Source organism: Homo sapiens, chromosome 10, assembly GCF_000001405.40.
Source record: "Homo sapiens chromosome 10, GRCh38.p14 Primary Assembly".
Lineage (NCBI taxonomy): Eukaryota > Metazoa > Chordata > Mammalia > Primates > Hominidae > Homo > Homo sapiens.
In genome coordinates, this window is record NC_000010.11 from 83,900,677 (window position 1) to 84,044,855 (window position 144,179).

The 144,179-nt window shown below is 42.8% G+C and overlaps 3 long non-coding RNA genes and 1 pseudogene across 5 annotated transcripts, besides 6 other annotated features; 1 reads left to right on the plus strand and 3 right to left on the minus strand.

Annotated features, from left to right (window-relative positions):
• Positions 7,871 to 8,840: an enhancer, noted in NCBI's record as "NANOG hESC enhancer chr10:85668303-85669272 (GRCh37/hg19 assembly coordinates)". NCBI's record gives its function as "activates a minimal SCP1, AML or CMV promoter by ChIP-STARR-seq in naive H9 embryonic stem cells {active_cell/tissue: H9 hESC(naive)}" and the evidence as "EXISTENCE:reporter gene assay evidence [ECO:0000049][PMID:30033119]".
• Positions 8,911 to 14,659, minus strand: LOC107984181 (uncharacterized). Of its 2 annotated transcripts, none has more exons than XR_001747301.1 (3): positions 14,495 to 14,659; positions 13,693 to 13,980; positions 8,911 to 9,278 (listed from the first exon to the last, which is right to left on the minus strand). It is a non-coding gene; the product is annotated as an uncharacterized LOC107984181 (long non-coding RNA). The 2 variants fall into 2 exon arrangements; XR_001747300.1 differs by lacking the exon at positions 8,911 to 9,278 and adding an exon at positions 11,633 to 12,245.
• Positions 31,444 to 31,994: an enhancer, noted in NCBI's record as "OCT4-NANOG hESC enhancer chr10:85691876-85692426 (GRCh37/hg19 assembly coordinates)". NCBI's record gives its function as "activates a minimal SCP1, AML or CMV promoter by ChIP-STARR-seq in naive H9 embryonic stem cells {active_cell/tissue: H9 hESC(naive)}" and the evidence as "EXISTENCE:reporter gene assay evidence [ECO:0000049][PMID:30033119]".
• On the minus strand, positions 52,629 to 70,155 carry LOC105378398 (uncharacterized). Its single transcript, XR_946147.1, has 3 exons — positions 70,077 to 70,155; positions 54,207 to 54,306; positions 52,629 to 52,679 (listed from the first exon to the last, which is right to left on the minus strand). It is a non-coding gene; the product is annotated as an uncharacterized LOC105378398 (long non-coding RNA).
• Positions 56,400 to 57,358: an enhancer, noted in NCBI's record as "NANOG-H3K4me1 hESC enhancer chr10:85716832-85717790 (GRCh37/hg19 assembly coordinates)". NCBI's record gives its function as "activates a minimal SCP1, AML or CMV promoter by ChIP-STARR-seq in naive H9 embryonic stem cells {active_cell/tissue: H9 hESC(naive)}" and the evidence as "EXISTENCE:reporter gene assay evidence [ECO:0000049][PMID:30033119]".
• Positions 70,156 to 70,913: 758 nt separating the features above from the next.
• On the minus strand, positions 70,914 to 102,805 carry LOC105378399 (uncharacterized). 2 transcript variants are annotated; one of them, XR_946148.2, is made up of 4 exons: positions 102,664 to 102,805; positions 92,069 to 92,221; positions 77,190 to 77,410; positions 70,914 to 71,010 (listed from the first exon to the last, which is right to left on the minus strand). It is a non-coding gene; the product is annotated as an uncharacterized LOC105378399 (long non-coding RNA). The 2 variants fall into 2 exon arrangements; XR_946149.1 differs by lacking the exons at positions 92,069 to 92,221; positions 102,664 to 102,805 and adding an exon at positions 78,023 to 78,109.
• Positions 82,707 to 83,906: an enhancer, noted in NCBI's record as "MED14-independent group 3 enhancer chr10:85743139-85744338 (GRCh37/hg19 assembly coordinates)". NCBI's record gives its function as "activates an origin of replication core promoter dependent on BRD2, BRD4, P300/CBP and CDK7 cofactors, and independent of MED14, by STARR-seq in HCT116 cells {active_cell/tissue: HCT116}" and the evidence as "EXISTENCE:reporter gene assay evidence [ECO:0000049][PMID:35650434]".
• Positions 89,414 to 89,563: an enhancer, noted in NCBI's record as "active region_3673". NCBI's record gives its function as "activates an Ori minimal core promoter by ATAC-STARR-seq in GM12878 lymphoblastoid cells {active_cell/tissue: GM12878}" and the evidence as "EXISTENCE:reporter gene assay evidence [ECO:0000049][PMID:35858748]".
• Positions 95,268 to 95,437: an enhancer, noted in NCBI's record as "experimental_17591 CRE fragment used in MPRA reporter constructs". NCBI's record gives its function as "activates a minimal promoter by MPRAs in K562 erythroleukemia cells, with activity observed for both the introgressed and non-introgressed 10:85755785 variant alleles {active_cell/tissue: K562}" and the evidence as "EXISTENCE:reporter gene assay evidence [ECO:0000049][PMID:34662402]".
• RNU1-65P (RNA, U1 small nuclear 65, pseudogene) lies at positions 102,656 to 102,803 on the plus strand (annotated as a pseudogene).

The window sequence follows — 144,179 nt, forward strand, 5'->3', positions numbered from 1 at the left end:
CCTAACTCATTTTATGAGGCCAGCATCATCCTGATACCAAAGCCGGGCAGAGACACAACCAAAAAAGAGAATTTTAGACCAATATCCTTGATGAACATTGATGCAAAAATCCTCAATAAAATACTGGCAAACCGAATCCAGCAGCACATCAAAAACCTTATCCACCATGATCAAGTAGGCTTCATCCCTGGGATGCAAGGCTGGTTCAATATATGCAAATCAATAAATATAATCCAGCATGTAAACAGAACCTAAGACAAAAACCACATGATTATCTCAATAGATGCAGGAAAGGTCTTTGACAAAATTCAAACAACTCTTCATGCTAAAAACTCTCAATAAATTAGGTATTGATGGGACGTATCTCAAAATAATAAGAGCTACCTATGACAAACCCACAGCCAATATCATACTGAATGGGCAAAAACTGGAAGCATTCCCTTTGAAAACTGGCACAAGACAGGGATGCCCTCTCTCACCACTCCTATTCAACATAGTGTTGGAAGTTCTGGCCAGGGCAATTAGGCAGGAAAAGGAAATAAAGGGTATTCAATTAGGAAAAGAGGAAGTCAAATTGTCCCTGTTTGCAGATGACATGATTGTATATCTAGAAAACACCATTGTCTCAGCCGAAAATCTCCTTAAGCTGATAAGCAACTTCAGCAAAGTCTCAGGATACAAAATCAATGTACAAAAATCACAAGCATTCTTATACACCAATAACAGACAAACAGAGAGCCAAATCATGAGTGAACTCCCATTCACAATTGCTTCAAAGAGAATAAAATACCTAGGAATCCAACTTACAAGGGACATGAAGCACCTCTTCAAGGAGAACTACAAACCACTGCTCAATGAAATAAAAGAGGACACAAACAAATGGAAGAACATTCCATGCTCATGGGTTGGAAGAATCAATATCGTGAAAATGGCCATACTGCCCAAGGTAATTTATAGATTCAATGCCATCCCCATCAAGCTACCAATGACTTTCTTCACAGAATTGGAAACTACTTTAAAGTTCATATGGCACCAAAAAAGAGCCCGCATCACCAAGTCAATCCTAAGCCAAAAGAACAAAGCTGGAGGCATCACGCTACCTGACTTCAAACTATACTACAAGGCGACAGTAAACAAAACAGCATGGTGCTGGTACCAAAACAGAGATATAGATCAATGGAACACAACAGAGCCCTCAGAAATAATGCCGCATATCTACAGCTATCTGATCTTTGACAAACCTGAGAAAAACAAGCAATGGGGAAAGGATTCCCTATTTAATAAATGGTGCTGGGAAAACTGGCTAGCCATAGGTAGAAAGCTGAAACTGGATCCCTTCCTTACACCTTATACAAAAATTAATTCAAGATGGATTAGAGACTTAAATGTTAGACCTAAAACCATAAAAACCCTAGAAGAAAACCTAGGCAGTACCATTCAGGACATAGGCATGGGCAAGGACTTCATGTCTAAAACACCAAAAGCAATGGCAACAAAAGCCAAAATTGACAAATGGGATCTAATTAAACTAAAGAGCTTCTGCACAGCAAAAGAAACTACCATCAGAGTGAACAGGCAACCTACAAAATGAGAGAAAATTTTTGCAACCTACTCATCTGACAAAGGGCTAATATCCAGAATCTACAATGAACTCAAACAAATTTACAAGAAAAAAACAAACAACCCCATCAAAAAGTGGGCGAAGGACATGAACAGACACTTCTCAAAAGAAGACATTTATGCAGCCAAAAAACACGTGAAAAAATGCTCACCATGACTGGCTAACAGAGAAATGCAAATCAAAACCACAATGAGATACCATCTCACACCAGTTTAGAATGGCGATCATTAAAAAGTCAGGAAACAACAGGTGCTGGAGAGGATGTGGAGAAATAGGAACATTTTACACTGTTGGTGGGACTGTAAACTAGTTCAACCATTGTGAAAGTCAGTGTGGTGATTCCTCAGGGATCTAGAACTGGAAATACCATTTGACCCAGCCATCCCATTACTGGGTATATACCCAAAGGACTATAAATCATGCTGCTATAAAGACACATGCACACATATGTTTATTGTGGCACTATTCACAATAGCAAAGACTTGGAACCAACCCAAATGTCCAACAACGATAGACTGGATTAAGAAAATGTGGCACATATACACCATGGAATACTATGCAGCCATAAAAAATGATGAGTTCATGTCCTTTGTAGGGACATGGATGAAACTGGAAATCATCATTCTCAGCAAACTATCGCAAGGACAAAAAAACCAAACACCGCATATTCTCACTCATAGGTGGGAATTGAACAACGAGAACACATGGACACAGGAAGGGGAACATCACACTCCGAGGACTGTTGGGGGGTGGCGGGAGTGGCAGGGATAGCATTAGGAGATATACCTAATGCTAAATGACTAGTTAATGGGTGCAGTACACCAACATGGCACATGTATACATATGTAACAAACCTGCACATTGTGCACATGTACCCTAAAACTTAAAGTATAATAATTATAAAATAAAATAAAATAAAAAAGAAATAATAGAGATCCCCTCTTTACTCAGTTTACCCAAGTGGTAACATCTTACAAAATATAGTACAATATCACAACCAGAATATTCATTTTAATATAATCTACTGATCTTACTTAGATTTTCCGAGCTTTACTTGTGTGTGTGTGTGTGTGTGTGTGCGCACATGTATTTCTACAAAATGTTATCACATGTGTAAGTTCATATATCTACCAGCATAGTCAACAAATCGAATAGTTCTGTCGCCGCAAGTATTCCTTGTGTTGCCTTTTTCTCCTCTCTCACACCTGCCCCCTGCAACCTTTAATGATTGGCACTTTTTCACTTAGGAAAATTCCCTAGAGTTTCATCCAAGTTGGTGTATGCATCAATAATATCCTCCTTTTTGTTGTTAAGAAGTATTCTATGGTATAAACATACCACAGTTTGTTTAACCATTCACCTATAGAACTATACCTTGATTGTTTTGCATTTGGGGATATTAAAAATAAGGTCATTACAAATCTTTGTGTACAGACTTTTGTACAAGAAAAATTTTCATTTTTCTGAGATAAATGCCCCAAAGTGCAATTGTTGGGTCATGTGGTAATTGCATGTTGAGTTCTATAAAAAACTGTGGAACTGTTTTCAGAGTGGATGTAACATTTAACATTCCCACCAGCAGTGTATGAGTCATCAAGCATCTCTTCTTCCTCATCAGCATTTGGCATTGTCACTATTTCTTATTTTAGGCATCTATAGGTGTGCATTTCGGTTTCCATTTAAATTTCCGTGATGTTTAATGATGCTGAACTTATTTCACATACTTATTTGCCCTCTGATTTTTCTCTCTTTTTCAGTTCTTGCCTTTCTGTGAGTTGCTTGAACACTTTTTAGAAGTCATTCTTGACTCATTTATTGTGTTTCATGTATATTGGTGTGTGTAGTTTTGTTGTGGTTGCTCTGTGTGTTACAATATACACTTATGACTTATCACAGTCTACTGGTGTCAGTGTTTTGCCACTTGAATTGAAGTATGGAAACCTTACTTCCATTTAGGTCACTTCATCTACCCCACTTTTAAATATCATTGTCTTGAGCATTAGGATTGTAATTTTTATTTCAATCTTGCATATGACTTATGAAACTTGTGAGGACAGTCTATTTGATTTATCCATATACAGTATCTGTCCTTTCTATTGTTCTTTCTTCTTTCTTAATGCTCTGAAATTCTTTCTTTTATAATTTCCTTTCGTTTTGAAGAAATTCCTCTAGCCATTCTTAAGGATATTTTGTGAATGACCCTAACTAGCTCACCTTCTGTTGTTAGGTTAGGGGTTGAGAGACACCTGGCCCGTGTCTCATTCTGTCATTGGGTGGGGAGTGTCAAGATGCCCACCACTATGTTGTTCCTCCTGTCCTGGGGCCCCCAACTAGCCCACCTTCCTCTATTCAGAGTTCTCTTTTGGTTACTTCTTGCACTGTTTCCAGGGTTGTAGTTGTACTTAGCAGAGAGGAGCAGGAGAAATGATTTTATGCCATCTTTATGCCCTCAGCATCACTTTTGAACCAAATCTTTAATTGGCAGTGTGTAGGACAAAGAAGAGTTACAGAGCATTTTGTTTGTTTTCTTTACATGTGTGTATGTATTCATTTGTGAATCAATAACAAATCCTTAAAATCAGAAGCATCCTCATAAAAGTCTACATTTCTGGATTCTCTGAGAAAATCTAATCTGGTCACCTGGGCCTGAACTTGGCAACAGCCAGCAGCAGGTGAGTAGGAGCATCCCTCCTCTGACCCGGCACCTGCACCACTCTCCTCTTTAGGTCCAGCTTCTTGAGCCATTTAAATCACCAGTCTGGCTCCTTGAGTTAACAAACCCTGACTTAGTCCACTAATGAAATCATAAGACTTTATAACTGCATTATACAAACACTTTCACATACATTCTTTTACTTAATTCTCACCATAAAAAACTGGCACTATTTAATCCCAATTCTAAATAATAGGTTCTGTTACTATCGTTCTATAGCTAAGGAGACTGGATTTCAGAATAAGGATATAACTTACCAAGGTCGTGGGGCTAATTAGTGGCAGAGTTGAGATTCCACCCTCATCTTCTGACACCAAGTCCAGTGCTCTTTACTTTCCTCCTACAGCAGACAAAAACCATGGAGGTGTCCCATAAATAATGCCACAAATCATCAATCTGCATTGCTTTCACACGTGACTGTCCTTTTTGAAAAGAGACTCATGGCCTCCTTCTCGGTCACCCATTTCCACCTATACTGTGTACTTACTTTGTCAGACCAATCAAACATACAAACACAACAAAAACTTCAGTTTTTGGTTTTTTTGTTTTGTTTGTTTGTTTGAGTCTCGCTCTGTCACCCAGGCTGGAGTGCAGTGGCACGATCTTGGCTCACTGCAAGCTCTGCCTCCCAGGTTCATGCCATTCTCCTGCCTCAGCCTCCCCAGTACCTGGGACTACAGGTGCCCGCCACCAAGCCCAGCTAATTTTTTTGTATTTTTAGTAGAGACGGGGTTTCACCATGTTAGCCAGGATGGTCTCAGTCTCCTGACCTTGTGATCTGCCTGCCTCAGCCTCCCAAAGTGCTGGGATTACAGGCGTGAGCCACTGCACCCAGCCCAGTTTTTGTTAATAATAGATATGAATTAATTAGAAAGGTCATATTCAAGATAATAGATATTAATTAATTTAGAAAGATCATATTCAGGCTTACCTACCATACCCTGGGGGTACTCTACTCTACCGAGTGCAGGCAGAATAGCTAGCCTGTAATCCTAGCTACTCTGGGGGTGCTGAGGCAGGTGGAGTGCTTGAGCCCATGAGTTCAAGACTACAGTTAGCTAGGATGGTACAACCGTACACCAGCCTGGGTGACAGAGCGAGACTTCATCTCTAGTATATATATAAAGGTTGAGGCAGACTGCTTTACTGACACTGAGGTTGGTGGGATGGGTATAAACAAACTGCAACACATGTTCCCCTATCCGTAGTAATTCTAAATCTAGTCTAGGAGCTTAAACTAGCACACTTTCAAACAATCAGAAAAAAAATGTTACAATAATGGGAAAAAATCTCATTTGTATGGGTTTGCATGGAGAAGAGCTATTGGAGTGCAGGGAAAGTTGAGACACTTAAGACTTAATGATTTATTCTGTAGTATCTATTTCCTATAAAAGAATGACCTTTGATAAAAACCACTGGGAGAAGAGAAGGAACCAGAAGCATCTTAGAAACACCATGAATAATGGTTCCTTGGGCATGATTTTTCTGGTGTCATTGCTACAAGCCCAGCCCAATGACAGGTTTTCCTGAGGGGTAGATAAAGAATAACACAATCCTTGCAACCATGCAGCCAGCACAAACTAAAAATAAGCATCAAGGCTCAGACAGACAAGATCCAATGTTCTTCCCAAGTAGGGAAGCAGTCTGCTTGAGCAGGATGAGAGGAAAGAAAGCAGGTGAAGCATTAGAAGGAACAACAATCAAGCAAACTCCAGGGGCACTGTTGTTTTGAATTATGGCTACAAATTCTGGGATACTCCTTCCTATGTTCAATTCCCTTGAAATTGCAGGCTTGTGACCACTTCAACCAATAGATTATGACAGCAGGGGTGCAGGGTGACTTCCAAGGCTAGGCCATAGTGGCTGTGCTCAAGCACTTATTCCTGGTGTCCTGAGATGCCACACTGGATGGGCCTCACATGGGCACAGTCAAGCCCCAGCTGAGCCCAGCCTCCAGCCATTTCTGCCCAAGTGTCAGACATGGAGAGGTTTCCAGAGAATTCCAGCCCCCAGCCATTCTAATCACCCCCCCGCTAACTATTCAAGTCTTTCCAGCTGAGACCTTAGATATCATAGAGCAAAGAAAATCCATGCAGGCTGCATCCTCTCTAAATTCCCATTTGTTGCATTTGTTTGGAGGCCTCAGGCGGTCCCAGTTAACCAGCTTTCTCAGGGTGACTTTTCCCCTTGGGTCTCATTCACAACAAAGATGAGTCTTAGGCAGTGTCTGATGTTCACACAGTTTATGCTGGCAGTGCTCTCACAGCATGAACAACAGGAACAGGCCAGTGGCACAGGCCAGATACAGTCAGGGGTCCGAGGACCTCCAGACTGAGAGATTCTCCATACAGAAACTAATTTCAGAGTTTGGGAGATTCTTCCCCATTTCTTATTCCTGTGTTCAATCCAAGTCAGTTACCAGGTATTTCTTTCATAAAGGGAATCTAAGCTGTTCTTGTAAGGGGAAGCTTTATTTTAAGGTTCATGATAGTTGGATCTGTGCTGAGGTGGTCTTGCCTCCTGGAAATCTCCAGTCTAGGCTGCATGACACTGCTAAGTGACACATAGGGTAGGCCCTACAAGATATTTGCAAGGGCCTTATGGCTGTCATTATTCTTATAGTCACAATATGTCTATTATAGTATACTACACATATGTAAATTGTTGCCGTTTTAAGTCATTGAGTTTTGAGGTAGTCTGTTATGCTTCAGTAATAACCAGAACACAGAGTGAAGATAAATGACAAAATAGAGGAGAAAGAGGCACATTTAATACCAAGACACTGCAGGCAGTAGAGTTAGGCGTGACCCCAGGACACAGCCAAAATGTAAAAAGGAAAGTGAATGATAAGAAACAATATTAGCCTCTAAGGATTAATTATCTATACTGCAAACCAATTTCTGGATGCTAGTAACACATGTAAATGGCTACCATCACATCAATCATGAAGGTATGAGATTATTCTCCAAGGAAGTACCAACTGGACATTGTATATTTTTTCTATACAACGAAGACAGCTTTCTCTTTTGCCAGACTCAACCTTCCCAGACCCTCTTTGGCCTGCAGCATCAGCCTCACAAAGCCTCCTGGTGAATGCTCTTCAACACACCCAGTTATCAGGAAGCTGGACTCCACCAGCCTTGGGGGCTCTGGGTTCTGTGAGCCCCCCCATCCCAGAGCTGCTCCACACCTTGAAGATTCAGTCCATCTGACTGTGTGTCCAGCAACCCAGCTTGGGACAACTGCCCTCGTGTCTTGGACTTCTACATCCCACTGAAAAGTTAGCACCCCTTCACCTGTGTGAGCTGGACCCTGCCCCACTTCAACTCCTGGCTGGCATCTTGCATGTACCAGACACACCGTCTGACCTGGATGCTTTCGCAGGGTGGGGCCAGAGTCCTCCCGCCCCTTTGCATGTCTCTAGAGTGGACAACTGGCTACCCCACTTCAGATAACTGCTCTGAAGTTCAGTTAGTCCTCCAAGCCCCCATACCAGCTTCCTCTAGCTGCACAGTGACCTGCCTTGCAGCAAAGCCACCAAAGTTGTGACAACTCTTGCAGAAAGTGAAACATCCCAACAACCACATTTGCCCACCTGGATCCATTGTGAAACCTCTTTTCTTTTAAGCACTTCCTTTGGTGACTCCCCCAACACCACTGAGGGAAGTCCAACGTATGCCAGCTCAGTGCTTCCTTGATTTACTTGTGGCAGCCTGCAAAGCAAGCCTGCCTCTATGGAGCTGTTTATCTAAGTGGGTCATTTAAGTTCAGATTGCCAGTTAATACCTGTGGAGCTGAGTCCCAGCTTACTCAGCTCTGGGACTAGCGGAAAGACTTAATAGACCTCAACCTCTCACAGGTTGGCAGTTTAAGCAGAAATTTCCAAATCTGCCAAAGGAACAGCTTTGCTGCTTCAGTTGCTAGAAGGGGGAACCAAGTGGAGAACGTGATGGCCTATTAACCCTTCTGCCAAGAAAACTGGGTTGCAAGGTTAAGGAGCAGTGCCTCAAGGGTCACAGGCATCTGCGGATACCTCCTGTGGTCCAGTGATAAGCATCAGAGAAACGCCCAACAATGCACTCGTTCTTTCTCCTAGAGAGAGGGGAGGGGGAGGCGGTCTGAGTGGGTGGGAGGAGAACTTCTGAGGCTTGATTGAGCCCCATTGTGAAGCTGTCGGGGAAGATTGCACAGCTGGGCTAAGTGTTGTATTCAGCAAAGCACATGATGGACACTGCTTTTGTACCAGGGACACTTCAATCAGCACGGAGCCTTAGACAGCTGAGAAAATTAAAGCCTTTTCAAGCCCTTTCACAACACACCTGATTTCTGCGTTAAAGTTGGGGGTGGATGGGCAGTGTGTTGGGTAATTGCCAGCCCTGAATGTCACCATAGGCGACAGGCTCACTCTGATCTTCTCAGACAATGGGGGAAAGCCAGCCCTCCCGATATTTAGGCAGCCCCGTGCGCTAGTGATAGCCATTGGCCTCAGAAGAGGCATGCTGGGCCATGATCCCACTAACTTTCAGCCCCAACTTCACCTTGCATTGAAGGGTAGGATCCAGAGATTTCTGACCCCAAGTCACAGGACTGAGCTGTCAGGGAAGCCAGCTGATTTGGCAGCAGAATTCTCCCCAGACAGCAAGCAGCAAGTACCAAGCAGTGAGGAGGGAGAGGTGAGTCTGGTGTTCTGTAGGAAACAGCTAGGGTGGCCCATCATCAGATCCACAGGATGTAGGTAATCCACATTCTGATCAGGCTGATGGTTCTTTTGAGGGAAACTGAAGGTGTTCTCAGCAGTTAGCAGGGAGGGCCAGGTGTCGTGGCAGTGGCCTGTCCTAGCAGTGCAAGCAGAGTGTTGAGAAGACCTGGACATCTAGTCTGCTCTGTGTGAGGTTCAGAACTAGGTGGCTTACACACTCAGTTTCTTGGAATCCTCATAGCAACCTAATTGACAGAAAAAAAAAAAACTGAGGTTCTGAGAAGTTTAGTGACATGCTCAAAGTCACACAGTTAATTACAGAGATGAAATTCAAACCTGCCTCTCTAAGACCCCTCAACGGTGTTTGGTTCATACAAAACCAAAGGAAGATGGTGATGCTCAGATCTTGCTGGGCTCAGGACTGCAATGCTGTTCTTCTAGGGAGATGGACCTTAAGTGAGGAAGCAGGGAGCCAGGCAGGAAAAAATCTGTCCTGCTAGAGATTAGCTGTAGGGGAGGCGGGGCAAAGCTCCTGCAGGTCCCCTGTGGCCCATGTCATTCTGGTGAAGCAGATATCAAAGTGGGGAGAGCAAGTATCTTCAGCTCCCCCATAACCTTCTATAATGTCTTCTGAAATATAATGCAATGCAAGATGGCACTCTCCTTGGCTCAGAGACCCCCTCACAGGGAGCCCTCTGAACACAGTATATGAAGCTGGCTGAAGCCAGGAGACACAGACTGGCAATCTGCCCACTTCATGCTTTGAAAAACTCAGGTATTCATGGAAATTCCTTAGAGGCATGGTCTCAACTCTCACCTTTGGCTCTGCATGCTCCAGATATTGATACTGATCAATACAAAAGACAAGAAGTGATAGCCCAACTCATTAATTATCTCCTCAGAGATGAGACTAGTTAGTTCTTCCATTACTTTGAAGTTATCCTTATCTCATCATCTCTTTGAGCAGATATCTTTCAGAGCCCTAGAAAGAACACAGGGTCTGCCTGAGGCCATGTATTTGAGCCCAATGCCTGTGACTGCTGTGGGGTTCCCATCCTTGCACTTGGACTCTTAACCTCCACAGAGCCTAGGTTGGGGGAAGTTGTCGTTACTCAGCATCCATTTGGAAGGTTGGCAGCAGCTGGAGCTAGCAGATCAAGTCTTCAATCCCAGGTCCTGCAGGAGCACAGCCAAGGCAGGATCCCTGCTGACACCGTGGCTGAGGTCAGCCCCAAGCTTCTCCAGCTCATTCCCGCCTTCAAGGATTTGCAGTTGCTGTTACCTCCCTCAGACCATTTTCTCCAGACTCTGGCTCAGCTGGCACCTTATTTTTATTCAGATGATAACTCAAATGTCACCTCTTTAGGGAGAGCTTATCCAACAACCTGAATTCTTTTTCTTCTTAGCACTTAACACTATCCAGGTTATCCTGTTCACAGGTTTGTGTGCATGTGCCTGTGTGTCTCTTTCACTAGGACATAGATTCTATGAAATCGGGGACCTCATTCCTCTCATTCATGGCTGCCTCACTGGGACCAACGACAATGCCTGCACAAATAGCCAGTGCTCAATAATACATGAAAATGCATTCAGAGGAATCTCAAATGCCACTGACAGTGTGGAATTTATGCTTCTGCCATTGGTCACAGGAGTGGAGATGAGGGCTAGCTCAGTAGAAGTTTCAGTGGCTCACTTTCAGTGTGAGTACAAAGGTGTATGCAGCAGAAAGCATGGTTCATGGCACAGTGACAGGCACAGTGGAGAGGCTCTTGGTATCAGCAGATAAGCCTGGGACCAAGGGTTGGAAGTAAATAAGGTCAGAATAGTGAAGCTCTTACCATAAGGCCCACATGTGAAAAAACACTCAATTTCTGGTGCAGAAGACTAAGGTGTCTGTCTTAGTCAACCTGGACTGTCATAACAAAATACCATGGAGTAGATGGCTTAAACCACAAACATTTATTTCTCACAGTTCTGGAGGCTGAAAGGTCAAGATCAGAGTGTCAGCATGGTCAGGTTCTGATGAGAGCTCTCTTCCTGGCTTACAGATGGCCACCTTCTCACTGTGCTCACATGGCCTTTCTTCCATACATGTGCATGGAGAGAGAGAGAGAGAGAGAGAGAGAGAAAGAGAGACAGAGAGAGAGAGAAGTCTGGTATCTCTTCTTCTAATAAGGCCACTAATCTTATTGGATTAGGCCGCTATCCTATAACCTCATTTAACTTTCATTACTTCCATAAAAGCCCTATCTCCAAATACAGTCACATTGGGGGTTAGGGTTTTTTCTTTGTTTTGCTTTTTTTATTTTTGTTTTTTGTTTTTTTGCTTTTTTGTGTGTGTTTTTTTGAGACGGAGTTTTGTTCTTGTTGCCCAGACTGGAGTGCAATGGCATGATCTCAGTTCACTGCAACCTCTGCCTCCTAGGTTCAAGAGATTCTCTTGCCTCAGCTTCCCAAGTAGCTGGGATTACAGGTGCGTGCCACCACGCCCAGCTAATTTTTTGTATTTTTAGTACAGACAGGGTTTCCCCATGTAGGCCAGGTTGGTCTCGAACTCCTGATCTCAGATGATCCACCACCTCCATCTCCCAAAGTGCTGGGATTACAGATGTGAGCCACCGCGCCCAGCCAGGGGGTTAGGGTTTTAACTTACAGATGTTGAGGGGACTCAACCCAGTTCTTAGCAGTGGTTAGGGCTACCTGGGGCCCCTGGCATATACTGCTCCAGCAATAGCCTCCCAGCTGGACTGACCATAGCACTAAGGAAGAGTGATGGCTAATCCCCCAGGAGGCATGTGCTGATCATGCTGAGACAGAGACAATACCACAATCCCAGATGGACACCCCCGGCCTCCTGGGATGAGTTGACAGGCCAAAGCCTACTGGAGCTGACCATCATGTGTCCAGCGTCAGGGTCCACATGCAAAGTGGCCTTCACTGAGGGCAAGGACGAACAAGACTCCAGTTGACAGCACCATTAGAAGTGCTGGATGGGCCCTAGCAAGGCTTCACTCAGAATGTCAAGTTGCTGGCACTGCTTACAAGAGGAGCAGGGTGAGAGGGCCATGAACCATGGGCAGTGGCAGAAGTCGAGGAAAGCCTTGGCATCTCCAGTCACGTTCACAGATGACAGGTAGGTAAAGGTGGTGACAGAAAAGACTTCCAGCCCCTTCAAAACAGCCCCGCAGGAGTGGCACCTCCTCAGGCATTTCCTAATAGGAGAAGTGGGCGATGAGGGCAGGAGAAGCAGTGCCTCCTACAGGGCAGCTCCAGCCTGCGTGCTCCTGCCCACGCCGGGTCCTTGGTGCCACTGCTAGAACGTGCAGGGCTACCAGTGCCAGACACTTTGGGTTGAGCCAAAAGAGCCCCCTCCCTTGCATCTGAAGACCCTTCAGCTGCCCACGGTAGGAGCCACGGAGGCCAGAGAGAAAGGAAAGGACATAGCACAGTTAGATTTTCTTGTGAGCAAAGGGCTCCACAGAAAAGCTGAGGAAGCCAAAGGATGGCATCATCAACATTGTCATCCTTCTTCTCCTCATCATCTTCTTGACCTAACAGTCAAGAGCAGGGACTCTTGATTGTGTGAGCTGGAGTGTCTGCTCGGACACTCTAGCTGTATATAGCTGTATGACCTGTAGAATGGACACTACTCTGCTTCTGTTTCCCCATCTATAAGATGGAGCTAATAATAGAACTTAATTCATACGCTAGTTGTAAGGGTTAGATGAGTTAACACGGTTAGTGGTTAATACAGGTAAAGCATGGCAGGAGCACTCAGTGAATGCTTGTTATTATTGTAGTTCTTACCATGGACAAAGCTACCATGTATTTAGGACATATTGTGCATTAGGCACAATACTGAGGACCGTGCAACAAGCATCTTAATTTTTCTGTCTCTATATAGAAGTCTACATAGATATTTCTATCTGTATATAGAGTGAGATCTATAAAGATGTGTGTGCGTGCGTGCGTGTGTGTGTGTGTGTGTGTGTGTGAATGGTACTTAGAGATATTAAGATTGCCCAAAGTCACTGAAATACCACAGTAGGGCTTCAAGCCCACATCTCTCTGACTCTCAAGCAGAAATTCTTCAACACAATGCAGAAGAACATGTTACTCTCCTTTGTGGCTTAGACAGTAGTCAGTGTTCCAGAACATGGGTAGGTTTGTCCCCTACTCATGGTCTCTAGTGCTCAGATGTGCAAGGACATGTGGCTTCTGCAGGAATGTGAGGGCCCAGCCACTGCAGAGCTTTTTTCTTCTTTAGAGGCCAGCCCATGTAGAAATAATAGGTATCATGCAGCCATGCTGATGCACACTGCAGCTGTGCTCTGGGGAGAAAATTCCTGCAGGCCTTGGCACATCATAGTCACAGAGGAGCAAAGTGGCTAGCAAATATTCAAGACCCCTCCTTTGTCCTTGAACTTCCAGTATCTGCAACTCTCCTGTACAAGGGACTCTGCTCTTAGGCTTGTATTCTAAGTACCTGGAATATAATAGGAAATTCAGGAAGCTAGGACAGGAGTGATAACCTGGGGATGACACAGGCTAGAAGGTTGTTGAGTTTGAGCAGGCTTAGTGCTTTCACAAATAACCCCCCACCCACCCCAGCCGCCAGCCTCAGTGGCTTAATACAGCAAAGGTCTTTTTCTTGCTCACATCACAGACCACACGGAATCAGCAGAAAGGGGGGATGAGGAAGAGTTGTTCTGCTCCATGCAGTCCTCCAGGGGCCCAGGCACCCTGCATTTAGTTGCTCCTCTATCTCCTAGATGCCTTGGAATCCTGGAGGCTTTGGAACTCTATGCTGGATCTTCTGCATCTGGCTGGCCAACAAGGCAAGAATGAGCCACCGTGGAATGCACAGAGGAGGTATTTAGGTTGCCAGGCCTGGAAATGACACACATCACTGCCATCCACCTTCCACTTGCCAAAACTCTCACAGACCTGCAAGGACAGAAATGTAATTAAGCTGTGTGTCCTAGGGGTGTGGGGGAATGGAAATTGATAAAATGCTAAGATTCTCTGCTACCCATTTCTTTGAGTATTTGCTGGGCATGTGTAACTTAAAACATGGCAGGGATTAATTTCTCCAACCTGGATTCCCCTTGGCACAGTCCAAATTTCCCACCACCTTGGAGTTCTGACACAAACGAAACAAAAGGAGGCAAATCTTTCAATGTTCTGTTCGGTCCCTCTTCATCTTGTCGAGTTCAGAAATACAAACTCCCTGGGGGAGCCTCTATTATTTTGAGAATGGCCCAGCTGTGCGTTTCAATTATACACCAAAGGAATTTGGATGCGTGGGTGCAGCCACACTAAGAAACTCTGCAAAGCAGGGCTCACCTAGAGGACACTCCTGCCACTTACATACCCTCCCCTCTCCATACATGCGTCTGGAGGTCCTGGGACAAAGCTTACCCAGGTAAGCATGAACTCTCTATGGAGCCAGCTCCCTCACCTGAGGTTTCTGGAGCCCACAGGAGATGGGCAACCTCCAAAGTACTGCCATTCTCCTGTGGCAAGTGCAGGAGCCAGGAGGACTGCAGTGCATCTGCTATTAATCCTGTGATTCTGCAAGTATTTGTTGAACAACAGTTGTGTGCCAGGTACATGAATAGGCAGCAGGATCTAAACAAGTAAATAAACAACAACAAAAAAACAATTAAAAGAAAGCTTTTGCCTAAGTAGAATTTATGGTCGAGGGGGAACGGTGTAACCAGAAAATAAGAAAATACAATTTAATGTGGTATCTGCTGAGATAGGGGAGGTAGAAAATGCTTCCAGAGCTCAGAAGGGGCATCTGAGCCAGGTTTCGGGAACCAGGGAAGGCTCTGCACCTTGAGCCATGCCTCAGCAGAGACCTGTAGGATGAGACGATGCTACTCACCCAGATGAAGAGGGCTAAAGATGTCTGATCAGAAAGTGAGAAGAGCATGAGAGCAACAGCCTAAAGAGAGAAACACCAAGTCATTCGGGAGGCTGGAGAATGGAGTTTGAAAGAAAAAAGGAGCAAAAGAAGCCTAGCAGAGAAGTATTGAATCCTATAGTGTCTCCTTAAGACATTTGGACATTATCCAAAGGGAAAGTGGACAGGTCCTGAAGAATTTAAAGGACAGGTTGGTGTAGAAAATTCACTCTCTGGCTGGCATTTGACAGGTCAAGGTCAGGGTGTGAGGCTGCAGTTGAGCAGAATGATGAGAAGACAGGCCCAGAGGAAGATGCAATAGGTATTGGTGGTGGGGGAGGGGTCCTTCCATGCCCAAAGTCCACATTCCAGCAGGCTTACCCATGAGGGCCCCCCAGGCTGCTACAGCAACAGCAACAGCAGTGACAGGTTAGATTGGGGCTGAGGTTCTGGCCTCATGTGCCCAGAGACCATGCACTTCTACAGCTGGCACATCTGGTGCAACTAGGAGCTCTGCCTGTGTGAGTGTGTCTCAGGAAGCCAGGGTGCTCTCCTCTCTATGCGACCCTGCAGGCAGCAGCACTTCCCTCGGGAGACATGGCCACATTCTGAGCATCAAACAGCCTCAGTATTTCATCTTGCAAGACTGCCCAAGCCTCCCTGTAGGGGCTCTTGCCAGCCCTGCATACCGTAGCCACTGCCAGATTAGCACAGTCTTGTGGGTGCAGGGTGAGAAAAGGGATAACATGGTGTAGGGCGGAAACATGGCCCCTGCCCAGTGAGCTTTGGGATGAGGTGCTGGTTAGAGCAGGTAGAGCTGCAGACAGCAGCCTGCCAGGAGAGGACTGGCAGAGACCTGGGGCCTCTGTAGCAGCATTTCACACACTCCCCTGGGCTTCCTACCCTTAGATTCAGGAATGGGTCAGAGGCGCTCCAAAGGGACCTCAGGTAGACTTTGGCAATGTCCTTAAGCAGGTGGCATAGGCAGCAGCCAAGGGCCAATTCAGCTGCTCCACCAGGTGGGTCTGCTTCTTGGAAGGTCACTTACCATTCAGGTGAGTTAGCCCAGCATAGGGATTTCGAGATGGAGTCTTTGAATCTCAAGGCCCGCTGGCATTTCTTTGGCTGTATCTTGCTGCTGCCTTTGATTCCAGTTTGTCTCTTTCCTCTCAAGGGAGACATTACTAATGTTCTTTTTCTTCCTCCTCAGCTAACTCCTATCAAATGAGTTCATCTACCCTCCCTGAAGCCTCCCTGTTGCGGGGCAGTTCAGGTGATGAAAGTTTCTCTTGGTGGGTGTCCCTTTTCTCAAGGGAGGGTGCAGACTCCTGTCCTGATCCTGTCCTTTCCTCTGGCACAAGAGTCACCCTAGATAATAACTTCTCATTCACAAATGAAATGACGATGATTAAATTATGAAATGTTTTCATTGTATCAAATTTCTCATTTTCTAAACATATTATAACTGAATTTTTATTTCATCTTCCTTCCATAGTCATTTCTGAAAATTATTTCTTATTCCATTTGTTACAGGTTTTTATAATTTTTTCATTCTATCATATCCCAGTCAGAAAATGTGGCTTGTGCCATTTGTACTCTTTGGAACATAATCAGATTTTCTTTGCAGCATACGATACCATCATCGGCTTTTGAATCCTTGATTTATCTATGAGTCAGGTGAAATACATCTTAGAACAGTTTCCAGGAAGCATAAGAAAGCGGCATACTTTCTACACCATTGCGTTTCCCTAAGTGTTTTTGTTTGTTTGTTTGTTTGTTTTTATGGCTTCACACATCAATAACAATTTAGCTGAACACAGAATTCTAGGGTCATGACCTTGCTCATTTAAGCTTCTGGAGATGGTGGTTCTGTGTTGGAGCAAAATCTAAGGCAAAGGGATGTTGCTTGCTTTGTAGGTACCCTGTTCTTCTGTTGAGATGCACGCAGGATAGTTTTTTTTAACTCCTCTAAATCACGCCATAATTTCTTCAGCCTAGGGCTCCCTGCGCTCTGAGAGCGCCGGAGCACCTCAGAGGAAGTGAGACAACACGTGGAGGGATGAGGGCGGTGGCGCTGCAAGCTCTGGCTTCTGGGAAGTTCCCCAAAGCGCATAGGGGGCAGCAAGCTTTCCGCAGTAATTTCCCAAGCTGCACTAAATATTATCAACAAGCACAATAACTCAGCCGTGTGCTCTGCGCTCTCATTTCCCTTCCATGAGCAGAGGCTTATTATAAATCAGTAGGATTTCTACAGCAAGGGCAAAAGTTGCATGTGTGGAATTGAGGAAATAAGAAGTTGAAACTTGAAAAGAATTTTTTAGCCATGTGATATTTTCTCCTCCAGGCTCTGTGTCTCAATGACAGCGTGTTCTCATCGATGCTCAACTTTCTTTGAGTTTTGCCTCTGTCCTTGCCTGAATCCAGAAAGTTTGGAGCCCTGTAACAAAATTGCTTAATTCCTTAAGCCACTCCCCCAACCACAAATAAGTCAGTACTAAAAGGCCACATGACTATACTTCAGAACCTAGACAGTGTACTCCAGGAAGAGGATCAGAAGAGGAGAAGATGGCACAGAGGTTGGTGGAGGGCTCAGAGAATCCCTGAACATGTTCAGGGGAGAAAGAGCAAGCAGGACTTGCTCAGTTTCCAGAAACAGCTCCACAGGACAGCCTCACAGGGAAATGGGCTATGCATTGCCCAGCTCCAGTGGTGCCCTTCCCACCCATGTTTCCGTGAATCCTCTGCAGTGCACACCTTGAGAACATGGATGGTGGCCCCTCCTAGAGGAAGCCCCCATGCCCAGGCTGGTGAGTTAAGAGCAGATCCAGGCTGGGCGCCATGGCTCACAGCTGTAATCCCAGCACTTTGGGAGGCCAAGGCAGGCGGATCACCTGAGGTCAGGAGTTCAAGACCAGCCTGGCCAACATAGTGAAACTCTGTCTCTACTAAAATACAAAAAAATTAGCCAGGCATGGTGGCAGGCACCTGTAATCCCAGCTTCTCAGGAGGCTGAGGCAGGAGAATCACTTGAACCCAGGAGGCGGAGGTTGCAGTGAGCTAAGATCACGCCACTGCACTCCAGCCTGGGCAACAGTACAAGACTTCATCTCAAAAAAAAAAAAAATGCAGACTCAAAATTGCTACATGAAGTGCCTAGGCTGATAAACAAAGCTGAAACTCTCAGTTAATATTTATTGTGGACTTAATATTTATGTCCCCCCAAAGTCTATATGTTGAAATCTAATCCCCAATGCGATAGTATACGGAAGTGGGACCCTTGAGAGATAATTAGGTCATTATGCTGGAGCCCACATAATGGGACTGGTTTCCTTATAAAGGGATGAATGGCCCAGAGATCTGTTTCTACCCTGTGACGACATGGCCACCATGAGAAGACGGCCATCTAGGAACCATGAAGCAAGCCCTCACCAGACACAGAATCTTCCAGCACTTTGATCTTGGACTTCCCAGTCTCCACTGTGAGACATAAATAGTCTTTATTTAAGTCTATGGTATTTTTATTACAGCAGGCCAAACTGACTAAGGCAATGTCTCAACATATTATACCGCAACACAATTGTTACCAGAAAGCACTGCTCTAACCTAGTAGTACAGGAAACAGAATGATCCTAAAATTTATCTATTCCTAAGTGTTTCCAGAAATAGTGGGTCTAAAAGACACTCACCAGATAAATGATTTAGCTATCAAATGAGTTTCTCTTGAGAAGCCTATCCTAGAATCTCAGTGCATGTTATTGTTTTAAAAGCTCTGAGAAGGCCTGCAATAAGAACACCACTGAACTTTATTTAGCCCAGTGGTTCCCAGATTATTTGGCCCTAGAGAACTCTTTTCAATTAATATTCATTAACGTTGGACAGAATATGGAACACACTTGGGAAAATACCGCTCTAAGAAAAACTTCCAGGCCAGGTGTGGTAGCTCATGTCTGTAATCCCAGCACTTAGGGAGGGCGAAGCAGGCATATCACTTGAGCCCAGGAGTTCAAGACCAGCCTGGGCAACAAAGGGGGTCCTTTTCTCTGCAAAAAAATACAAAAATTAGCTGGGTGTGATGGCACATGCTTGTAGTCCCAGCTACTTGGGAGGCTGAAGTGAGAGGATCACCTGAGCCCAGAGAGGTCGAGGCTATAGTGAGCCATGATCTTACCACTGAACTCCAGCCTGGGCAACAGAGTTGAGACTTTGTCTCAAAAAAAAAATAAAAATAAAAAACTTTACAGATCAAAAGATTTACACACTGCCTTCTGCTCTCAGTAAGGTCTCAGCAGGAAATTAATAAAAAAAGAAAGCTAAGTGTAACCTATTTATTGAATGAGCTGGACTTAGCACAGTGCAAGAAGAAACAAATTTTTCCCTTTTCATCTGATCTCTTCTATACTTGCTCAGCCAAACAATACATCTCTGTCCCTGAATAAAATCCCAGGGAGATGCCAGCACTTTCTCAACCAGTCTCAGGAATTAGCAAGCATCCTTATGTTCAGGGGCAAAAAAGGCCAATCAATTTGAATACCAAAACTTAAATCTCTCATCCAATTTAAAACTTTTCGCCCCAGACCACTGTATTAGAGACCAGAGAGAAAGTCCATGGTGGGAAAGTCTTTGGAAGGTTTGAGGTTTTTGTTTGTTTGTTTTGCCTTCTACTAAACTGTTCTCACAGGCTTTTTGATTCTTCCTCCCATGGACCACGTTGCTACTGGTTCTTCTGAGGGTGGGAAAGAGAGAAGAGCAATGAGAGAAGTGAAGAAAGTCAAAGTGTCTTTTATGCCTGGTGCTATCTCTGGTCTTTTCTGGGTTTTTTAATTCCCTTAGTCATGGCAAACACCCAATTATTGGCTCCTTTGTCCTGTGGGGGCATTTTGGGAGATTCTTCAAAGACCCTCAATGCCAGAGGTGAGATCTCCCATCTGCAGATTGCTGGCATGGATATTGCCTCTTTGAGCTCACCAGTAGAATGAAGCCTTAAGCTCCTGGTATAGGCAATCCACAAGGGAGGGGTCACCTCACCCCTCAAGGCCAGAATTTTGGGTGAAGAACCTTTCAGCATATCCACAGTCTGTCTCATTTCCCAGTGAGCCACATCTGCAGCTCATTCCCACTCCTATCTCCTTGCACAGCCATCTGGGACAACCCCAGAAAGCCTCCCACCTGTAAGTTTTTTCCAATTGTAAGTTAGGTTTCAGCCTCTACAGTCTCCAACATCCAGTGTCCTCTTTATGATTGTTTGAAGCTCCTCTTCTCTTGACTTGGTAATAGAGAAAAACTCCCTTTTGGGAGTGGGCAATGCCCAGCTCATTGGCACCTCTGTGGGGTTTGAGTTCCTAGGAAATAGACCCTGAATTAAAGATTTTTAATATGGATATTTATTGGTGAATGACTCACATAAGGAAGTAAAGGAGAAACACAAAGGGAAATCTTCATAACTTTGATCTAGGCAAAGATTTTTTTGGATATGAACCCAAAAGCACAGGTAACAAAAGCAAAAATATCAAATGGGATTGCATAAAATGAAAAGGCTTCTGCACAGCAAAAGAAACAACCAACAGAGTGAACAGACTATCTATAGAACAGAGGCAATATTTGTAAATCACACATCTGATAAGGGGTTAATATCCAAAATACATAAGGAACTCAACTAAGGGGTTAATATCCAAAATACGTAAAGAACTCAAACAACTCAATAGCAAGAAAACAAAAAACCCAATTTAAAAATTGGCAAAGAACCTGAAAAGATATTTCTATACAAATGGCCAAGTATATTTTTTAAATATTCAACATCACTAAACATCAAGGAAATGCAAAATAAAACCACAATGAGATGTCGCTTCACACCTGTTAGAATGGTTATTATCAAAAAGACAAGAGATAACAAATGTTGAAGAGGATGTGGGAAAAAGAGAATATTGGCACATGGTTGGTGGGAATGTAAATTAAGGCAGACATTATGAAAACACAGTACAGAGGTCCCTCAAAATATTAAAAATAGAACTACCATATGACCCAGGAATTCCACGTTTGGGTATATAATCAAAGGAAATGAAATCGGTTTGTAGAAAAGATACTGCACTCCCATGTTCACTGCAGCATTATTCACAATAGCCAAGATATAGAATCAACCTAAGTGTCCATCAATGGATAAATGGGTAAAGAAAATTTATACACAACATTATACACAACAGATTACAATTTGGCCTTAAAAAAGAAGGAAATCCTGTCATCTGCAACAACATGGGTAAACCTGGAGGTCAAGTCAGTATTCCAAGTGAAATAAGCCAGCCACAGAAAGACAAATACTGCATAATCTCATTTATATTTGGATTCTTAAAAAGGAAGGTAAGAATGGGGAGATGTGGGTCAAAGGATACAAAATTTCAGTTAGATGGGAAGTATAAGTTCAGAAGATCTTTGGTACAACATGGTGATTATAGTTAATAACAGTGTACTGCATATTTTGTAGAGATGGATCTCACTGTGTTGCCCAAGCTGTTCTCAAACTTCTAGGCTCAAGTGATCCTTCTGCCTCAGCCTCTCAGAGTGCTGGGATTATAGGTGTATGCCATACTGCCTGGCCACAACATATTGTATATTTGCAAATTGTGGAGTAGAATTTAAATGTTTCCACTACAAAGAAAGATAAGTGTGTGCACATGTTGATTTGCTTGATTTAGTCATTCCAAAATGTATACATACATCATATCAACATGCTGTACATTATAAATATGTACAATTTTAAAAAGTGAATTAAATTTTAGAAAAAGAAGTGAAAGAGCAGGATTGGGCAAAGGGAGAATCATATTTCTGTGCAGTTGCATCATCTTTCAGCTGATCTCCCAAGGAGCTCTCAAACTGGATTTTTCCCACACAAAGGCCACGGAAACAGGTCTCTGTACACCTTCATCCACCAGTCCTGGCTGCAGGCTGTCCGCAGAGAGGAGACATAAACTTGAACAAGGAAGCTCCCTCCATCCAAAGGAGTCCCCAGAGAAGGATGCTGCTGTGAAGGAAGCTGGGGGACTGAGTGCCTTGGTCCTGAAGGGGGCCTGAGTGGTGCACCCCAGCACAGCACCAACAATATTTCCCACTGCATGTCAAAAATGGGGAAGGCCCATTTAACAGCCTCCTCCAAAAAACACGCACTTTTTTGTATTGTGCTGATTTGTGTTGTAGTTTGCCTCTTGTGAAGAGGAACATCAGGTACTTGTTAAGCTGATCAGTTAACAACAGCGCAATCCCCAGGAAGATTGCTAATGTGTACTTGTTCTTTCCTGGTTCTTCTCTTCATTGTCTGTGTCCTATTTTGAGCAGCTCACATCACCCCTCTAGTCTCAGTTTCCTTAACTATAAAACAGGATGAGAAAAACTATGCTTCCTGCCTCTCTTTATCTGTGGTGGGATATTCATGAGATGACTGATACCCTCAAAGCAAGGGCTTTGGAATCCGCTACAGAGAGATCAAGCCTTCTTCAAAGTACTAACATGAAATTGGTAGGCGTGCTGAGCTTTTTCTGGATAAGCCCCATTAAGGTTTGGTGATCAGGCATCCTAAAAAATAGCACTGATAAAAGAACTTTTTCAGAGACAGTCTTCATTCCTGCTTGGGTCAGGGAGGAATGGGGGTTGCGTGTGTACCACCTTGAGGGCTAAGGGCTGAATATTGAAGGCTGCATCTCAGGAAAGGGGGCATCAGATGGGGCAGTGATGCTACCCAGCCCATCAAAAAGACTCTGTCACAGAAGAGCCAGCATGATGGCTTAGCTTCAACTCTGCTATTCATGAGGATGTGAGACTTTGTAAGTCACTCCTGTACTGGAATCCATTCCGTATCTGTGAAATGAAAGCATGATCCCGGGCCAGGATTTTCAAACTCTTTTAATAACAGTACTCTGTTTCAATTGGAAATTTTTTTCAAACCCTAGTACAGTAGTCCCCCTTTATCTTTGGGGGGTAGATTCCAAGACTTCCAGTAGATGCCTGAAGCTGCAGATAATACCAAACCCTATGTTTTTTCCTATACATACTTATGATTACATTTATTTTACTAATTAGGCACAGATAGAGAGTAGCAACAATAACTAATAATAAAGTAGAACCATTATAACTATACACTGTAATAAAAGTTATGTGAATGTGCACTCTCTCTCTCTCTCAATATCTTATTGTACTGTACCCTGAGTAACCGAAACTGTGGAAACCAAAACCATGGGTAAGGGGAAACTAGTGTATATGAAGGCATTACAGAGGTTCCTCATGATGTTTAATTGTAGGCTAATAATGCAAAATTTTCTCCAAATTTTGTAAAAGTCATTTGAAGCACATTAATGCAATCATTCACTCAAAAAATAGTTCCCACATGTCTTCCATGTGCCAGGCACAGTAATAGACAGGGTATTCAATAATGTGCTACAGGCTGGACACCCAGCACAGTTTCTGACCTCCTAGAATGTATAGCCAGTTGGGTGAGCCAGACAAGACATAGGCAATTACAATGCAGTATGATAAGTGCTCCAACAGGAGGATTTTACAGCCTGTCAGAGAGGATTTGAACCCAGCATTGGCAATGTGGAGGAGTCGTGGCTGATGTTTCAGAAACACTGGATCTAAAGGATGTGTTAGAGTTAACTAGCCACTGAAGAGAGGAGAACCTTCCGGGTAGAAAGCATTCCATGTACAGAAGGCCAGAATTGAAAGACAGTGACGCATTTGAAGAGCTGAATAAAGATCAGTGGGAAATGAAAGGAAATCAGTGAGAGCAGGAGATGGGGCCTGGGAATTAAGCACTTTATACACCAGAAAAGGTCAGTTGTGAAATACCAAGAAAGCTGGACTTCATCCTAAGTGCCATGAGAAGCCACTGATGGATTTAAGCAATGTTTAAGAGTCTAGGTGACCTCCCAGGGTGCTCTCATCACTAATGCTTGCAATAACAGACTTCATTAAGCCCAACCAAGAAATTCTTCCACATTAATTGGGCCATTCAGCAAATATTTGCTAAATGTAATTTAAACGTGATTATTTAAATCACAAAGATTTAGCGACACACCTTTTAGGGAAAAAGAGATAAAGGTAAACATTTCTGGCAGAAAACCCAATTTATATTTCTCAAAGAGCAGCATCACGTCTCCAGTAGGAGAGAAAAGGAAAGCAGAAGATTAAGATGGGTACACCTAAGAAAAAGGGCACTGGTGCCTAAAACTAAGCAGGTAAAGACTGGGATACTGTGAGTCTAAGAAACAAAAGACAGCAGAAGAGCAAGAGAACTGCAAAGCACTCAACAGGAAGATCGATTGGGAAGCTGAAGGCAGGGCAGCTAAGAAGATGAGCACCCAGCCCCCAAAGACTGGACCAGAGAATGAGGGCTCTAAGACAAGCTGGGCAGTGTCTCCAGTAGGAATTAAGCCTCCTAGGAGACAGTAAAAATCTTTCATTCAAAAGATGAGCCACTAGCACCCCAACTTTGGTCGACTATTACATTGTTAGTCTCAAAAAAAAAAACAAAAAACAAAACCTACTTCTCATCTTTTATACCCTTGCAGAATAACCTCCCAATTTGGGCTTGGCCATGTCACTCGCTTTGGCTAATGGAACATTAGCAGGGTTAATGCAGAGGCTTCAACTCTTGGAATGCCCTCTCTCAAAACCCAGTTCCCCTGCTGTGAGGAAATTCAGGCAACCCTGTTGGAGAAAAGGACCACGTGGAGAGGCTCTGAAGGATGACATTGTGTGGAGAAAGAAGCGACAGGAAAGGGAAACTTGGTGCCCCAGCTGAGCTCCCAGCTGAACGCAGGTGCCTGAAGCAGCCCAGCCAAGGTGACATAGAGCAGAAACAGCCAAGGCAGCCTCAGAATCATGAGTCATAATAAATTGTTGTCATTTTAAGTCGCTAAATTTTGCAGTAGTTTGTCATGTGGAAAAACTACAAGAAAAAAATGGAAAATAAGGGGCATGTGGGGTTGAAACCAGAAGATTATACCTATGAGTTTCAGAAATAGCATTTAGAGAGAATTGGCGGGGGAAGTGGGGACTGTGAAGTAATCAAAGAAATAAAAAGAAAAATTCTCGTAATTGAAAAAAGATTATATTCATATTAAAGTTGCTCACCGAAGACTAAGCAGTTTAGAAAGAAAAAACACACCTAGAACACAATGGTCATATTTCAGATATTTAGATATAGATACAAATATATGTATTTATTTACATATATAAATAAATATAAATTCCTCAAAAAATTCCACAGATTTTTTCAAACTCACCCAGAGTGGAATGAAAATCAGACTGGCATTAGATTTCTCATTGGAAGAATTTTATACCAAAAACAAAATAGTAATAAACAGGAATAAACAGGCAAATCTTCAAAATTCTGAGGAAAGTTATTTTGAACCTAAAATTCTATATCCAGCCAAACTAATATTGAAGAAGGAAGTAAAACATAGATATATCTGGACAGGCAAGGATCCATAAATGTTATCTCCTCACAGAATATCTCTGAAAGAACTGAGTATATACTAGAAATATGAAGACAAATTTTAAAAATTATGTGAAATATAAGAAATAAATGAAAACGAATCACTAAAACTTGTAGTTAAGTATAAATAACCATTGATCCAAAATGTGGGGAAAAAAGAGTTAACAAATAACTGTATGAAACTGAAATCCTGGGTAATCTCAAATGAAATATGAGGCTAGGAAGAGAAGGAAGAAAAATATCATGTTAGGGAGGGATTGTCGGGGAGTTAAAGATTCTGAAGGACACAGCTCCAAAATGGGGAAAATTAGGCAAAGAACACTTGATCAAGTCAGGGGAGTTAAAAGGGAGCAGGAGAAAAAATGACAGACAGAAAAAACAAGGTGGCAGAATGAGTTTAAACTTTGGAAATCATAATACAGTTTTTTGACTGGCTTTATTTCCATTAACTCATTGGTTGGGTTTAAAAAAAACATCCAGCTATATATGTTGCTAATGTGACACACTGAAAAGAAAAAGAGACAGGATGTTAAAAACAAAGACACAAAAGATGTACATATCAAGCAAATGCTAATGGGTTTGTCCATCTGGGGATTGTGTTCAATGATGTAGCAGGAAGTGGCACTGGAATGTCAATTTGGGCCAGCATTTTGATTTCGTCATAGCTGTTGTCAAAACACTTGGGTATATTGACCAAAAAACTCAATGTACATAGCTTCAAAATTGAGGAAACACACATGCTATTTTGCTCAATTTGAAATATTCTGAGGAAGCTCAACTATGCCAAGAAACCAGAACCTTCATGTGGCTGGCCATGTCTTCCAGCTTCTCCTGTCAAAGAAGGAAAAAGGGTAGTGGGGTGGTGCTGGGAGACCACTACACATCCACTGCTTCTGTGAGCTGCACCGTTTGGAGCTCCGGCAGGAGTCACAGACTTGTCTGTGAATAACATCTGAGGTCAGTGAAGTCTCTACACAGTTCTCCCTGGGTCCCCAGACCAGCATCTGTAGTCCACTACTGGGGATCAGGAGGTACAAACAATGATCTGCTGGCCAAATCTTGCCTGAGAGTATTTTGTGTAACTCTCACAGTGGTTTTATTTTTTCAGTTTTGAATTAACTGCCAACACTTACTAATTGAAAATTTTCATTTAAAAAATATGGATGTCTGGACTTTCTTGAAAAATCAGATCTGGCCATGTTGGGCTAACATTCCCACAAGGCAGCAGTCAGTCAGATCAAAGAAGCAGCTGCTTCCCTTAGAAGGGGTATGCCCATCTGTCCCCCACCTGCCATTGCCCCTTGCTCTGTGTGGTCTCATGACAGCTGCCGTTGGACTCAGATGGTCTCTAGTCTTCAAGCCAGTGTCCAAACCCAATTCTCACGAGATCCCAGCTCTCAGTCTCTCACAGGGACAACATCCATTCTCCAAGTAGGAAGGGATCCTTCAGACTGAACCCTATTATTTACCACTGAGGAGACAGAGGCCCAGAGAGAGAAGTGACTATGCAGTGTCACATTGTGCATAGCACCAAGCAGGGCCAGTACCATGGTCTTCCCACTCCAGTCCACGTTCCTTCTTCCTTTGACTCAAAAACTTCCTAGGCTCATTGGCAAGGTTCTTCAGGGAAACAGTTCACTCACTCCAGGCTCTTATACAACAGGACTTGTCAGGATACATGTAATGCATCTGCTTACTTCCTTTTCTTTCCACTAAATCAAGGGGCAAATATATCTCAGTTGCTATTAGTAACCTTCGAAATTCCCATTTCAGTTTGTTGAGGATGTGGAGAAATTGGAATCCTTGGGCACTGCTGGTGGGAATGTAAAAATGATGCAGCCATTGTGGAAAATATTATGGTAGTTCCTCAAAGAATTAAAAGAATTACCATATGATACAGCAATTCCACTTCTGGGTATACACCCCGAAGTTTTGAAAGCAGAAACTCAAACAGACATTAGTGCATCCATGTTTACAGCACAGTTACTCACAACAGTGAAAAGGTGGCAGCAACCCACATATCCATCAACTGACGAATAAAGATAATGTGCTAGATACATACAATGGAAAACATTATTGTCCTTTAAAAAGGAAGGAAATTCTGGCACATGCTACAACATTAAATAAGCCAGTCACAAAAATACAAATACTGTATGACTCCACTTACACGAGATACCTGAAACAGACAAATTCATATGGACAAAGTGTGTGTGTGTGTGTGTGTGTGTGTGTGTGTGTGTGTGTGTGTGTGAGCTCTTATTGTTGATACCATTATTGTATGTTTGATTGTTAGATATTCTGATACTGCTTCTCACCTGTTTTTCACTACATGAAGCAGAGCTAGATCTAAAGAGGAGAACAAAACTGTCTTATTCTCTCATGCCTTTAAAATCTTGTCTCCATATCTTAAAACGTATTTGCCACGTATGCATAAACATGTCTATTAATGGAAATCGTAGAGTGTTCTGACACTACTGGGATTGTTTTGATGATGATTTGATGACATTCTCTGCAAAACTCTGCTCAGCATACTGAGAAGAGGGGACAAGAAGGGTCCAGGTAAATGCTTCCAGAGGATGTAGAAAGGCTGATCACAACTTCATTGCTGCTGCTCTTCCTATTTCTACCTTCCAGGCCTATTGTCCAGAAGTTCTTCTCCCATTATGTCCTGGCATGACTATCCATGTGTCCATCTTCCTCTTCTAGGTGCACTCTAGAAGAAGGCTGTGAGTATCCTCCCCAGACAATCCTGAGTCCCTTTAGCCCTTCTTAAAGACAAGCTAAGCATGGATGCCAAGCTAGCTTCTCAGGCCTTTCCCATTGCTGCCCACATGTCCCCAAGTGCTGCTTCCATGCCATCCCTTTCCATCCCCATTCCCATTATCCTAGCAGCCAGCTCTGTGCCTGCTTGGTTGAAGAAGTACTCAGACGATGCAGTTGTGCTAACCCTTGATCATGTCAGACTTCTGACATGGCTACCACTTACAGCTTTCCGGTGGAACAAGGACAGAGGACACTGATGATACCACTCCTTCTGGCTCACAGGGTTGGAGAACCTATTCAGCAAGCCTGCTTTTTCATCTCTAAAGTGAATGTCTTTCCTCCCATCACTTACAAATGTAAAGTGGCTGTCACCCTCATGCACCTTGAAAGGAAGGCAAATATGCAGCGCATGATCCCCTCTGCCCTGTTCCTCTCATGATGTGGTCCTACAAACTCAAAGGAAACCTGTCTCACCTCTGTGAGTAATCCTGAGTGAGTCCTGTCTCTCCACTCTCAGCCCAGTCTGTACTCAAATTAAAAATCCTCAAAGAGCAAGAAGCTGTCCGCTGCAGGAAAACCCAGAGCTTCCAAGCAGCAGCCAGAAAAAATTTACCCCTGCTGGATCCAGAGTGTCTAGGGAGTACAAATGTAATAACGTCTCTAACCCAGCTCACAGATTGACTTGCAAATGTGCCTTGTCATGGCACTGCATGTTCCCTCTGGAATTCAGGGCTATTTCTTTGTGCTCTTGCTGAGTGTTCGTTTGGATATTGGTTCTATTCCCTTGGATTCCCAGTCTGACCCAGGCAGCTGTGCTGCAGTGTTTCTGCCTCCACATCAAGCAAAGCAGTCTTGCAGGCACTTGTGTTAATCATGCATATAATCTGATAGCCTTTATAGCCCCTGCATGAGTAAGGTGCCCCAGCCAGCCTGATGTTCAACCTCTGGCTCCCTCTGCCAGAGCCTGCAAGGATACTTCACCCTCACTGATCAACTTCTACTTCTAATAAGGTTTGAGTAGTTTGGAAAAATTGTGGGACCATCTCCACATGGTGTGATTCTCAGACCCACGTTCAGGAGAAGCACTCTGTCAGGAACCTCCCTCCAATATGCTTATTATTTCCAGACAGCTGGAATTGCACCATCAAAGTTGGGAAGCCTGCAATTGACTAAACAGGGAGAATGGCACGTACATTAACATCCTGATCACCCCTTCCCTGATAATGTAGAAAATATCCACCAAAAACCACAAGTAAACAGAAATAAAAAGACTTATTCTAATCAGAAAGTTTAACAACTCTGATTTAAAAAGGCAGGAAAGGGTCTCAGATGACCCTAACACTTGAAATGTACCTTGTATCAAATATCAGGATTAAAAAGAGAGTTGTTGTGCACGATCATGCATTATTAGATCACCAAAAGGGGCTTTGCAACCATAAAACGAAAAGAACAAAAAACTATTTCCCCAGGAGAACAAATAAGAATTAGAAGTGATAGGCCAGGTGTGGTGGCTCATGCCTGTAATCCTAGCACTTTGGGAGGCTGAGGCGGGTGGATCACTTGATGTCAGGAGTTTGAGATCAGCCTGGCCAAAATGGTGAAACCCTGTCTATACTAAAAATACAAAAATTAGCCAGGCGTGATGACACATGCCTGTAATCCCAGCTATTCGGGAGGCTGAGGCTGGAGAATCACTTGAACCCGGGAGGCGGAGGTTGCAGTGAGCTGGAGGTTGCAGTAAGCCGAGATGGTGCCACTGCACTCCAGCCTGGGCAACAGAGTGAGACTCCATCTGAAAAAAAAAAAAAAAAAGAAGAAGAATTAGAAGTGATAAGAGAGCTGCAGAAGTTCAGGTTATTAGAATAGAATATCAACTCAAACAAACAGAATAATAAAGAAATTAAGCCAGGCATGGGAGTGCGCCACCATAGTCCCAGGTACTCAGGACGCTAAGACGGGAGGATTGCTGGTGCCCAGGAGTTCAAGAGCAGCCTCAGCAACACAGTGAGAGACCCTGTCTCTAAAAAAAGAAAAAAGAATTATGAGAGAAAAAAGAAAATGAAGAAAGATAAATATTAAGAGGAATTGCTAAATTCTTGAATATTTCAATTATCATATGTCAGTTGGAATAGAATCATTATCAAAACGTATCAGTGGAGAAAAATTCCAGAAATTAAAAAAGAATAGATATTGAAAGTTAAAATGCAACATTACATTGTACACCTTAAATGGATACAATTTTTATTTGTCAATGATACCCCAGTAGATATGGAAGGAAAAAATTAAGTGATTCACTGGGTTCTAGGAAAACTATAATACAGAAATCAGCATGAAAATATAGAATACATAAAAACAAAGGCCAGGAAGGAGAAAAAATATATATATAGAATACTATTATTAGATATTTATTAAGATAAATGAATGAATAAAGACTATTGTATCAATCCAAACTTTCATTTATATGTGACAATGATGAAGATAATCTTGACAAGAAACCTCACATATGAAACAGGCTATTCTCAGTAATAACTGTAGTAACTTATACTCACTAAGCAGCTCCATCTACCCCATTCTGTGCTAGTCATTGCTCTATGATCCATCATCTATTAACCCCTTCTATCCACTCCCAGTTTACAAATGAGGAGACTGGGTCAAAAGTAAAATAACCTCTCCAATGAGATAGAGCAAGTAAGTGATGGAGTCAGTTTTCAAACTCAGGTCATCAAACTCAAAGTTCAAGTGCTTAACCAGAATGCTCTGCTAGTTCTAAAGGTGGTCAGTGTTAATTCTACCACCACAGTGGTTATTATAAGTTCAGGTTGGCTATCAGACCTAGGAGACACAATAGGCTTTAATCTAATGCTAGACTGACAGGGTAATTCAAGGACACCAGACAAGAGATGTGGCAAGTACTCAACTCATCAGGAGGCTGAGCAACTACCTTTACCTCCTCACTGGCATGGCACAGGTGCCACTGTCCTGGACAAGGACCAAGCTGTGTGGGAGTGACCTTGATGCAAAAGGGCTGCATGCTGTTTCTCACGAAACTTTCTAGTCGCACAGATGTGAGCTGGCCAGCTCATAGCTCCCCAAGCCAAGCACAGTTCCCCACTGCAGACAAAGCAGATATAACATTCGAAATTTACCCTGAATCTATAGTTTCTAAGAGAATCAGGCTGAGGAGACAAGTTGGAGGTCATTCTCCCAGGCGTGGATAGATCAACCCAGGCCTGGTATGAACTCTACTTAACAACTATGTGCCTCGCAGAAGCTGTGTACCTTGGAGCTTCCCATTAGCACATGTTTTTGTTCAATGTTCCCATATCACATTGAATCCATCAGAGGAATCCATGTCTTGCCTCAAATATAAAAGCAAATCCCAAAGATAGGCAATGCGAATAAGCATCAGGTGTTCTTTCCAATTATACAGACCAAATCATTTCTCCAGGTAGTAGCCTTACTAATGTCACCATGGAGTTTTTAAAATTCTGCAGCCACTTGGAGAAAGATCAGCATCAGAAAGGGCTGAGGTCTCTCCTGCTGGAGAGAACAAAGCAGGCTGAGACGGAAACCAGCAGGCCCAGCTCAGGGACTCACCAGGAGCCCAGTCCTGATTTGGGGAAGTGAAACACATACAAAAAATAATATTCCAGACACTACAAAGGCCTCCCTGAAAACTCAAAAGTGACAAGACATGTTCTTAGAAAGTAAGCAAGAGCTAATCAAAGGCTGGCAGGCTTCTGAAAAGATCATTGTGTGTTTATTTCAAAAGTGGTCTTTGAGGGTGTTTCAGAAGTCAAGGACACTTCCAGGGAAAGTCAACACAAAGTTACCTGGAGTAAAAATGAACAAAAACAAAAAGGCTTCTTTCGTCTTCCCAGAAGCAACCAGGTAGGAACATGTGATGGTTAATATTGAGTGTCAACTTGATTAGATTGAAGGATGCAACATATTGGTCCTTGGTGTGTCTGTGAAGGTGTTGCCAAAGAAGATTAACATTTGAGTCAGTGAAGTGGAAGAGGAAGACCCACCCTCAGTCTGGGTGGGCACCATCTAATCAACTGCCAGCAAGGCTAGAATAAAGCAGACAGAAGATAATGGAAGGACTAGACTGGCTAAGTCTTCCAGCCCTCATCTTTCTCCTGCGCTGGATGCATCCTGTCCTCAAACATCAGACTCCCAAGTTCTTAAGCTTCTGGACTCTTGGACTTACACCAGTGGTTTGCCAGGGGCTCTCAGGTTGCAGCCACAGACCCACAGATTGAAGGCCAGACTGTCAGCTTCCCTACTTTTGAGGTTTTGGGACTCAGACTGGCTTTCTTGCTCCTCAGCTTGCAGATGGCCAATTGTGAGACTTCACCTTGTTATCATGTAAGTCCACACTCCTTAATAAACTCCCCTTCATATATACATCTATCCAATTAGTCCTGTCCCTAATACAGAGCAGCATTGGGAATACTTAGAAAAGAGCCTATTGCTGTTGGTCTGCTAACCTCTAGGGCCAGGACCACCCTTCCCTAAGGGACTATTCTAAATCAAAGACCAGTATATGGACTTTGAGCCATGGCATATAAATGTGAGAAAATTGAAGCATGGCTGAAGTAGAATTGTAGGCATATATCTATTCAGAATCCTCTTTTTCAATCAAAGATACTTGCTATTATTTGATCCTGTATAGCAGGGGTCAGCAAATATGCCTCTGGGTTGAATCCATTTCTTCACTTATTTGAGAAAATAAGATTTTATTGGGACACCGCCAGGACTGGCCTCATGGGCGTGCAAACTGTGTCATCACAGAGGGCCTCACACTTAGAAGGTCCCACATTTGGACAGGCACGGTGGCTCATGCCTGTAATCCCAGCACTTTGGGAGGCCAAGGCGGGCAGATCACGAGGTCAGGAGATCGAGACCATCCTGGCTAACATGGTGAAACCCCGTCTCTACTAAAAAAAAATACAAAAAAATTAGCCGGGCGTGATGGCGGGCGCCTGTAGTCCCAGCTACTTGGGAGGCTGAGGCAGGAGAATGGCGTGAGCCCGGGAGGCGGAGCTTGCAGTGAGCCGAGAGTGAGCTTGCAGTGAGCGCCACTGCACTCCCGCCTGGGCCACAGAGCAAGACTCCGTCTCAAAAAAAAAAAAGAAAAGAATGACAAGAAAAAAATCTGTACAAGTTCAGAATAGCATAATTTTTATTTTTTGAATATTTCTGACCCACGGTTGGTTTTATCTGTGGATGTAGAGCCCCCCAAAAAGAAGGCCAACTGTATTTAAGTTAACTTTGCTTTGACTTTGTCCCTGGCACTAATCAGAGTTTTGTTGTTTTTGACCTAGAGAATCTGAATCTGGAGGCTTATCATAATATAATTACTGGCATTTAGCCACTCAATGCCTCTGTACAACCTGGAATTTCCCAAGCCATGATTGAAAGGTTGCTTTCTACTCTTAATTGCCTCACACTGTGGCAATGGCATATTAAAGGCTTTTGAGATTCAGGAGTCAGCAAAGTGAAATATTGAAAATAATTCCTGCCATCCACGGTCTCCTCCAGGTTGTCGTCTTAACACTTTCCCCCTCTGCTCTTCATAAAGAAAGAGGAGGGATCACCTAATCTTTTCCAGTGCTCACATCAAAATGTCTAAACCAAAAAGCTAGAAATATCTGTAACAGAATTTCAATTTTTTAATTGACTTTAATAAAACCATAACAAGGTAACATCCCCTGGAATTTTGACAATTAGAATTTCAAAGACCTACTGTATATTTTATCTTCTAAATTTAAAAAGAAAAAGAAAAAAAGAGAGTTTTGTAGTTCCCTTTAGTGCCATTTTGATGCTCTTTCTCTACTTAAAATATTAAATGTTTCTTGCAGCCTTAGTGGAAAGCGAGGACTTCTTATCGACACAAACTGTCTGCAATTAGAGCCGTGTACACAATCCACAGGAGGTCTGAGCTCTGGGCTTATGATCTGAGTGACCTCAAAGTGATTCAGAAGGACACACAGCAGTGCTGTTTTCCATGATTCCCTGATGTCTTAGTTCGTTTGGGCTGCTATAGCAAAGCACCATAAACTGGGTGGCTTATAAACAACAGAAATTAATTTCCCACAATCTAGAGACTGGGTAGTCCAAGATCAAGGTGCCAACAGATTCAGTGTCTGGTGAGGGTCTGTTGCTCATAAACTGTGGCTTCTTGCTGCATCCTCACATGGTGAGAGAGGCAAAGAAGTTCCTTCAGGCATTCTTTATAAATGCAGTGATCTCATTCATGCACTTATGCACATAACCTCATCACCTCCCAAAAGGCCCCGCCTCCTAACATTGTTACCTTGGGGATATGCATTTGGGGAGACACAAACCTTCAGACCATAGGACCTGGTGATGCTCCAAGGCTCACCTCCCACCCCCTAACCACCACCATGTCCCTACCTCTGCTGGGTACACAGTGCCCAGAAGCCAGAAAGTAGAAGTTAGACTTGTGCCAAATGTAAGCAAGGTAACCAAAGAATACCTAAACTTCAGAAAGCAGTAATTGGGTATACCTGGAGAGACCAGAGGGGGAAAATGGCTGTATGCTGCATTGTTACCAAAAAATGAAGTTCTGCGGTGGCTGTAAGGTGTGACTGAAGAAGCTCAATGTGTTTGAAGGATGGATTGCTAGATATTTCATCAGAACAGCAGGCCATTTTACCGAGGCCTTAAGCCCGTGGGGCTTCTCAACTATTGTTCAGGAACAAAGTGTGCAGTACAGCAGGGTAGGTTTCATCAAAATTGTTGATCTTAACTGGAATCCCTCATGATCCCTCCCCCCACAATATTTAAAACTCAGGAATAAAAATGGTTATGGGGCAGGTGTCAGAAAATTTCTTCTGTTAAGGACCAGATAGTAAATATTGTAGGTGTTGCAGCTATATGGTCTCTGTTGGAATGAACACAGCTATAGACAATGTGTAAATGAACGAGGAAGGCTGTGATCCGATTAAGCTTTATTACAAAAACAGGCAGCTGGCAGAGCCATAGTTTGCTGATCTCTGATATAAGGTGGGAAGCCTCACAATTTTAGAGCTGTCTTCCTAGACAGTCTGGCTATCGTACTCTGTGAATACGGCAAAGTCGCTCATCCAAAACAAGTGTTCTCTTACGGTCCCAACCCCTCTTGGTCCTGGGCCTCCTCCTCTTTTTTCCCATCCTATACAAATTATTCCTGATATCAATCTGAACTCATTACGCAAAAGAGTGCTGTCCTCAGGCTAATTGAGGTCCCATTTCTGATGGCAGCCAAACCCATTGTGGTCCAGCAGCCTCCTCTCCCATTTCCAGCAATGACTGATAACAGGAGAGGGCCTCTGTTTGTGCAGAGAGCTGGCTCAGCAAGCTCAGGAGAAAATGATTTTCTCTTTCAGTAGAATAAAAAAAGGTTAAAAACTCTAATGTTGTGTTTGCACTATATTTATTCTACATAATCCTGACCTTGAAAACTGAAAATCAACTACCATATAATCATAGGATAATTATCTGGTAATGTCTGCCCTTGAAACAAGAATGCTGGAAGCAGTTCTCAGAGCCTGTACCAGAGTAACACAGCAAAGGATAAGGAGGCTGGTAGAGACAAACAAAAACACTGGGTGCAAAAGAAAGGAGACTTCAGCTTGTAGATCAGTGCTTCTCAATATTCCTGTGTATATAAATCACCTGAGGTCTTCTTAATGTGTAGATTCTGATTCAGTAAGTCTGGGATGCAGGCTGAGATACTGCATTTTGCACAAGCACCGGGAAGTGACACAGATGATGCTGGTCCCAGGACACACCATGAGCACCTGAGTAGCAAGGTTTAAGCCTTCAGTAGTTACATTTGGTAAGAGATAGTCAGGCGATGAAAACCATCCCTTAGAGGTCACTCCATCAAACCTCATTACACAGATGAGGGAAGGGAAGCCCGGAGCTTAAGTGATTTGCCCAAGGTTGTACGTTAATGATAAAGCCTCTTGACTTCCATTCCAATGCATTTTACTCTCTAAAAACTTCTGGAAAGGATTCCCAAACAAAGATAAGAAACAGCTGGCAGGAGTTTTGTTGGGTTTTTTTTAAGTTTTTTTTTAAATTTTCTTTTTCATATGTGGAGATTGTGAGGCAATATTTCCAAATCAGGGTTTTCTTTTATTAATGATAATTTTGTACTAATTCTATAACAGTGTGTTTATTCCTCAGATGAATCCAGGGCTGTGTGAGGAATCAAAGAGGACAACTTCATGAAATGGATCATCAGATTTTCTATATTTTGAATAATTTTTTAATACAGAGATTCCTTGATTTTGAATAATCTGAAAAGCCATGATCTGAAAAATTGTGCCCTCTAATAACATGACAGATTCTTAGTCTAGAATAAAGGAAGCAAAATTCATGAACTTCAAGGGATTTCCTGAAAGAAGCTGATAAAACTATTTACTTTATCTCATGTATCTAGGAAAATTTCCAAGTCAGCAGTTGTGATTGTGGTCTCCGCTAGTCTAAGACAGCCAATTTCCTAGTCTCCTTCCAACTTTTACTCAAAGTCGAATATCACTACAAATAGCATGATATCCCTATATCATGCAATATGACATGAACTTAAAGGTTTCTAGGAAAAAAGAACATTACGTTTTTGAGCCTGCTTTGTTTTAGCTTCCCCTGACATTTAGGATGAATATAACTGGCCTATTCAGAGACTACCCAGGCAATCAAAAAACCAAGAATCCAAGCTGGGCTAAGCTAATGCTCAGGTTCAGTTTACAAATTGTTGTAAACACTTTCTGGCCAAATTAAACTCCATCTGGGGAACTGGGGAATGATGAAGTCTTCCCTAAATTCCAGCATTCTACCTGTCCACCTGGATCATCTTTGGAGCCCTCCACCATGGAGCCTCACAAGTTCTTCATAAAGATATGTCATAAACATCTCCTGACAACCTCTCTCCTCTCTGGGGTTTTGCACTTAGCTGTCTGCTTGGCAGCCAGTCCTGGAACATTTGATGGGGGCTCTGCTGCTGGCCCCCCTCCAAATGGGCAGACCTGGGAATTTGTAGCCATACATTTAAATAGCTTATTTAGCTGTGCATGTTCCACATTAATTGCTCCTTCCTTCAATTGGATTTGTGCTTGGTAATTTTCTCCTTACACAGAGAATACAGATAAAATTTGATGGGTTGTGCTGGCCCTGGGCCGGTCAACTGCAAAGCTTCCTTTCTCATTAGTAACTATGAGTGCAGAGGACAGGCAGGGATGTCATGGATCATGGGGAGCTGGTGGGGCTCCATGTTTCAGAGAGTGGGGATTGAACTTGCCTGACCCATGATTCATGCCTCTTCTTTTCAGCTTCCTCCCCAGATTTTGCCAATGGGAGACTGCAGGACCTGCCAAGCACAGGATGGCCCTCCAGAAACTTGCTTAATGATTTCAGATAGGGGGCACAAAATAACTATTTTCTATCACATTCTCTGACCCCCAAGAAGTGGTTGAACACAACACAGGGCATTTTATCAGTCCTAGGACTGCTTTCTGCACATACTTTAAGCATTCTTGAAAGAGTTGGCCAATATAAGCTCCTTGCATAAAACAGAGCTTATAATTAGCAGAAAATGTGTTTCTTCCTCATGCTGTGTTCTGGTTCAACAAAGTTTTAGAGTTTCCGTGCTATATCTTCTGTGTTTGGCCAGGCAGCCCATATCTGCCTATCTCGCTCCCCACATCTATTTACCCAGACAGGCGCAGAGTGACTCCCCAAGAGAACATTTTGGCCAGGACATTGTCAGTCCTCTAATCAGTGGTGGCAATGCCAGGCACTGAGAAATGCAAATCATCATCAAGAGAGAGTTCACCTAATGGCTCTGAGCACTCGGCTTGGGTTTAGAAGCTGCTTGTAGGTAGCTTTTTTTGCATACTGTGTGATTGTGACTTAGGGGCAATGCTGAAATTTATTAACAGCAAGCTTTGGCCTGACACCAGTGTCACACTGCATTAGAGAAAGTTCTGGCTTGCCTTGGTCATTCAGCCTGAGCCACAAACACCGCCTTGCTGCCTCTGATGGATCTGTAATGTTGTTGATTAACTTTGCCTGCATTGGTTAAGGTGAAGAACTCAAGATGCCATATCTCTCTATGTAGCAGTGTGCTGGTGAGCCTTGAGGGTCAGTGGAAATGGAGGGAAAACTCCACGAGCTTCTCCCTTGGGTATATTTGTTCTTCATTGAATGTTACCAGTGCTAAAAAAAGGGGAGTGCCTCAGACTTAAGATGTCCTTCTCCTTCTCACCATCCCTTGGACAAACCCACTCCTCTTCTTATCTCCCTCCCCTTATTAAAGGGTGCTACCATCTGCCTCAGTTGTCCAAGCTAGAAATTGGGGACTATTATTCATGCTTTATTCCTCCCATGTCTCCAGACCTCAATTAGTAATCAAGTCCTGTCCCTCAGTCTCCACAATGTCACCTAAATATACTGCTTCCCCTTACTGTCATCATCAGTTACCTAATGCAGTTGCTTAGCTAGACCTGCGAAATAGCTTCAGCTCTGTTCTCCTGCCCTCATATCCCTTTTCATCCCCATCCAGCTCAATCCACCATTGACACCTCATTGTTTTAGTCTAAAATACAAATCTGCGTATGGCAAACCTCTTGTTTAAAACTGTCAGTGGCTCATATCACCTAGAGGATAGCATTCAGACTCCTCTCCATGCCATTTAAGATCTATGGCCTCCAATAGCCCCTCAATTTTTTCCACCTCACTTTCTGCTGTTCTTCTCCATATTCTTAGGCAATAGTGAGCCCCAAGTATATTCTTTCCCAGCCAAGCCAAACCCTTTCACATGACCCCTTCTACCTGAAGTGCCCTTTCTCCTGCCCTCTCAGCATGGAAAATTTATATCCACTTCTCTAGCTTTTACTCAAAGAGAACATCTTTTGTAGGACTCTCTCTGATGCCTTTGACCTGTAATAATTTTTTATTTTGTTATAATCAGTACTTTATATGCCTATTACCTACCTAATGTCACATTGGGTCTTCTTAGTCTCTGAATTGCTAGCTCTGGCATAAATATTTTGCTCACTAGTATTGAGGAAAGGAGGGAAAGAAGGGAGAAAGGAATGAAGCTCATTAGTTTGTAACTTCAGAAGATAGTTTGTGCAGACAGCAAAAGTAATATGTTTTATATCCTTTATGTGGGTAGATATCCCATAATGTTAGGGTGAACAGAATTCTAAGCTGTTAGGGAAAATGGATGTTGTGGAAATATAACCTTTCTGAACAGCAAGTGGAATTTCCAACACATTAGGCAACTGCCTCACGTGTATTGAAGCCAGGTGTTTTATTAGAAAATTATAATTGTCCCACAAATCTAAGACCTCTAACCAATTCCAGGCCTAACAGAGTTAAAAGGCCACTGGCAAGATAATACCATCATCAACATGCCAAGATTCATCCCCCATTGTGCACCTGGGTCAGAGGGAGGCTGCCTGGGAGATAATCACAGCAATAGAAGTGTGGTTTCAAACCCTCTGACCTAGAGATCTGGATGGACAAGAGGGTAGAGTAGCCAAGAGAATTTGCTGGGGACAAAAAACAAGCTTTTAAGAAAGTCAAGGCACACATATTTTTTCCTTCAATATTCTCATTTATCCACAAAGAAAAACCTAAGAGGTTGTTAAGACAGAGGTTGGGGTTCATACTCCTGCTGGAGAATGACAATTTTAATGCCCATGGATGAAATGTTTATCTGCCAAATACTAAATATTTTCATTTTTGTGCAGCCACGACACACACACAGAGACACACATCATTTAACACAAGCAAAGCCTGAAAGTTAAACACACATAGGAACTGGAGTGGAGAGAAATATTGGGGAAGACCAGCAGGGCAGGATGGATTGAACAGCAGTCCTTCAACATGCCAAGTGTTCTCCCCATGGGTGTTCAAGCTCACACCTCCCTCCAGATGGCCAGAGGACCTCTCCAAAAACCTTGCTTCAACATCCATTTCCACCATGGAACTTGATCTTCAATCCCCACATATCAGAATCCAGAGTATAATATAAGAGAACTGGAGAAAACACATGCTTTATTTCTAGACCTGCTTGGCCATAATTTGTGACACTGGACCAACATTCCTAGTGTCTCTGTGTCTGTTTCCTTACACAGCCATGTGTCACTTAACAACACAAATATATTCTGAGAAATGCGTAATTAGGTGATTTTGTTGCTGTGAGAACATCGCAGAGTGTACTTACACAAACCTAGATGGTACAGCCTACTACACACTTGGGCTCTATGGTATATAGCCTATTTATATAGCCTATGGTATATAGCCTATTGCTCCTAGGCTACAAACCTGTATAGTAATGTTACCTTATTGAATACTAGAGACAACTGTAACACAATGGTAAGTGTTTGTGTATCTAAACATATCAAAACATTAAAAAGGTACAGTAAAAATACAGTGTTATAATCTTATGGAAACACTGATATATGCAGTATGAAGTTGACAAAACATCATTAGCTGGTGAGTGACTATATAAGAAATGAGAAGTAAATTACATGGGGCTGTCATTTTATCCAATGAGATGACAAATGAAAGCAGCGAGCTGACAGCTAACACACAGTAGATGTGTAATAAATTCCATTGACCCCCATTCCCTTCCAATAGTAGGCTCATTTGTTTAATATTTTGCTAGCATCTTTATTAGGCATCCACGCTCTCTGCTGAAATAAACAGAAAGCTTTGGTATTTGGCTGAGCTGATGACATTCAAAAGCCCCCACACATCCTCCTCTTCACATACATAACTGTCATGGGCTATGCAGGCCACACTGCATGTCAGAAAGCAAAAAGAATTTGAATTTTTTCTTCCTTAAGTGAAATAAAATGTGAAGAATGAACAAGATAAATAAGGTCATTTTCCTCATAGGTCTTGCTTATTTAGATCTCATTTTGAATGCACGGAAACTAATCTCTGCTATGTTGAGGTTTTTTTTTCCTCACACACTTAATGTGAAATACAGCAATAGATGGATGATGTTGGTGTTTGGAAGAGTGTGTGGTCAATAGAGGTTATAAAGAAAAAAATGAAAAGAAAGACAAAGTAATTTCTTTTCAGGAGGAAGTAAACTATTGATACTACATAAGTTGCTACTAGGTCAACCCTGAATTGATTTTCATGTAGTCAATAGTTCTGTATCCTTGCATTAATAGTTGGGTAGCAATAAGCACTGGCAACTTACCAAAATTAAGTAATATACTCAGCTATCTGCTATGTCTAATGACACAAATGTCTCTCAAAGCAAAAAGGACTTGGAAGACAAGGATATATGCCCTGATTTGTTAAAAAGAGTTATCCCATTTAAAAGGAGAGACAGAAATAAAAATCTTCTCTTATAGTGGCAGTTTGATCAGATATAACTATAGTTCTTCTTCCTTGTTGCCCCCAGTCCTCATTAAGTGGCCAAAGTATATATAATATTAGAGGAGAACCTATTATCACTGGTGGAAACAAAGAAATAGGGACATTCTCATGTTAGAAACTTTTAGGAACTTCTATAAGATATCTTATAGAACAGTCTGAATTGAAGAAAGACTGATATGCCCCATTCCTTTCCACCAATTAGCCACAGAGAGAATAAAAGACGCCCTCAAATACTCTTAACTGGGAGATGCGTGGGAAGGAAGTGAGGCTGGTTCTTAGGACAGTTGATTGACAAAAATAGGTTGCACCAGCATTGCTGAGCAGGGACAGAGACCTGGGAAACCCCAAGCAATCAGCCAGTGTGGGGACTGCACTCCCCTTCGAAGGACAGTCACAACTAAACCCTTTCCCAGAACCAAATTATCATTCATGGGGCCCAGAGAAAAATGACAATACAGAGCTCCTTATTCAAAAAACATTAAGAATTGTAAAAAGGTAACAGCAGAGCATTAAACCAAGCATGGAGCCCTTCTAATCACGGAGACTTGTGTGATTTGCACAGGTCATGCATCCATGAAACCCGCCCTGCCTCCTTTTTGCCCCTGTTTACCTCTGTGACTACTCAAAATCTCACTTTCTTGATCATCTAACACCTCCCAGGTCATCACCCTTATATTGGTCTTAACATCTGCAACTCTGGCCCACCCCACCCTTGAACTATACTCTCTGGAGCACATGAACTATAGCCAGAAAGATCCCCTCCCCCATAAACTTCCTCTTCCTCTTGTTTAACCCAGCTGTGCCCTGGGGCCACTGCCTCACCTGAAGCCTTGTCAAGCTGAGGCTGTTGGCTTTTCCTCTCACCTCTCCCAGTGAGACAGGAGTAGGTGTCCTCCTCGCCGCACCCTCCACTGTGCTTCCAAATAGTCTCCTCTCCACCCTGCTTAGAGGCCATGCCCTGCAGCTGTCCACCTCTCCCAAGCATATTGTTTCCTGATCTCCCAGTCACACCCTGCACTCCTTCTAGACTGCCAGAATCATAATGTATCTCTCCACCTCTACTCTCAACATCCTCGTGATGAATCTAACATCCGAATGGATAACATATCCCAGATCCCATCTAGCCTATTGGTTCCTCGACCTCCACACCATCCCCTACTCCATCCCATCTCCACCCCCACCATCCCAGAAGCATAAAACAGGACCATGACACAATCTCAATTTCAGGTATTCCACTCTCTCAGCAGTCCTTCATGTCTTCCAGTTCTTCACTTTAGCATTCCCAGTGAAGAAATTGTTTATCCTCATCAAGGCCTCTAACCAGTGACTCCCTCCACTGTGGCATTATCCATTACCCCCACCCTCTGTCTCACTATCTGCTTGGCCCAACTTGGTTCCCATAGTTCATGATTATAACTACTCCCTGACAGGGTCTTCATCTCTTTTACCTCTCTCCCTCCTTTATACTCATGTGGGAAAATGCCAACTATCTGCCTGTTTAATGTTAACTTGAGTCAGAAAATCAAAAGGTATCCCTGAATGAAAGGCTAAAATAATAAAACAATGACCACACCTGACTATCCTAGTGACCTTTTTTGTTTTTTAATTTCAAAACTAAAGAAAAAATTGTGAGCATCTAAAGATAAAACATACTACTTTAAAGGAACAAAAACCAGACTGGATGATGACTTCTTCCCTAAAATCCTAAAACAATGAATTAATGCTACGTGATTTTTAAGACTAAAGATTCTGATGAGCTTCCATTCATATATGAGGACAACAGAAAGTCTCAGCCGTCCCAAATCTCTTTGTTGTATGTCTCATACTTTCTGAAAATAGGCACACTCCACATGGCCAAAAGTTGAACTGAAACCAGGAAATCAGAACTGGGAATGTCGCGGCATACAAGAAGAATAAAATCAGTAGAACAATAATTCCAAAGAATTATTGTTAATAGGATTACAAAGCTGAAAGTCAAAAGTAAATCTTGTTTTGAGTATTAAACATAAAATGCTTAGACCAGTGTCTGGATATGGTTGGCTATTATTATTACAAAGAAATAAATGTGTTAATGATAATCTCAATCTAAAGACCCAAACTATTTGAACAAATTCAAGAAATGTGATGGGGAAGGGAGAGACGGAGTAGAAAATACAGAAAGAAAGGAAATAAAATCATATTATACTTTTTATCCTATGCCAGGTTAAGTCAGAAAATACCACTTTGTTCTTGAAGTGGATAACAGAAACAAGATGTGTGTGCAAAATAGACACATACTATATAATTCCATTCATATGAGGAACCTGAAGTAGTCAAAACCATAGGCACAGAAAGCAGAATGGTGGTTGTCAGGGGGTCTAGGGGAGGGCAATAAAGGGTTGCTGTTTAATGGGTACAGAGTTTCATCTTCGCAAGATAAAGATTTCTGGAGCTTTGTTGCAAGCTACTGAACTGTACACTTAAAATGATTAAGATGTTAAATTTTATGTATGTCTTATTACAATGAAAAATAGAAAAAAACAAGTTTATTTTCAAGTCAAAAAAGATAGAAAGAGACTCTATCCTATTACTATCGTTCAGAATTTTTTGTCATGATTTTGTAGAAATATTTTGGGCACTAACATGTATTGTGTTGAAGAAGTATTTAGCTGACATTTAAAAATTCCTTTATAGTTAAATAAATTACTAATTATTCCACTCATATAAGATTATTTTTACAACTGTTAATAAAAGTAGTAAATTCATAAATTAAAAAAAGATGTGTGTGCATGTAGCTACACATGTGGATATTGCTTCATTTAAGACTGTGATCCTCATTCTAGGAGTGTACATCCTGTTAACCCAGAGAGGTTTTGTTCTGTTTTGCTTGTTTTGTTTTTCTAAATACACAGGCCACTGTCAAGTAATGCAGTGCAGCAACGCTATAAATGCCATGTCTAGGTGTTCACCCAACTATTCACTGCATAGGAGTTTGCCTTTGCAGGCCTAATGAAGGTATGGCTGAAAGGAGAGTAGGTTCCCTTAAAAATGGGAGCCGGCCACCCCTGTACCAGACCCTCAAGTCCATCTCCCGGGACAGCAGCCTGTCTCTGGCAAAAAAAAAAACTGGCCAACCTCAACTCACACAGCTATAAAGCCAGGTCCGCCCAGGGCCAGCAGGAAGACACAGCCTCATCACCATCCCTGGGATGGTCTTCATGACTCCCACTTCCTAAGCCCAAGAGACTTCTCACGGCAGAGTAGCAGGATCTTTCCCCAGGGCCCCCTGTGGCCTTGCCTCTCCCCACCCCTACTGTGGTGGAAGAGGTCTTTCAGCACAATAACATCAAAAGAATGCTACACACAAAGCATCTTTAATAACAATAGCAGTTGTTAAATGTTTGAAATGAGAATAAAAATTGCCAGGGAGCCTAGCAGGATTAGGAAAACACTGAGAATCAACAGGTCCAGACTGGAAGATAAAAGATGTGAGGATACCAATTATCTCAGAGTCGATTTTTTAAATTCTCAACATTTCATATATAGGTTACTATTCATTCATTGAGAATACATTTAGTGATCCCCATGTAAGCGGGGGAGACCGCCATTCCAGATCCATTTGATGGAATTCCTTAGTGATGTTTGTTCTCATTTTCCCATAAGTGTGTGCTTGAGACATGTTCAGAATGGTCATTCTAATGAAACCTGCCCGCGGGGAAGACATGTGGTTCTCTAAGACTCTATCCCCTTCACCTAGCGTAAGCAAGAGAGACTCGGTTTTTTCTGAATTTGCAGTAAACATAATGCAAAGTTAGGGGGCTGCTCAGCGGAGAACGCGAAGATGTGCCCCACAGGCATGAATCTCCCTGATTACAGCCAGCACAGCCATGGCAGCTGGCTGGATGGAACCCGTAAACACCTGCCTGCACTCTGTCTGCGGCACAGGATAATTAATACCCTGCTCATAGCCTTCCACTTTCCATTTGCTTTGCCAATGCTGCTGTTACATACCACTGACTTTCCCAAATTGGATATTAATGATTTACTCTCTGAAATCTAAGGGTGCTTACAAAACATGATAGTGTGAATGGCTGAAAAAAATAATCATGAAAAGAGAAAACGCTCCAATTTTTCCATGTGGGTGTGGCCAGGCAGATGATTTGTGGAAGGGTATGTCTTTCGGTTCTTGACTATGAAGGCAGAGGCGGATAGACAGAGAGGGGCTGGCTGCCCATCTGCTTCAAACATCCCCGTTGCCTGCTGACAGCGTGGAGATTGATCGCAGGATGAGAGCTCTTCCCACGTAGCTGAACTAATAGAACTCATTCATATTCTCTCACAAAAAGCAAAAGGCGCTCCTGCCAGCAGCAGAAGAGTACAACGATCAGATGCTCAGGTCCTGCCCGGGGCTTGCCAGGTCCACCTCCAGCCCCAAGAGCTCTTCACCCCCTTGTCTCTGCTAGTCCATGTTGATCACTACCTGGGAAACCTGGCTCACCTCCTCACAGGAGCTGTCTTTGACTTATTCCATATGGCACGTATTAATTTTCTCCATATCCTGCCACCCCTCTTGTATGGAATCAATTTACCAGTCAACTTAGAGAGGTTAGGATATTGCATGGTAGTGGGTTTCAAATGACAGTATTTTTCAAGCAAAGGCACACTGCTTACAACAAAAACATTTCGCAGTTGCTGTGACACTTTGTACCACAGGTGGTCTCATTTTATTCTCATATCTTCATACAACCCTATAAACTGGATCCATGGACAGAGCATAGCTATTATGCTGACTTTGTTGCAACATCTTCAATACTGCTATTTTGACAAGGAGATATTTTTTAATGTTTTAAAGTAATCGCTAATATTTTAGGGTTTTTTTCTGTTTTTATTTTGGTAAGAACACTTAACATAAGATCTACCTTCTTATCAAATTTTTAAGCACACAATGGAGTATTATTGGCCGTAGGCACAATGTTTTACTGCAGATCTCTAGAATTTATTCATCTTGCATAAGTGAAATTTTGTACTCATTGAACAACTTCACATTTCCCCCTCTCCCTTTCCCTGGCCACCATCAACTCAGTTTCTGAGTTTGACTTTTAGATATCTCATATAAGTGAAATCATGTAGTGTTTGTCCTTTTGCATTTGGCTTATTTTACATAATATTATGGCCTCAAAATTCATTCATTTTGTTGCAAATGGTAGAATTTCCCTTTTTAAAGGCTGGATAATATTTCTTTGTTTGTATATGCCACATTTTCTTTATCCCTTCATCCATTGATGAACAATTTAGGTTACTTCTATGTCTTGGCTGTTGAGAATAGTGCTGCAATTAACTTGGAAGCTCTCATGCCTCTTCAAGATCCAGATTTCATTTCCTTTGGCTATATACCCAGGAGTGGGTCTACTGGATCATATGGTAGTTTTATTTTTAATTTTTTTAGGAACTTCCATGCTATTTTCTATAGTGGCTTCAGCATTTTACGTTCCCACCAACAGCATATAAATGTTCCAATTTCTCCATGTTCTCACTAACAATTGTTATCTTCTATGTTTTGATAATAGCCATCCTAAGAGATGTGAGGTTATACCCCATAGTAATTTTGATCTGCATTTCCCTAATTTTTGGTGATGTCGAGCACCTTTTTATATACATATTGGCCATTTGTATATCTCCTTTGGATAAATATCTCTTCCATTTCTTTGCCCACTTTTTAAATAGGGTTATTTGGGGTTTTGCTATCAAGCCATAGGAGTTCATTTCTTATATATTTGGGATATTAGCCTTTTATGAGATATGTCATTTTGCAAATACTTTCTTCCATCCTGTAGGTTGCCTTTTCACTTTTGATGGTTTCCTTTGTATTGGTCTTGGCAATGATTTCTCAGATGTGACACCAAAACACAAGCAACAAAAGCAAAAATAGACAAGTGGCACTGCATCAAACTAAAAGGCTTCTGCACAGCAAAGTTTTGATTTACTATTGAATTGTGTTTTAAAAAAAAAAGAGAGATCTTCTCCCTATTCCTGAGCCTTACTTCATAGTTAATAACCTCCACTCACCCTGTCTCCCCTTTTCCACACATACACAGGATGGGAATCTGAGACAGGATGAGAGATGGAATGGTATGAAGAGTATCAGAAAAAACTTTTGCATACATTTCTTGGTGACACCAAAGAGAAATACTACGTTTTAACCATGTCAAGGGGGCTTTCTAAAGTGCCTTGCATAAGTAGGTTGTGCAATATTCTATTCTAGGCACATAATAGACAAAGAAACTAAAGCTTACTAGGCAAGCAGTTTGACCAAGTGCATACAGTTGGTGATCCAGTGCTGTGCTTTATCCAGCACCTTTGAGTTAATATCCTGAGTTTTTATAATACAAAGATAATGGAGTTTGCATCCCAGAGAAAGTGCCCCTCAACATTTAAGGGGTGCAGAGGGAATAGCATGTGTGGAGTTGTGACAGCCTCTTCAGATAATCATCTTATTGGCGCCCCTCAAGGCTTCCAGGCAGGCATTGCTGACATTCCCATCACTCAGGTAAAGAATTTTGACCAAGGCCAAATAACTGAAAAATCACTGGATCAAACTTTGATCTATGTGACAGTCAGTCTGGCCCTCAAACCTGGAAAACTAAAATTCCAGCTTTAAATCTCTCTCTGGTTTTTGGCTCTTTCCACATTTTCACCAATACCTGTGCCATGATAATGTTATTACCATTTCCTTGGTCAACTAAAATATTTCTGGGAGAACTGATGAGCATTTCTTTGGAGAAGTGAGAGGTGGTGGACACAGCAACTGGTGCCAGGAGGTCAGATGACAACTAGCAGGGATGGCACATACTCAGGGCAGTGGGGGCTCTGCCTCTTTTTGTCATGTGTCATTGTAGACTTCCTCCAAGAAACAAAGAGCAGGAGAAAGGACGAACATGGAGGAGAAGCAGGAATGTAGAGGAACAGAAAGATGGAAAGTAGAAGTGGCAGTAAAATCAAATGACTGTGCTGTTATTTTGGTGAAAAGTACATAAAGCCACCTCTTTCCTAAAAGGTTGGGAAGGTTTACAGCAGGCATATGTGTACTATTAACAGGGAGTATGGAAAGGGGCAAAGACGTGAGTATTTGACTATGACCAAGTTCCAGATCAGCCAGATATTTAATCTCTCTGAGCTTCAGTTTCTGCATTTGCAAAGAAGGACAATACTAACACCTTCCTCACAGTTCTCTGGAGAGAATTAAATGAGATAAAGCCTAAAGCATCCTTACCTCAGTGGCTAATTTGTAGCAAACATTCTGTAAATGTAAGCTAATTTATTAAAGGTTAATGCAATAGTTTGGAAGCTTGACCCCTCTAAATCACATGTTAAATTTAATCCCCATTGTGCCAGTGTTGGGAGGTGGGCCTAGTGAAAGGTGTCTTGAGTCATGGGGATGGATCACTCCTGAATAGACTAAGGCCCTCTCTGGGAGGGGGTTCAGAAGTTCTCACTCTGTTAAGTTCTTATGTGAGCTGGTTGTTAAAAAGAGCCTGGCAACTCCTCATTCTCTCTCTTGCTTCCTCTTTTGTCATGTAATCTCTGCATACGCTGACTCCCCTTCACCTTCTGCCTGTGAGTGGAAGCAGCCCAAGGCCCTCATCAGATGCCGGCACCATGCTTCTTGCACAGCCTGCAAAACTGTGAGCCAAATAAACCTCTTTTTTTAATAAATTACCCAGCCTCAGCTATTCCTTTATAGCAACATGGACTAAGACAGCTAATGAAAAACAAACAGGGAATGCACAGACTTAAAAAAAGAAAGAACAAAGTAAATCAGCTATGTGTATTAATAAGGTTGGTATGGGTGAGCTTAAAATTAACAGTCAAAGCTCCATGGAGAAAAAACTCCTTATCTCTTATTTTCACAAAGCAACAAACACACTAGGCAGTAGGCACAGGAAGACATTTTCCTTACATCTGAAGGAAGTTTCTCAGAGGCCACAGCACTCAGTGAAGTCTGTGGCTGGAAACAGGTTTGTGCCTTTAATGGTGGCAGGGGACAGGGCGAATGGTGTCATCTCTATTCAAAGCCACAGATGTGAAATTGTGTACTATAATAAACAATTTTTCAATAGGAGTAGAAACTCCCCAGAGCTGTGCTGAATGACGTTCATAATAGTACAAACCTCAGTTAATGGTTACTGAGAACTCACTGCATGCCAGGCATGGGTCAGTGTACAAATCAAAACTAAACTGGCACATGTTATCACTTACCATGGACACATTATCATCCTCATGTTAAACATGAGAAAAATGAGATATAGAAATGATGGGCTACTTCCCCAAAGTCACAGAGCTGATAAACTGTGGAGTGAAAATGCAATCCCAGAAATTCCAACTTCAAAGCCCAAGTTCTTAATGATGATGCTGAATCTAAGCATAACTAAACATAATTTCTGGGGCTTCAGAGATTCAAATGTCCTTTAGTAGCAGAATTCTAAAGATCAAAATTGCTGCTGCCATTTCAACATAGCCTAGTGGGTATAGAAGGAAATAGAAAATCCTAGTTTAAGATTTAGGATTAGCCACATGGCTGGCTCCTTTCCTTTAAGATAAAAAACTGGAGCTCCTTAATCGGTCACTCCTGAATTTTGGAAATATCAGCTAACCTCCCATAGTTTATTCTCTAATGCTCTACCCTCTAATCTCAATCAGGGAATTAGGTCCTGAAACTGAAAGACAAAATTCAGGATTCAGAATGTGCCAATGACCTTCAGGTAATGAAAAAGGCAAAACGATAAGAAAGTAATTTTCTCCAAGAAAATTCTTCTTTAATGAAAAATATCAGCAATTATGTCTAAAGTCTTAAGAGACAGACAGAAACCAAGAATCACCTATGAGGTCTGCCCAGACAATGTACAGAGTCTAATGTTCCAACGAAGTCACTTAAGCCTTAAAGCACAGGTCAGTCCTTCTAGTAAAAGCCCAAACATATGCAAATACCCTCTCTGCTTGTCATCATTTCTGGGGAAATGGTTTTCATACCTTAGATACTACCTCAAATTCTTATCTTTCAATAAGCCAATTAATTGTTAAAGTGAGGAATAGGTTGAAGGACAGGAAAAAAGAAAATAGAAGATTCCAGAACACACTGAAAGAAATAATTCATATATCTGTGCTAGATACTTTACTTCTCACCTCACCCTTAGCCCTTTCATGGGGAGCCAGTCCCTAGAGCAGAGAGTAAACCTCATCCAACACAGCAGCAAACCCCAGACTGAAGATGTCGATGTATTGGCTGGTCTTCGACTAATCAGATGCTCTCATTAATTTTAAATTACATCCTGGAAATCGATCCGTAATTGATAGCAGGTACTGAGGATAACATGGTACGTAGACTCAGGCCTTAGGCAGCCTTATTGGATATAGAGCAAGGGGAGTAAACAGAGGACACTGGTCAAGAGAAGGGTGACCCAGATCTGAGAGATGCAGATGTGAGGATGACATGCACCCCAGGGAGATGGGCAAAGGAACCTCGAGGTCCAACCTTCCAGGCTGCTCCCCACAGCTCTGCAGCAACCCCGCCCTAATCATGTGATCTGAATTGAGTGATGTCTATCCCTTTCAGTGAAAGGAGCTTGACTCTAATCATACTAACATTATTAACAATTATTAGCATTTGCTGGGCTCTTGTTTTGTATCTGACACTACACTAAAACGTTTAAGCTGATGTCCCATGATTCCTCACATTATTCCTATAAGAGCAATACTATTGCTATTCCCATTTTACAGCTGAGGAAACTGAGGCTCTGACAGGTTAAAGGATTTGATTATAACTCCCAGTTGAGGCAGGAATTATTATAAACACAGTTGGATTGACTCAGAGTCCACAGTTTTAGCTGCCATACTAGACTGCTCCTAGACCCCTAAGCTGAGCAATCCCATGGATCTAGGAACTATGGAAGAGCAGTCCACACTTCTAAAAGTCTTTGCTTGTTCTTTATTTACAGTGACATTGTAATGAAGTCAAAAGAGTGTAAGTTTCGGTATGGGTAGAGTTGGGTTTAAACCCTGGATCTGTAGTTTACTTAGTCAATCCTCAACCCTCACTTTCTTCATCTATAAAATAAATGATCACACTCAGACACACACACACACACACACACACACAAATGTCCAGTCCTTAGAATTGCAAACAGATTAGATGGTCAATGTGCCTAGCACAAAGCAGAGTACGTAGTAAAATAAATATCACTTCCCTTCCCTTAATTGCAGGGTAATTTAGAAGATTAGAGAGCTACATGTTCAAAGTACAGTGCATGGTGCAACAGTGTGTGAGGGGTGTAAATTATGTTTCTCTCTACCCTTCACCCTGCAGCTTCAGGGTGAAAACCTTGGCCATCAGCTTGTAATACAGGCCAGAATTACTTCTAGGCAGCATTTACATGAGAAGCACTGCTCTCAAGTCAAGGATATTTTTTTCTTCTAAAATGTGTGCAATTCTCAGAGAACTAAGAGAATAGTCTGTAAGAAGAAACACGAGCCTGCTTTTTCTTAGAGTTGTCACTGGTGAATAGTGTTACTGTAGGTTAATGAATTTTTCCAAAAGAATGAACTGTCTTGGGGGTAAAGAAGAGTGAGAAGAGGGAAGAGGGTGATTACCTGTGTGACTGTAGCACAGGCTTCATTAACTAACATTTCTCACTGCAGACAATTGCAAGTAAATCTCAGCTAGACAGAGATTCATGTCCATCAGAGATGGATTCTAACCATACATCCGAAGAGCAAGTGTCTCTCTGCTCAGCCACCATATAACAGTAAATACATAGCTGCAGGGTTTCTGTGGGTGGTCTCAGGATTTCCGCCTCTCTTAGACAAAACAAGAACAGGGAATGCTACTTAACCCTCTTTTTGCAGAAATGCCACCCACCCTATGTGGTCATCATAGTAGGTGACCACAACCACAAGGAGGGGAGGGTGAGATGCCCACCTCTCACCTCCATATAACCACCGGAAAAATCTCATTTTGTCCAGGGAGAAGTTGAGTTTCTGTAATCAGGTCCTTTTCGTGCTTGCCGCTGAAGTGTACTCATGCACCAGCAACATCGGTGCCACCTGAGAGGTTGTTAGAAACAAGGCAGAATCTCACATCAGCCCTCCTAAATCAGAATCTCTGCAGGGGATCCTAAATGCACATTCTGACTCAGGTGGTCTGGGGTGGGACTTGTGATTTTGCATGTCAAACAAGCTCCTGAATAATGTCAATGTTGTTGGATTAGCTCTGCAGAGAAGTGACAGTTTGGGATGAAGCCGATGCCTTAGGACAGAGCTAATCCTAGCCAGGTTATTCAGAATGGGTGGGGGGTTTGCCGATCAATTACAATTTTGAGCCTGGCTCTGTCCTAAGGCGTCTGCTTCATCCCAAACTGTCACTCTTCTCCTACTACTGGTGCAGGGCCAGCTAACAATCCACCCAAAATATGTGCACCTCCTTCAACAGTATGCAGTATTTTCTGGGAGGGAGTTCCCAGTCATTGCTGAAGCTTCCCACCCCTTCTCCAAGAAGCCATGTGACCAGCTGTGGCTATGGGATCTGATGGTAGAGCAACAACAGGAAAGAGCTTGGGTCCCTGAGTCAACACATGGAAGAAAACACTCTCTGACCTTCAGTCATGTATTGGATTGTTACATGTGCAAGAAGCAGATTTTTCTTGTTTTATGCAACTGAGACTGGGATTTCTTTGTTCCAACAGCTAGTGTGCACTCATACTAACACCACCATTACTCTCTCCCACAAATTATAATAGCTACATTTTATTGAGTTGTGGCTACTCCCTGCTAGACACTGTGCAAGATGTTTTATATATATTGTCTCTAATCCCCTACAGCTATTAGGACTCTCATTTTGCAGAGGTAGAAACAATAGCTCCAGAGAGATTAAATAACTTGGTCAGGATCCCACCTCTAATGAAAACAGAGCTGGAATTCAAACCAGGTGTGTTCTATTGTGAATGAGAGCAAAGCTGGGACTCAGTTCCGTGGAGATTTGTTGGCAGAATGAAATGAGATTTCATCTCCGGCTAGTTATTACCACATCAGACTGCTGTCTTCATGGACTTTCCCAAATGGCCTTTCTCAGCCTGCCTCTGTCCTTGGTACTCTCCCTTGCAAGGTAATTACTAATAAAAATCCTGATGATATGCAGAAATTCTCCACCCATCTAGCCCCAGGCCCCTCCTGGAGCTGCCTTGTCTCCAGTGTCTCTCTGTATTTTGCAGCACAAAATGGTTGCTGTCAAGATGGTTTAATGTTCTTTGTAGGTCAAGGCTATTGGTTGCTTCAGCAATGCCCTTATTGCTGAGCTAGCCTCCTTCACCAGCTGTTTCCGTTTTTGTGGGGTTTTTTTCCTTCCTGCTTCTCTTCCTCGTTGCACAGACACCTACATGCAGAGCCATAAGAGCAGCTGCACTAAAGCCTTCCCAGCCAGGGGAAGCACTAACACTTGGGGAGTGGGGATGGCAGAATCAGCTGCTGTATGCCCTAATCACAGCCCTGGTCCGCAGACCCTCAGGTCTGAGCCCCTACCATGGACTGCCAGCCTTCCCAGCATGGCTCATGTGCCCACTTTCCCTCAGTCTTCACCTCACAGCCTCTGTTGCTTCCTGCATGTGAATTCAACCAGTAAGATGGTCACTCTCATTTCATGGCTCCTCTGGTATCCTCAGCCATGCTGTTGAAGTTACTGCAGGAGAGAGGGCAGTGATGAGTGAGTTCCAGGATTTGGATTAGGTTCAGGAACAGAATGTGCATTCTACCTAAGATAGCCAGGGGCCAAAATGACGAGAATAAAGAGGATCCAAAGTTCTTCACCTATGAACATCCCCCATACCTTGCACATAGTAGGTACTCATCAAGTACTCATAGTAGTACTATGTAGTAGTACTCATAGTAGTACTATGTAGTAGTACTCATAGTAGTGGTAGTTTATGCTCATTATACTCATTAAGTACTAGTTGCATAAACAATTGAATTAATTAGCAAATAAATAAGTAAATGTTAGATGTATATGCAAAAATGTCCTAAAGTAGAACTGAAGATTTAATGTATCAAAGGGATCAGGGATTATGGAACACTTTATGAAGGATGAGTCATCTAAGCTGGGGTTTGGAAGGATGAATAGAAGCTCCCTATGGAGATAGGAGGTAGAAGAACTCACTTCTCAGATATTTCCATCTGTGCTTTGTACCTACAGACGAAAGCTGAGCTTCATGATAACTTTACCTTGAGTGCACTCACCAATAATGAGTGTCTTGTTCTTTCCCTGATGTGTTTATCGTCTCTAATTAGATCCTCATGGGCCTCTGATTACTCTGCCAAAGCAGCTGATGAAAAGAAAGTCTGGAAAGCAGGCTCATTGACAAAGCATTGCTAACTGATTTGAAAGGAGCCCCCAGACAATGCTTCCTATGCTGACAGCAAACACTGAGAGCTGGTGTGGCCTGCACTGAGCATGCACATGATAAGGGATATCTTATTTAGTGCTCACAACAGCCCTAGGAGGAAGACTGAGGCACAGAGGGTTAAATGATTTATCCTGGTTGGCAGGACTTGGAAGAGCTGTAGAGCCAGAATTCAAACCCAGTTTGTTGATATACCAGGATGCCTGGACACCTCTGTGTGAGGGCAAGCATGATCCTTCTATCTCTGACCACCATAGGCTAAGGCTCCGGAAGGAATCATTTTCTCCAGTTCACAGGTTATGCAGTACACAGTGGCACTTGCTGAGGTAGCCAGTGAGATGGAAATCTGGCCCATCCCTCCGGTTCATGCTGTGCTTTGGGCCTGGAAGAGATGCCGCTTGCCTTGGCTCCCTGACCCACATGTGCTGGGGATGTGCCTAGAATTGGCACCTTTTTTCTAATTTCATGTGCCCAAGGGTAACACTTTTTCCAAATTTGCTCAAAGGCACTGTATAGTATAGACTGCAAGCTTTTCAGCTCCTCAGTGATATAACAAAGTAGATTATTTGGGGGACTTTGAGGTCAACAAGGCTGAGACTCAAATCCCTGCTACTTAACATGCAGATTTAACATGCTGCATGACCTGAAGCAAATTATTTAACTTATCTGTATCTCAAAAGTCTTAATTTATAAGTTTAGGATAATATTACTTGTCTCAGCAGGAAATTCGAGTTAAAAATGAAGTTGCAATGGCTTTGGTGCTTAACAAATATTAATTCCCAGCAAACAAATCTGGGAGCCAGAAAAGGCCTGGGAAAAAAACTAAAGTATTTCCCAGGGCAGAATGAGTTGCTCAGTGGAGACATTACCCTCCTACATTTGGGAGTGTTGTCCAGATTTTACCTCCTTCTCACATAGGAGTGGACATGTAGTCTTTCTGTCCCAGGCACCATCAACCTTTCTCCCCAGCCTTCTAGCAGCGTGGAGTCGGGGACTGGGGGGCAGAGAATCCTCTTCCTGCAATAACTGAAAGCCTGCTCATGTTCAAAGACTAAAGAAGTACCAGAAAGAATTCTAGAAGGGAGCTCAAGCACATGGCTGTGGACCAGTAGTAGACAGACTTTTACAATGAAGACATGGTAGTCTGAGTTCTTGTACCAATTCTGACATAGACCCCCCTGTGTCACAGAGGTAGTTATTTTATTTATCAGAGTCTAAGTAAGTGCTGGACAAGTTGAGGATAATAACATCTCCAATAAGATTATTGCCTAATGACACTATATTTAATTATCATAAATGGTGCCAAGCATATATAAAAATGCAATAATAGTTTTTGAAGATGTTATTAACATATCCCTTATTTACCTTGGAGTCTGGTTTGTAAGAATCAAATGTGACTATTTACATGCAAATGTTTAGCAAATTGCAAACACTCGGCAAATATTACTCCTTGTGCCTCAGTTTCCTCATCTATAAAGGAGGGAGCCTATTGCCTGTCTTTGCCCCTCTATCTCACAGGGTTGGTAAAGAATCAAATTAAGTGAGAGATGGAAGAGTGTGGCTGTGAGCTGATTCAGTCTACAATGCGTATTGTCTTTGGTTCTGTTAACAGGATACAAAACAGCAGGGAGCTGCTTTCAAAAAAACAAATACTCTTTCAAGAAAGACAGCTTTCTCCCAACCCTCCCTGGTTCCCTACAAGGAGTCCTGGGGCCATTTTTACTTGACTGTGGGGCCTGAAACCCCTGTCAAACAAATATACCAATGTTCCCCAGATCTCTAAAAGTAAGAAGGCCCTGCAGTCTGTCTCAGAGCCCCTGAAGCCCATGATATAGAAGAGGAATCAGGAGCCACTGCTTAGGTCCCCATCATACCCCATCCCCAACTCCCAGTGCTGTCACCAGCACCCCCACTGAGTCACAAGGGACCCCCTCAGGTGCCTGCTGGGAAAGGAGCTGGAGGGAGGGGCTCAGGAAACAAAGGTCCTGGTTTAATTAATGGCTTGTGTTTGTGCAAGAGAGGGAGCTGGGAGAAGGGAAAGGCCTGCAACCAGGCAGGGTGAAGCAGGGCTGGCAAGCACAGGCCTGCAGCCGATGTTCGCTACTGTCCAGGGGCCCCCATCTGGAAGGCAGGATCAGCTTGCCTCCCTCTGACGGATCACCAGGACTCTGAGTAGGTCAAGCCCTCTTGGACATGTGTCTCCATGTGGTGCAGTAGAAGTGGCATTTCAGGGTAGAAATGTCAGAGAGAAAGGTCTTGAAACAAAGATGCTGACCTCTCCCGCAGTTTTTTAAGCCTCTGAGCCCTGAAGCACCAAAGGCCACCCCAGAGGCCCTCCTGTCGAGCCGAGGTGCTCACAGGTGCATGACACCGCAGCTGTAAATGCTCCAAACCCCCCCACACCCCAGGAGACCTCCACCCAGCCAGCTCCCCTGCCCATTTCCATGTGCCCAGCTCTCGGGAGCCCAGGCCATGGCTGATTAGTCTCAACTTGAATGTAGAAATAAAGACATGTCTGGAGCACAGAAGAACTTGACCCAAACTGGGAAGCCCAAAGGCCTTCTGCCAAGGCAGCCTCCTGAGCTACTGGGAAAGAATGAGTAGGGGTGAGCGAAGGGCAGGGCTGGGCGGGGCATTCCTGACAAAGACAGTGTCCTCAGAAAATTCATGGAGGCACAAGCTAGTAAAGTGAGCAGACAGGTTCCAAGGGGTTGAGGTTGCTAGGAAATGAGAAGATGTCACTGGAGAGTGAGGCCAGACAGGGCAGTGGGCTGGGCACCATTGAGGATGTGTGTCTGGGAGGCTGGGGGTTTTGGAGGCTGGGCACGGGCCTGAGGGCAGGAAGGAACTGCTGCAGAACCTGGCACAGGTGACGATGGGTGCAAAGGTGCATTCAGAACAGAACACTCATGCTCAGAGCCACATGGAGACTGTATTGGAAGGATCAAGACTGGCAGAGAAATAGACAATCCCATAGGAGGCAGAGATTGTCCAGGTAGAATTTTCCATAAAACTTAAGTCCTGCTCAGATAAGGAGTTTGATATCTGAAGGAGATGTATGGTGGTGAGGGGTTGCAGGCAGGCTATTGGCTCATAGAATGGTAGGTGGCACTGCCAGTCAAAACAGGGAACACCAGCATCTATGGAGAGTAACAGGTGGGGAGGCAAGTTGAATGTGAGAAGCCTGGAAGATCTGCATTTGGAGATGAACAGTTGACCACTGGCTTATCAATCTGTGGCTCCTTCTTGCCAACATTCTGCAGGGACCACGTCTGCTGGTTCACAGTGCACACAGTAGGTGCACAAGAATGCGCAATGAGTGCATGCTTTGAGGCATAGGGCAAATCACTCAAGAGATACAAGGATGGAAAGAAGAAGTATATTAATACTCATCGACACAAAGATATATTGATGACATACAGACTGTGCCCTATTTAATTTGTACAATAATCTAGGAAGTAGTATTCTTGTTACCATGTTGCTGCAGAGGAAGTTAAAGACACAAAGGAGAAAATCAGTTATCCTTTCCCACAGCTTCTTAGAGGCACTACTACACTTCAAGCCTTTTCTAGCTTGAGAAGCCATGGTTGGGAGCTCCAGCTGTAGAGTCAAATGGTCCCAGATCAAACCCTGGGCATCGCCCACCAGCTGTGTGGCTTTAGAGATGTTACTTAATAGCTCTGAGGCAGCTTCTTCAACTACAAAATGGGATTATATAGAGTGCATATCTCCTGGAATGGTTTGAAGATTTGCATGAGATGTTGCAAGTAAGCATATAGCACAGCTACTGGCAGACAGGAAGCACTCAGTAAATGTCAACTCATCCTGCTCCAGAGCCTCGCCCCCTCCCTCTGCATTGCACTGTCAGAAGCAGTGGCAGAAGCAGTAGAAGACCAGCCAGTGGTTGCTGTTTGCTGTCCTTTTAAGAAAAAGGTCACTTCATTCACTGTCAGGTAATGAGCCCTAGAGGTAGAGGCTGCCCAATGGTAGTGTCTTTTTTCTTGAGAAGTATATCAAACGCATTGATAAGAAAAAGCCAGGACCGTCTCAGAAGTGTTGCTTGTGCCTGAATTCATTCTTCAATCTTTGGGAATGTACTAACTCTTGTATCACACGTATTCTGGAACAGAAATCAAGAGCTTGTTTTCAATATATCCTCTGTCTCATCCTCTCTCTCTCTTTCACACACACACACACACACACACACACACACACACACATCTCTTTTGCCTTTGAAACAATCTCACTTTGACCTCAAAAGCCAGTGTTTTGAAACCAGTGTTTTCAAAGTGTAGTTGCAGGATCAACAGAAGCAGCATATCCTGAGACTGTGTTAGAAATGTGAATTCTCAAGCCCTACACTGGACCTCTTGAATCAAGTTCTGCGAGTTGGGTCCAGCTTGTAGTTAACAAGCCCTTCAAGTGACTCTGAGGCTCACTCAAGTTTGAGACTTATCACCTTAGAGAAAGGTAAAAGAGGATCCTGGCTTGCCACTTATGGGATTGAAGGTGAGGGGAGGCCAATGGGGTCAATCCTCACCCAGCCCCCAACAGTGGCATCAAAGGTCCTACCTTAGCTAATCCATTTTCCTTCCATCTCCCATACCCTGGGCTACCTTGGAGAGCTCATGACAACGACAGACATCTGTAATTCTGAAGGTAGTTTCAAGCAAAAGGCTGGCTAGTCCTAACCTGAGCCAAGAATTATTCAACCCCAAACCTAAAGCCAGAAAAAGATCTTTAAAACCAATCTTCTGTTGTCTTTGTTTCCAAATCATCCCACCCTTCAGATGTCTACTAAAACAATTAATGCTTCCATATTTGTTTCTACTCCAAGAAACAGGTTTTAACAGCAATCTAAACTGCCAATGCCAACAGAGATTGGGCTGCCAACCTGAATAGATGAAAATACCTGGTCTGGCGAGTTGTTGGGAGTGGTGAGGCCTGTGGGAAAAAGAGGACATGACAATTTACAAGAAGCAACTGAGCATCATCCCAGCTGTGGCCTTGTAGGGTATGAGTCTAACAGGGCCAGATTTCATATTTGAGGCAAAGACAGAAATCAAATGTTTGCATCGCCCTCCAATGCAAATGTTAGCTCAATTGTTTTTCAAACATTGTGCTGGTCACACAGCAGCAGACTTGGCTACAGGCTGTTTGTGACCTCTGCTTTGCAGAAATACAGAACTCTTCTTTTTAAAAGAGCAGTTCAGGGATTTTTTTTTTTACTATAATTAACTTAGGATCTTGTTTTGTTTCATTTTTTGAGGCAGTGTCTCACTCTGTTGTTCAGGCTGGAGTGCAGTGGTGTGATCTCGGCTCACTGCAACCTCCACCTCCCAGGTACAAGTGATTCTCCCACCTCAGCCCCCCATTAGCTGGGACCACAGGCACACATCACCATGCCCAGCTAATTATTTTGTATTTTTAGTAGAGATGGGGTTTCACCATGTTGCCCAGGTTTGTCTCGAACCCCTGAACTCAAGCAATCTGTCCATCTCAGCCTCCCAAAATGCCGGGATTACAGGCATGAGCCACCGCACCAGGCCAGTTTTTTTATTTATGTATTTATTTTGTGACAGAGTCTTACTCTGTCACCCAGGCTGGAATGCAGTGGCACAATCACAGCCCACTGCAGCCTTGATATCATGGGCTGAAACAATCCTCCTGCTTCAGCCTGCCAAGTAGCTGGGACTATAGGCGCATGCAAGCACACCCAGGTAATTCTTTGATTTTTTCGCAGAGATGAGGTCTTACTATATTGGCCAAGCTGGTCTCAAACTCCTGGGCTAAAACGGTCCTCCCACCTTGATCTCCCAAAGTGCTGGGATTACAGGCGTGAGCCACCGCACCCAGCCTACTTTGTTACTATTTGCCTTGTAATTATGGACTGCACCTTTTATTAAATGAGGTTTCAAATCTCTAAGACCAACAAATGCTCTAGACAGCACAAGTGAACCAGCACTAACCACTTACCTTTCCCTTCCTAAAAACCTAATACAGCTTCAAATTAGAAGGGAAACACTAATAGAAGGGAAGATGAGACAATGACTACTGTTTTTACATTCATCCCTGGATTAGAGTGTCTCCTCCAAGGACCCTCTTTGAGTAAACAGTGACATCCACTGGTTAAAAATCAGATCCTGCAACATGTTCACTCAAGAAAAGAAACAGGTTAGCAAGATATCTTTGATCTAGGCTGGGGATTCTCAGTTACCAACAGACAGCAAAGAGAAATTAATCCAGAGTCAAGACAAAGCAGATCTTGAGAGAACAGAGATGTTAATAAGAACAAGGAGGAAATGTGATCCCCAGTACACGCCAGGCTGCTTTGGGAATTACAGGAGTCTCCTCACTATGCTCGAATCAGCTGCCAGACACCAGAGCCAGAAGGGACCTGTGGTTCTGCACCATCTAGTATGGGACCCTGACCCCTCATGATTACTGAGTTCTTAGGTTATGGCCAGTCTGAATGGCAATGTGCTATAAGCATGAGCTACACACTGATTTTGAAGGATTATTAATGAAAAAAATACAAACTATCTCATTGATAACTTTTATATTTATGACACGCTGAAATAATATTTTGGATTATGTTGGGTTAAATAAAATATACTATAAAATTAATTTTACCAAGTTGAATTTTTTTTTACTTTTTTATTATAAGTACTAGCACCGTTATATCTCATCTAGCCTCATTGTTCTCAGCCCTGCTGAGGATCAGAATCTCCTGAGCTTGTAAAATATACATATGTGGGGGCCCCACCCTCACAGGTACTGATTCAAGTGGTGGAGGGATGTAATTGACAGAAAAACCATGAACTGTATTCTTCTTCGGTTTCCTTTCTCTACATCTAAGCTCTCCTTGATCCCCCTGAATGTTATTGATCTGTAGTTCTCCTTAAGCACCACTTTCATCTTGCACTTCCCCATTCACAAATATATAATGCCTTCATTCACTTAACAGTCGTTAGGCACCTACCATGCACTTCAGGCCCTGGAGATGCAGGATGAAGAAGACAGATAATATTCCTCTGTCTTGGAGCTTACATTTGGGGTGGAGTGGAAGAGATCAATCAAATCAGTCAATCAAGAAAAATATTAGCAGAGAACTAGAAAAGAGAGATATGAGAAGGAGAGACTGCATGGCCACTTTAGGCTAGGTGGCTTTGGATGGCTGCTCTGGGGCAGTTCAACTGAGGTCTGAGCAATGCCAGCTGTGAGGTCAAGAGAAGGAGCATTGCAGGCAGGGTAAACCCAATACAGAGGCTGACAGTGGTAAGTTGGCTGGTGCATTTGAACAGCCAAAAGAAGGCCATGGTGGCTATAGCAAGGCAAGTTTAACCAGGATTGGAGGGGTGAGAGAGCAGAATGGGGGCTGGGGCTTTACTAAGGAAGTAATTATTAAGGAGGTGTTATGGTCTGAATGTTTGTGTTCCCCACAAGGTTCCTATGTTGAAAGCTTCACCTCCTTAGAAGGTAAGAGCTTTGGGAGGTAGTTAGATCATGAGGATGGAGCCCTCATGAATGGGATTGGTGCGCTTATAAAAGGGACCCCAGAGAGCTCTCTCACCCTCTTTCTGCCATGTGAGGATACAATGAGAAGTCAGCAGTCTGCAACCCAGAAAAGCGCCTTCACCAGAATTGACCATGCTGGCAGCCTGATCTTCCCAGCCTCCAGAACTGTTAGAAATAAATGTATGTTTTTTATAAGCCACCCAGTCTATGGTGTTTTTTTACAGCAGCCTGAACCACTTAAAACAGGCAGAATCAAGGATTCAAAGCCTGAACTAGAACAAGGTGAAGCAGGAGCGGGAAAAGGAACATGCCAAACAGAGGCAAGGATTCTGTACAAAGCCTCTGCGGCAGCAAGAAGGATGCCCAAAGGCCTGGAGACAGGCCCATATGCCTGGAACACAGTGGGGAATGGGGTCAAGGTCAGAGCCACAGACACAAGTCTCTGGTATGTAGGAAATCTCTGTATCTTCCTCTCAATTTTGCTGAGCCTAAAACTGTTCTAAAAAAAGTAAAGTCTTTTAAAAAATTGAGGAACTCCCCCTCACAAGAAGAAAATTAAGTTGTTAGATGAGATATATCAGGGCCCCCGTCCTTACTGTTTTCTCTGGCTGGGATAATCTACCCTTGGACTTGGGTGTGATTAATGCCTTCATATTCATCAGTTTTTGCACAATTGGCCTTTCTAGGCCACTCTATATAAGACAGCACCCCGTCACTATCTAGCCCCAGCTTTATTTCCTTCATAGCACTTCAAATTACATATATTATTGTCGTGCGTGTGTGTGTGTGTGTATGTGTGTGTGTGTTTCATAAACAAGAAATGTACCTGTTAATCAATACATGGCCAGCATCTTGTTTATAATACCTAGGACACAGTAAGTATTCAGTAGATATTTGCTGAATGAAAAAAGAAAACATCGCTTGTCTGTAATGTGGAGGGGAGTAAATGGAGTAGGACCACAGTGGAGAAAGGCAGATGGCCAGAAGACTATCACAAATGGTCCAGGTGAGAAACAATGGTTTGGAGTAAGGTGATAGAGAGGGAGAGCTCAAGATAAGGGAAGCTGGTGATATACAGTGGGTAGGGATAAGAGGAATGTATCAAGGATAATTCTCAGGATATAGGGTGGTGAGGTTCATTGAGTTGGAGAACACTGGAAGAGGACCAATTCTAAAGAGGAAAGCCTCACATTTGATTTTGAAAGAGTTGATCTTCAGATACTTTTGAGAAAGCCAAAGGAAAATATTTAGAAGGCTAGTGGATTCTGAAGTATTTACAGACAAAATAGTGTGATGATTTGGATCATCTTCAAATTATACCAACCAGGCAGAGGATGAGGAGGAGCAGGGAGATAGAAGAAACAAAATAGCACAAAGTCAAGAGTAGCTGAAACTAGATTCTAATTATTAGTGGTTCATTAACTTGTTCTATTTTGATATGTGCTTAAAATTTTCCAGAGGGGAAAAAAATGCTTTAAAGGATACAGGGGTATACATGACTGGAGCAAAGGGGGAAAAGCTCAGACTAGACATATAAATTTGGATGATACATATTTAAAGGTGGTCATTAAAGCCATGGACATGGATAAAATCTCCCAGGCAAAAAGAATAGAGTAAATATCTAGGAGGCATCGGACCTCGTCTTGTAGAAATCTATCATGTAATGACTGAGCAGAGGCAAATGCACCTGCAGAAGAGACTGGATGGAGTAGCCAAGAGAAAAAAACCTAGTCGAATGGGTGTGACTCCACAGACAGGTTCAACCGATGCCACAGAGGAGGAAGCTCTATTTTTTAGCTTATATGGTAGCCAGAGAGTATCACATTCTTTGAGCATCTGACAGGGCGCCAAGTGGAAGGGGCCTGGCTGATTCTTGTGGTCCCAAGCAGGGCAAGATGGGTTAGTGCAGAAGTCTTGGGTAGGCAGATTTCCCCTCAGTGTGCAAAGGGGGTGCTCTGAGAGGCCTTCATTTGTTTAAAAAAAATGTGCTTGGTGTAATGCACTGTATCAGGCATCAGAGAGGCATTAGAATTTCTCTCGAAAAACAGGGAGTTTGTAAATAGAGCCTGGGAATGAATCAGGATAAATAAAACAATGAGCATGAAACAGGGGGCTGATGGTGTGGGCACCTCTTCTATCTCCCTCAAGCTGCTATTCACATTCTTCCTGTGTCATCATTGTTCTTGAAAGTACTTTCTTCTCTGCTGGAGTTTAACTTATTTTCCTTTGTTTTTCCCTTTCACAACCCCTGGCACATTAGACTGGAAAATGTCCATTGACTGCAGAATGAGCAAAGCCCCCGTGCCGTATCTTGGCCAGCTCTCATGCTTGGTGGATGCTGCCCTTCCTGGACATACTTCCTCCTCTGCACAGGGCTGGGGAGACTCAGAAGCCAGACCACCCAGGTGTGAATCTTGGCTCCCTCTCTTACTAGCAGAGGGACCTAATCTAGCAAGTCATCTTATCTCTGTGTGCCTCTAGCTCCACCAGCAGTAAGCTGAGGGAATGAGGCTGGACAGAGTGGCTCTTGCCTGTAATCCCAACATTATAAGAGGCCAAGGCAGGAGGATCACTTGAGGCCAGGAGTTGGAGACCTGCCTGGGCAACATGGTGAGATGCCATCTCTACAAAAAAAAAAAAAAAAAATTTAGATTAGCTAGGTCTAGTGGTGAGCACCTGTAATTCCAGCTCAGGAGGCTGAGGCAGGAGGTTTGCTTGAGCCCAGGAGGTCAAGGCTGCAGTGAGCTGTGATCAGGCTTCAGTGAGCTATGATTACACCACTGCACTCCAGCCTGGGTAACAGAGCAAGACCCTGTATGAATGAAGATGATGGAATAACAGTCACTATTTGAGAGGTTTGTGAGGATTCAAGGAGCCACCATGGGAAAAGCAGTTAGAGCAGTGCCTGGAAAATAACAAGCTCTGAGTAAAGATTAGCTCTTATTATTCTCTACCCATCCCAAATAAATGCTCCTCTTCCTCACCCCACCTCAAGTCCAGCTCCACGTTCTATGACCTTACTCATGGGTTTTGTCTAAAACCTCAAGTGCCCTTGCCACAGTCCCCTGGCAGACATCCAGGCATCTTTCAAATCCCAGCCCCCAGCTCCAAGCTCCCAGCCCCAACCTCACAGTGTGGGTGTTTAGATCATTCTTCTCTAGACCAGAAACCCCTGAGGTCAGAGATGGGGTCTCACCTCTTCATGCAACTTATACCTGATGCAGATCAGGCACATGGGAGACATCTGGCAAAGGTTTCATAAGGACATGAATACCGAACTTGGAATCGCACGAAGCAATGTTTGAGTCCAGGCTCTGCTATGAAGTTTGCAGACAAATTCTCTGTGCTTTGGACCTCAGTTTGTAATCTGAAAAATGTTGCTTGCAATGTCTGCCTTATAATGTTGCCGTGATAATTGAAATACCGAAGAGAACATAAGGTACAATTCCTATTACGTCCGCATCCCCTTCAAGATTCAGGTGTCCTGTAAAAGCCTTCACCACGCCCTTGGCCCTCCCTCACTAACCTGTGAGCCCTTCTCTTTCTTAGCCTGTTTTCAGCTTCTTTTGTTAAGAGTCCAGCTCCTCCACCTGGCTGTGAAGGCACTGAGACCTGGAATTTTCCTTCTGTCTCTTCTAATAAATGCAGGTGCAGCTTCCTTTAATGGGCTGTCAGTGGACAGTAAGAATCTGGACTGTACAATTAAATGAAATAAATGCCTGGCCATCTCTGCTCACAGCTGTGAAGCTCAGGAAACCCTTATGTCCTGAAAAACTGAGGTTTTATTTAGCATCTGTATATTAAAATTACAGCCCACTCCTTTTGGAGATGGCATTGTTCCTGTGCTCTTAGCATTATTTTTCCCTTAAACTTGGTAGTTCACACAGATGGGTAAAACGGCAGAGGGTGAGAGAGGATGAAGGCTGCTGCTCTTTAGAAAAATAATTAACCTGCAAATTAAATAAAGACATACCTGAGACTGGGTATTTTATAAAGGAAAGAGGTTTGCAAATGTTTGCTGGTGCAGAAGGAGAATCTTTCATGCTGAACCTCAGCATCCAAGCCCCTGTAGTACCTGGGCCTCCTTCCTCTCACTGCCTTCCGCAACTCAGCCCACACAGCTCTTAGCTGAGCCCCTGAGAGGTGAGGCCCTATGGAAGCCAGGCCCCAGCCATCTGGATATCTACAGGGCTAGTGTAAGGTTGGGGGAAGCCCAAACAAAGCACCAATCCAGGGTCCTAGAACGCCACCTGGGCCCCCTGTGTTGCATGTCAATACAAATCCACCCTTGCTAGAGGACCTGAAGTTCATCTTAATCCAGGCCAGAATGCATTGTAAGTGGCCCTGTTTATTCCATAAACAAAGCCTGGTGTACAAATGAAAGTCCTGGGCTTCCTTGATTGGAGCATCTCTCAAATGTCCTATAGGAGGCTGGTTAGTTTTCTTCTGGTCATGCTAGCTCAGGAGGAACTGGTACTAGCTTTAGCTTATGGTTTTACTTTCCAGGCTAAGAAATAGAATATTTGCCACAGCGGGTGGGCTCTGCTTCCTGGAGGATGATCATTAGTATTAACTTATTTGTTTAACCAGTGTTTTCTGAGCACCAACTATGTGCTGGCTAGGAGGAGAAGTGTATTAGTCCATTCTCACACTGCTATTAAAGACATACCTGAGACTGGGTATTTTATAAAGGAAGGAGGTTTAATTGACTCACAATTCAGCACTGCTGGAGAGACCTCAGGAAACTTACAATCATGGTGGAAGGGGAAGAAAACATGTCCTTCACATGGCAGCAGCAAAGAGAAATGCTGAGCAAAGTAGGGGGAAAGTCCCTTATAGAACCATCAGAACTCATGAGAACTCACTCACTATCACAAGAACAGCATGGAGGTAACTGCCCCCATGATTCAAATACCTCCCACTGACTCCCTCCCATGATATGTGGGGATTATGAGTACTACAACTCAAAATGAGATTTGGGTAGGGACACAGCCAAACCATATCAAGAGGCAATTAATGACGTCAGAACTGTTGGGGTTTCTGTGATGAATGACTGAGACACAGGGAGACAAAACAATACATAAACAGAAGGGGGCAACTTACTGTGGTCAATGATGAGCCCTGTTAACAACCCAGGGAGCCAAAGCCAAGGGAGTTGAAGCCCACAGTGGGCTCTTTGAGACACAGAGCGGGCCTAAGTTCCTATGCCTCCCACGTGCACCGGCTGTGACACTGAGTGGGCCCCTGACCCTTTTGAGTCTGAGGTCCTTCATCCACACAGTGGAGGTGATAATCTGGTAAACATTAGCTTCCTTGTCCTTAAGGTAGCAAATCAGAGCACTGGAGAAATGGTGGGCTTTGGAAGCAGAAAGAATGGATGTGAGTTCACCAGTGTGTGTTGACTTGCTGTGGGAGGTTGGGAAAGTTACTTACCATCTCTGAGACTCATCCCCTCATCTCTTTACTGAAGATGATAATGCCTGCCTCACGGGGTGGTGAGGGACAATGAGTTGCTGCATGGGAAACCCTGGAAAGCCCTGAACAGTCACTCAGTCCCAACCCTTTGGTCCATGAGACACTCCAACTTTTCAGGGAAGAGAGCACGTCCAGATTTGCTCACAAGCATATCTTTGGTGCTTGGCCCTAAGGCACCCAACACATGGGAAGTAATAAAAATTTTTGTTGAAGGAACGAACCTCCTAATTTTACAATAGGGAAACAAAGGTATTAAAGTAACTTAACAACCTTGGGTCTTTTCAAGGGCAATTTTGCTCAAAGTCAAAAAACAAGTTGGTGACCAAATGTGGGAATCTTCCCAGTGCACCATGGAAGAGGAGACAGCAAGAGGCAGAGTGCACTCCCCAGAGACCCCAGAACAGAGGTATAAATGTTCGTTCTACCTGAGGCCTATGCTGGAAAAAAATTACACAAGCCCCTTGGAGCTGAGAACATTTTTACAGTTTGGTCGGAGAAAAGTACTTCAGGGTTTGTAACTAAACAGGAGGAGGACCTGGAACGCTGTGATTCTGTGGCTCCCTTAAGCTCTCCTGGCAAGATTCAGGGCAATCTGCTAAACTACAGCAGCTGAATTTTCACGTCCACATCATGTTTTGATAAATGCAACATGGGAGCAGAGCTGAACTTGTTTAGATGAACTGGAAGAATGATGAGGCAGAACCTCAGGATATTATGGCCTTTCTGAGCTTTATTACACATGACACTATCTCATCTTCTACATGCTTAGAAAACCGTAGAAATCATCCTTTTTATCACTGAGCCAGTGACAGTAACACTTAGGAGATGCTGTCATGCTTTGGGGTAGAAAATCTATCTCCAGGCAGTGATAGGGTATGCCGCCGTGCATCGAGAGCTAGCCAGAACCACTTGGTAAAGCAGTCTCCAGAGCCGGGCCACTAGTGGCCAGGGGCCCATTGACCAATCAATCTGTGGGTTATTCAAGGCCCTCAGTCAGCCAGTGATTCCTGATATACCACCTTCTGGATTTGATTCATTTTACATTCCACTTCCTTTTACTAAGCACGTGGTATTGGGTACATAATATAATCCCTCTGAGCCCCACTTCCTCAACTATGAGAGAAGCAAGACAAGGACCCACTACATTTACTTCTTGTGAACACTAAATTAAATAATGCATGCAAAACTTTGAGTAAAGTGCACAGTGCATAGGAGGTTTTCCAGAAATGGTTGTTGATGCTGCTGCTGTCACTTATTTTTTTTTTTTTTTTTGAGACGGAATCTTGCTGTGTCGCCCAGGCTGGAGTGCAATGGCACGATCTTGGCTCACTGCAACCTCCACCTCCTGGGTTCAAGCAATTCTCCTGCCTCAGCCCCCTGAGCAGCTGGGATTACAGGTGTGCGCCACCATGCCTGGCTCATGCCTGTAATCCTAGCACTTTGGGAGGCTGAGGTGGATTGTTGCCTTTTTCATGTACATTAGCTCATCTGCCAGTGGATCTCACAGAAATTTAACTTCAGAACACAAATTAGATGATATCTTCACGTTTATTATGTGAAGTGTTTTTAAAAAAGTGTTTGTACATGTACAGACATTTGTTTGAGAAACTGGGTTGTGAACTACCTGCTAATTTGGGTCAAGCCCTCATGGCCTTCTAGAACGGAGAAGAGCAGACAGATGGCCAAGTCATGGCCATCTCACATATCGCTGGGTCCTTCTGTGATCCAGTTACTAGTGATCTAGGTATACCATTAATTCACATTTTGCCCAAATCCCTTTTATGCAAGTGCTTGATGCTCCTCCTGTCACCTCTGTGGTAGTTTTCAATATCTAAAAGCAGGGCATCTATCCTAGGTTCCATCATGTTAGATTTAGTCCCTCACTCCAGCCTGCCCCAAATCTGTGGGTGTTTGATTCTACCATTCAAAAGATTCACTATTTCTCTTTCTACTACACCTACCTCCTTTATCTAAGTTATTGATAATGTTGATAGGAAAATAAATGTGTTGGATAGAGTAGGAAAGAGGAACAGTAGCATTTGTAGAAAGTCAACTATACCTAGCTAGATGTGATGGCCCACGCCTATAACCCCAGTTACTCGGAGGCCGAAGCAGGATAATCACTTGAACCCAGGAGGTAGAGGTTGTGGGCAGTCAAGATCGTGCCACTGCACTCCAGCCTGGGCTACAAAGAGAGACTCTGTCACAAAAAAAAAAAAAAAAAAAGAAAGAAAGAAAGAAAAAGAAAGCCAAATATACCCAGTCCTTTAAGTTTATTAGTAAGCAGTGGGGTTTAAGCTCTTAAAATCATGTGTTCTGGGGTCAGACTCCCTGGAAGCAGTACTCTCTGTGTGAGCTCAGGCAAATATCTCTGCCTCTCTGAGCCTTAATTTGCCCAACTATAAAATGGAAGGGATGATGACAAGATAAACCTCAGGGGATTTGCTGGGGCCATTACTTGAGCTAATACATGTTCCTGATGTATGAACTCCAAGTTCTTCAGTCAGCGTTCTCTGGAGGGACAGCACTAATGGAATAGATATATATGTAAAGGGGAGTTTATTAAGTATTAACTCACATGATCACAAGGTCCCACAATAGGGCATCTGGAGGCTGAGGAGAAAGGAGAGCCAGCCCGAGCTCCAAAACTGAAGAACTTGGAGTCCGACATTCGAAGACAGGAAACATCCAGCACAGGAGAAAGATGTAGTCTGGGAGGCTAGGCCAGTCTCTCTTTTCACATTTTTCTGCCTGCTTCTATTCTATCTCCACTGGCTGCTGATTAGATTGTGCCCACCCAGATTAAGGGTGGGTCTGCCTTTCCCAGACCACTGACTCAAATGCTAATCTCCTTTGGCAACACCCTCACAGACACACCCAGGATCAATACCTTGTATCCTTCAATCCAATGGAGTTGACACTCAGTATTGACCATCACAGGTCCATGCCTTGTCGACTTGAACCTGTACACATCTCCTGAGATCATACATAACCTTCAAATAAAGACAATAATAAGGTGATAATTATACCTAACGTAATACAACTATCCTTCATACAACCAGAAACGCGCCAATCCCCAACCCAAATACTATTACATAAAGTTAACAATACTTAAATGCTGATGTAAAGTCAATAAATCTTATGTCACATAATAAAGGGAAAAGAAAGGAAATAAAATGAAGATATTTTCTTAGTACAGGTGTATACATGCACAAGCATGTTTTTAACAAAAGAAGGAGGAAATACTCATGACAATTATAGTCCTTGTTTCTGCAGGTGGTCACGTGGTCATAGCTGGTATTGATGACTACCTTCTTCTACTACCCATTCTGTATTCCCTTTACCTTCAGCAAGCACCTCAGCAGGTCATGGTTTTTTTCCTGGTGGAGTGACCCAAACCTTCATTTCTGAAGGGTCTGGGTCATTTGTAGTACTGCCTGGATTGGACTGTTGTAGTTTCCCATTGACCTTAATTACAGGGTACGGTAATACTAAGAGACGCCCTAATGGATCTCCCGTATTAAATACATAATCTTCCTTACCTCTGTTGTGGAGTAGTAAACTGATTTCATCTTGACAATCTGGGTCAATCACCCCAGCCAGCACTGTAACCCCTTTCTTAGCCTATTGACTTAAAGGTAGCAGGAGCCCAAAGTTTCCAGGTGGGAAACTTAACTTCCAGTTTAATGGAATTGTTGTTGTGTCTCCTGGTGGCAGTGTTCCTTCCTCTGGAATTAAGACCTCTAGGCCAGCAGCATGTAATGTTGCAGGAACAGGAAGCAAAAATTTTGCTAGTGGGTCACTAGGGGTGACAGTGAGTGGTACCACTTCCACTTCTGCCCTTGATTCCTAGACCCGTGGATCCTGGCTATGCAAGAAACAGTACCATATATTGGACGATGATTCAGAGCATACACGGCTTTCTGGAGAACTTTGCTCCAGCCCTGCAAAGTATTATCATGTAGGTGGCATTGTAATTATAACTTCAAAAGGCCATTCCACCATTCTATCAATCCAGCTGCTTCAGGATGATGGGGAACTTGGTAAGACCAATGAATTCCATGAGCATGAGCCCACTGCCACACTTCTTTAGCCACAAAGTGAGTGCCTTGGTCAGAGGCAATGCTGTGTGGAATACCATGATGGTGAATAAGGCATTCTGTGAATCCATGGATGGTAGTCGTGACAGAAGCATTGCATGCAGGATAGGCAAACCCATATCCAGAGAAAGTGTCTATTCCAGTGAGGAAAAACCTCTGCCCTTTCCATGATGGAAGAGGTCCAATGTAATCAACCTGCCACCAGGTAGCTGGCTGATCACCATGAGGAATGGTGCCATATTGAGGGCTCAGTATTAGTCTCTACTGCTGGCAAATTGGGCACTCAGCAGTGGCCATAGCCAGGTCAGCCTTGGTGAGTGGAAGTCCCTGTTGCTGAGCCCATGTGTAACCTCCATCCCTGCCACCATGGCCACTTTGTTCATGAGCCCATTGGACGATGGCAGGGGTGGCTGGGGAAAGAAGCTGAGTGGTGTCCACAGCACAGGTCATCTTATCCACTTGATTATTAAAATCTTCCTCTGCTGAGGTCACCCGTTGATGAGCACTCACGTGGGATACAAATATCTTCCCAGTTTTTGACCATTCAGAGAGGTCCATCCACATACCTCTTCCCCAAATTTCCTTGTCACCAATTTTCCAATCATGCTTCTTCCAAGACCCTGACCATCCAGCCAAACCATTGGCTACAGCCCATGAATCAGTATATAATCGCACATCTGACCATTTCTCCTTCCATACAAAGTGCGCAACCAGGTGCACTGCTCGCAGTTCTGCCCACTGGGAAGATTTCCCTTCACTGCTGTCCTTCAGGGATGTCCTAGAACGGGGCTGTAGTGCTACAGCTGTCCACTTTGGGGTGGTGCCTGCATATGGTGCAGAACCACCTGTGAACCAGTCCCTAGTATTCTCTTCCTCTATCAGCTGATCATAGAGAACTCCCCATGAAGCCGTCAGTGCAGGCTGGGGGAGAAAAAGCAGGGCAACAGGAGTGGAGGCCATGGGCATTTGAGCCACTGCCTCATGTAACTTGTGCCTTCAGGACCTGCTCAAGCCCGATCACGTATATACCGCTTCCATTTGATGATGGAATGCTGCTAGGCATGAACCACCTTACGGCTAGATGGGTCAGAAAGCAGCCAGTTCATGATAGGCAATTCAGGTTGCATGGTGACTTGATGGCCCATAGTCAAATGTTCAGTTTCCACCAAAGCCCAGTAACAGGCCAAGGGCTGTCTCTTAAAAGGAGAGTAGTTATCTGCAGAAGATGGCAGGGCCTTGCTCCAAAATCCTAGTGGCCTCTGCTGTGATACACCTATGGGTCCCGCCAAAGGCTCCAAACAGCATCCGTATCTGCCACTGACACCACAAGCACCATTGGATCTGCTGGGTCATATGGCCCAAATGGCAGAGAAGCTTGCACAGCAGCCTGGACCTGTTGCAGAGCATTCTTCTGTTCTGGACCCCACTCAAAACTCGTAGCCTTTTGGGTCACTTGATAAGTGGACCAGAGTAACATACCCAAATGAGAAATGTGTTGCCTCCAAAATCCAATAGGCCCACTAGGCATTGTGCCTCTTTCTTGGTTGTAGGAGGGGCCAAATGCAGCCACTTATCCTTCACCTTAGAAGAAACATTTTGTCAGGCCCCATACCACTGGACCCCTAAAAATTTTACTAAGGTAGAAGGCCCCTGAATTTTAGTCGGATTTATTTCCCTTCCTTTGGCACACAAATGTCTCACCAATAAGTCCAGTGTGTTTGCTACTTCTTGCTCACTGAATCCAATCGCATAATGTGATCAATGTAATGGACTAGTGTGATATCTTGTGGAAGCAAAAAGCGATCAAGATCTCGCCGAATAAGATTATGACACAAAGCCAGAGAGTTGATATATCCCTGAGGTAGGAAAGTAAAAGTACATTGCTGGCCTTGCCAGCTGAAGGCAAATTGCTTCTGGTGGGCCTTATGGACAGGAATGGAGAAAAAGGCATTTGCCAGTCAATGGCTGCATACCAGGTACCAGGAGATGTGTTAATTTGCTCAAGCAATGAAACCACATCTGGTACAGCAGCTACAACTGGAGTCACCACTTGGTTAAGCTTGCAATAATCCACTGTCATTTTCCAAGATCCATCTGTCTTCTGCACAGGCCAAATGGGAGAGATGAATGGGGATGTGGTGAGAATCACTGCTCCTGCATCTTTCAAGTCCTTGATAGTGGCACTAATCTCTGCAGTCCCTCCAGGGATGCAATATTGTTTTTGATTTACTATTTTTCTAGGTAGACACAGCTCTAATAGCTTCCATTTGGCCTTTCCACCATAGTAGCCCTCACCCTACCATTCAGGGAGCCAATGTGGGGGTTCTGCCAGCTGCTAAGTATGTCTATGCCAATTATTAATTCTGGCACTGGGGAAATGACCACAGGATGAGTCCAGGACCCACTGGACTTGCTGTAAGTTAGACCTAAGCTAAAATTCCATTAATTACCTGACCTCCATAAGCCCCCACTTTAACTGGAGGACCACAATAATGTTTTGGATCCTCTGGAATCAACGTCAGCTCAGGGCCAGTGTCAGTAGTCCCTGAAATGTCTGATCATTTCCCTTTCCCCAATGCACAGTTACCCTGGTAAAAAGCTGGAATTCTTCTTGGGGAAGGATAGGAGAAAGATTCACTCCCTAAATTGTCGGTAATATAGTGGGGTCCTTCCTTAAGGGGACCCAGCCTCCCCTTCATTCAAGGGGTCCTGGGTCTGTAAACAAGCTGGAAATTTACTGAGGGGTCATGATGCTCTGTTTTTGTACTTCAAATCAGTCTTTTGTCCATTCAACCTAGAAGTTTTCTGCTTATAGATATTAAGTAGGAATTTATTGATAAGAAGTAGGCTTTCTATCAATTTCATTTCTAGGAACACTGTGATTAATTCGCCAAAACCAGAGCTCTACATGAGTCAGACTATTCTGATTGCTGCTTTGCCTCTACTGTTCATTATGGTAGCTACGCCCACCTTGCCTTTGACGGTTGAGTGCTGCCACTTGACCCCTGCCACCTCGGGATCCAATTATTCCCATTGTATTTAAAGTTTGTGGTTGAGTGACTGGGGTTCCCACTGTTAGATCTGACATAGAGAGAAGAGCAACTGCAAGGCTCTTCAAAGATGCACAAATCTATTTCATGAGGCATTGGTCAAGGGTATATCTTCTGGACCCTCCCAGCTGGGATGAGTAGCTCTAAAGAGAGTAATCCACTCCACCATCCCAATCTCCTTAAGCCTTTGGATTCCTTCCTCTACATTAAACCAAGGGAGATCAGGCATTTCTAGCTCACTCAGAGTGGGCCATCTTTTAATTCATATTTCAGCTAACCAAACAAATAAACTATTAGAACCTTGTTTAACTCCCAAAGCTGAAATGATAAATGCAGAGTCCCTACTTAGTGGGCCCAAGTCAATAAATTCAGCCTGATTCAACTCTATGTTCCTTCCACCCTTATCCCACACCCTTAATATTCATTCCCATGCCTGTTCTCCAGATTTCTGTTTATATAAATTAGGAAACTCAAGTGGTTCTTTTTGAGTGTAACACACCTCCTCATGGGTCACACCCTCAACTTCACCTCTAGGGGTCTGCCAGGACTTTAGACTAGTTATAGGTCTAGAAGCAAACAGGGGTGTTTGGGGTGGCTCCTGAGGAGAATCAAATTATCTTGCCTGACAACTGCCCCAGGGGAGGCCATCACTGTTGCCTCAGACCGCGCAGGGTTTGTCTCCTCAGACAAAGGTGGAAAGGCTGATGGCAGCATGGGTCGGGGAGGGGATGTTGCCACTACTGGGGATGGGGAAGCTGTTTCTTCTGGCAAAAATGGTTCATCAGAGTTTACAAACTCAGTTTCCCCAGCTTCATCAGGGTCCTCCCACATATCCCCATTCCAAGTTGCAGGCTCCCATTTTTTTCTAATCAATACCCTCACTTTAACAGTAGACACCTGGTGAGGTTGTGCATGCATCTTTCGTTGCAGGTCAGCCATTCACATAAGAGCTTGTGCCTGTTTTTCCACAATTTCAGCTCTTTCTCCACAGGAGATAAAACTCTCACTCAGGGCAATCCCAGCAGATTTGAGGCTCAGTATCTGCTTCTGAAGCTAGCAGATAGAATCCCTGAGTTTATCATTTTTTTCATCACTTTGTCCACTGAACTTAGGAGCAACCAACCAGCTTAATTATGTTCCTTGACTCTCCAGATATAGTCAAAGGTATTATGTATAGGGTCACTAAACTCCTTGCCTCTCAAGAGCGACAAATCAGGAGCATCAAATGCGTTTATTTTGCATAACTCTCTACACAGTTCACTCCAAGAACTCTCAGTGTCCTCCATACTATTAGAAGTAGAGTCCTTAGCATTTTGGGGTGTAATCATTTGAAGCAGCCAACTCCAGAAATCCCAAAACCAATGAAATAACTCCATCCTTAATATTCTGTTCCTTTAGAACCACTCCTGTTACCAAAATCTGTATTAGTCAGGGTTCTCTAGAGGGACAGAACTAATGTAATGGATATAGATATATAGATATAGATATAGATATAGATATAGATATAGATATAGATATAGATATAGATATAGATATAGATATAGATAGATAAAGGAGGGGTTATTAAGTATTAACTCACACAATCACAAGGTCCCACAATAGGCTGTCGGCAGGCTGAGGAGCAAGGAGAGCCAGTCTGAGTTCCAAAACTGAAGAACTTGGAGTCCGATATTCAAGAGCAGGAAGCATCCAGCACAGGAGAAAGATGTAGTCTGGGAGGCTAGGCCAGTCTCTCTTTTCACACTTTTCTGCCTGCCTATATTCTAGCTGCACCAGCAGCTGATTAGATTGTGCCCACCCAGATTAAGGGTGGGTCTGCCTTTCCTAGCCCACTGACTCAAATATTAATCGCCTTTGACAACACCCTCACAGACATACCAAGGATCAATACTTTGTATCCTTCAATCCAATCAAGTTGACCCTCAGTATTAACCATAATAAATAGTGCTCAGTAAACATTACATTTTATTCTTCTATAACCTTTATGACAAGCCTATAGGTGTTATTATTCTTTCCACTTACCAATAAAGAAATTGAGGCTCAGGGTGTTTTGGTAACTTTCTAGCAATATTGATAGCAGAATATACCTGGACACCTATCCCAGAATGTATGTGCCCAGACTCATGAGTGCTGCTGCAACAGGCTGCCACCCAGGAGGTGCTCCAGGCACATTTTCTGATGGGTGTGTGCTGTTCTCTCATCCATGGTTCCAGCTATCACAATTCAGTCTCTTCTCTCTTGTACTACCAAGGGAGAGAAAGCAGAAGTAGATGTCAGGCAATAGGTAGTGGGGATAATGGCCCTAAGAGTCTATTCTTCTTCTGTTAATTTCCCTAGAAGCAGAAGCTCATATGACAAGGGTTGAGTCCTTAATCAGCAATTCCTAACTGAGAACCTGAGTGTGGGTTTGTTTTGTCCACATTCACAGCACGGCTTAGCAGACAGCAAAATATACTTGGCTTTAGATGGGAATAACCTTAGCAAGACAATTTCTACAGCACATACAAGTGCACATAAACATGCACATGCTCAGCTGAGAAGAAAACTAAAAATAGATATTCTTTGATGGTCCACTGAGTGACATCCTACCTAGCAAAGAATCTCTACCTCCAAGCACCTGCTCAGTCCAAACTTCAGACAAGCATTAGACTATTATCCTGGCCTCTAGGTATGAGAGGAATAAAGATTGATTCTATCAAGAGTCTGGGAAAGGGAGGGAAGGGAGCCAAAACATGGCACAGGCCTTTATAAAACCTATGGGAGATCACCAGCTCAAAATGGGATTCTTGAAGATTAAAACAAATAGTGTTCCTGTATGCAAAGCAGCCCCAGACAGCATGATGGATGAGGGCTACCTCCATCCCAGATCTGTGTGATTTCTTTCTGCTCTTCCTTACTGGGGGATTTAAGCCAACTCTGAGCTGGGTTTTCTGTGTGATGAGTGAAGCCTGGAAACCTTTCTTCCTATCCCAGGTGCCTGATCAGCCAGGGGCAGTTCTGAGTATTAGGTGTGGCAGCTTCTTGGAAGCAAAAAGAGAATAAGCTGATTGGTCCAGAGTTTGAACTTAGACCAGGGGTTGCCAAATTTGTCTGCACATTAGAATCACCTGGGAAGGCATGTAAACATTTGAAATTGACCCAGCCATATTTCAGGTTAAGTAAACTGCAATCTGTTAGGCAGGACACAAGCGCCAGGAGTTTCTAAGCTTCCCAGATGATTCCAATGTACAGACAAGCTTTGGGAACCACTGGTTTAGACACGTGGTTCTTTCCTGGCAAAGGCTGTACCCCTTAAAGGACATTTTGCAATGTCAGGAGACATTTTTGGTCATCACAAATGGGGGGTGGTGCTGCTGACATCTAGTGGGAAAAGGCCAGGAATGCTGCTAAACAACCACATAAGAAAGAATTATCTGGCCCAAAATGTCAATAGAGTCCAGGGTGAGAAACCTAGTTTAGACGCTTGCAACTCAAAGTGTGGTTCATGGACCAGCAGCTTGTTAGAAATACAGAACCTCTGGCCAGGCGCGGTGGCTCACACCTATAACCCCAGCACTTTGGGAGGCTGAGGCAGGTGGATCACTTAAGGCCAGGAGTTTGAGACCAGCCTGGGCAACGTGGTGAAACACCATCTCTACAATAAATACAAACATTAGCTTGGCCTGGTGGCAGGTGCCTGTAGTTTCAGCTACTCGGGAGGCTGAGGCACGAGAATTGCTTGAACCCAGGGGGCGGAGGTTGCAGTGAGCCAAGATCTTCCACCCTGGGCAACAGAGCAAGACTCTGTCTGTCTGTCTGTCTCTCTCTCTCTCTCTCTCTCAGATATATATATGATATATGTTTATGAGATATATACATATATACATATGAAAGAGAGAGAGAAAAATAGAAATACAGAACCTCAGACTCTACCCCAGACCTACTGGGTCACAATCTGCATCTGTACAGGATCCCCTGGTGATTGGTAGGCAGATTTTAGAAGCACTAGTTTAAACTAATTTAGGGCTGTTTTGTATAATGGGAGGTCCCTTCCATTTAAACTGCTAGGCTGGATTTCTCATCCATGGCAACCATTTCTTTCACATTCTAATTCTCCCCACAACTTCTCAAGCTTGTGTACAGGAACGGCCTCAGGCCTTCTTTTATTACACTGTATGCCTGCACACATATGTCTATGTTTATCACAGTCTCAGGCTTTAGAATCAGACAGATCAAGTTTGGATCCCAGCTCTGAATAGGATCATTTAAAATCTTAACCTCGCTGTGTCTTGATGGCCTAATCTGCAAATGGGGAAATGATGTGAAGACAAGGTAAACCATGCAAAATTAGTGATGGTGTCTGAGCAGTGTGAGTTGGAATCCCAACTTCACCAATTTATTAGATTTGATGTTGGGCAATTTATTTTCTTTCTTTGAACCTCAATTTTCTGATCTAAAAAAAATGCATAACCACACCGGATTGTGAAGAATATTATCCAGGTGATGGATTTTCAGAAGCTAACATGGAGTAGGAGCTCACATGCAGTCATTTGCTTGCTTCCTGAAATATGGCAGGAGCTCCATAAATGGGATAGTCTTTCATTCAAACCCCACACCAAAGTGCCATAAATCCCTTCTCTGTATCAGTCTTGGGGGACATACATTCACAGTCATAGGCTCCCCTTCATCCATTCTGGGGCCAACACAGAAGGAGGATGTTGTCATCTGCTGTCTTGTCTCATCATCTCTGTTAAGACTGTATCTTGAAGGTGGCTGACCTGCTTGCCTTCCACTGCAATCCCACTTGCAGCTGGGTGATGTGCACAGAAAGTCCTCAATAAATGTTTTCTGCTAGTGATTCGGGATTCAAAGCCCTACAACTATAAGAGGGGGAACTGGGACTCAAACTTGGTTCCTCCCATTCTGAAACCCAGGCTGGCTTCACGTCACCACACTACCTCTCCATGGCAGGTGTGCCTGTCCCCCATCTCTCTCCATACACACACACAATGCAGCAGTCAGTTAGCAACTGCCTGGTGGGGTTTACTGTAGAGACACGAAAGCTCACTGTTTCTCCTGAACTGGATTGTAAATGGTTCGAAGCACATCCCATGCTTTTTCCTTATTCTGTGTTCCTCAGGGACCTAAACACATGGCTGAGCACACAGCAGAAACTCAATAAATCTCTGTTATCTAATTGATTGGTGAGCCGGTTGATTGATTAGATCATGGTTGACTGAAGTAAATGCAGCATAGCATAAGAGATGCAGGTTGCAATTATGTAATCTCCAACTCTGTCTTTGGAAAACTCCTATAATTTCCTAAAGATTCTCCTACATTCAGGACAGATCTATTCACCCAGCCTTCACCAAGAACTCCCATACACTTTATAGAAATTAAACATTCTATAAAGCGAGGATGACGAGGCAGGCAAGGGGAGGCACTGAAGCCCCAAACCCACAAGGCTTCTTGAGTCCTATTGCCATGTGGAGAAACCCTGACAGGGCACTATGGAACAGTATCCAGGCTAAGCCTGGAAAAATGACAGAAGTGAGATGAGGAGGAACTGGGAAGAATGGGAGCCAAAAGGCACAAAGTCTGGAGCAAAGAGATCAACTGTGAGGTAGAGCAATGAAGAAAGCTCCCTTGATGGGTTTGCCAGAGGACATCACCCATTCAGACAAGTAGGCAAACACCTGACTCCAGGGACTGTATAGAACATCATTAACATGGACAGGAACCTAAGAGCCACACCAGGTGAGCCAGAACAAATTTGAGCAATCCCAGCCAGCCAGCAGTGCCGCTGGTGCAAGTGCCTTGGCTTTAACTCAGGAACCCCAGAGCAGGAGGAGGCTCCATTTCCAATAATAAAGCACAGATTGGAGCCACTGGACTTGAGCATAGAGATTTCAATTCTACTTTTTTGCCACAAACAAACTAAGCACCCACTATGCGGTTACTGTAGCAAAGCAGCCATGAAAAGAAACATAAGTGAGCATTGACTTTGCCCAGGTTAAAAGACTACATCCTAAATGGCCTATGTCTCAAAAGAAAAAGTGAGCCAGACCATCACTTCCCATCCGCAGCCTCTGCCTCCTGAAGGCTGGGCCCGGGGCTGGAGGTTTAGACAAGACATCTTCAATCACTCCATGGAATAAGGGTCTTCTGAGCCTTCAGCAGGGCTGGATCAGCCCAAATTCCTCACCCCTCTTGGAGGTCAGAGGACAACTGTTGTTTCACCAAGACAGAGCTGACAATACCTAAACCTCAGGCTGCAGGAAGAAATCAGCTGGAAAGCAAAGTGAAGAGCTAAAGAAGACTAAGGAGAGATAGGAGAGCAAAGGGTAAACCCAAACCCAAGCCCACAAAGCAGTGACAGGCTCCATGGCCTGAGAATCAGATAAGAAACAAAGGCTGGGTGTGGTGGCTCATGCCTGTAATCCCAGCACTTTGGGAGGCCGAGGCAGGTGGATCACCTGATGTCAGAAGTTCGAGACCAGCCTGGCCAACATGGTGAAACTCTGTCTCTACTAAAAACACAAAAATTAGCCAGGCATGGTGGTGGGCATCTGTAATCCCAGCTACTGAGGAGGCTAAGGCAGGAGAATCGCTTGAATCCAGGAGGCGGAAGTTGCAGTGAGCCAAGATCACGCCACTGCACTTCAGCCTGGGTGACAAGAATGAAACTCCATCTAAAAAGAAAAGAGAGAGAGAGAGAGAGAGAAAGTAAGGGAAGGTCCTATTTGAGGGATTTTCTCCAAAGATGAATTTCTTTTCTGGGCTGGTGTTTATCTGCCACCCATAAAGAAAGGCCATTCATGGAACCCAAACAGAAACAACAGCCCAGAGCCCAGATCTGTCTCTATGAAGCCTGGAGATATCGTACGGTGGGGGAGAAGAAAAAAGAAAAACCTGAGATTCCTATTTCTTACTCTTCTAAGAGCTGAGATTTGGATTTTTTTTTTTTTCAGACTGCCTTGAAGGTAATCCAAGGAGGGAAAGACCCTGCTTGGGAACTGTGGGAAGATGACCTGGATCTCATAGTATCACTCTCAGGAAGAAAAAGAAGAGACTGCACTGAAGAAATAATGGCATGCAATGTTATTTTTAAATTACTGGTGAGAAAAAAACAGGAACTGTAAGATGTCTGAATTCACACACACAAACACACTCACACACTCACACCTGTTCTCCAAAATGAAGCTCACTTGTGGTGAAGCCAAACAGTGCAGCAGCCTTCTTTAATCATATAGTGGAAGGAACCCCTTCTGTCACCATTGAAACTGTCAGAAGATACATTTTCACAAAGGCTGATAGGAATGAAGTGTGTCCTTCAACTATACGGGAGGAAGCAAATGAATTTTGACCACCTACCACTGGGAGCACCTTTTGGCAGGAGGCTCTGTATAATTTATCTGATGTAACCCTCAGAAGAGCGTCGTGAGACAGTGTTATTACCTCTCATTTACTAATAACAAAGTCGAGATTCATAGAGGTGTAATAAGTCTCGAGATCTCACAAGTAGTAGGTCAGCAATTTCACCAAATATTTGCAAGTTGACAATCTGATACTGATTTCTGCCCACTCCCCCAGCAAACACACCACCTCCCCCAAACCAGACCATCCTGAGAGGAATAATGGATAATGCATCCCCGCTAAAGGCAGACGGGTTTTAAATCAATCCACCAAGTGACCAATTAACATTCTCCCTTCCATAGCCAGCCACTGATTCCTGAAAGGGATGAGAAAATTCAGTGTCTTCTCAGATTACATTGATATTCATCCCAATTACCCTCCTCCTTCTCCATTCCAGCAGCACATAAATTACCAGCTCTGTTGTCAAATGCTGTATGTAATTGTGTTTAGCATAACATCCCAAGGGAATAGAAAAGCCATCCGCTCTGTGATGGGCTGAGGCACGCCAGGGTGCACTGGAATGAAAGTTGAAGCCTGGTATCCACCCCTCTCTTCCCACCTCCCACAGAACCTGGCAAGCTCAGGCAGGTCCAGGCCTGTCAGGAGCCACAAACAGGAAGAGAGGTCAGAGTGCGAGGTGAGTAAGCAATTCCCACGAAGAAACAGCAGTCCCTCTGCTTGTCAAACTGCATATCTAGGCAAAACAGGGATATATATTTTTTGATGCCCAAGGAACAGGTCCTTTCCAGGACTATATTAGTAAATCACTAGAAGGAAATAAAGGTTTTAAAGTAATTCCTATGAGCCAGGTCATGTAATATGTTCTCATTTAATTCCTGCTGCAGCCCTTGGGGAGGGTGATATTGGCCTTGCCCAGGGTGACACAACTGGTAAGTACAGGGCTGGCAATCTGTTTTCCCAAACTCCCTTTTCTGATCCACATTCTTCATCCCAACATCCCCTTCTGCCCTCCCAAGGATTTGCCTTACATCTAGTTCCCTCAGAACCTTTCTCTAGCTGACTACCCAGTTGGAAATCAACAAACCAAGAGGCAATCCTTGGAAAATCCCCCTAAATTAATACAAGTCTCTTGAAAGCCAAAAAGAAATCATCCTCATTATCACTGCCAATTAGAACAAAGTTTGGCTACCCATAAAATGAAGAAAAGAAAAAACTGTGACTTAACTTAAAGCTCTGGTAAAAGTGCTCCAATATGGATGATAGGCCCAGCCTTTTTTTATCTTCCTGTTCTGTCACTCTCAGAGTGTGGCTCATTCACAAAGTCATCTCCTGGTCCAAATGGCCTGCTGGAGCACTTGCCTTCACCTCAGAATGCCAGGCAACAGGGAGAAGAAATCAGGGAAGGACAAATGGGCTCTCCTCCTTTAAGAAGCCTTTCTAAATTTTCTACCCATCAACTTCAACTCACATTATGGTCAGAAATATTCACATGCTCACACCTAGCTACAAGGGAGCCTGGAAAGTGTTGTCTACACTGAGCACACTGTCACCCTCTCTTACACTGGAACTGTTTTCCTAAGGGAATAGACAAAATAAAGAGAATGGGTAGCAAACATCTGCCTCTGTCACAATGGCCATCACCCCCCTCCACCACCATCATCACCGCTTCTTACTCAGGACTTTCTATGCTTCACACCTTTGTTCAGTTGATCCCACAATAACCCTACAAAGGGAACCATGTCTCCCATTTTACAGGTTGGGAAATAGGGTGTGTTAGTTCATTTGAGTTGCCATAAAGGAATACCTGAGAATGGATAATCTATGAAGAAAAGAGATTTAAGTGGCTCATGATTCTGCAGGCAGTACAGAAAGCATAGCACTGACATCTGCTTCTGGTGAGGCCTCAGGAAACTTACAATCATGGCAGAAGGCAAAATGGGAGCCTGTGTATCACATGGTGAGAGTGGAAGCAAGAGAGATGCCAGGGTCTTTTAAACAACCAGCTCTCACATGAACTCACAGAGCGAGAACCCACTCATTACCATGGGGAGAACACCAAGCCGTTCATGAGGGGTCCACCTCAGTAACCCAAACACCTCCCACCAGGCCCCATCTCCAACATTGGGTATCACCTTTCAACATGAGATTTGGAGGGGACAAACGTCCAAGCCATATCACCAGGTTTCACAGAGGCTAAGTAACTTACCCAAGGTCACAGAACTGAGACGTGAGCCTGGAAGATAGACCTATTATTAATATTTGTCCTGATTCAAACTCCATGAAGTGCCCACTTGACATAAATGTCTAATGTGATATAAGTTAATTAAGAAGAATTTTGCTCTTTAAGTAGAAGGCAACTGTCTACCCAAATATCACATCACGAATCTCTCTGTCTGATTCCAAAGCCCGGGATTCTAACTACTGCACTACACTTTCACCCTCCTACGGTCATTTTATGTACTGAACAGTGATAGAGAAATTACAGCATCAGGGAATCCTCAAATCAGCCAAGTAAGAAGCTATCTTGTATGCTTGAGCAAAAACCAACTATAGCACCCTCGGAAATCTCACCCTAAAAAAAGTTTTATCCCGATTTTACTGAGAAGAAGGCCAGAAAGGCCAAGTCAGTGGCCACACATACACACACACACACACACACACCCTTAAGCCCTACCTCTCTCAATCGGGTGACAAGTATCATTCTACTGAACAAACACCCGGTTTTGCCCTTTTTACCCCTCTACTTATAGCTAAAGATTCATTTCTCTCCTTAGCTTATTCCTATTGTGTCTTAAAACCTTTTTCACAGCTTTTTTGCTTAGGAGTTTTTTTCCATGACTATTTCAAGAGAAAGGCTGACCTGGTTATAACCTCACTCCTTCGTCTGCACATCCTCAGGCCTAATTGGATCCCAAGTTCCCAAATGGGATAAGCAGGTCAGCAGCCAAGAAAAATATAGCTTTCCAGCTCCCACAAAAAGAGGTGAACATTGTTATTAGACCCATAAGCAAAATGTCAAACTATGGAAAGTCTTAGCCAATAGCATTATGGCCCTAGATAGCTTGGCCAGGAAGATCTCAGAGCTGCCTAGTATGGTTCCCTTAAATGTTCTACATCAGGATTATGTTAATATATTACGCCAATACTAATAGCAAATATACTGAAGATGCTATTTGTAGAACTGGACCAGACAGATAATTTCAACCATTTACCAGGCACCTCTTCCAGGCCTATCACTGGTCAAAACTGGGGATACAGGAGCAAGAAAGCCCAGATCCTGCCCTCAAGTAACTTGTAGTCTAGTGGGTGAGCCAGATACATGAATTCATCATTTCAGACCACAGGCTTAGAGCACTGCCTTCTGATGAGTTCAGTGCTTTCAAAACTCAGAAGAGGATCATCATCTCTCTCTCTCTAGGGCTACCCGAGGGGACTGCCTGGAGAAAGATGGACCTTGACTCCTGAGGTCATCCAGAGGTAGTGAGCCTCCCACAGAGAACCCAGCCTTCACTCCTGAGGCAATAATCAGGGCTTTGTCCCTGGCCCAGGAGCACATCCACCTCCACGTGCATTAGTACTTAGTGTTGAATTTTACCAAAGATTTCTTGGGGAGACTGAGGAAATATTGAATCACACACTAAAGAAAAAGCACAATTTTTAAATCCCTATGAGATATTTCTTTTCTTTGCTCAAGTTTTTGCTCAAGTTTTTCCCACCTACTTTACCTCTCCCCTGTTCCCCTACATTCAATCTCATCAACAACCCATGTCATCAGTTCCCAAACACAGCCCAAAAGTCCAACTCAGCAAAAACGAGTCCAACAAGATGGCAGAATAGGAGATGCCAGCTCTCATCCCCTCCACCAAGAAACACCCATTTTGGTAATCATCCATAGATAACCCAAAAGGGCAGGAGCCCTAGAGTCTAACTGAGAGGTTCTAGCACCTGGTGGAGAAAAAAAATTCCTAGAGTGGATGAATTAAAGAGGGTAAGAAAAACAGTCTCTCTTTATCTACTTTACCCTTTCCCCAAGGCAGCATAGACCTATGCTGAGATAGGTCCCCTGGGCCTGTGCTCTCTCTCATGAGGAAAAGTCAAAGTAAAAGGAATGCAGGACTCCCCAGTTTTATGGGACACAGTCCAGAAGGACCACTTCTGTCTTGCTTCACTCAGAACAATGAAGGGATAAGCACTGGTGAATCATCTGGAGCCAGCTAGGAGCAGGGGTGGCAGCAGACAGCAGTTGGCTTGCAGTTCTCAACAACCAGCCAAGGATCCTGCTGACCAGCTTACTGACTCCGGAAGGAGTCTTGCCCACAAACCCTGCAGAATAAACTGCTTACAGAGCTCCCCCACCAGCCAATGTGCACTCCCAAAACCTGACATGCTCCCACCATGGATGGCACATCCCTGTGCATGGAGTGCACAAGCTCCCACAGATAGCATGAGGATCTCAATAGCAGGGGAGGAGTGTAGAAGCCAGCTTGACTCTGCTGCTATGGGAGATGCTGCACAACACTGAACTCTTCAGGACACTGCCCTAGGGAAAATAAACAGGAGGCTCTCAGCACCTGGCCTGGCTTTGGAGGATCAAATTCTAAGACTTACCCGCTAGGAGGGGGCAAGAGGAGTGGAGTTGGACACAGCCTTAGAAAAGGTCTGAGAACCCCAGATACTCAGAGACATATCAGCATTCCAATGTTCATTGCACCATTATACATAAAAGCCAAGATGTGGAATCAATGTAAGTGTCCAGCAACAGATGAATGAATGAAGAAAATGTGGTATATATGTGGTATGCATACACAATGGAATACTATTCAGCCTTTAAAGAGAAGAAAACCCTGCCCTTTGTGACAACAGCGATGAACCTGAAGGATATTATGCTATAATATATATAATATGTGTTACATGTATAGAGAGAGGGAGAGAGATAATGAATTTAAAACAAATAAGCTTAAAAGAAGTATAATAAGACCTTGACTTAAGATAGAAGACAACAATGGTAGTTAAGGAAAACTGCCACTAAGTAAAAATGGATAGCTTCCCAACAGGCTGGCTAAAGACATACATGTGATGGTTTAGGAAAAGCAGACTTTCTCTAGGCTTTGAAATAAGCAAAAATACGCATTCCATGGGTGTGTTTCCTCATGGGAAACTTTAGGTTAAAGAGAAATAGGATGCTGAGAACTATATCTTAATAAATTATAAAATACTCCCCTTTTCTTCTCGTGTTCTCTTTCAATACAGTACTGAACCCCAAATTGCAACATAATTTTTTTCTTTGTTCTAGCTCTACATCCTCCTTAAAGAATTTTTTTGTATGTAAAAAGCTGAAAGCATACCCAAACTTAAATTGGTACTTCTCTCTCAGTTATATGTATTTGACGGAAGTGACAAGCTTCAGTTTGCCCACAGGTTCACATCTAACTCACAGATTGAAGTGTCACTGTGGGATCTTCCCACCACAGAATGCTAGATGGAGGTTAATAGATGTCACCACACAAAAAAAGAAAAAATTAAAGATTACTACTTCTCAGTCCTCATTAGCATGAAAACATAATTGTGTATTTTATGTTTTTCAGAGATGAGGGTCATGCCTGTTGGAGCACCTATTGGCTTGCAATCTTGTTGTCACCATCAGTCAAAAGGAAAGTATCAATTTATTTGAATGGCCTTTGTCAATGTTGGTCTGAGAACATGCTGCATGAAATAATAATAATTAGCATTAAATTAGTGATGAATGATGATAATAGTTACTGTCCATTGAGTGTCTTCTATTCTAAGTGCAAGTACTTTCCAAATAGTATGTTATTTAATTCCTACGACAATCCTACATATTATCCCCATTTCATTAATGAGAAGCTGAAGTTGATAGAGGTTAAGTAACTTGCCTAATTCAAGATAGTTGCAAGACAAAATTCAAACCCATATGTACCTCACTCCGTGCAGATTGTGGAATAACATAATGAATGATATCTTCAATCGAAATGTTATTATTTTAGAGAAGCGCCATGCAATATATGGCATTGGAGACCATGCCACCAATGCCATGACAACCTAGCTCTTCCTATAAAACCTCCCCCTCTACCACCCACCCAATTCACATGGACATAGCCAAGGCTCCTGACTTTATTTTGTCTATGGTGATCCAGACTACCTGTGTGATGGTTAATTTATTTGTCAACTTAACTGGATCATCGGGTGTCCACAAAACTGCTGGTTAAACATAATTTTTGAATGTGTCTGTCTGTGAGGGTGTTTCTGGATAAGATTAGCATTTGAATTGGTAGACTGAGTAAAGTAGATGGCCCTCCCTAGTTGGAAAGGATGAGCCTTTCCAACCAATTAAAGACCTGAATAGAACAGAAAGGAGAGAGAGAGAGAGAGAGAAAAGGAAAGAAGAGAGAAAGAGAGAGAGAAAGACAGAAAGACAGAAAGAAAGAAAGAAAGAAAGAAAGAAAGAAAGAAAGAAAGAAAAGAAAGAAAGAAAGAAAAGAAAGAAAGAAAGAAAAAGAAAGGAAGGAAGAAAGAAAGAAAAGGAGGGAAGAAAAGGAGGGAAGAAAGAGGAAGGAAGGAAGGAAGAGAGAGAGAAAGGGAGGGAAGAAGGAGGAAGGAAGGAAGAGAGAGAGAGAAAGGGAGGGAAGAAGGAGGAAGGAATGGAAGGAAGGAAAGAAGGAAGGAAGGAAAGAAAGAAGGGAGGGAGGGAGGAAGGAAGGAAAGAAGGAATTCTCTCTCTCTCTGCCTGACTGGTTGAGCTGGAACATTGGTTTCCTCTGCTTCTGGACTGAACTTCACACCATCAATGCTCCTGGTTCTCAGGCCTTCAGACTCAGACTAAAATTACACCACCAGCTTTTCTGTGTGCCCAGCTTGCAAACAGTAGATCATGGGACTTCTCAGCCCCCATAATCATATCTATTGGTTCTGTTTCTCTGGAGAACCCTGATTAATACACCCTGGTTCCAGATCATTGGTCCAGGAGTGACTCAAGATAAGCAAGTCGGACATCTTTCTTCAGGAAATTTCAATTTGGAACTGAGAACATTCAGTCTGGTCCAATCCATTGAAAAGAGGAAATGAAAATCCAAGTGCTATGTTGAGGGCTTACCACGGTTTCTACCATGTGACCTGGTGGCAGACAAGGCCTGACCACAAAGAAAGAGGAATGAGGTGGCCTTCAGGGGTGAGGAAGGTGGACAAGGTCTGCAAACACTGTGGGCAACTCTGCTTCTAGTTCCCATTCATTCCTGAGGGCTGGCCGTCTCTCTGTCCTGTGCCCTCCTAGACCAATCTGTGTGCTTTTAACAAATCTCCCCTTTTATGCTTAAAGAAGATCTTGTCGATTCCTTTTCCATGGAACTGAAAGAACCCTAACTATTCAGGGTCATCTGATCAAAGCAGGTCTGGAGCTTCCTAGTGGTCTAGTTTCAGAAATACAACATGAATCCTGGGGAGGTTTGAGGACTGAATAATGAACACATCCTCCAGTTTTTCCCCTCCCAAGTGCCAGTGATCTCTTCTTTCAATTTGAAAGAAACCGAAAAACTATTCTAAAGTAAGTCTCAGGCAAGAATCGGAAGAGCCAGAAATCTATGTTCTTAGCTGAAGAGCTCAGAGGGCTGAAGCAGAAGGATGGCTTGAGCCCAGGAGTCTGAGGCTATAGCGTGCTGTAATCGTGCCTGTGAATAGCCACTGCATGCCAGCCTGAGCAACACGGCAAACCCTATCCCTTAAAAAAATAATAAAAATAGGCCCAACGTGGTGGCTCATGCCTGTAATCCCAACACTTTGGGAGGCCAAGGCAGGCAGATCACCTGAGGTCAGGAGTTCAAGACCAGCCTGGCCAACATGGTGAAACCCCCTCTCTACAGAAATACAAAAATTACCCGGGCATGACGCAGGTGCCTGTAATCCCAGCTACTCGGGAGGCTGAGGCAGGAGAATCGCCTGGACCCAGGAAGCAGAGGTTGCAGTGAGCCGAGATCACGCCATTGCACTCCAGCCTGGGTGACAGAGCAAGACTCCGTCTCAAAAAAAAAAAATAATAATAATAATAATAATAGCCACACATAGTGGCCTACACCTGTTATCTCAGCTACTTGGGGGACTGAAGTACGAGGATTGCTTGAGCCCATGAGTTTGAGACCAGTCTGGGAAACACAGGAAGACCCCAACTCAAAAAAAAAAAAAATTTAGGCCAGGCATGGTGGCTCACACCTAAAAATCCCAGCACTTTAGGTGGCCAAAGCAGGAGGATCCCTTGATGCCATGAATTCAAGGCCAGCCTGAGCAACATAGCAAGTCCCCATCTCTACCAAAAAAAAAAAAATTAGAGCAAAAATATAGACATAAAGCAAGAACGTTCATGTGGGGCCACACAACAGCATGGGGTTTAAGGCCTAACAATAAGATTCAATATTAATTGCTGCCTTGATACATGGCAAAACTGGGAGGGCCTGGAATGTCCTAACCACAAGTTCTCCTCTTCCTTCACACCATGGATAAGAATCCCTTGGCCGGGCACAGTGGCTTACGCCTGTAATCCCAGCACTTTGGGAGGCCGAGACAGGCAATCACGAGGTCAGGAGTTCGAGACCAGCCTGGCCAACATGGCAAAACCCCGTCTCCTACTAAAAATACAAAAATTAGCCAAGCGTGGTGGTGTGCACCTATAATCCCAGCTACTCAGGGGGCTGAGGCAGGAGAATCACTTGAACCTGTGAGGCGGAGTTTGCAGTGAGTCAAGATCACACCACTGTACTCCAGCCTGGGCAACAGAGCAAGATTCCATCTCAGAAAACAAAAAAACAAAAAACAAACAACAAAAAAAAAGAATCCCTTGCCAAAAGACCCTTATCACCAAATGGACCAGGTGCAGCTCCTCCTTATCCCTGCGTGGGTAGTCTTAGTTCCCTCCCAGCCCATAAAACATTTCAGACAAACTAACCACTTCCCCTGTGGGAAGCAGGAGTCCCCCTATCCTCTTGATACCACAGAGCCTGCCTCCCACAGCCTCTGTTCCCAAGTTCAACTCCGTTGTGGCCCTGTGTGGCACAGTGTCTTTCTCCCCAGGCCATGAGTGTGTGTGATAAATAAACTAGTCTCAACCTCATCTGTCCAGTGCTGGGCTGTTTGTCATGTGTTTGACTATCCCTATAACCCTAGGATTGTTCCCCCGTGGGATGAATGGGAAGCAATTCAAACACAGCAGCACAGAGATGGGCCAGAGGAGGGCCTGTGTAGGTAACATGCACTTACACAGACAGGAGTAAGAGCCTTCTCTGCAAGGAACACCCCACCCCCACCCCACCACCCCAGGCTCCCAAGGACGTGGGAAAATTCACTCTGAGAGCAATGGGGCATGCCTGAAGCCGCTTGCCAGTTATAGCACCACCTGCTGGGGTCTTGTGCAAAGTGATCTATTGAGAATGGCAAGGTCCAGCCATCAAATGGTTACTAGACCATTAACTTCAGCATAACCTATATAGAAGAAATGATCGCCAACCTACGCAGAGGTTCTCATGTTAACATTCAATACTTACTTATTGAAAAGGTTTTTTAAAATGCTCAGCCAAATGAGAGCAGGCAAACTGTTTTTCTTCTAATTACAGCCACGTGCATCTTTTTCTTAGTTAATTTTCTCAGCTCTGATGATTGTCTTCAGTGGGTTCTTGACTCAATCTAAGTGAGTTCATCTGTAAAACAGGGATGATAATAGCACCTACTATACGGGGCTACAATAATAGCTGCATAGCACTTAGAGCAGCTTCAATACACACAAGATCTTAGTAAGAATTAGAGAAACATTTTTTTTTTCTTTTAAGTGGAACCTTGACTGTTCCTGACCTTTGAGAATGTCTACTCAGTGAAACCTCCACAGAGGTACAATCCATCCAGGAAGACAAGGATAACTCAAATGAATTGATGAGAGAACAAGACTACATAATGCATGATCGAAAGTGTTAAAATGTGCAGAACTGACAATCTTTCCAAACAGACAAGGGGGAGAAAAAGAATAGCATGGGCTTGGCCTGCCAGCTAAGTTTTAGAGAAAAAGAACTTGATCTTGGCCTCAATGATGCATAAAATTGTTAGAAAGAGAGGAATGGTGTTACATATGAAATGAATCTCTAGTAATTTTTCACTAGGCACTGGCTTATGGTCCCGGAAAATATTGTAATTGGCAAAACTGCATTTGGCAAAATCATGTTTAAAAATGGAAATGTCATTAACAAGTTTATCTATAAGATATATTGAATATATATTTATCTATTATACCCTAACTCAAGCCTAACCCCTCCAGGAAGGTGACCTTCTCTGAGAACCCGTCACTATCTCCTGTGGGTCACCAATGGACCAAGGCACACTTCTATGTGGCCCTCAAACTTCATAGCATAACTTACCTGCATCTCAAGCTTCAATCTCTAGCCACAAACTCAACTGTCAAGTGAATATAACTTTCTTTACCTTTTGTATGAATGACTCAGTTGCAGCTTAAGATGGCATTATTTCCAAGAGACTTATGTAGTGCCAAAGCAGCAACAGGAGCAGAAACCCAGGTCCTCAAAGTCATCTATCCATGTAAGCTGTCTGCCACCCTGTCCAGCCCTAGATTTTTGGTTCATGTGAGTTGGCCGTGGGTCATTGAGACAGACCCTGTCATCGTGTTCTTCAGACTCAGGGCCTATCTCCACTGCTTCCCTGCCTTTCTAGGCACGCAAGAACCATCCTGCAGCTAAAGTCCCTGACCCACTGCCGTTTCTTCTCTGCAGTTCAGCCACTTTCCCAGGACTGAACCCAGTAGAAGGGTCCTGGGGTTCTCAATATCAGTGTTCTTATCATTTCTCCAGCTCTCTTTCTGTCCCTCAAGCCAAAGGGCCTCTTTTCTAGTCTAAAGGTTGCAGTAGGGTTATTCATTTTGTCCCTGAGTATTTGTTCTAGACCATGAGTCTTTTCTGTTCCCCATAAATCTACCCCATGTGTCCTACACTACTTCACCTGCCCACACTGCACTCCTTTGGCTCTCCACACCTTCAAGTCCAAAGAAGTATGTTACATTTTTTTTCATGGGAGTTGGGGTGCATTCCGTTCCTTTCCTAAGCTGCAAAATAATGTATAGGATTTTCAACTATTTATGAGGCCAAAAGAATAAGATAAAATATTTGTGTGTTCATGTATGCTTTTATGAGTTTATTCACAAATATCTCCGCAAGTTAATTTATGCACATATGCTAACAAATAAGGAAGCAGGCTTTGCTCCAGGGGTGAAAAGGCCTTGTGTTCTATCAATATCTTCAAAACTTTCCAAACAGCTGTTGCACTAGAATCCTTGTCTCAAAGTCCACCTCTGGAGGAACCGAAACTATGACAATCAAATGGCTGCTGAAGGGAATGATGCCTGCTGGAAGTTACTCCGCATAAAGAAAATACCAGGCAAAGGGTCAAGACTGATCTTAGCAATGGAAGCTCCACAGGTGTTTTCTAAATTAAATACCCCATGACTTTGCCTGGCCTACATTGACATTAAACTGCTTAATATACATGGAAATGTTTTCCAAAATCAGCAAACTAACAATGGTTTTATAATACAAAAAGGTGATTTTCTAGATACCAGTGATTCTCAAATTGTGGCTGATGGACCAACATCAGTATCAGGGCATTTTGATAGAAATAAAAATTCTCAGGCCCACCCCAGACCTTAGAAAGTCTGGAGGTGACTCCAGCAATCTATGCTTTAACAAGCATGCCAGGGGATTCTGATGCACACTCAAGTTTGAGAACCACTGATATATGCTTCAGAAAGGTGACCAGGACAGTGAACTTTGTGAATGATCAGGCTCAACAGGAAGGTGAGGCCACATCATGGGATAGTGGAGCTTTCTGCCACTTATTGAGTTTGCTTTGGGGCATGTCATTTATCCTTTCTGAGTTTATATATAGAGAAAGACTACATTATATACATATATATAGACTACATTATATATGAACTAGTTTACATATGTATGTTGTAACATATATATGTTCATACATATAACATATATATGTTCAATATATATGAACATATATGTGTTAACTAGTTCATACCTCACATGAGCTACCACGAGAATGAAATGTAGCATGTGTTTGAAAGGTCCTCATAATTGGTTGTTGTTGTTGTTGTTGAGAAGGAGTTTTGCTCTTGTTGCCCAGGCTGGAGTGCAATGGCACGATCTCTGCTCACTGCAACCTCTGCCTCCCCAGTTCAGGGGATTCTCCTGCCTCAGCCTCCTAAGTAGGTGGGATTACAGGCGCCCACCACCACGCCTGGGTAATTTTTCATAGCTTTAGTAGAGACAGGGTTTCACCATGTTGGCCAGGCTGGTCTCGAATTCCTGACCTCAGGTGGTCCACCCACCTCGGCCTCCCAAAGTGCTGGAATTACAGGCATGAGCCACCGCGCCAGGCCGGGTCCTCATAATTGTTAAAAAGCCATAGAAATATGAGGTAAGCAGGCAGCCAGCTTTTTAAAAAACCAGCAACCACAGCAGAGAACAGCTTGATTGGAAGTTCCAGCACATTCTAAACAGCACTCTGAGGGCCTGAACAGCTGCTGGGATCAGCCCCACATCTCAACAAATGCAACAGCCATTTGCCTGCCCTTGCTGACACGCAGGAGAGCATCTTTCCTCCGTTGCCTGCAGTCTCCGGGGACTGGGCTCTGAGAGCAGGCAGCCACTTCTGCTTGATGTCCTCCCTTCACTGTGACTACAGATGGTGATGACTTACAAAGGGCATGTTTTAAAGATGTCTGGCTCAGCAGTTTCTCACTGCACTGTCTTCAGATGCACTGGTGACAGAGAAAAGAGCAAGGAGGCAAGGAGGAATGAGAAGAGGGCTGGATCAACTGGCCACAACCTGTCAGCTTCCTCTTCCTGTCTCACCTTGGCTTCCTGGAAGGCTTTTGCTGCTACTCCTCAGATATGAAGGGGTAATTAGGTCACAGACTGAGTAGGGTGTATGACCTGAGAAGGAGGCTGGATTCAGAATCGGGTAAGCAGTTTGCTCATGCCTCTTCCCTGTTTACAGAACAAAAGTGTGCAGCCTCCAAACAGCCCTGAGCCCTGCTGGGAATGGCTGTCAGTAGGTTCTGTGGAGAGCAGGGGCCACAGCACATTAATATCAAAGAGCTCTCCCTCCTCTATAGGTAGACTGTCACGATTCAGCCTCATCTTCTGGAATCCCGATTGGTCTTCGAGGCTGACTACTGCAGAAAAACTGATGAGCATAAAAAATCTATTATGACAGGGCCATGATGGGTTCAGCAGATTTCCCCGACATTTAGGCATCCTGGATTGAAGGCAGGTTTCCCTCACTACCTACATCTATCATAGTACTGAGATTTTTGAGCAAAGAAAAAGAGCAAACAAGGGAGACCTCCTTGTTGTGGATTTTGTTTCTTTGAGTCTAAAAGCTGGGGAGAAGTAATGCTAGTTTACAAAATTAGCTAGGGGAAAAATTTTCTGCAATTGACATTTTTCTTCTACAAATTCAGACGAGCTAACCTCCAAATCACTTCCAATTCTGAGATTCAAGCATCCCAGCAATTCTATTTGCTAGAAAATATAGAAGACTACAGTCCTTGGACACACAGAGTTGCCATTTTAAGCATAAAATGCTGGGAGCTATTTTTACTTAATACCTAAGATTATTCTCAGGTGTTTAAGCCTTTCACCTAAACAGCACAGCCTGGTTCAAGCTTCAGAAGCACAAATTGAAATGGCATTACACTTTAAGCTCCCTGGTTCTGACAAGAGACCAAGGGGAAGAAAGGGCAGCTACAACTGTCATGCTAAGGAGGAAGGATGAACAGTTGCCTTTCTTATGGCTCTGGACAAATTTTGTACATTGATTTGGAGCTCAAAACAATCCCAAGGAAGGAGGGAGGACAGGGTGTGCTTCTGGCCTCCTGGCTCCATACAGATGGCTCCAAAATATCACTGGCCCTGGCACTCTGGCCAAAAAAGACCAAGAAATGGAAGAATAATCCAAAAAAAAAGGAAGAATAGCTCAACCCTGTGGTTTTATAAACACAATTTCTCTCTTTTCTTACTAGAGCTCTCCTAAGACTGCAGCTATGGTTTTTCATATTCTTTATTTGTACAGATCCCAATTTAGCTCAAGCAACAAAATAAACCATAGCTCTCAATTAAATACACTCTGAAAACTGAAAGTTCCTGTTTGGCCGGAGGTTTATTCACATTAAGCTGAGGTCTGCAGCCTGGGAATCCCATTTCGCTTTGCCTTGTATTTTATTTCCACTGTAAGAGGATCAGGGCTGACACATTATCTCCAATTGGAAGGATATTTGGAATCTTTGCATAACAATACAATGTGAAGCTGCAGAAATTCAGTATGATCATTTTGTAGCAATGGGACACAAAGAGATTGTATGAGGCTTCTCTAAGATCTCAAAGCAGATCACTGACAGGTATGTGGATATCCCGTAATCTACAATACTATTTTAGGCTTTATAAATATTCAACAGAGTCCTCTCCTTGGGCAGCTGTGTGTTCAAGCCTCATATGATGGAGGCAAGAATTGCCCATAAAGTGCAAAGTTTTCGTTCAACACATGCCAACCAACCTCCACATCCTGAATTCAGGGTTTGATGGGAAGAGAGCTGATAAATATGTCTAGGAAGCATGGAGGCTCCTGGGAGAAGGCTGCAGACCTAGACCTATCCTCCATTCTCTATTGAGATTCAATGTTTTATTGGACATCTTAATTTCATGTCCTAAACATCCATCAAAAGGATGAGATGGTAGTGCCTATATCCAGAAAACACTTAGTATTAGTTATTCAATTAAACATTCAGAGCCTGGTGAATGGACAGGGTAGTTCCTGCCAGAGCAGCCTATCCAGCCCATTCAGAGCATATAACGATGGATGCCTCCCTGCTAAGTTCATCTCCAGGGCGCCTTCTTTGTCTTATCTATGTGGTTGCCCCTTTTTTAAGGGCTGCCTGCTCCCATTTGTGGATTCCCTCTCTTGCTCCCTGTCATAGGACGTTGATTCTCTTAAAATTCCCCCTCCCCAGGACTCTGCTCCTCAAACACATGTGCACGCGCACACACAAACACGCACACCACATCCTGCCTTTTCTTTTCCCCAGTCTTCCAGCTGAGTAGGTCATCATTCCATTCCACCTGTCATTTTCCTGGAAGGAGCTGGAGGTAGTTAGGATTCTTAAGAGTAGAAAAGGGATGAGTATAAAAGAGTAAAAACACAGAGACTATTTAGGAAATAACCACAATAGTTTAGGTAAGAAATGAGGGTAGCCTGGACAAGGGTTGAGGTAGTGGAGAGGGTGAGGAGAAATCAGACTCAGAGAGCTTAGGGGATTTGCTGATGGATTGGCTGTTAGCTGAGAGGGAAACAGAATTACGACTCCACATTTTTGTTTTGAGCAACTGGGTAGATGGTAATGCCACCTGCTGAGATGGAGGAGACAGAAAGAAGATTTGCAAGAGGTAGCCATCCGGAGGTCATGTCTGAACATAAGTCTTGAGGTGCTACTGCACATTTAAGCAGAAAGACTGAACAGAGGTAGATACCTAAATGTGGAGCCAGGGATGAAGATCTGGGAATAATCATATATCACAACCTATTTTGTTCCCTCAAGCAATGGTGAAGCAGGATATTTCAGTTAAACAAAATCCACTGGGTGCCTAACGTGTGCCTAGCATAATGGGCAAACTAAAATGAGAGACCAAAAAATTTGCTCAAAGTCCCCAAACTAAGCAACTGCATGATTCAAACAGAGGTCATCTATTCTTGTATCTAATCATTTATTGAACATGTATTAGGTGCCCACCATGTGCCAGATCCTGTGGGATCTAAAAGATACTAGGACTAAAAACATAACTAAAATAGAATAAGTGCTGATTAAAAGTTATTAGTATCATTATTTATATTGTCTAGTGGAGAATACAAAGGCATAAACAGAATTGTGGAAAAGTTTGGAAAAGCAACATTAGAGGACTTGGAGGGCATTATGGTAGTTACCAGTGAAGGCTGCCCGATCCCACTCTTTCTGTCCACTGTGCTCCTAATTAGGCCAAGGGTACCCAGCTCTGCTGTGGCAGAACTGAAGCTGTAACTCACTTATATGACTCCCAACTGGGCTTCCTACACGAGTGACATTGTAGTACTAGAACCAAGCCTTCACATCTCAATGAAAAGTGAAGACCAGAACAGCCCCAGTGCAATTTCAGTGACCCAGGTTCTCTGTTTAGGAAGTCAGTGTTTCTTCTTCACTGGCATGCTGGTATCTGCATGATTGTGACTTAGTGAGGGAAAAATTCATGCCTTAATTCTGTCTTATTAGAGGAAGCAAAGGCGGGGCTGACTATCATGGCCCCTGTACCTCCATGTCTGAACAGAATATAAAACACAAAAAGTGCAGACAACCATAATAGGGAAATACATGTGTGCAATGTATCAGAAACTGTTCTAAGAACTTTTCATACATTTGTCTTCCTTTATCCTCACAACAGTCATGTGAGGTAAGTGAAATTATTAACCCCATTTAACACAGGAGAGTACCAAGAGTCCTCCAGTGTTGTAAGTGGTAGATACAGGATGGGAACCAAGCAGTGCAACCTTAGAGCTTGCATTCCTAAATACTGTGTTACACTAAATGGATGCTTCAGTAAGAGGCACCACATTGACCTCATGGTTGTGTGTCCCCCAGCACGCCAGCACTCACATCCAAGACAGCGCCTACCTGAGGGGAAAAGTGCCCACCATGCCTACTGCTGCTCCCCCTCCCTTCTGCCCTCACCACCTCTCCCTCCCATGCTCTGCAAACACTCCCCAACAAGCCATCCCAATTTACATAATCACTCTGTGCTTCTCTGCACAGTCCTTATTTAAGCTGTCCAGAAACCCGCATAAAATAGTGGATTATTCATAGATACGAGGAACCCTTTCCATTTTGCTGCCAGTTTTAAGCTGTTAAACTGCCCACCAATCTGCTGATAAAATACAATAATGTGATTTATCTCCAAACACACAGAAACATCTCAACGAATCGGATTTACTTTATCTTCCAAAAAATTTTGTTTTGGATTTTCCAAGATGTCCTTTTCACAGCATTGTCCTTGTGATAAGTTGGATGACTTTGAGAAAAAGGCGAGCAATTCATTTATACCCACTCTCCCATCTGATTCCTAGAAATATCTGTCTGCCTCATAATCTCTCTGGAGCCTTTATTGAGCTCCCAGAGGGCAACTCTCGCATTCTCCCCTATCCTAACCTCAGGCTTCACCTCCCGGGAGAGGGACTAGGGACCAAGTAATTAAGTAGCCCCTCCTCCCTTTTATCCCATGTCCACCATCCTCAACATAATAGAGACCATAATGACCCAGGGTCTTCTGTCACTTCTTCCCACTCCACCCTCATTTCCCTGCAGCTTAGAACATCGCCTACTTGTGCAAACCCTGATCCTTTCTCCAGAGCCCAGTGGAGTCTCCATGTCATTGCAACCCATCCTCTTCGCCAACTTTTATTCTTAATTTTTTATTGTTTTTGTTTTTTGGAGACAGGGTCTGGCTCTGTTGCCCAAGCTGGAGGGCAGTGGTACAATCATAGCTCACTACAGCCTTAAACTCATGGGTTCAAGCGATCCTCCCACCTCAGCACCCCGAGCAGCTGGAACAACAGGCATATGCCATCAAGCCCAGCTAATCTTTTGTGTGTGTGTGTTTCGTTTTGGTAGAGACAGGGTCTTGCTATATTTTCCAAGTTGGTCTTGAACTCCTAGCCTCAAGCAATCCTCCTGCCTCAGCCTCCCAAAAAGCTGGGATTACAGGCATGAGCCACCATGCTGGGCCTCTTCACCCTTAGTCTTTTCCCTAAATGGTACCCAAATTGTCTTCTCTTGGCTATTCCTGGCCAGTATAGCTCTATCCCCGGAAAGAATGTGCCACTGGCAGAGCTGTACTCCTTACTTCAGGGCTTATGCTATGGTTTTTTCACAGGGCTGTAGGAGGGTTGCGGTAGATAAAGGTAGAGAGGCATATTGGTCTCTCTCTGCTGCTTTGCCTCCTCTCAGACCATGACTCTTCCATTTCAGTCAGAATCCTCTTCTCCTGGGCCCCCAGTCCCAATCCGTTCTGCCCTTTCTCCAACCCACTGCTGTTGTCACCTGATTATTCTGCTGCATTTAAGAGACCTTTGAAGGCCAGGCATAGTGGCTCACACCTGTAATCCGAGCACTTTGGGAGGCAGAGGAGGGAGGATCGCTTGAAGCCAGGAGATTCAGGCCTGCCTGAGCAACATAGCGAGATCTTGTCTCTACAAAAATTAAAGAAATTAGCCAGATGTGGTGGCACACGCCTATAGTCCTAGCTACTCGGGAGGATCACTTGAGCCCAGGAGTTCAAGGCTGCAGTGAGCTATGATCCCAGCACTGTACTCCTGCCTGGGCAACAGAGCCAGAACTTATCTGAATAAATGAAATAAAATGCACAATATATGGGTAATTCTGTTTACATTATCATTGTCTTCATCGTACCACCACTATATCAACGCCACACTCATCATCATTTCCCTTCCCTTCTCCATGCCCCTTCCACTCTAACACACCTAATTTCTTATTTCCTAAATATGACCACCTCCTTTGCGACACCATGACTTAATGCTTTACCCTCTGAAATGTCTGACAAACTGTTAGCTCGCTTTTGAACTATGACTCTGAGTTGGTCCCTGCCTTCTCTGAGCTTCCATAACACACTGTTCATACACACATGTAGGTACATTTTACACTGTTTCTAATCCAATTCCGTGGCAAATTAAAGATGGCCACAATGTCTTTGGCATGCCTCCCATTGAGAGGTAGGGTCTATGTCCCCTCCCCTTTAATCTCAGTGTGTTTATGACTATATTGACCATTAAAATATGGCAAAAGTAATTCAAGGCTTTGAGAAATTGGCAGTTTCCACTTTCTATTGTCTTAAATCACTCTCTCTAAGAGTCTTGAGCAGCTATAAGGTGGATGACTTGAAGTCAAGAGTTTGAGACCAGCCTGGCCAACATGGTGAAACCCCATCTCTACTAAAAATACAAAAAATTAGCCAGGCATGGGTAGCGAGAGACTGAGGCAGGAGAATCACCCCAACCCAAGAGGCAGAGGTTGCAGTGAGTCAAGATCATGCCACTGCACTCCAGCCTGGGAGACAGAGAGAGACTCTATCTCAAAAATAAATAAACAAGTAAATAAGTCTTGGCTACCTGAGGCTGTTATACTGAAGAGACCACATGCAGATGCTCTGGCCAAAAGACCCAGCTGAGCCCAGCCTCCTAGCCAGCCCCACTCAGAGGCCAGCTATATACGCATTAATCCATCTTTGACCATACAGATCAATCAGTCCACCAAACAGTGACCACTGAATGGCCTCTATGCATACCACATGGACTAGAAAAATTGCCCAGAAGAGCTCTGCCCAAATTCCTAATTTCAAAATTCAAGATATATAATAAAGTGGCTGCAGTTTTAAGCTGCTGAGGTTGGAGTGATTGTTATATAGATTTTCCAGCTTCGAAAGGCTGCCTACATTTCTTGCCAGCAATTTAGCACCTTTCCTCTGCCTTCTTTTCTGTCCTTACATCTATTTCTCTAGCCCTCCTGAGTCCTTATTACAAGGACACTGTGATTACAGTAGGCCCACCTGGATAATCCAGAATACTGTCCTCATCTCAAGTCCTTGATCACATCTGCAAAATCCCTATTGCCATAATGTAAAGTAACACATATACAGGTTCCAGGGATTAGGACTTGAACATTTTGATGGCCAGTATTCTGCCTAGCCACATCAACAAATGTCTCAGATTCCTCAAAAGATTTTGACATCACCAAGAGGGGCTTGGAGTATGTAGATGAACACAATGCCTTCTGGTTGGTCTTGTTCATATTGTACATACATTTCTTAGGATTTTGCAAATATTCTAGTATCCAAAATGTTATTATCTGGCTCTTAAAATTTGAAGTCTTTATGTCACAAGTGACAGGCTAGAGCTTGTGCAAAGTGAATGACCCTATGTGTAAAGTGTTTGGAATCAAGGGTGAGATGCCAGGCCACAATAAACTCATACTTACCTACTGGGGGAAATACCATGATCATGAAGGTGGCTTTCCCAGGGTGAGGCTCATCCATTGCACGCTGGATGTGTTGACGTCTGCAGGAAACCTGACTGCATAATTTGTGGTAGTGGGGGTACTTCACTTTCATTCCTTTGTATCACTGTTGGTCAAATGATAGAAGTCATACTTGGGATGTGTGGCTATTGTTTTGCTTTGTGACTTACAGTTCTCTAAAGTAGATATGACATTATGGGGTATGTTGTATGCCTTTGCAGCCATTTCTCAGGATGTATACCCTTAAATATCTCCAGAAACAGCAAGTTATACTATAGCGTAATCTATGCTAGTGACAGCCTTCCTTTGTACTTTCTCTCCCACTTTACTTTTTGGTTTTTTTTCCAAAATAATTTGATATTTTTATTGAAGTAACGTGAGTGTTTTTGAAAATATCATACAAAAGGGTTAAATCTGAAAGATGACTCTTCCCCTGACCCCTCCTTCCTCACCTTCCCCATTTGTAGCTGTTTCTTCATTTACCTCCATATTTTTGTGCTGGTATTTATCATAAGAATTTCACTGACATTTCCCACCCCAGTACCTTCCCTCCTCCATCCTTTCATTATATAGAGTGCTATAAACTCCATGTCTGATTCACTTGGTCAGCAGTATGAATCAACTGAGATAAAAAAGAACACTATAGTTAGAGAAAACTACTTTCAAATAGTTCTACACGTTTTTAGATGACTCCCAATATGATCATCTAAGGAATGGAACCCATAATCAGAAGACCTAGTTTCAAGTGCTGACTTGCATGGACAATTTCACCTGATACCTGTGTTCCAGAGGCTTAGGCCAGGACCTAATAAATGGACAGATAATAAATATTTTAGGCTCTGCAGGTCATAGCAAATACACAACTCTGCCATTATAACCCAAGGAAGCCATAGGCAATACATAAATGAGTGGGCATGGCTACACTGCAAATAAAACTTTATTTGCAAACACAGACTGCAGCTGGTTTGGGCCCCAAGGCTATAGTTTGCCAACATCAGGATATTACATGGAGATAATAAAAACACATGGGATAGCTATAAGCATTAAATAAATAAAGGTGTGACAGTCCTTTACAGACAAGAAAGCATGACATAGGTGAGAAGAGAGAGTAGGGCTGAGAAGGGAGGCAAAGAGCACTGAAGATAACCTTGCCTTACTCCTTCATTTGCTGCAGGGCCGCTCTGTTTATTATGGCACATGATGTGTAAGATGGTACTGAATATGAGCGCTGAATCTGCAGTCTTGCTTCTAGAGGCCAAATTTGAAATCATATTTACAGTACTGTTTCCTGCAGCTTGAGTTATTTAAGATTTGGTTAATACATTTCAGAGCATACAGACTGGCGTACAGTTTTCAAGACTAGATATAACATCTTATATAATTGACCATGCAAAAAGTTTTAGGCAAGGAATTCTCATAGCTCTATTATTTTAACAATCAACAAAGATTTACTGATATGTCAGGCACTGTGCCAGAGGGCTGTGGACACAAAAATGAATGAGACATCACTTTAACTCAAGTCCTTGGTTTAGCAGGGGAAGCGCACATGTATAAAGAGAACAATAGCAAAATGCAATAGTTGTCTTTAAAAAAGAGAGAGACAGTGGAAGGCTGACATTCCTGCTGTTCATGTCTTTTAAACATCTTTAGGACATGTTGATAGATCTCCACATTTTGAATTCTGCCTTCTCGATGTAGAATCAAAAAAAAAAAGTTTCCAATCTCCCTTGCTATTAGAATGGAGGCATGTCGCTTTGTTTTTACCAATCAGACACATCTACACAAGACCTGGATTTGTAAGTAAGTTATGTGAGGGGAAAAGGAAGAGGGTGGGACACCCATTCCATGGGTGATGGTGGCAGCAGAGCAGGCCAGCATGATTTTGGGACCAAAGGAAGAAACTGCTTCCTCACCAGGAGAACCCGACTCTGGTATGGTGCTGGGAACTGCTGCTGCTGGAAAATGAATCTGAAACTTATTTCCCAAGCCCTTCCAACAACTCGGTAAGCTTTCTAATTTCCTCAATTGATTCTTTCCTGCTTAAGCTAACTAAAGTGGATTCTGTCATCGGCTATTAAGAACCTGACTGATACATGAAGATTGTTCAAGGTTACTTAAAGTTAAATGGAAAAATAAAGTTTCTCAGAGGCAGTGATGTTAAAGATGAGTCATTCCAGAAGGACATCTCGGACTGAATGAATTGCATCTGCAAAGGCCAGGAAGCATATGAGAGCATGCGTTGCTCAGGAAATGAAGATGAATGTGGTTGAAATGTATGGAGCATAAGAAAAGTGACTAGTGAGGGTGCTGAAAATGTAGGCAGGGATCATGAAGGTTTTTCAATGCCTTGATTGGACATTTATATATTGAATAAATGGAGAGCCATTAATGAATTTAAGCAGGAGATGGTCAATATCATATTAGCATTTTCAGGAGATCCCTTGGCAGCAGTGTGGAGAATTGAATGCGGGGTAGGAGAGAGACCAGAGCAGGGAGAACTATTAGGAGGCTATTGCACTTGTCCAGGTGAGAGGTAATAAGATCGAAGTTGAAGCAGTGGTGGTATAAATGGAATGGGGGGAGGAGATTGATTTTTTTCTGCTGAGATTTTGATTTAATCAGGAAAGAAGAAACAGCAGATTCACCAATATGTTGCTTCTCTACTAGAGGAGATAATATTCCATTAAAAACATCTAAATTGCAACCTTGGATCTCTATCTCCCCAGGGCACACTGCACAGAGCCAGCATGTGAAACCCCTGTGGATACTATCGTGAATGTTTATGTGTCTCTAGAAGTGGATGGGAGGCAGCGAGATAAAAAGCCTTATTTTATGGCTATGGCCCAGAGCATTCCTTTCAGAAGGAGAGGTGCCTGTGGGACAAGTTGTGAGATAAATCTTATAAAGATGACATGGTTATTCATTTCCACAGAGTCCCATTTTTCACAGGGTTTCTACATCCAACTTATATCCCCTTGTCTAGGGCAACTCATCAAGAAATGTCCCTACCAAGAAAGCTGGAGTTACTAACCATATATGACTTCTAATACAAGGGCTCCAGGGGTTTCCAAACAATTTTTCTATTCAAAGTAGGGAAGATGGAATGGGGCATGGGACTCCAGGAACAGGAGGGTGTGAGAGAAAGTAAGCAAGAAAAAGAGACAGTGCAGACGTTCTCAGGTGGCCCTCCCTGCTACACATTCATGCAATGCCTTTTATGCCATTTTTCCCTCCCTCTTGCTCTTTCTCCTTTAAATTGTAACAGTATAAAATATTTAAAGGAATACGTTTGAAAAGGCAGTAAGTCACCTGTAATCACATCATCTTAGCACAATTAGCTTTCCTTTTCGTGCATTCACTCCTAGCCCTTGTCCTCCATTTGGGTGGCTAATTTTAGAGTTCTTATTGGAATATATTTCTTCGGCCCAGTTCCCCAGAAAAGCAGACTCTGAGTCAGATCTCCATGTTGGAGGTTTTTGGGCACAGACAGCATTCATTGTGGGGAGTAAGGGAAGCAGAGCTAGCCAGAGGAAGACATTGGACTGAAATGCAGTAACCCCTCAGAGTTCCCCAGATGAAGGCAGGCTCCCACCTTTGCCAACCAGTTAGTGAAGTCAGATCGCCTCCAGGGAAGGCCATCACCACCCGTGAGAAGGTTCCTTTCAGACAAAGGCCAAGTCCAGAGAAGAGCTCAGCTGCGAGTCATAAGCAGCCAATATTCCTGGCAAGTGGGGGAAAGAACGCCTTGATTTCAAAGGCCATACCTAGGCATGCAACAAGCATATAGAATCCAAGCATAGGGATCAGTAGCACTGCACTACATTAGCAATCTTAAGCAACACGACAAGTCAGCTGGGAAATCATGGGCTTCTTCAGGGTCACACAATGCCAGGTATCAACTCTCTTTCTTCCACATATCAGCTTTTTTTTTTTTTTTTTTTTTTTTTTACTTTGAGTTCTGGGATACATGTGCTGAACGTGCAGGTTTGTTACATAGGTATACATGTGCCATGGTGGTTTGCTGCACCTATCAACCCATCACCCAGGTTTTAAGCCCTACATGCATTAGGTATGAGTCGTCAGAGAAGCACCTCTGAGCCCAAGTTTCTTTAACGTTAAAATGAGAAAAATACTAAAACCTGACACTGAGGTTTGCAGGAAGATGAAATAAGATAGCATTTACAGGCTATATAGCAAATAGTAAGCACTAACGAAATCAAACTTACTATGATTAGCATTCAGTTCATCTTTGGTCTGTTGAAACATTACATGTGGCAGTCACGTTTAACAGCTGCGTAATATTGCATCATAATGAATAGTTGCATTACTTTACTTAACCATCTTCTAGTATTTGATACAAAGGTTGTTGCCAATTAATCACTATTAGAGAGCAAGTAAAAATATGTCTCTTTGCCATGTAACTTTTTTTGTATTTTATTGGTTCCTTAATTCTCTTAGGTAAATTATATTCCTGTGTCAAGTGATGTGGATGGCTTCTGTACGATTCTCATTTTCTAAGTCATTCATTCTCTGCAAGACTGTCATGAGCCTCCTCTCAATGAGAAGTGCTGTCACCCAAAATTTCTGACAGAGCTTCAGCTTCTTCTTCCAGCTCCGGCCGTATGATTGCAGAATCTTTTACTCAAAATATAAATGTATGAAACAACAAACAATCTGAAGTTGTGTTTTGTTTTGGGTCAACTCTGTTATACCCCAGACACACACATACACACACACAATTTCAGAAATCAAATTCAGGCTGGGCATAGTGGATCACACCTATAATTGCAGCACTTTGAGAGGCCAAAGTGGGAGGATTGCTTGAGCCCAAAAGTTCAACACTAGCCTGGGCAATACAGTGAGACACCTGTCTCTACAAAAAATTTTAAAAATTAGCCAGGTGGGATGGCACATGCCTGTAGTCCCAGCTACTCAGGAGGCTGAGGTGGGAGGATTGCTTGAGCCTGAGAGGTTGCGGCTGCAGGGAACTGTGATCACATCACTGTACTCCAGCCTGGGCGACACAGTGAGACCCTGTCTCAAAAAAAAAAGAAGTCAAATTCAGACTATTTGCACCTTTAGTTTCATAATTAGGTTGGGTTCATAGTTTTTCCCCTTTTACTAAAAATAATTTACGGTTCTAGTTGCCGTGTTTAGGATATATGTAAATGTAAATCATATGAAATAGAGAAGAAAATTGTTTTAAACACATTGACAGTTTAAAAAAAAGAAAAAAAAAAAACCTTAAACATAGCCAAAAATGATTGTAATAATAGTGATTAATTCTGGGTGGTTGAATAATAGGGACCACCATCTTCTCCTTCTTCATCCTTTTCAGTATTTTACAAGCATTCCAAGTGTTCATGTCCATCTTAGAGTGCAGGGTTGGGGGCAAGTTTGGGCATTTGTCAGACTGACACGGATACAAGACCTTCCTGGCCATTCACTGGCTAGATGATCCCTTGAACTTTACTTGTCGGCTCACAGGGTTCCTGTGAGGACTAAAAGATATTAAAGCAAATATAGCTGTCCCTAGTGAGTAGTTGGCACCCAACAAAGATTAGATTCCCTCCCCTCTAAAATGGAGGTGAGGACAGCGCCACCTGGTGGCCCCTGAGGCTGTCGGCCCCTTCCATTGGACCAAGTGAACATTCCCCCACTCATACTCCCTTGAGGCCACCTCCTTTAAGGCTGAGGCTCAGAAGGATTAAGAATAAAGAGCAATTATAGAACAGATACTGAATAATCAGTTAATTAACATTTCAGAGATAAGGGAACAGAAAACTCAAATCCCATAGTATAAATGAATGGCAGACTGAGTCAAAAGGATCCAACTCATAAAAATGTTCCACTCAGAGCCAGAGGAGGCTTCCCGCTCCCAGCCTGGCTGGTCTTTTGCTTTCTCCTCTTGTCTTACTAAATCTTTTATCTCCCTCTCCCTCCTCCTCCCTCTCTCTAATACTGTGTTCTCCCTTTTCTCTATGGCTCCTGTTCTTATTTTGCCAGTTTTTCCCATATTTCCCTATTTTCCCTCCCCTGGATTAACTGAGCAGTTTGGGGTTTGCATTCTGTATTTTAATATTATGGGAGTGGAGGCTTTGATTTTTATGTCCAAAATATTTTATCAAGGTTTTTATTTTAAAAGGTGTATATATCATGAAAGAAGTATTTTATTTGAGTCGGAGGAAAGCCACAGAAGGAAAGCCTCCCCAGTGGTTTAGTGTTGATCCTGGATATTTTGAGCCTGTCAATTTGCTCTGTGAATCTGCTTTCCAGATATGTCAGCAAGACTGCATAGGCTTCAAGCGTTTTCTTGAGATTCCCCAAAGAACTAACCCAAGGAACACAGAGAGGATTAGCAGCCTCTCAGACCCACTCAATTCCTGGAAGATTCTGATACAACTACTGTCTCAGGTTCAAAGGCTTTAGTCAGAGTAACAGGCATCCTCTCTGAACCAGCAGCCCAGTGGTACATGGCTGGGTCCCTGGGGGTTGGCAGTGGTAGGAATCTAGGAAGAGCGGTCACAACGGCCCCAGCAAACTAATGTACTTTCCTTTCTGGCTTGAGCCCCATTGGGCAGTGAAGGAAGTGTATGTCTGTATTAGTCTGTTCTCATGCTGCTAATAATGACATACCTGAGACTGAGTAATTTATGAAGGAAAGAGATTTAACTGACTCATAGTTCCACATGGTTGGGGAGGCCTCACAATCATGGCGGAAGGCAAGGATGAACAAAGTCACATCTTACATGGTGGCAGGCAAGAGAGAGTGCTTGTGCAGGGGAACTCCCATTTATAAAACCATCAGATTTCATGAGACTTATTCACTATCATGAGAGCAGGATGGGAAAGACCTGACCCCAAGATTCAATTACCTCCCACCAAGTCCCTCCCACAACATGTGGGAATTATGGGAGCTACAATTCAAGATGAGATTTGGGTGGGGCCACAGCCAAACCATATCAATGGCCAACAATCACTTCTGTTCACAAGTGGGCTGTGGTCCGCTACTCAGATCAAGATTAAGAGTATAACAATCCACATATGCCTGGACCTCAGACAGCAGGGCCAATATAGGTCGGCAGTGTCATTTGCGACAGGAGAGACTGCAATGAGCAGAGTTTAGATTTACACAAAAAAGTACACTTTTATGAGAACAGTAACTCCTTGATCTTCATCTTTTCCTGAAATGTCTGTCCAAATTCTCTTTGGACTGAGTTCTATTTATTGGTTACAAAGGCAGAGAGACATGCCATCTTAGATATTTAGGAAAGGAGAGGCAAATTTTTGCATGTGTTGTAAACATTTAGATGCCAATCATTCAGAACAAGCTATTAGAAACCCTGGCCTTTCCAAAGAACCCAGCTGCAAAGAACTGCAGTTCACAAGAGCGGCACTGCCTAGCTGAGAGCTCACACCCCAGTTGCTGTGGTCTGGCCTTGACCTTGGACCCACCAGCTTTGATGACAGGGCAACCCAGACTTGCTCTGCTCGGATCTTATACCACTTAATGACAACCCCCCAGAATCCAGATTGGCCAATCCCTAACCTGACTCAGGCTACACAATTAGGTTTAGGTATACCGTGCCCCTCACTCTCTCCAATGACTAGGAGGCCCTGGTCTGGCCAAGTTCTCCCGTTTAATATTATTAGTACTGGTCATTTTGGGACTCATGACTAAGAAAGGACAGTAATGGAAAGCACTCAGAGCTCTTCTCCAGAAGAAGGAGGTGATTAACTGTCAGCCACAGCCCAGGCAATTGAGCATGAATGCTGAAGGTTTCACAGCTTGAAAACTATGACAAAAGGAAGGAGAAGCAACCAGGTGGCCAGGAGACTCTGGTGGATTGCACCAGATAGAAAAATAGGAAATGCCATCAACAGGGCAGACATGCCATGGAGATGGACCTGGAGCAGAGGGGACAGAGACAGAAACAGTATCTGTAAAACTCCACCTACCCATAGGACTAGAGTATTATCATCTATGGCAGCAGTTCAGTTCTGGGCAGAGCCCCGGAGACTCACAAGACAGTTAAATCTGATGGAATCTAAGACATCTAGTTTAGGTTATCTGCATCTAAAACTACCTCAAAACGTAGTGAATTAAAGCACGCTCCTTTTTTATTTTATTTCCTATTATTCTGTGGGTTGGCTGGGACTCAGCTGGATGGTTCCTTCCTCTGGGGTCTCTCCTGAGGCTGCAGTCAGGTGGCTGCACCTTCCAGGATACCTTCTCCCACATGTCTGGCTGCAAGTCTGGAGTGTTTCTCTCTCCCCATGTGGTCTCTCCACATGGGCTTCTTTCCATGGCAGCTGAACCCTAAGAATGACCATTCCAGAAGGACAGGTTCCCACTATCTGATTGCACCACACATGTTAATGCTCCATTGACCAAAGCAGTGAAATGGCCAAGCCCAGAATCACAACAGCATACATACCAGGAGGTGAGGTGCATGGGAGCCCCAAATAAACAGATGTTCTTATCTGCACTCACTCAATTTTTCTTGTGCTGCCAATATTTTATCTTATTTTGTTCTCTTCCTTTCTCCATTAATATTTTATATAGTTTTTGTGAAATTCCCTTCTTTTCTCAGCTGAGCCAAATGAAAAACAGATTTTTTCCCCACTTCACTTGAAGATTCTAAAATGAAAGCAGTGCCGCTTGCCCTGCTCTCCTACTTAAATACACACACACACACACACACACACACACGACACACACCCATCATGATGGTGGCCGTGGAAGTCAGTTGGACCAACACCAAAAGAAAGCTGAGCCCCTGGGAAGGCAGTCATTACCAGTGTTCAACTATCCTTACCTGAGAGTCTTCCTTCCAAACACTCTCAGCAAAAACTTTCCAGTGCCCTGAGTTTGGTTCTTCTTTTAAGGGAAGCTGCTTCCTCACACAATAGACATTGTTATGTCACTGGTTACAACAAAGCTCTATCACGACTCAAGGACTTTAAAGACAGTAGCCTGAGCCCAGTTACTGAATGGTGCTGTTTTATCTAATGTCATCAGATCTCTAAAAAGATATTCACCTGAAAGTTGAGTGAAGCCTCTCTATTGTCTTGGGACCAACTCCTTAGTGGTACCCATAGCATAGTGACCTGCTGCAGTCCCTGACAACTTGAACTAAGAAATAACTCAATCTCCTTATTAATGGAAAACTTGATTGAAATGGAAATTGTATGTACTTCTCCACTTACATAATCACTGAACAACGCTGGAAGAATTCTGCAGGCATTTTGGCTGCATTTAGCACCTTCTGTTTCTTTTGTGAGTAGGGAAAATTCACGCAAAGAAAAAATACATTTAAATGAAATAAGGATTGGGACAGGCTCAACCAAACAGAAAATGTGCAATCTAAATAACAAAGGATTCCAGGACCTGAATCTGGCAGCAATCTAACCAGCCCCACTTTCAAATATATAGTTAATAAAGAATACATTGGATCACACTCCATGCTCTTAATTTTGAGTTTGATAAGTTACTAAGACCCTTAGCACTGCTCATTTCTGATGCTCACTGGGATAAGGAAAATGAGTGCTGCCCTAACCCAAAAGGTTGGTCAGTACCAAGGAAAGATCACTTACAGGCAAAATTGTTTTGCTGATCTCCTGGGCAAGCACCATGTTGGACAGCTACAAACCATCTCTGAGCAATTCCAAACCAGTCAGCTTATCTTCCAGCTTTGGAAGAGATGGCTGTTTCTTTCATTGCACTTGAAGGTAAAACACTTGGCTTGCCTGTAAGGATCAGTGGTGCAAAAACTGTGTGCATTTAAGTGCTAGCATCACACTCAGCACAGTGAGAGGCTTCCTGCATGAGAAGCCATCAGAAGCTGAGCCCTCCCAAGGAAACAGCCAGTTCCTGTTTTCGGTCTGACTGTCACTCTGGGTCTGAAACACACCTTCATTGAATGGAGTGTTGGCCTTTATTGGCTGCTCTGTTCATGCGATTTTCTTTCTTTCTCCCTCTTCCTGACCTCTCTCTGATAGACACAAGGTGTTGAATTCCTACAATTCTACTATAGTTGATCTCTTTCCCTCTGGCTGTCTGACCACTCTCTTCCAAGTTTTAGAAGACAGTATAATAAATGGTTAAGAGCAGACATCTGACTGCCAAGGTTCAAAGCTGGCCCCTCTACTTACTAGTCTGTGACCATTACAAGACACTTATTTCTCTATGCTTAATGTTCTCATCTGAAAAACAGGAATAGTAAGGTTCCCTCGTGGTGTTGTGAATGAAGCATTTAATACTGGATCATAGTACACCATCAATAAATGCTATCACTACTAGTAGTAGTAATAATAGTAGCAGCAGCATTATTGTTTTTATTATTACTGCAACAACTAAAATTTTAATTCCCAATCTAAGTTCAGCCAGGCCATAGTCCCAAACCCAGGGCTGTCCACAGGCAGGAGAAATGTAGCAGTCCCTCCATGGCTCAACACCAAGTCCATGTTGCTGCGTATCCCCCTCTGACCTTAGTACCTCAAACAGCCATTTCCTTTTCTTTTCTTTTCTTTTCTTTTTTTTTTTTTTTTTTGATCTTGCTCTGCCGCCAGGCTGGAGTGCAGTGGCACAATCTCGGCGCACTGCAAACTCCGCCTTACAGGTTCAAGCGATTCTCCTGCCTCAGCCTCCCAAGGCCAGGGCAACCCAGACTTGCTCTACTCGGATCTTATACCACTTAATGACAATCCCCCAGAATCCAGATTGGCCAATCCCTAACCTGACTAAGGTGCACGCCACCACACCCAACTAATTTTTGTATTTTTAGTAGAGACAGGGTTTCACCACGTTGGCCAGGATGGTCTCGATCTCTTGACCTCATGATCCCACCTGTCTTGGCCTCCCAAAGTGCTGGGATTACAGGCATGAGCCACTATGCCCAGCCAAACAGCCATTTTCAAATGGGCGTCCACGGTGGGGATTGCTACTCCACAGTCAGTCCCATGAACTCCACTGTCCAATACCTTGCTGCCAGGCTTTCTGCCCAGGACCCCAGCCATCTTTTCTAGCTGGATTGCAGCCTTTGATTCCCTCTTATTAGGTCACAGAATCTCCTTCTGAAGTCTGCAGCCAGCTTTTCTATTCATTTCCTCTATTCTGCTTCTCACATCACCAACCAAACTTCTGGCTGCTCAGGATCACCTGTGATCACCCATTGTTGGCCCTGTGTGGGCCTGGCTCCCAATGTTGCCAGCCCCACAAATGACAGTAAATAGATAACAGTTATGAGTACATACCAGGCGTTGTTCTAAAAACTTTATGCAAAATAACTCATTTTCTCCTCACATCAACTTTAGGAAGCAGGTACTATTATTAGTTCATTTTCGCTTATAAGGTAACTGATGGACAGAGAGGTTCAGTAGTTTTCCTGAGAAATCACAGCTACTTAATGGTGGCTCCAGGATCAACCCTAGAACTGTGGCTCCATAACCCACCCTACAGTATATAGGAAAACTCTCCTAAAACACTGTGTGTGTGTGTGTGTGTGTGTGTGTGTGTGTGTGTGTGTGTACATGATATAAGAAAAAATGCTTTGGAAGGTGCTAGTGAAATATAAATTTTCTCTTGTATTGCAGCATTTAATACAAGGTCTTAAAATAGGAAGCAAACAAAAAATATTAACTGATTGAACAACCCTTGTAGCTGGAAAAATGTCCCACCCGAAAGCAGGGCATATCAGTTCATTCAGACTAGATTTTCTGTGCTCTGATTCTGATCCCTAAGGCCTGAAGACGGACCTTCCAGCATGGAATCACCTCCTGCTGTCATTTCCGCCAACTTATTGCCCCACGTCCACATGGAGAGATGTTTGGGACCTGGGACTTACTTTGAGGTGTAGTCAATAGCCCTCATCCACTGTTTCTCTCTTTCTATAGAGCTTACATAGCATTCATGTGCCCATAAGCTCATCTCTCAAATGCTAACCTTATACTTGCTGCTGTGGTTGAACCCCAAGCTTTAGTCTGGGATGGGGGTGACTGTCATGTTGCTATCCAGCAAGCACTGGGTAATTCCCTAGGATTTCAAGAGGCAGATGTGCAATCTGCCACATGCTATGAGCTCCTTGGAAGACACCAGATCATTAGGTACCAGCCCTTCCTATTTCTGAGTTCTTTAGAGTTGAGCAATGTCCTTTTCACACACAAAGAACATCAAAAATTATAAATCTTTATTAAACGCTGAGCCCATTTACAGAGGTTTCAGCAAGAGACACAGCTCATTCAATCTTTGCTTCGTCAGGCAGTTTGGAAAGCACTTTTTAAGAATACTCAAAACGTACATTTAAAGTACACCTTAACATTTCATGTGATTAGAACTCAGTTTAAATTCTAACTAAAATATGCAAATAGCCAAAGCATGCCTTTAAGATGAGATACAATATTATTATCATTTTCTCAGTACTGTACCGGTTACTCCATGCTGGGAAGAATCTAATCCAAAATCAATTCTCATCATGCAGGAATCACCAAGCAAACTGACATAAAAACTGTCATCAGGAGGATAAATAATTTCGGAGAACAAAACAATTCATTGAAGTTGTGCAGCTTCTCTGGGGAAAAGGTAAAAGCCTGTTTCCAGTTGACTAGTTCTGTCTGGAATCACCCATAGTTTGGACAAAGATGCCAAGCACTCTCTCAGCTCGAAGAACATTCATAATAACAGTGACAAAACATTATAATTAGAAAACTCTTTACAAAGTGTGAGTAATCACATCTGATCCTACAGCAACACTGTGACATCAGTATCATTATCCCCATTTTAGAGCTCAGAGAACAAAATGACAGGTCATGAGACTTGCCCAATATTACACAGCAAATTTGTTCATCCATTTAATAAATATTTGTTGAGAAATCACCACATGCAAGGCATCGAGATACATACTGGGGGACTAGAGAGGAAGAAGACATTTTCCGTGTCTGAATAATATTCGGAAACATCAAGCTATGGGATTTCTTCCTGCTATCTTTTATCTTTCCCTGACCTTCTCGTTTCTCCTTTAAACAAGCCTTTCACCAGCTCTGAGCTCACAGCCCCAAGGGAAACATTTAGCAGGGGGAAACAAAAGTAGCTCATATGGCTTCTGGCTTTAATGTTCCAAAAGCCTAAATTATTGAATATTACAGGAAAAAAAGAGTGTGTCTTAAAGAAACTTGAAGAAATAATTTTTCCCAGTCTAGAGCAAGGTTCTCCTAGTGCTCAGAGGAAAGGAGAGGAGAACAAGAGGAAGAGGAGATCGAGGGGTCCTGGGAGAAGAGGGGGCCTGTGCCTCCTTCCCAACAGTGCTACCAGGGAGGAGGAAGCCCTAAAGGGAAAATTGACAATGTGTTTGTCTAAGCTTCCTGGAACCTAGCCTCAGCAGTGTGGTTAGGAGCAGCAGAGAGTCAAGTCATTTGATGGGACCACAAACACAGGGACAAAGGATGGCTCCACAATTGACCTATTTGGACTCATGATCCTGTGTTATATGACCCTGGAACTAGGGGACATGTCTGAGGTTGGGGACTCCAAATAGAAATAAAAAGTTGAATATAGAAAATAAAGAGATACTCTAGTTCTAATACACCTCTGTTTATGGTCTGAGATGCATACCTACTACCCAGATAATAAAAATTAGTGGAGAAGGAAGTCTCATTTCTAGAAAGATAGCATAATTTCCCAGTCCACTGACCTTCTTGCAAATAACTAAAGCTAGGCACAGTGGTGCATACCTGTAGTCTCAGCTAGTCAGGAGGCTGAGTCAGGAGGATTGCTTGAGCTTGGGAATTTGAAACCTGTCTTGGCAACATAGTAAGACACATTTCTAAAAAAATAAAATAATGTAAACTCTGAACACCACTAAAATATTACCCGATGCCTCTGAGGAGTGAACAGAATTTGCAAGGGAGCTGAAATTTGGAAGAAGGGATTGGCGCCAGGTGAGTCCCTCCTCTTTGTGGCTTTGGTCCACAGGAAAGCTGTGGGCATGACATGACTTGGAGTGGCTTCTGAAAGAAAACTTGTCATCTCTCTGGCCAGAGGAAAGAGGAGGCATGGCAGCCATGGCCACAGAAAAGTAAGGGAACATTCCAGAGAGAAGAAAGCCAAAGAAGGCGTTCTCAGAGTCATATGCAACTCTGCCCAGTCACTGGCTGGCTACTGAGTCACAAATATCAGGGCAGGCTGCAAACATCACAGCTTTGAGAAGTGGGAGGGCTGGAAACTGAGCTGAGATTTGGGCTGCAGCCCAGCTCCTATAACCATGCTCAATGAAGTAAGGGAAAATATGCTCACAATGAAATAAATCTTAGCAGAAGAGTAGAAAACATAAAAAAGAACTAAACAGAAACATTAGAACTGAAGAAAACAATATCTGAAAATTATAAATCCACTGGATGGGCTTAATATCAGAACGAATATGACAGAGGTCAGTGACTTTGAAGACCAAAAAAAAAAAATTATCTAGTTTGGAAAAACAGAGGAAAAAAAGATTGAAAAAAGTCCTAGGAAACTATGGAACAATTTCAAACAATATAACCCAGAAAGAGAAGATAAAGAGAAGGGGAAAGAAAAATATTTAAGAAACAGTGGTTGACATCACTTCCAACTAGCAGTCCCCTATTCTTTTGCTTTACCTCCACATGGAGAGAGACCTGGGATCCAGACTTGTTTTGAAGCTTGTCTAGTAGTCCTCACAAATTTGACGAAAAACATAAATTTAAGGATTCCAGATGCTCAGCAGACATCAAACAACATAAATACAAAGAAAACTAAAAGTATGCTTAGGCACGTCATAGTAAAACTGCAAAAAAAAAAAAAAAAAGAGAGAGAGAGAGAGATTAAAAATAAAAGTCTTGATGGTAGCACGAAAAACACAACATATCACATTCAGAGTTAAAAAAAAAAAAAAAGAGGACCAAATGCCAGGAAACTTATCAGACATCATGGAGAGGCCTGGCGCAGTGTCTTACACCTGTAATCCCACCACTTTGGGAGGTCGAGGCAGGTGGATTACATGAGATCAGGAGTTCAAGACCAGCCTGGCCAACATGGTGAAACCCTGTCTCTACTAAACATACAAAAATCTGTCGGGTATGGTGGCATGTGCCTGTAATCCCAGCTACTCAGGAAGCTAAGGCATGAGAATTGCTTGAACTTGGGAGGTGGAGGTTGCAGCAAGCCAAGATCATGCCACTGAACTCCAGCCTGGGTGACAGGGCAAGACTCTGTCTCAAAAAAAAAAAAAGAGAAGAAAAGAAAAGAAAAGAAATCATGGAGGACAGAAGACCACATCAACCCAGAACTCTATATTCAATGAAAATACCCCTCAAGAATGAAAGTGGCAGGAAGATGTGTATAGATAGCATGAAACTAAGAGAATCTAACACAAACATGCTTATGCTATAAGAAATGCTAAAGTTAGTTCTTCAGCCCTACGAGAAATCACACCAGAGGAGCTCAGATCTTCATTATTTTGGTTAAGTAGATATAGCATTGCCTTGCTGAATGTGGAATGTAGGTAGAAAAGATACGTGTGACAATGACAGTATAAAGAATGGAGGCTGGCAAATGGACCCCAATGGTTCAGCGTTTTACATTCTGTGGCAAATGCTGCAACTGAGTAGCTAAGGATGTTTTATCAGTCAAAATTTAGTCAGGAGGCCAGGTGTAGTGGCTCCTGCCTGTAATCCCAGCACTTTGGGAGGCCACTGAGGGTGGATCACTTGAGCTCAAGGGTTCAAGATCAGGCTGGGCAACATGGTGAAACCCTGTGTCTACCAAAAAAACATAGCCGAGCATGATGGTGTGGGCCTGTAGTCTTAGCTACTCTGGAGGCTGAGGCACAAGAATCACTTGAACCCAGGAGGCGGAGGTTGCAGTGAGCTGAGATGGCACCACTGCACTCCAGCCTGGGCTACAGAGAGAGACTTTGTCTCAAAAAAAAAAAAAAAATTAGAGACAGAAACTCTACTAGTTATCTGATCACAGAAAATTTAATAGAAAAAGTTTTTAATAACCACTAAAAAGTAAAGGGATAAAGGTGGACTTTAAGAAATGGCAAACACAGAAAGCAGGTTAAACATCCCTAATTCAAAAACTCAAAATTTTAAAGGCTCCAAAATCCAAAATTTTTTGAGCACTGACCTGATGCCAAAAGTGGAAAATTCCAAACCTGATTTCGTGTGATGAGTTACAGTCAAAGCTTTGTTTCCTGCAAAAATTATTAAAAAATACTATATGAGAAGGTGGCTGGCAAGATGGCCGAATAGGAAAAGCTCTGGTCTGCAGTTCCCAGCGAGATCAACGCAGAAGGCAGGTGATTTCTGCATTTCCAACCAAGGTACCCACCTCATCTCATTGGGACTGGTTAGATGTGGGTGCAGCCCAAGGAGGGCAAGCCAAAGCAGGGTGGGGCATCACCTCACCAAGGAAGCCCAGGGGGTCAGAGAACTCCCTGCCCTAGCCAAGGGAAGCCATGAGTGACTGTGCGATGAGAAAGGGTGCATTCTGGCCCAGATACCACACTTTTCCCATGGTCTTCACAACCTGCAGACCAGAAGATTCCCTCAGGTGCCAACACCAGGGCTCTGGGTTTCAAGCACAAAACTGGGTGGCCGTTTGGGCAGACACCAAGCTAGCAGCAGGAGTTTTTTTCATACCCCAGTGCCACCGTAACACCAGTTAGATAGAACCGTTCACTCCCCTGGAAAGGGGGCTGAAGCCAGGGAGCCAAGTGGTCTAGCTCAGCAGATCCCACCCCCACGGAGCCCAGGAAGATAAGATCCACTGTCTTGAAATTCTCGCTGCCAGCACAGCAGTGTGAAGTCCACTTAAACTTGGTGGGGGGAGGTGCGTTCACCATTATTGAGGCTTGAGTAGGTGGTTTTCCCATCACAGTGTAAACAAAGCCACCAGGAAGTTTGAACTGGGTGGAGCTCACCGCAACTTAGCAAAGCTGCTGTAGCCAGACTGCCTCTCTAGATTTCTCCTCTCTGGGCAGGGCATCTCTAAAAGAAAGGCAGCAGCCCCAGTCAGGCGCTTATAGATAAAACTCCCATCTCCCTGGGACAAAGCACCTGGGGGAAGGGGCAGCTATGAGCGCGGTTTCAGCAGACTTAAACATTCCTGTCTGCCAGCTCTGAAGACAGCAGCGGATCTCCCAGTACAGCACTCAAGTTCTGCCAAGGGATAGACTGCCTCCTCAAGTGAGTCCCTGAACCCAGTGCCACATGACTGGGAGACAACTTCCAGCAGGGGTCAACAGACACCTCATATAGCAGAGCTCTGGCTGGCATCTGGTGGGTGCCCCTCTGGGACAAAGCTTCCAGAGGAAGGAACAGGCAGCAATCTTTGCTGTTCTGCAGCCTCTGCTGGTGATACCTAGGTAAACAGGGTCTGGAGTGGACCTCCAGCAAACTTCAGCAGACCAGCAGCAGAGGGGCCTGACTGTTAGAAGGAAAACTAACAAAGAGAAAGGAATGGTATCAACATCAACAAAAAGGATGCCCACACAAAAACCCCATTTGAAGGTCACCAACATCAAAGACCACAGGTAGATAAATCCATGAAAATGAGGAAAAAACAGCACAAAAAGGCTTAAAATTCCAAAAACCAGAATGCCTCTTCTTCTCCAAAGGATCACAACTCCTTGCCAGCAAGGGAACAAAACTGGATGGAGAATGAGTTTGATGAATTGACAGAAGTAGGCTTCAGAAGGTGGGTAATAACAAACTCCTCCGAGCCAAAGGAGCATATTCTAGCCCAATACAAGGAAGCTAAGAACCTTGAAAAAAAGGTTAGAGGAATTGCTAAATAGAATAATCAGTTTAGAGAAGAACATAAATGACCCGATGGAACTGAAAAACACAGCACAAGAACTTTGTGAAGCATACACAAATATCAATAGCCAAATCGATCAAGTGGAAGAAAAGATATCAGAGATTGAAGATCAATTTAATGAAATAAAGCATGAAGACAAGATTAGAGAAAAAAGAATGAAAAGGAACGAACAAAGCCTCCAAGAAATATGGGACTGTGTGAAAAGAACAAACCTACGTTTGATTGGTGTACGTGAAAGTGATGGGGAGAATGGAACCAAGTTGAAAAACACTCTTCAGGATATTATCCAGTAGAACTTTCCCAGCCTAGCAAGACAGGCCAACATTCAAATTCAGGAAATACAGAGAACACCACAAAGATACTCCTCAAGAAGAGCAACCCCAAGACACATAATCATCAGATTTACCAAGGTTGAAATGAAGGAAAAAATGTTAAGGGCAGCCAGAGAGAAAAGTCAGGTTACCCACAAAGGAAAGTCCATCAGACTTACAGCAGATCTCTCTGCAGAAATCCTACAAGCAAGAAGAGAGTGGGGGCCAATGTTCAACACTCTTAAAGAATTTTCAACCCAGAATTTAATATCCAGCCAAACTAAGCTTCATAAGCAAAAGAGAAATAAAATCCTTTACAGATAAGCAAATGCTGAGAGATTTTGTCACCACCAGGCCTGCCTTACAAGAGTTCCTGAAGGAAGCACTGTATGGAAAGGAAAAACCAGTACCAGCCACTGCAAAAACATACCAAATTGTAAAGACCATCAACGCTATGAAGAAACTGCATCAACTAACAATAAAAATAACCAGCTAACATCATAATGACAAGACCAAATTCACACATAACAATATTAACCTTAAATGTAAATGGGCTAAATGTCCCAATTAAAAGACAAAGACTGTCAAATTGGAAAAAGAATCAAGACCCATTGGTGTGCTGTATTCAGGAGACACATCTCATGTGCAGAGACATACATAGGCTCAAAATAAAGGGATGGAGGAATATTTACCAAGCAAATAGAAAGCAAATAAAAATGCAGCCGTTGCAATCCTAGTCTCTGATAAAACAGACTTTAAACCAACACAGATCAAAAGAGACGAAGAAGGCCATTACATAATGGTAAAGAGATCAATGCAACAAGAAGAGCTAACTATCCTAAATATATATGCACCCAATACAGGGGCACCCAGATTTATAAAGCAAGTTCTTAGAGACTTACAAAGAGACTTAGACTCCCACACAATAATAGTAGGAGACTTTAACACCCCACTGTTAATATTAGACAGATCAATGAGACAGAAAATTAACAAGGATATCCAGGACTTGAACTCAGCTCTGGACCAAGCAGATAATAGACATCTACAAAACTCTCCACCCCAAATCAACAGAATATACATTCTTCTCAGTACCACATTGCACTTATTCCAAAATTGACCACATAATTGGAAGTAAAACACTCCTCAGCAAATTCAAAAGAATGGAAATCATAACAAACAGTCTCTCAGACCACAGTGCAATCAAATTAGAACTCAGGATTAAGAAACTCACTCAAAACCATACAACATCATGGAAACTGAACAACCTGCTCCTGAATGACTACGGGGTAAATAATGAAATTAAGGCAGAAATAAATAAGTTATTTGAAACCAATGAGAACAAACACATAATGTACAAGAATCTCTGGGACATAGCTAAAGCAGTGTTTAGAGGGAAATTTATAGCACTAAATGCCCACAGGAGAAAGCGGGAAAGATCTAAAATCAGCACCCTAATATCACAATTAAAAGAACTAGAGAAGCAAGAGCAAACAAACTCAAAAGCTAGCAGAAGACAAGAAATAACTAAGATCAGAGCAGAACTGAAGGAGATAGAGACACGAAAAACCCTTCAAAAAACCAGTGAATTCAGGAGCTGGTTTTTCAAGAGATTAACAAAATGGATAGACCACTTGCCAGACTAATAAAGTAGAAAAGAGAGAAGAATCAAATAGACACAATAAAGAATGATAAAGGGGATATCAGCACTGATCCCACAGAAATACAGATTACCATCAGAGAACACTATAAACACCTCTACGCAAATAAACTAGAAAATGTGGAAGAAACGGATAAATTCCTGGACACATACACCCTCCCAAGACTAAACCAGGAAGAAGTCCAATACACCAATAACAAGTTCTGAAATTGAGGCAGTAATTAATAGCCTGCCAACCAAAAAAATGCCCAGGACCAGACAGATTCACAGCCGAATTCTACCAGGGGTACAAAAAGGAACTGGCTCCATTCCTTCTGAAACTATTCCAAACAATAGAAAAAGAGGGACTCCTCCATAACTCATTTTATGAGGCATCATCCTGATACCAAATCCTGGCAGAGACACAAAAAGAAAAAAAGAAAATTTCAGGCCAATATCCCTGATGAACATCGATGTGAAAATCCTCAATAAAATAGTCGCAAACCAATTCAGCAGCATGTTAAAAAGCTTATCCGGCCGGGCGCGGTGGCTCACGCCTGTAATCCCAGCACTTTGGGAGGCCGAGGCGGGCGGATCACGAGGTCAGGAGATCAAGACCATCCTGGCTAACACGGTGAAACCCCGTCTCTACTAAAAATACAAAAAATTAGCCGGGCGTGGTAGCGGGCGCCTGTAGTCCCAGCTACTCGGGAGGCTGAGGCAGGAGAATGGCGTGAACCCGGGAGGCGGAGCTTGCAGTGAGCCGAGATCATGCCACTGCACTCCAGCCTGGGCGACAGAGCGAGACTCCGTCTCAAAAAAAAAAAAAAAAAAAAGCTTATCCACCACGATCAAGTCAGCTTCATCCCTGGGATGCAAGGCTGGTTCAACATATGCAAATCAATAAACATAATCTATCACATAAACAAAGCCAATGACAAAAACCACATGATTATCTCAATAGATGTAGAAAAGGCCTTCAACTAAATTCAGCGGCCCTTCATGCTAAAAACTCTCAATAAACTAGGTATTTACTGAATGTATCTCAAAATAATAAGAGCTATTTGTGACAAACCCACAGCCAATATCATACTGAATGGGCAAAAGCTGGAAGCATTCACTTTGAAAACCAGCACAAGACAAGGATGCCCTCTGTCACTACTTCTATTCAACATAGTATTGGAAGTTCTGGACAGGGCAATCAGGCAAGATAAAGAAATAAAGGGTATTCAAATAGGAAGAGAGGAAGTCAAATTGTCTCTGTTTGCAGATGACATGATTATATATTTAGAAAACGCCATCATCTCAACCCAAAATCTCCTTAAACTGATAATCAACTTCAGCAAAGTCTCAGGATACAAAAGCAATGTGCAAAACTCAAAAGCATTCCTATATACCAAGAATAGACAGAGTGCCAAATCATGAGTAAACTCCCATTCACAATTGGTACAAAGAGAATATAATACCTAGGAATACATTGTACAAGGGATGTGAAGTACCTCTTCAAGGAGAATTACAAACCACTGCTCAAGGAAATAAGAGAGGGCACAAACAAATGGAAAAACTTTCCATGCTCATGGATAGAAAGAACGAATATCGTGAAAATGGCCATACTGCCCAAAGTAATGTATAGATTCAATGCTATCCCCATCAAGCTACTATTGACTTTTTTCACACAATTAGAAAAAACTACTTTAAATTTCATATGGAAGCAAAAAAGAGCCCATATAGCCAAGACTATCCTAAGCAAAAAGAACAAAGCTGGAAGCACCATGCTACCTGACTTCAAACTATATTACAAGGATACAGTAATCAAAACAGCATGGTACTGCTACCAAAACAGGTATATAGACGAATGGAACAGAACAGAGGCCTCAGAAATAATGCCACACATATACAACCATCTGATCGTTGACAAACCTGACAAAAACAAGCAATGGGGAAAGGATTCCCTATTTAATAAATGGTGTTGGGAAAATTGGCTAGCCATATGCAGAAAACTGAAACTGGATCCCTTCCTTACACTTTACACAAAAATTAACTCAGGATGGATTAAAGACTTAAATGTAAAATTTAAAACCACAAAAACCCTAGAAGAAAACCTAGGCAATACCATTCAGGACATAGGTATGGGCAAAGACTTCATAACTAAAACACCAAAAGCAATGGCAACAAAAACCAAAATTGACAAATGGTATCTAATTAAACTGAAGAGCTTATGTGCAGGAAAAGAAACTACCATCAGAGTGGACAGGCAACCTACAGAATGGGAGAATATTTTTGCAATCTATCCATCTGTCAAAGGGCTAATATCCAAAATCTACAAGAAACTTAAATGAATTTACAAGAAAAAAAACAAACAACTCCATCAAAAAGTGGGCAAAGGATATGAACAGACACTTCTCAAAAGAAGACATTTATGCAGCCAGTAAACATATGAAAAAAAGTTCATCATCACTGATCATTAAAGAAATGCAAATCAAAACCACAATGAGATACCATCTCACACCAGTTAGAACGGCGATCATTAAAAAGTGAGGAAACAACAGATGCTGGAGAGGATGTGGAGAAATAGGAATGCTTTTACACTGTTGGTGGGAGTGTAAATTAGTTCAACCATTGTGGAAGACTGTGTGGTAATTCCTCAAGGATCTAGAACCAGAAATATCATTTGACCCAGCACTTCTATTACTGTGTATATACCCAAAGGATTATAAAATGTTCTACTATAAAGACACATGCACAGGTATGTTTATTGCAGCACTATTCACAATAGCAAAGACTTGGAACCAACCCAAGTGCTCATCAATGATAAACTGGATAAAGAAAATGTGCCACATATACACCATGGAATACTATGCAGCCATAAAAAAGGATGAGTTCATGTCCTTTGCAGGGACATGGATGAAGCTGGAAACCATCATTCTCAGCAAACTAACACAAGGAACAGAAAACCAAACACTGCATGTTCTCACTCATAAGTGAGAGTTGAACAGTGATAACACATGGACGCAGAGAGGGGAACATCACACACCGGGGCCTGTCGGGGGGTGGGGGGCTAGGGGAGGGATAGCATTAGAAGAAATACCTTATATAGATGATGGGTTGATGGGTGCAGCAAACCACCATGTCACGTGTATACCTATGTAACAAACTGCACGTTCTGCACATGTATCCCAGAACTTAAAGTATAATAATAAAAAAAAAACTGCTATATGAAATTGCCTTTGCACTATCTGTATAGGATGTATATGAAACATAAACTTGGGTCCCATCCCCAAGATAGCACATTATGTATATGTAAATATGCCAAAAAAAATTAAAAATCCAAAACACTTCTGTCCCCAAGAATTCTGGATAAGAGATGTTCAACCTGTATCTCTAGGGCTGAAAGAGATGACACAATGAAGGAACTAAGAATTTGGAAGACCCTTTTCCCTCCAAGGCTGAGATTAAAGCCTCTTTGGAGAGGCCGTAGCCATCACAGAAGCACACAGGCCTCCAGAGGTAAAGAAATTTGCCAGGCTATGTGGAATAAAGCTGGTCTGCAGGAGCAGCCCATGGGATGGCACAGAAACCCACCAGAGGGTGCGAGCCAGCTGCAGCTGGCCCACAAGGCATGGCCTGCTGGGGTGCTGGTGGACCTGAGCTAGTCAGCAGGCAGAGGCCTCCTGGTAGCAGAAAAACACTCTGGAGAGTGAGGACTCCTGGACCTTCTGCATACTAGTGTGCTGGCAGCCATGCCATAGGAGAAAAAAGACCCCAAGAACCAGGAAAAGCTTTTTTTTTTTTTTTTCTGCCAGACTTGCAGCCCTCTCATGCCCTCTATTGGCAGAGCATAAGATTGCACCAGTTGGCAAAGGGGAAACAAAGGGTGGATCTGGAATTGAATGGCACCAAATTGATAACTGGCCTAAATGTATAGCCTAATTCCTAAGGATGCCACAAAGAAAAAAAAATTCAAAAATATTTAAGTAATTCAAAAACAAGAAGAAAGGGAGAATGAAGGAACAAGACACAAAAGGGATAAATAAAAAATGGTAGACTTAATCTCAAAATTATTATCCTAAGTGAAAGAAGTCAGACCCAAAAGAGTGCCTACTGGATGATTTCACTTATGCAAATTTTCAGAAAATGCTTCTTAATCTATAAAGACAAAAAGCAGAATAGTGGTTGTCTGCGACTAGAGAGGAGGGCAGGATAGGATTGGCTACAAAGTGGCATGGAGGAAATTTGGGGATGATGTAAATGTTCTATATATTGATTATCTTGGTGGTTTCATGGATATATATATTTGTCAGGAAATGCATCATTAAACTGTGTACTCTAAATGGATGCAGTTTATTGTACAACAATTTTACCTCAATACACTTTTTAAAAGACAATAGATAAAATGTATCAATAGGTGCAAGTGGGCTGAGCTGGAAGAGCAGGGGAAGAAGAGCTGAATGGCCATCCGATGGATGTAGTGCCCTTCCTACGCTGTGCTGTGCTTTGCAGCCTGTACATCACCAATGGAACTGAAGTCTTATGAACCCAGTCCCATCTAGAGAGTTACACAGCCTCAAAGATTCAGCTTTCCAGACCCAAGCATCATGGAGCTAATGTGGGTGGTACTTTGCTGTCCAAGGTATCTGCTATATTAATATAGCTACCCATGGTAGAATGAGAAAATCACCTGTTAGGTAGGACCTAGATAGAGACATCTCCTAGACATGCCTGGGCTCAAGCTCAGCCTCCAGGAGTTGGCTTCTGGCTTTGATGGACAGATAACTCCAGGAGCCCAACAGCCCCCTTGGAGGAGCACTGAAACGTGAAGGTACAGTGAACAAAGACAGGATGCTGAAGTTAGAAACCACATGGAGAGTCAGGACTGTACTAAATAACCAAGCATTTACTTCCCTTTCCCCCCTCCTTGGATGCCTTTAAAAATCAAAGCAAATAAATTTGTCCTTATGTAATTCACCAGTATGGTAAAGACCTCTCCCATACCTGTCAACTTTGGCAAACTTGAAATTGGATGATTTGGGAATAGGACAAGAAGGTTTTTCTGAGTCTAATAAAATGGGCTGTGAGCATTTCTTCAGATGAAACAAAAAGGAAAACACTTCAAAACAAAAATGCTCCAAGTAATTGATATATAGTTTACATTGCACATATAAAGCATGGAACTAATTGCTAAGTGGAAAGGGAAGTCTTGAGAACTGACCTTTCCAAACACAGTAATCTGCTTACAATAATACAAATAGAAGGATGTGAACTGAAGCCATAAAAATGTTTCTCTTTTAGTATATAAAATGTTAAAAGATCCATGGCCAAGCACAGTAGCGCACTCCGGTAATCCCAGTTATGTGGGGGGCTTAGGTGGTAGAATCCCTTAGCCCAGGAGTTCAAAGTCAGCCTGGGCAACATAGAAAGGCCCCATCAAAGATCCAAGTGGGCACCATTTCCTTTGAAGTCATCATTGTGGAAAACCATGCATTTATTCCCAAGCTTGTTCAGAAATTATATTTCGGAATTGAATTATTTTACCATATCTTAAATATTCTTTGTATCCACAGGGCTTCTTTATGCTGCAATCTGAACACAGTTATTCTGGAACAAACAACATAAAGTATAACATAATTGGTTAATATACTGGACTCTACAGATAATCAATAAATGTTGAAGTTCTTTGTCTTTCCTCACTAGTGATGAACTTTCTTATTCAGATTTCATTTTTGGCAATACAGAGAAGTCACTTGGAATAAAAATTACTCATTTGTTTACTCTTTATTGTACCCACTATGTTCCAGACACTGGTCTAGATCTGCACAGGGAAGATTGTCTTGATGCTTTAGAGTGAGTTTCAGAATCTGCCCTGGCAATGTGATTCAGCAAGTTACTGAAACTTCTGGGTCTGTGTTTTCTTCTGCAATAAAGGAGTAATAATAACAATGACATAAAAATGGTCCCTTTGGGTGGCTGTGTATTTATTCCGGAATGAAAGGTGTTATGGACTGAATTGTGTTTCCCAAAAACTGTTGAAGCCCTAACAATTTTGACAGTATTGGAGCTAAGGCCTTTAAAGAGGTTATTAAGGTAAAATGAGGTCATTAGGTCCTTGACTTGCATTAGCCATCTGCAAGTCAAGGAGAGGGGCCTCAGAAAGAACCAACCCTGCCAACATCTTGATGTTGGCTTTCACTTTCCAGAACCATGAGAAAATTAATTTCCATTGTTAAAGTCACCCAGTCTGTGATGCTTTGTGATGGCAGCCCTAGAAACCTAATACAAAGGGAATATGGATTTATTCCAGTCCTGTATGCTCCAGATAAGGCCATCCTTCCCGGCCTCCTCATTACCATTGGCAGAAGGGAAGAGGAAATGCCCAAGTATATAATAACCCTGGCTGGATTCCACCACCTCTCTCTTCGTTCCCCATTCTCTGACATTCACAGCTTTGCCAAATAGCTTACATTGATTCCAGCAAGGCTAATTCCTCCTTGCTCTCTACCTGATCATCACAAGAAGACCAAGACTCTCAGACTCCTGGTCACTCAGATCCTCTCCTTCTCAAATCCCTACTTTTACTCCAACTCCTAAAGACCTTTTCCTCTGTAACCTATAAAATCACAAGGCATTATCAACAAAATCTCTATTTCAATAATGTTTTTTGAAGAGTTCCCTTTGTTTTTCCGCTTTACAGAAACTGTTTTCCCTGAGAATACTGCTTCCCCTGCACTCTTCTCCAGGGCTGGTGATTTTCTCAAGCACATGCTTCCTATCACTGGGCCTGGTGACGGGGTAGGGTATTCTGCTTGTTCTTTGTAGCAGATCCTAAAACAATTTCCCTTTCTCTTCCCTAAACACCCAGCCTTGAAGCCTGCACCATTAGACAATGTATCATTTCCTCCTATTGAAGTCTTCAATGGACCTCGGCATCCCTAGGTTTTGTCTCCCCATTCCTTGTCACTCTCTCTAACGTGACTCACCATAATTCCTAGTGATTTTGAAATTCTTGGAAGTAAGACTCCCTGACCTCTCATTTTCTTGACATTCTCTTCTCCAAAAAATTTATCCTCTACTGTATATCTGCCATGACTCTCAGTCATATTCTAGATTGTCTTATGCTTTATCCATACTTGTCCTTTCTCTCTAAGTTCAGTTTGAAGACTTACACTCTGTTCATCATTTCTATATTTCATTCACTCATCCAATGAAATGAATGTTGTTCCAGGCACTGTTCAAGATGTTGGTGATATATGACTGATCCAAATGGGCAAAAATCTATACCCTTCTTGAACTTACATAGGATTGAGGGAGATGATAAACCAAATGTATACCATTTAATTTGTAATAAGTGCTACAAAAAAATAAAGCAAGAAAGAAGGTTAGGCAGTATTGAAGAGGTCCACTTATTTAAAGGGTGGCCAGGGAAATACACACACATACACACACAAAATATTTGAGCTAAGACCTGAATGCTGCAGGACTGAGACAGGAAGTCATCTGGAAGAAGACTGTTCCCAAAAGAGCAAATAGTAAATGCAAAGGACATGAGATGGGAGCTTATCTGGGTGTTCAAGAAACAATGAGTAGACCAGTGTGGTCAAAAAGGACCATGAGGGAGAAGGAGGAAATAAGGGTAGAAACATGGGTAGGGGATGGGAAAGCAGATCTTGTAGGGCAACCTAATCAGCCACGGTAAGGACTTTTGCTGTTACTCAGATGTGTCACCATTGAGACTTTTGAACAGAGGAGTGGTGTGATCTTCCCAATGTATTCCACAATACTTCAATTCTCAGAAACTCTTAACCTTACCAGGACCTTCAATCCACTGATCCAAACTCATTGTCCATCCTATAATCACTCCCTTAGAAATTCCCTCAACTTCTTTGCCTCTCACTCTGCAGTTTTCATCTGGAAAAAAAATAATCCCTAGTTAAATCTAACTTTGTGCCTACTCTGTACCTGCACTCCCACAGTTAACTGCAGCTGGAAACAAGCACCCAAACATACTGACTTAAATTCACAGTTACTAAACCAAGCTTTTAGTGTGCCCTGGCAATTCTGCTACATTCCTTTACCTCATTATCCCATAAGACTATTTCACAGCCTCTCTTCTCTTGACAAACCCCTCTCACCTCCTCCCCACCCTATCAGTTTATTTCCATTCCCTCACAAAACACAAACAAAAGAAAACTTCCATACCCTTCCAGTGCCGTGTTTACCAGCCTACCCCCATCTGTACACATACATCTCTGCCTTCCCTCCTGCTACTAAGGGAAGGTTGTCCTCACTCATTTCTCGGGCCTATGCTTCTGCTTAGACAATGGATCTTGTACCCTTTTACCCACTCAAGGACCTCCCTCAAGCCATTGTTCCCTCTCTATCCTGAATCACCAATTTTTCTCCTTTCTACTGGCTAATTCCTATCAACGTACATAATTTTAATCATTTCATCTTTAACTATATATATTTTTTATCCTACATCTCCTTCTACCAAATTCCATTTCTCTGTCCACTTTAAAGCTTGTCTATACTCATTGTTATGGGTTCAATTGTGTCCCACCAAAACTTTTATGTTGAAGTTTAACCCTCACCACCTCAGAATATGACCTTATTTGGAGATAGGGTCATTGCGGATGTAATTAGTTAAGACGAGGTCACGTGGGAGTAGAGTGGGCCCCTAATCAGAGATGACTAGTGTCCTTATAGAACACAGAGACACACAAGTGAAGATGAAGGCAGAGATCAGGCTGATGCAACAAAAGCCAAGGAACACCAAAGATTCCCAGCAAACCCCAGAAGCTAGGAGACAGGCATGGAGAGAGTCTCCCTCAAAGCCTCCAGAAAGAGCCAACCCTGATGACACTTTGATCATGGAGTTCTAGCCTCCAGAAATATGAGACACATTTCTGTTTTTTAAGTCACCTAGTTTGTGGAACTCTGTTTATGGCAGCCTTAACGAACTAATACAATGGCAATCTGATTTTCTCCTCCTGTCTCTTCTCAACCTACTCCAGTCAGGTTTTGCCTCCAGCATTTCAATAAAACAACTCATTTCTAAGTCTCCAATGGCATCCACATTGTTGAACAAAGAGGCTGATGTTCAATCCTTGTGTTAATTGACTTATCAACAGAAACAGTTGCTCAACCAACTTTCCTGACATACTTTCTGCACTTGCCTTCTAAGACACCATTTCCTTAAATACTCCTTCTACCTCATAAGTTGTGCCATCTAAATTCTTTTTTTTTTTTTTCTTTGAAACGGAGTCTCGCTCTGTCGCCCAGGCTTGAGTGCGGTGGCGCGATCTCGACTCACTGCAAGCTCCGCCTCCCGAGTTCAAGCCATTCTCCTTCCTCAGCCTCCCGAGTATCTGGGACTACAGGCGCCCGCCACTATGCCCGGCTAATTTTTTGTATTTTTTTTTAGTAGAGATGGGGTTTCACCATGTTAGCCAGGATGGTCTCGATCTCCTGACCTCGTGATCTGCCCGCCTCGGCCTCCCAAAGTGCTGGGATTACAGGAGTGAGCCACCGCTCCCAGCCCATCTAAATTCTTAATACTGGTTGTTCATCTTTCTGTTTTTCATTTAATATTATTATATTTGTGATATTCAGGCAAAATAATATGTATATGTAATATACATGTAGAAGTAAAGTTCATATGCTCAGTTCAATAATTATAAAGTCTTTAAGCACCACCTACACAAAGACATAGAACATTCTGAACTCCAGAAGCCCTTTATGTATGTACCCTTCCTAATGAAAACCTCTTCTCACTCAGAGGCACCAACTCACTTAAATTTTATGTTAACATTTTTTCCATAAGAGAGACATGTTTACGTTTCCCACCATGATTGTGTACTTTATTCTCCTTATAAGTCTATCAACTCTTGCTTTATATATTTTGAGACAATGCTATTAGAATTATAACAAATTTAAATTTTCATATTATCACAATGAACTAGATCTTTTATCATTTTGAAATCATTCTCATTATCTCTAGTAACACTTTTAGCATTAATGTCTATTTTTTCTATTAATAATACAGTTGTGCCAACTTTCTTTGGTTGATATTTCTATTTTTTGACTTTCAAACTCTCTGAGTCCTTATATATTTTAGATGAACTCTGGTAAATAGCATATGCTACTAGATGGAATTTTAATTTAGGCTGATAATCTTTCTAATTTTAACTTGAACATTTAGGACATTTACATTTAATGTAATTTTACTAACATTGTGAGGTTTAAGTCTATTGTATTTGTTCCATCTCTTTTGTTCTCCTTCCTTTCCTCTCCTTTCTTGCATCCATTTGGATTGCCAATATTTTTATTTCATTCTATTACACTTTCTGTGGGTTTGGCAATTATGCTTTCTGTGCTCCTTTAGAGATTGTTCTGGGAATTATAATATGCACACTTAAATGATCAAAGTCTAAAGTTAATCAAAACTTCCACATTGTTTTCAGATAATATAAAACTTTAGAAAAATGATATTTTGATTCTTTTTCTTAAATCACTACATATTATTACTGCTTCATACATCTAATGTTTATGTTTTTCCACATATTCTCTACTTTCTTTGCACATAATTCCTTCTGTTCCTCAGTCCCATCTGGCATAACTTTCTTTTTACTTAAAGTACATCCTGTAATACCTCCTAGTGATTAAAAAAAACTTCAGTTTTTGTTTATATGAAAGTGGTTTTATTGTGTTCCCATTCTTGAAATATATTTTTGCTAGGCATAGAATATTAGTTTGGTAATCCTTCCCTTTTGGCATATTTAATACACCTTCTGACTTCTTGCTGTTTAAAAGTCAACTGTCATTTTAATTGCTACTTCTTTGAAGTCAACTTTCTTTTTTTTTCCTCTGGCTGCTTTTAAGATTTCTACTCTTATTTAATTTTTATATTTTCTTTTTATGCTTCTGATTCACTTGAATCTGTGTATTAAGTCATTTCAATCAATTCTGGAAATATATCACATATTATGTCTTCAAATATCACTTCTGCCTGATTTTCTCTGCTTTTGGGGGGATTCTGATCTCTATCTCCTCCATGTCCCTTACTCTTTCTTCTGAATTTTCTATCTTATTTTTTCTTCTATGTTATATTATGGATAATTTCTTCTGATATATGTAGTACTTTACTTGTCTAATGAGTCTAATCTGGCCAAACATATCCACTGAATTTTTAATGCTAATTATTGAATTTTTTATTTTGGGAAGTTCTATATATTTTTTCTGCAAATCTTCTGTTGTTTTTATAGATGCTTGTTCTGTTAATATTTTTAAACATGTGACTTATTTCTTTAAACCAGGAAACAATTGTTTCAGAATCTGTGCCTGATAATTATAGCATTTGAAGTGTTTGTGCCCTATTCCTATATTTTTGGGGTGGTGGGGGTGTGGGGAAGCAGCTGGTTCTCACTTATGTTGTCTTATTTCTTTGTGAGCTTGCTTACTGTTACTTGCACATTGCTTTTGAGAAATAATTTGTAAAGAGTGCCCGATGTCTAGAATGAATGGCCTTCCTCCAGAGATGCTTTTTGCTTTCTTCTGCCAGGTCCCCTGGAAAGAAGACCACTTTCAGCCAACTGCATGTCCTAAGGTGGCCCAGTGCTCCCAGGGAACCGGTATAGGCAGATGTATGTCTCCACAAAGGCCAATTTGTTGTCACAACTTCTCAGGAATGGGTTTTCTTTTTCTTCTTTTTGCTTCCTGCTCTGTTCAGCAGAAAGGCAGGCTTCTCCACAGTCCCCTGTCACTGTGGCAGGGAGGCAATAGGGTTTCATTACTTTATCCTTCCTTTAGGTTTAACCCTTTGGAGTCCCAGCTTAATGTTGGGAAAGACTTCTTTAAGACATCCCATTGGCAGGAGGCCCTGGACATCTGTCTCTTAACTGAAGCCCAAGTATGCAGTGTCAGCACTTGGTGCTTGGTGCAGCAACCACTTGGTGAGGTGTATCATGCCTGTAGTTCCAGCTACTCAGGAAGCTAGGGTGGGAGGATCACTTGAGCCCAGGAGTTCAAGGCCAACCTGGGCAACATGGCAAGACTCTATCTCTTTAAAAAAAAAAAAAAAATTAAGACCCATGTAAAAGACTTGCTATTCTACAAATCTGCCATATTATTGCTTACCTCCAGACCTTTGTACACACCCCTCCTTCCTCTTGTTCATGTAACTCCTATTTGCTTTCTTTAAAACTAAGTTGAGAAACCACTTGCTCCAGGAATCTTTCCTTGATTACATATTAGTCTGGGTTTGATGCCTCTCCTATTTTTTTCTCACAGCATGCTGTGCATATGTCTACCACTGCATTGATCAAACCCATAGTGAATGCATCTGGTTTACTTGTCTGTGGTCCCCCAATAGCTGATAAATATCTTGAGGGAGCTAGGATCAACTTATTCGTCATTATTTCCCAAGTTCTTGCATAGTACTCAACAAATAACAGGCATTCGATGTACTTACTTAAATGAATGAATGACTTGTGTGTAAAGAATATTTGAAAAGAAAAATTTCAAAAAAAAAGAAGCTATAAAAGTCTGCAATACAGCTATTTTATTTGAATAAACTCACAATCTCTTCAGGAGATTCCTTTGAAGGGGACAAATAATATGGTTGCTTGCAGGTGTCTGCAAGTATGTGGTGTTTTTCATAGTTTCCTCCTCTTTTACTACAAACCTCCTTGAAGGTTTAATCTATTGTGCAGAGGAAAAATAAAACCCAAACCTAAAAGGCAGGAGGGATTGTAAATAGCTCATTTATATCTGGGCATCGAGAAAGGTATTATTTTTGACTCCACTCTTCATCCTATCATTTTCCAAAGACAGACAATTGGCTTGCCAAATAGAATAATCACCATCCTTCCTGTGGCCCTCCCAACACTGCGGGCGGATAATATATAGGCCTCGAGAGCTTATCTCCCCATCATCCCTTGTATCAACTTTGGCATTGTCTCTGCCCCCCTTTAAATGGAAGCCTCAATGGACACTATAGATCATAAGACTTCCACCAAGGGCTCCAACACAAACAATTACTAAAAACATTGATAAATGGTTTGCTTTATGAGAAAAAATGCATCATTTATTATGTGATGTTTATCCTAGTTAAAATGAAGTTCCTCCAAATGCAGCATTTGTGACTTACAGAGAAGGGGGAAGAGAAGTGAGAGAAGGAGAGTTGGGACTGTCCATTTGAAGAGATGTCGGATCTAGGCAGAAAGCCAGCAAACCATTTCAGTGCGAAGGAGCAGCTCTTCGGTGTTCTCTGGTTTGTTTACAAATCTCTTTCTAAGTCCAGGGTCCACATCCATTGGCTCTATAGAGTCAAAACTTCCTGGGAAAGAATCATATAAAAAATTAAAAAGAGAGTAAAAAACAAATTTCTTGTCAACAGAAGCTCTTAGGTCAGCCTGGGTACCCTGCCCAACATCTTTTGTATATGCCTCAGAAGATTTGCAGATGTGAGTCTATCAAATTACTTTGAGGATGAATTGAAATGTAATCACCCTGGCTAGCCCAATTTTCAGTGACCATATCAGAATGAGCTGCAGTATAACCCCCAAGATCTCAGTGCTAAACACAACAAACATGTATTTCTCACACACTCTACACGTCTAATGCAGATCAGCGATGGTGGGTGGTATCTGGATCATTTTAGTCACTCTAGGACACAGGATGATAGAGAATTCCTCTCCATGTACGCTTCACAACCACCATGGCACAAGAAAAGCAATATGGTAAATTACATGCTGGCTGTTCAAGCTCTGCAGAAAGTGACATCACTCCTAGTCACATCTCATTGGCCAAAGCAGGGCACATGGCCACACCAAGTTTCAAAGGGGATGAAGAAGCATCATCTTACCCCATGCCCAGAAGGCCAGGCAAACAGGAATGTTTGTAAACAGTTTTATTTCAATCACAGTGACCCTTCCCACATTTTCATATGCACTGCCATAAGCTATTTTAGTGGATACTATCTTTAGCAGGCTCTCTCAAAGCTGAAAATGAGGTGAGCCCACCTTGGGAGGGAAATGATTGACTTTTCTAAAGCAGAAGACTAACCACATAAGGATGCTGCAGATGGAATTCAAGCACCAGGGTGAAGACTGAGTTAGATTGACTGGTAAGCCCTTTCCAAGCCAGATTCTATAGTTCCAGGATATACAGGAATGCTAACCTAGGCTATTTTTGTTAATTCAGGCTAAAAATTTGCCAGTTCAGGCTAAAGATAAAGCAAATACACCATAGTGGAATTTTTTGGCTTTGAATTGTCCAGATAAATTATCCTGATGCTTATTAACTCATTCAACAATGAATGAATTACTTAATGTGTGCCAATAAAGGAGGAAGATGTGATGGGTGCTATCATGATGGGAAAAATATTTATTAGGTAGTTGTTTCTAATTCCTGAGTCCCAAGGACAGTGGATATTGAGAATGATCTTTAATTTTGTTGAACAAGGCTTAAAGATAGGTATACAAACTGAAAGAGAAGGCTAGTTTGCAACATGAGGAAAGTGATAAAGACATCTGGAAGGAAAGATCCCAGATATGGGGAGGATATTGGAACGTGTGTGGCTAAGAAAGGGCTGTAAATGGAGAGACAAAAAGAGAAGTAGGCAAGGGAGTAGGTGTGGGGGAGGAAGAACAGCAAATAGGGCAGTTCCCCATGAATGAGACCTCTGGGAAAGGAGTTGAGGCATTTAAAGGGGATGGTGGGATAACTTTTGCTGTGCAGAGTATAATACAATTCTCTCCTTTCAAAGCCCTCCTACATAAGCTAGGAATGTTTTACAATATATAATTGTATTTTGGGGAAATTGATGATATACCTAAATTGGCCCCATGGATAACCCAAGGTCTTTGCAGGTTATCCTGACCAGCATCATAGAAAAAAATAAAGCACAAATACAGGTGCAGGGAAATCCAACTTTGTTGAAGAAGAGGAATAGGGAGGGATTCAAAGAGAAGACGTAATAAAGTGAGACTTTTAGGGGCCTTGAGATAGAATGAATGTATTTGCATGTGGGAGAAATGTGAATCACTGGAGGCCAAAGGGTGGACTGTGGCAGACAGACTCCAAGAGAACCCTCAGTGAGTCACACCCACATATAATCCCTTCCCCTTGAGTGTGTGTATGAAATAGTCGACTTGCTTCTAGCCAAAAGAGTGTGTCAAAGTGAGAGAGACTTAATTCCTTGATTGTTATGTTATACAAGTCTCTGTCTCAGCAAACTATAGCAAAAGATTCTCTTGCTGGCCTTAAAGAAGAAAGTCACCATATTGTGAGAGGGTCTGTGAGGGGGCCATGTGGCAAGGAACCGTGGGGGCCTCTAGGGTCTGAGAGTAGCTCCCTCTGAGAGTCCAAATGCAAGCAGAAACATCAGTCCTACAACCACAAAGAACTGAATTTTGTTAAGTACCTCATGAGCTGGGAAAAGGACCATGAGCTTCAGAAAGGAAGGCAGCTCAGCCAACACATTGGCGATAGCCTTTGAAATCCTGACAAGAGGACCAGCTAAGCCATGCCAAGATGTCTGACCCACAGAAGGTATGAGATAATACACGTGTGTTGTTTTAAGCTACTAAGTTTGTGACAATTTATTATGTAGCAATAATAAACCAATACAAGAGGTGAGTATCAAGGACTGAATATATGAGCTCACTCAGTGGGAAGAGAGAAAAAGCTCTATAAGCAGAATCAATAGCACTGGGGCATGGGAAATGATGGCTTATTTGGGGGACTGTGAGTGGTTAGGTATGGCTGGCCTAGAGGGAGAGCCACAGGAAGGGTGGGAGATGGGGGGCTACATAGAGGGGCCAGACCATGGAGAACACACCTTATATCCTACAGGGGGAGTTTAGGCTTTATTATATATTATACGGAGTGCTCGACAAATACTTTTTGCTCTGTTTTCAGATATCTAGGACTTATCTGAGAGAAAAGACAAGGTGTAAATCATGGCTACCCTGGCTGCCTCCTGTCTCTCAGCCTGCTGCCCCATCCCAGGGAGTCCCTACTCAGTGGAGCAACAACACACAACTGTTCCAAACAACAAACTGCTCCACACTCCTCAAGAGTAGATAACATTTTCTTGTTTCTGAACCCAACAGCTGAAACCAATCTACTATTTACTTTATTTATTTAATATATATTTGTTGAATATCTATTAAGTGGATCCATCACTTTTGTCAACAAAAAGAGACAAACACTGTAAAATATTTAAAGAGGTTTATTCTAAGCCAAATAAATGACCATGGCCCAAGGGACAGTCTCAAGAGGTCCTGAGAATATGTACCCAAGGTAGTCAGGCTGCAGCTTGGTTTTATACACTTTAGGGAGACATAAGACATCAATCAATACATCTAATGTATACTTTGGTTCAATCCAGAAAGGTGGGACAACTCAAAGTGAGGGCTTACAGTTCATAAGTGTATTCAAAGATTTTCTGATTCATAGATGGTTGAAAGAGTAAAGTTATTATCTAAAGACCTGGAATCAATAGAAAGGAGTTTCTGGACTAAGATAAGGATTGTAGAGACCAAAGTTCTTACTGTGTAGTTGAAGTCTTGTAGGTGGCTGCCCTTGGAGGCAATAGAAGGTAAATGTTTTCCATTCAGACACTTAAAATGAGCTAGACCTTTCTGCTAATCTCTTCAGGATCAGAAAAAAACCTGGAAAGGGAAAGGGATTCTGTACATAATGTAAATTTCTCCCACAAGAGACAGCTTTGTGGGGTTTTTTAAAAATATGTCTCGAACTCCTGACCCCTAGTGATCTGCCTGCCTCAGCCTCCCAAAGTGCTAGGATTACAGGCGTGAGCCACCACTACTCAGGAGGCTGAAGCAGGAGAATTGCGTGAACCTGGGAGGCGGAGGTTGCAGGGAGCCAAGATCGCATCACTGCACTCCAGCCTGGGTGACAGGGCAAGACTCCATCTCAAATAAAATAAAATATAAAATAAAATAAAATATAAAATAAAATAAAATAAAATAAAAATACGTCAAAGAAATATATTTTGGGGTAAAATATTTTCTGATTTCTTTCAGGGTTATCTGTCATGTTATGCTATACTCAAGTCAGGTTGGAATTTGATATTGTATTACTATGAAGATTCAGTTTTGTCATTATTAAGATGTCTGTTTTAATAGTTTCTTTTAATTTTTTTTAATTTTTTATTTTATAAAGACAGGGTCTCACTCTGTCATCCAGGCTGGAGCTGCAGTGGCACAATCATAGCTTACTGCAACCTTGAACTCCTAGGTTCAAGCAATCCTCACACCTCAGCCTCCCAAAATGCTAGGATTACACACACAAGCCACAAGCCACCATGCCTGGCCTCTGTTTTAATGCTGGTCAGTTGTGCCTGAACTCCAAAGGGAGGAGAGTATAATGAGACATGTCCCATCTCCCCTTCTCATGATGGCCTGAACTAGTTTTTTAGTTTTCTTTATAATCCCCTCGTCCAAGAGGAGGTGTCTATTCAGTCAGTTGGGGAGTTTAAAATTTAGTTTTTGTTTATACTTTTTACAGTTGCTGGGGACACAACAGTGAACGAGACCTTCTTTCAGGGCTTATATTTTAGTAAGTGATGTTAGTAACCAATGCTTCAGTTTTCACATAGCAACTTCTTTTTTTTTTTTTTTTTTTTTTTTTTTTTTTTTTTTTTTTGAGACGGAGTCTTGCTCTGTCACCCAGGCTGGAATGCAGTAGTGCAATCTTGGCTCACTGCAAGCTCTGCCTCTGCCTCAGCCTCCCGAGTAGCTAGGACTACAGGCACCCACCACCATGCCCGGCTAATTATTTGTATTTTTAGTAGAGACGGGGTTTCCCCATGTTAGCCAGGATGGTCTTGATCTCCTGACCTCATGATCTGCCCACCTCGGCCTCCCAAAGTGCTGGGATTACAGGCGTGAGCCACCGCGCCCAGCCTTTTTTTTTTTTTAAGTAGAGACAGGGTCTCCCTAGGTTGCCCAGACTAGTCTCAAACTCCTGGGCTCAGGTGATCTTTTCACCTTGACCTCCAAAAGTGCTGGGATTATAGGCATGAGTCACCCTGCCTGGCCTTCATGTAGCAATTCTTCACTCTGTTATAAGACTTGACCGTTAGTTTTAAGTGCTTTACAGAGGAAGTCAAAATAACTGTCATGCTCATATCCACTTCTAAGCCAAACCGCTTGCTCTGTGTGCAGACATGTTTTTCTATCACATGATACCCCCACCGCTACCCTACACAATCCAACCACAGATAATTGGACCAAGACAGAGCACTTGGTTCAAGAGCCACAAACACTTGGCTAACCAACAACAAATGATCTAGTATTTCCACAAGGTAGGCCAATCAGATTGTCTCAGGAATCTGAGCAAAAATAAAAATAAAAAAAATCAGAGAAGGAGCCAGTTAACAGAGAGTTGGAACTGGAAGACTAATGAAAAAACAACCTACAATAAGGGTGACCACACGACTTGTCATCCAAACTGAGACACTGAAGAGTGAAAGAGGACACCAAAAATTATTAAAATTATACAACTAAAATTAGTGCAAATTATACAAGTGTTACCAAAAATAAAATAAGGAGTTTTACATTTATACCACACCATAAGTTACAAAACCACCTTAGCAAGAACGTTCAAAATGTGCTCTATAGGCTCTATGCCAGGACTGCTCAGCCTCTATTTTCTGCATTTAGTTCACATACCTCACCAATAATTTTCTAAATTTCTCAATGGCCTGTGATAACTTTGTGCATTTCACAGGCTCAGGCCACAGCACAGCTACCTGGTTGAGCAAGTGGCTGGCTGAGGCAGCAATGGAATACTTCTCCCATAGCCCACAAGGCCAGAGGGTTAGCTATCGCCATTCCTAGCTAAAGTGCATACATTATGCATCACTTAATGAGGGGGATACATTATGCATCACTTAATGAAGGGGATACATTCTGAGAAATGCATCGTTAGGCAATTTCATCGTTGTGTGAACATCAAAGTGTGTGCTTATACAAATCTAGGTGGTATAGCCTGCTACACACCCATGCTATATGAGATAGCCTATTGCTCCTAGGCTACAAACCTGTCCAGCATATTACTGTACTGAATACTATAGGCAATTTAACATAATGGTAAGTATCTGTGTAGCTAAACATATCTACACACTGTGCAGTGTAGAAAATGTACGGTGAAAATATGGCATTATAACCTTATGAAACCACTGTCAGACAATCAGTCCATCGTTGACCAAAATATCATTATGCAGCACATGCCTGCACTTTATGGGTGAGTGCCCTAAATCCTACCCTTTACAGAGGGTGTTAGTTACATTGTATTAATAAAGAGTCTGGAAAAGAGAAACAGATTATCGTGGCCTTCTTTCAGATTTAATCCTGGATTAAAATGATACCCAGTTCATTTCACTTGCATTTCACATTTTACTAGACAGAACCATGGTAAAAGCTTTGGTGATGGTCTACCAAAGTCATCCTGGCTTATTTTAATGCTACTCTTAACAATAAATATCATTAAAAATGAAAAATTCTGGACAAATGTAAAACCACAAGAAATGCCAGACATTATAATTCACCTTAATTTTCCTGAGATAACTTGATCTTGGTTTGAAAACAAAAGAACCCAATTATAGTAGTACACCATATGGAGTAGTTAGAATTCTTTTGGCTGCATGCAACAGAAAACTCAATTTAAACTGGCCTATATTAAAAGGAAATGTATTCGGTCACATAACTATACAACCTGGCTTCAAACAGGTCTGGATCTGGATCTCAATTGACATCAGCAGGATTGATCTCCTATTTCTGCTTCCTCTGAAGGAGCTACATCCTCAGTCTCCTGGCCATGTCTCCCAACAGTCCAGGCTCTCTCCTCATGGAGATAGTGGCTGTAAACCTCCTGGTGCTACCCCAACCCACAGAGTGTGTCCCAGCATCTCAGCGAAAGTCCTAAGATTGACTTCGATTGGATCCACCCCTGAAGTAACCATGAGGTCCACAGAAACAGCACAAATTCTTGAGTTAAACCACACAGCACCCTCCTCTGGTGCGCAGGGTGGGTAAATTCCTGTCTAACCCTCATGAGAAAGATCCTGGTTGATCATGCACCAAATTGTTGTCCTTTTCCTCATGGGCCTAGTCCTTGTGACCAAGTGACTGAGTTCCAGTAAAGGTGTTCAGAATACACCACTGTGGCACAAAAATCATTTGGGACTGGAGGCATGTGAGGATCAACAGATGCAAAAACGTTTTTTTAACTCCTCTTACCTGCCTAAAAACAGAAAGAATTCAACTGTCATAAATCCCATCCCAGGGCAGAGAACATCAATTCCTATCACCAGAAAAGAGATGTCAACATCAGAATAAGAAATCACCTAAACAGAAGTTGTCACAAAACTATCATATCTCCAATCTATTCTCCTACGGGCCCATTTACCTTTCTTAAAAGTCATTGGTTTTCCTGTAAGTGCCTTTCACCCCACACTTTCCCTATTAAGATGGTATATAAACTCCAAATTCTAATTACCTCCTTGAAGCATATTTTTCTGTGAACTCCTGTGTACTACATCAATAAAAATCTGTCCTTTCTTTGCCAATCTGTCTTTTGTCTGTTTAGTTTGCAGGCCCCCAGTCACAAACCTAAGAGAGTAGAGGAAAAGTTTTTCCTCCCTAACACAGCCAATTGAATGAGAGCAGAAGTGAAGTACACCCCTCCAAGCTCGGCCTATAAAATGTGCCACACACTCCTCTAAATTGTTCCAAACATTCTTAAAGTTGTCCAATAACTGAATTAAATATCATTTGTTAAATTTAAAGTTAAATGAATAGAAATTAAATTAAAAATTCAGTTCATGTTTAATTGCCTCAATTTTTCTAGCATTTCTTAAACATTGCTGAATTGGCCCCAGATATATGATACTAAATTTTGGTCATTTGCCTAAGTTTTCAGATCAGAGAATGTACTAAGGCTTAGAATAAGTGCTAAATCCTATGGTTCTCATGTTGTTCATAAATACCTGCCAAAAATCAACTATAATTATTGTTCTCTTGATATACAATTAAATAAAAGAGAAGAATGATGATCATTAAGAGCATGTGACATAACATAGTGAAAGGGTGCACACACTAGAAGGTAGAAGAATTGAGCCTCAGTGTTCCCTGTGCTACCTATCAATTTCCTGACTCAGGGTTCCAAATCCACCCCTCATTGCCCTGCCTAGCCTGCTGGCACACCTGCATGACGTTAAGCTCTAGCATCAGTAGAAAACATGGGAGGGACACAGGCTGAAGAACAAGCTTTTCCTCCTGGTTCCTGGGCTGGTGCGCATGGAACACCAAATGAAGCTCTCCCCTAACAAACGTAAGTGGAATGCCAGTGGGTACCATGGGTGCTTACCCTTTCAGTAAGTTTAGTAACATCCTCCATGGGCAGCTTCACCAGGAGTTTTGAAAGTGCCCTAGCTTCAGCAGCAATCCTCCTAAACAGGTGGATTCATGTGAGTTCCATGGGTTCCCCAACTGGCCTCATGGTGAGTGCAGGAGCACTCCTTTCAAGGCAGCTTCCCTGTAAATTTCATCAGCACCCAGCAGGCAGTTTCCTGTCAGTCTAGGCTTGCTCAGGCAACCCTCTGACTTTCTCTGCCGTTTAGTGAACTATAACCATACCTTCTCCAATAAGGTCTGAATCCCATCTTTGG